The sequence below is a fragment of the Myodes glareolus genome, chromosome 4 (assembly GCF_982192425.1).
Source record: "Myodes glareolus chromosome 4, mMyoGla1.1, whole genome shotgun sequence".
Lineage (NCBI taxonomy): Eukaryota > Metazoa > Chordata > Mammalia > Rodentia > Cricetidae > Myodes > Myodes glareolus.
In genome coordinates, this window is record NC_142029.1 from 25822391 (window position 1) to 25966569 (window position 144179).

The following is a 144179-nucleotide window of genomic DNA, read 5'->3' on the forward strand; positions in this document are numbered from 1 at the left end:
TAAAAAATCTGTCTAAGGGAATAAAGGAAACTAATGGGAGAGGGAAGGAAAAGATGGGAAGGTGAAATGGTAGGTACAAGGAGGTAATATACTCAACCTACCTTATATACTTGCATTAAAATGTCCTTATGAAACTCAGTACCATGTAAAATGAACATAGATCAATTAAAATACAGTTTAAAATCTATATATATTCTAAAATGTACAATCCACTTAAGAATCATGAACATTTTCATTATGTAGTTTTTATTTTAGATGAACATTATTGTAAAAAAAAGTCCACCTGGAATAAAATCCATTTTTTAAAAAAAACAAAACACAGCATCAGTATCAGTATAGTTAATGAACTGGCTTCAGCAGACCAGCCACAAGACAGGTCTCTATTATCCACAGGAGCTTTCCACAGCAAGCCACGGGAGCAAAGTAAAATGTTTAAGCACAGAAGTCTACGAAAAATCTTCATAGTGCCCACGGGGGCATGATTTTTATCAGACAGTTCCCGGCGTTTTGCATTAAGGGAACTGCAGCATCAGTTGCAGACAGTCAAGACAAACCCATCTGTAAGGCCATTGGAATGAACAATCAGAAGTCCATTTTTAAAAAGGTACAAAGATGAAGTATAAAGTTGTTAGTTCCTGGCATATGGCACACATCTCAAGACACAAAGTTAAAGTCAGGAAATCCTTAAAACAAATGCTTGCTGATTTCCATTTCTGTACTCAGTCATTTAGTTTCTAATGAACATGGCTCTAATAAATTTTATTAGTATCTCCTGACCTGCTATGTCCTTCTGAATCAAGGGATTTCATTTTCAGACAGTCTTCTTTGCCGTTAGATGTAACGAGAAAGATAAATGAAGATTTCTTTGTTTTGTTTAGTTTTTTTTAAGTCTAAAAAACTGAAGTGAAGAAATTTTGAGATCAGTAAGCCAACATAATGAAATGCGGTTTTAAAATTCTAGGTTTAAAATTTCATCTTTAAAGATTAAGGTATATTTATAAAAGCATCTAAGTCATAAGCTTGAAGAGAAAGTCTGCTAATTTGTTGTTCTACTGCTCAGAGGAAGATACTTCATAATCCCTAACAGAGATTCTCAGAATTTGGAGCCTCTAAAACGCAGTGGTCATTTCTTACTTGGAACAATTTACTGTATATTGCACAACTAAATTAATTAATGGAAAGGGCGGTAACATATTTTGTATGCTACTGGATATTGACATGCATGCTTTATTTGAAACTAAGGTGTCAATTTCTCTTTTCCAAGGATGTCTTCAGTTCAAAACAAGATAAAACATGCTGTCTAAATTTTGTTGAATGCTTAGAGGCTGGCTCACTGTTTATCTTCCAGGTATTAGAATATTAGTTAGCTAAATGAGGTATAATTAAAAAAAAAACAGTCCTTCAAGGTAAAGAGTCTTCAGGAAATTTATAACAAAGACTGCACAAAATGTCCACCTGCAGTAAGAAGCCCTGCGGTTTCCCTGACCAGTGTGCAGGGAGATCACTTCAGCATCATCTGAAGAAAGAGGCTAGAATAGGTTCCCAGCGAAACATTGTGCAACCAACTGATTTACATGCTACTTAGTTACAGCACACTTCACTGTCTGATACCCTCAGACTCCCTTTCAAACTCTTGAGTCCAACTATTGTCAAAAAATTAGCACAATGGTAATAAAGTGCAGTCACTGACCCACTAATACTGCTGCAAAATCTCTATTGTACCCCACCTGTAAGATCACAACAATGTGCACACACACACGTGCACACACACACAAGAGAAATCTAGATTTCTTGAGTTTCAGCAGAGAACAGACAATTATCTGTCACTAAATTTATCTACAAATAGAAAAAATAATGCACCATATGTACATTATTAAGAAAAGTTGTTGGGTTGCTTTTACCATGCAGAAAGTCAATTTCCTATGGTCTGGTTCAAATTATATACAATTTAGCAGAGCTAAATGTAAGAAAATAGCAAGGACAATTTATTTCTATATAACAGAGAATAAACTCCCAGTTTGCTGCTACTTCAAAGAGCACTTTTAGACTCACCTAACATTTACAGGCTCATTCAAAGAGAAGTTCATGGAGACTAGTTATTAACCCACAAAAGACACAAGAGTGAAGAATCAAAAGCAAAGCATTCTGGTTTGTTTGTTTAAAAAAAAAAAAGCTGACCACAGAACATGTCAGTTTTGGTTTGCAGACAACCCCTGAGATAGAAACCAAAGTGTTAAGACACCAAACAGCCAGAGGTAAGTGCTGAGAGAATTACATTCGGATATGGGGTCACAGCTCCTGCTTTTTGCAAAGTACTTTGCTATCACTGTAACTGCTTGAACTTGAACTTTTTTCCCCAGAAAAGTAGTGATAAGACATTTCTAAAAAAATATCATTTTTAATTTGAACGTATTTAATTTAAAGATGTTAGACTTACAATCAATTCTCACTGAGAGAACTACTGACCCCTGGAGAGTCACGTGTGACTTTAAGCTGATAGGTAACGAGGGAAAAAGAAGAAAAGGCTACAGTTTGTCCACAATAAAGTCAGCGTATCCACCAAAAATAACTCTGGTATGCTTGCAGTCACTGGAATGCTTTTGAGTCTTTCCACAGATGGGAAGGCCTGACTGGTCCAAGTACTGAAGCAGAATTCCCCGTGTAACCAAATATCCATGTCCGTTTCCACTTCCAGGTCTTAATGTACAGAACAAGAGCAGGGGGAGTGACTGCTACCAGTTCTTTTCCCTTGTCACCTGTTTCTATGCCCTGTGCGTTAGGACACTGAAGGCTACAACAACAGCAGTGACATTTTGATCTGTATTTGGCACATAAGTTAACTACCCCTCTAGTGTGGTGGTTTATCTACAAAAGAAACATCAGAACCAGCATTTGGTGAGAAGGCAGCAAAGCTTTCGGTTGGCTTTGGCCTAGATAGCCACACCACATCTCTAACTACAAACCTAAATGTAAAGGGCTGGGTCCTATACATTCAGCAATGGCTGTGTAAAAGCTGAAACCTGGATCGTATGTGCTCGAATGAAAAGACAAGATTTCTGGAGGATATGCTAGGTCTAATTACTTTTATATATATATTTTTTTAAACACCAAATAGAACCAAAAGTCATTATTTTCATCATTACTAACAACTATCTTACACCAGCATGTCTAATTTCTCTCCATATAGGTATGTTTTACACAAACTGAAATCTAAATCTAACCTTTGTTAACTCTCTCGCAGATGGGGACTATGGTTAAGAAATGGGTAATACAAGTTAATGGGTAAAACTAAGAAGGGATATTTACATATTCTGGTGTGATAAGACCATAGCTGGATGTGATAATAAAGCCCTAATGACCATTTCTCTCCCTATGTGAAATCCCAATGCATGAAGTTCACAGACAGACACAACAGTTCTTACATATATTATTGATTTTAGATAAGTAAATAATGACAAGAAGTCAGGCAGGAAAAGGGACAGCAAACATGACCCTCAGAAACAGTGAGACTAGAGTGCTTTCTACATGCTGTTTCAGAGAGGAGGCAGTGGCAGCCAACTTAAAAAGAATACAAGCTACTCAGAGATGAGCAAAATTGATAACCACCTGAAAAGATGAAAATGATGTGGCCTCTGTGAACAGATGGGCATTTTTTATGAATTTTAAAAGTTAATCAGAATTTAATAATTTTTAAGAATACTGCAAATCAAAGTTCTTTAATAAATGCTACCAATAGAAGAACTTTTGGCCATATGATCCAGGCCACCATTCTTTAATTTTAGTATATCAACCTCTGTTTAATATTCTGCTGTCTTTAAATATCCCCAGATATATAAGTCTAGAACTTCATGCCACTAAAGTGCTCAGTTAGGAGTCTAAGATTATGCTGTACCACAGAAAGACTGACACTCATGTGCAAAGAAAGACAGCAGCTTTCCGGACAGGCAGTAAAACAAGGAAAAACCAGTTAGGTCCTGCGTGTGTCTCCACGTCATTGCTTCCATGTCTGAAGAAAAGAGCCTGCTCTTTTGCTAGGCCATGTGGCTGGAATCCACTTGGTGTTCTGTGTTGGGAGGTCTAGAGTTCCATGGTGCTCTCCGCAGCAGTCGGGCAAGGTGACTCTGAGGCTGGGTAACCTGTGCTTTCAGAGAAGCAGGGAAGGGCCCTCTAGGTATACTGCAGTCTCTCAGAAACAAAGAGTTCATCAAAGCAATGAACAACGGAAGAAACTTGTCTTCTTAGACCGGTTTTCTGTTATTTTCACTGGCCCACCTGCTCCTGATGAATTGCTGTCATTCTGAAAAATAGGACATGAAGCAGCTAAGGAAACCAAAATTTCAGGTTTGACCTCAATTACCTACAAAGTAAAAGCACACCATGTGGGGAATACACTCTAGTACACTCTCACCCATGCTCACTGCAAAGTTCTACCAGAGGAAGAATTAGTTAAGTCTCAGCATTGCCTTCTTTTTTGCAAGAGGTGGATTAAAAAGAGACAGATATTCTTAGCCTAGTTAGCACTTTGGTTTTAACTATGTGTTAGGGAGGACAATCCCATATCTAGTTTAAAGCAATTTCAGCCAAGGCCTGTTAGGTGTCAAGGATAATGATGGAAACAGGGCTAAGGCAGTAAGTAGCAAGAAGAGTTGGTAATAGAAGGGAGATAGTTTTCATGAGGACCCATGGTAAAATGAACTTTAGGATGTCCTAAAGATTCATCTCTGACAGTTCAAATTGAAGTGAACTTGAGCAATTCCAAGATCATCATTACACAGATATAAGTATGTATTACATGAAAATTGAACTAGACAATTTTATGAAAAAAAATTTCTACCATTATTATTTTCACTATTCTGATAAAATTCAATTAACTACCACTTAAGGAGCCAGAGGAAAGAGCTGAGGCAGCTGTGATGCAGAAACAACCCAAAGCAATAGAAAATAGAACCACCGGTGCGATGATATGAATGCATCAGGAACAAATAAGGTTAATGTTAGCCTATTATAATCATGCTGTCCATTCTGTTGAGTACCATGCTGAAAGGTTGTATCATAGAAATAAAAAGTATAAGTCATACAAACCATTTTTCTGTTGAGTTTTGTCATTATATCCCGTGCAAGTGTAAAAAATGCCTAAAGGTAAAATAAACAACATTATTGTTAAATAATTGTATTTCAAAACAGAAATATAGAATTTTTATTATTTATTTGTGAATATACCACTTCAGAGTTTCTAATTGAAAAAAATAGTATAACAAAAATTCTAGCATATATGTTATTGGCTTTTTCAGTTATATCACATTTTCCAGTGTTGTCACATTGTCATTTCTTCATCAATTTTTTTATGCATGTAATGTCTGCCACAAGTTCCTAATGTGGCACACACAGTTATAAGTAGTTTTCTCAATACACTAGGAACAGGGGAAAGGCTCTGTTTAAACCACCCTGCTCCCCTAGGTAAAGGCTTCAACCTCTGGCCCAGATGATGCTTGCCTTAGGGTTACTATTGCTGTGATCAAACACCATGACCAAAGCAACTTGGGGAGAAAAGGGTTATTCAGATCATGCTTCCACATCACAGTTCATCATCAAAGGAAATCAGGACAGAAATTTAAGCACAGCAAGAACCTGGAGCTGATAAAGAGGCCATGGAGGGCGCTGCTCACTGGCTTGCTTCACATGGCTTGCTCAGCCTGCTTTCTTATAGAACCTAGAACAACCAATCCAGGGGTGGCGCCACCCTCAATGAGCTCAGTCCTCCTCCATCAATCACTAAGAATTAAGAAAATACCCTACAGGTTTGCCTAAATCCTGATCTTATGGAGGCATTTTCTTAATTGAGGTCCCTTCCTCTCAGATGACTTTAACTTGACCTAAAACTACCCAACACAATGTTAAAATCTGTTTAGGAAGTGCCCTAAGAACAAGTATGGATTAAACTATAGCTCTAAGAGTCCACCTCACAAAAACCTAAACCTTTTCTTTCTGACCTCTTCTGAGGGCATACTTAAGTATGCAGAATTGACCATGCCTTAATACTTTGAACTGCTGGTTCCCAGAACTCACCTAAACCACATGCGCACGCACGTGTGGAAATCAATTTAAAAGGAAGCCGAGAAAACCCACTTCACTCACTGGCTTCTTTAAAAAAACATCTGTCATCATTTTTACTTTGTTTCCACAGAGGTATGAAATTCATTCTGGGGTCAAGATTGAGGGGTGCCCCCACAGGAGCAGACATAATAAGCTCCCCCACTTTGGTGGAAGGAATCCGTTCACAAAAGAAGGAAGTTTGCTTTTCTTTTTTTTCCTTTTTATCTATGCTTATGAAAATAAATCAGCGTCAAGTTCCTGTTTCTCAATACTCAGTAGGCAACCTGAAAAATTAGTGCTGATTGTTTTGCAGAAAGAAAAAGTCCTGACAAGTACCCATTGACTACTAAGGCCACTGAAGTCTTGCTATTCCAGCCATGTGTAAAGAAGGAGAGAAGAATCTCAGACACTAAAGCTTAGTTGGAACTGTGAGGATCATTAAGCACAGGTACTAACTCTATTACATGGCAATTAAAGACACAGATCATCTACAGTTTTCTAGAGCAGGTTTTCTTCAGAAAGGGTAGAAATACTGGTGATATTTTGTTAATTTTTAAAAACTGATCATAAAATTATAATTTTCATCTGTTCATTGAAGACCTTAGATGAGCTTCTTAAAAAAATTTTACTATATTTTAGTTGCTTGTTGTGTTTGTGTGTATAGATAATGTTTGCCACAATGCAAACAGAGCGGTCAGAGGACATGGATCCTAAAGCCCAAACTCGGACCCCCTGGCAAGCTCCTCTGCCCTCTGAGCCACCTTGTCAGCCCCCCAGATAATTCTGTTATAACGGCTAACTTAATGGAAATGTATTAAGACTAATCTATGAAAACTATTTTCTTATATCTACTAAATGCCATAGTATTATAGTGTCATGCTTCATCTACTTCAAATGTGCACACAAAGGGAATCCACTCAAGAGACAGTGGTTAAACTCAAGTGATTACGGCAAGTGAGCAGAGGACACCGAGTCTGCAATTGCTAACTTCCCCAACAAATAGCTGCACTGAACTTAATATGAACTTGTATCTCCTCTCTTCTGAGAATCTTAATTGAGCAATCTTAACATAACCCATGTGGAGGCCATATGCAAGAAATCCAGGGGGCAGAGTCTATGTAAAAGCCCAAGGCATAGAAGTACTCAGGAAGCTTTGACTGGGTTCATTCCTTACCTCTTCTACATTTGTGCTGGATTTTGCACTTGTCTCCAAAAATTTAATCCCATAGTCAATTGCTAACTGAAAGGCAAACAGAAAATCAAGTTTAGGGAAAGTGGCTTGGACATACAAGCCCTTAGTAGAATACACACTGTCAAAGCCCCCAAGAGTCTATGCCAGAACTCGTGGTTTTCACTTTTGTTTGTTTTTCTTGTACTGTGCTTTAAATTCTATAATTTAACATAGTCTAAAAATGACACAGCTTCTGTTTAAAATGTCATGTTAGAAATTTGTTCTGTTGTACTTGTGGGTCTCTACCAAACACACAAGAAAAACTATGAGATGGAGTCTCAGCCTTACCACCACCTGGGATTCATTTACTCCTGTTTCTTGTCTCCAGGAGCAGAACTCTCCAAGTGTAACTAGCCTGACCTTCCTCTCTAAAAGAACTGCCCTGTGAAACAGAACGGCAAATCTGAACTCTTTTCAGGGTTCTAACCCATGTAACACTACTCAAATCAAGTGAAGGCTTCCAAGGACACGTTGGTGCTCACACTGAAAGACAAATGGGTCTGTGCCCATCACTGCAGAAAAGTCTCTCAAGAATTGAGAAAATACAATAAGCAAACGTGACAAAAAATAATCATTTACTCTACAGATGTAAGACAGACAGGCGCCTGCAAATGTCACCTCCGACACCAGGAGCTTGCTGCTCATGAACTGAAGCTAACTTTCTATACTCTTAGGGAAAACAATGAACTGGAAAGTGATCATGGCTGAAATTTCACCTACACTAGTATAGTTTTTCAGAAACTGAGTTACTGTAACCTCAAAGCTGAGCATTTCTCACAAATCTGAAAGAGCCTGAACAAGAGCTACTGGATCTTAAGGCAGGCCAGCTTGTACCTCCCAGCATCCTCTAGGGCTGAGTCATGACTGGATGGTATAAACGGGGTTGGACCTGAATACTAATGCCCACTATCCAAGTACAGACTACATCTCAATGTTGTTTGATAGTCAGTCCTTAAGGGACTAAAGCAGATATTTTAAAAACGTAAGTCAGTACCTAGAAAACAAATGCTGAATGGCAGTGGACTGCACCCTTTACTCATCTGCTTCAAACTTACCTTCTCCCCTCTTTCTTTTGACACTTGTCTTTTGTCATTCATATCACATTTGTTACCCAGGATCATTCTTTCAACATCTGAAGAGGCATGCTGCAGGGAGAAAGAGTGCAGTATAAGAACAGCCTGAGCGAGACCACCCCAACCTATCGGAAACATGGCAGCTTGTTCGGCAACAAGACTATCTTTCACTCAACACAAGCCTAATTCAAAAAGACGCTTAAAGGTAGAAGGGAAAATTACTTCAGCTCAGAGCCTTCACAGAGCCTATACAAACATCTTACCCCAAAAGGCTCACACTTATTCTCATAATTCAAATACAACAGCCAAATCTTCCAACAATTATTCCAGTCAAAAACAGAAGAAACTTAAGTACTGAGTCACCCAGTAGAGAAAGCAACCTGGGGTCTGAACTATTTAAAAAGATCAATTATATGAGTTCATTCAAATGTACTAAATTATTTCCTAGTCAGTTTCTTTCTGAAATGCCATGGAGATTTCAAAGAAAACTTAGTACCAACTATCCTGGAACTAACCCAAATTTCAACTATCTATGGAGAAAAAAATGTTAGAAAGGGAAAAAAGTTGCAGAAATCTATTTATTTATGCTAGTAAAAGAGATGGGAACCAGATATCTTAGCTGTAGGTCATCTTCCAGGCTCCATGGACACTGGCAAGTCACTCCTTCCTCACCTGTTTCCTTAGGGGAAAACCACGGACCCAGATGATGTTGTATAAGCTCTGACCTGAGTTTAAAAATGAAAACTCTCTTGTCTACTATCTCTATAGAGCTGTTGACCTGGCACCATTGGGGATCTGGCTTTCTTCAGTGGGCAGGGTGGGCCTGTCCTGTCCTTTCTGCCCCTCAGCAGCAGCCACCTCCAGGAGAAAGCGACAGCCCACCACATGCCCAGTACTTCTACTCCCCTTGCAGACATACCTCTTCAATGTTTCTTATCCAGTTTTTAATATTGTCAAAGGATTTTTCATTGGTGATGTCATAGACCAGCATAATTCCCTATGGGAGGAAACAAAAGGCTTTATGTCATATTTCATATACTTACAGCTCACAATGCAGGACATCTGTAGTCTTTAAATTTATTCATAATAAATTTGAAAAATAAAGAGGCAAAAACAAATGAATTCTGCTATTGTTTCACTGTCTAAATGAAATGTTAACATCTTCACTGTTAACTTTAAAGAATTAGTGATTGTGGGAAAGGTGAGCCGCTCTTTATACCTGACCTCATGATAGTGATCAGCACCAGCTGAAGCTTCAGGCCTGGCTAAGTCAGACAGCGAATGCTTAGAGGAAGAGGGACATTTCCAGGGCATAGTCACTTGTTACAAATGGAAACGATTCTTTTTCTCCCTCTACTGAGACTAAGACCATACTGTTCTAAATTTTTTCTTTCAATACAGGCTTACCTGTATTGAATACAGACTAACAATATAGGCTTACAAGGCTACCATTTGTCTTAACACTAATAACTCCTACGAAAGCATAATGTATTTATTACATGGGTTACTTAAGGCATTGTCATTGTGTTTTTAAAGATTTCCCTGCCTGGTAAAATCTAAAAGATTTATCTTCCAAATTAGTTCAAATAATGCCTCTATGCTAAGTACCCAGACCACTGTTCAGTATTGTGAGAACTGTGTGAGCCGGTCACGGTGCCCTTGCAGAAAAGAGACTGGAAGAGGTTAAGCATGAAAATAGGAAGACAACTGAAGACCAGGGCAACAGCTCCAGGAAAAGCTAACTGAGGAGAACCTAATAAGCTGGTAATGAGAGGAGGAGGTCAGGCTCGGAAAATACCGAGTCATAGCATCTCCAGGACCATTCTTCAGTACTGTGAGTGCTATGTGCACTTAAGTATCAATCCATTCAACAGTATGGAGTTGGCTGGCAGTACAGTGTAGAGTGCTTGCCTAGCGTGGGTAAATCCTCCAGCCTGATGTCCAGCACCGTAAGAGAGTAAACAGAGAGACAGAGATACTGATTTCATGGCTGACCAGGCACATGTCTGAAATTCTAACATTCAGGAGGCAGAGAAGAACTTCAGGCCTGCCTAAAAATACTGATTTCATAGCTGACCATGCACATGTCTGAAATCCTAACATTCAGGAGGCAGAGAAGAACTTCAGGCCTGCCTGGGATCCACAGTAAAACTTTATCTAAAATAACACACACACATCATTAAAAAAACCAAACAAACAAACAAAAAAAACCTTCCAACTCCTCCCAAGAATTTGATGAATACCTACTATGTGCTAGATACTCTGCTTATACTAGATATTCTGAGCAGTGATAAGGATGACCAAGGTCCCTTCTTTTCAAGAATGATCAACAAAGAACACAGAGCAATATAAAGTTAACTAGAATTCTAACAATTGCTACAAAGAAGTATGGGGAACTTTGAGCTAAAACAACTGGGGCATAATCTTATCTAGTGAAAAGGCTCAAGTGAGGACAGTTTCTCTAAGAAAATGAGTAAATGAGTAAAGCCAAGGCATGAAGACCAAGAAGAGTCAACCCGACAAAAGGGCTGGGACTGATGAAGAAGGAAGCCCATGGTACCTGCCACATAGCAAAACAAAAACAAAACAACAACAACAAATCCAATAGCATTCTGTCATTGAACATCCAGCATACACTCAACTGACTCAAAGGAAGCTTAAGGGGCTGGAGAGATGGCTCAGTGATTAAGAGCACTGGCTGTTCTTTCAGAGGTCCTGAGTTCGATTCCCAGCAACAGCATGGTGGCTTGTCACCATCTGTGATGTGATCTGATGCCCTCTTCTGGAATAAAGGCATACATTCAGATAGAGCGCTCAAATGCATAAAATAAATAAATAAAATCTTTTTTCTTAAAAAAAGAAGATACACAAATCTATTGGGAAGAGGGACAAGATGGGTCCAAGAAGGCAGACCAAGCAAGATGTCCTTTAGGGAACATTGTCTAGACAGCAGCTGTTAGCTATCTCCTATAGTCACCACAAATTCTCAGAAGTAAAATAGAAGATTGTGAGTCCTCCCAAATCTCCTACTCTTCCTTTACTATCACATGGTGAAGGGCAATAAAAGCCCAGCAGTGGCGTCAACACCTGGGGCTTCCCTCACAGTCAGTCCCTAGGACCTGAAGAGCCTGTGATTCAGTGTTTCCAGAGCCTGGCCTCCTCCACTCATGTACTAGATTATTAGATTCTCCTCAGTTAGCCTTTCCTGGAACTGCTGGCCCAATCTTCAGCTGTCTTCCTGCTTTCACTCTGACCTTTTCTGGTCTCTTTTCTGAATAGACACCCATGAGCAACTCAATGCTCAAACACTCACAGTACCCTCTACTGTTCTCAGAATTAAATTCCACAGTATGGCAGGCAAAGTCCTGCACAGGCTGGCTTCCAACTTTGTCCGTAACTATAAATGTAAACATATACAAATCATATAAAACACATTAGACAAAAAAGTCAAGAAATAAAAAATATTAAGAGTTCTCTCTCAGGAAGATAGGATTTGAGATGCTTTCTTGGAATTCCTAAAGCTTTTTTATACCACTTAGATCCACTTTTAACAGCAAGGGGGAAAGTATTGTTTTTGTTTGTTTAAGACAGAGTCTCACTACATAGTCTTGATTGACCTGGAACTTGCTATATAAACCAGCTGGCCTCGAACTCATAGAGATCTGCCTACCTCTGCCTCCTGAGTACTGGAAGAAAAGGTGTGTAATTTTTAAAATGACAAGCAATATTCTCCTCTATCCTACCCGTCCTTGCCTCAAATGCTCATTTTACTTTGGCTATATACTTTGTAAAAGATTTTTTTTAAAAAAAAAATGAAAAAGTGCACTTTTAAAATGAAAAAATATGTTTTATGCTACCTATCATTTACCACAATAAAAAAAATAGCAATAATTACTGATGCAAAGTATTTCACTATCTACAGTTAAAATTAACCAAGTAACTACTATAGCACTATTATCTATCATTTGGGCTAAATGATACCCTGTCTGCCTCAAATGTCCCTTCCTTTGGTAAGCACAGAAATTGAACAGCATGGTGTGAAGGGTAGAGGCTCTCAAACTAGATGCTTCTAGTTTAGGTATTTAACAGGGAGATCCTGGAAAACAGTATTTTAGCTTTCTCGGTCTCCAATGTGAGATTCTTCTTAACTACTTAACCCAGAATTCAGGACATAACTTGGCCTCAACAAACAGCAGCTATTTATTACTAACTTACTCAGTAGCAAAAGTCATTACACTATTTCCTATGGTTGTAAGGTAACTGATATTAATACGAACCTGCTAGAAATATAAATTAACTGTACCAGGTAAACTTTATAGATCTAGTACAGTCTACAATGAGAATTGTTGCCTAAGAATTCAGAAGTTACTGGTCTATGAGAAATAACAATAATGTAAGGACATGGCCCTTCTTCCCCTTGCAGCCTAACTGTCCAATCAAGGTTTACTGTGAAGTCTGTAAATAAAACTAAGGAATCTACATAGTGGCAGACTCCAGAAGAATGTTGCATGCCTGATCCAACCAAGCACAGCATAGCCTGACCACACCTGCTGGGAATGGCACACTCCCTGCAAATACAACAGCCCTATAACTCAGGGGAACAGCCTGAGACCCAAGACTGCAACAGAACAGCATTTTTCTGGAGAGTCTTCCCCTGATTCACACTGTCAGCAAGTATTTACTGAGCATCTACTGTGTCTGGAACAGCAAAACAAAAGAGAAAAGTTCTACCTTCAGACTGGAAAAGACAGTACTATCCAGAATAGCGATGATCTGTAAGTATGTGAAGTAATAGGAAGGAAGATGAGGGAGTAGAAACATGAGAAAGCCAGATAATCCTTGAGTCTAAATTAAGTTACACATCCCACTGGCCTCTTTCTTTGCACCATGTCCTAGAGCTAAATATCCAAGCAAGACAGTCACTCCACAAGGCAGTGTTCCTGCCTACTCTCAAGGGAAAGGGAACATAGAAAGTGTGGGATCGCCTAGTCCCAGAATGTAAAACACTGGCCAACACAAACACTAGTGCGTCTAAGATGCTTCTAATCAAAAGGTTCACCAAAAGGTTTGGTGAACTACACCAAACCTTCCCTGTAAAAATGTTCTTTTTTATCTTCCTTGGAGAAACAAACACCAACAAATATATCCTTGGCTCACCCAAGGGGTCCCTTTCCTCTGATTCCAATCTAAGCAAAATAAAAGAGCAGCAGTCCCTCTCTTTATGATAATAAGAACACTTTACAATCTTAAAGGTTTAACTAGCTCTGGCTAGTTTGAGCATTTTCTTATTGATGGCTGATGCGAGAAGGTTCAGCCCACTTGAGAGTCCTGAGTACTAAAAAAGCAAAGTGAGCATGCCATAAGGAACAAGCCAGTAGCTAGTACTTCTCCATGGCCTTGGCATCAGCGCCTGCATTTAGGTTCCTGCCTTGAGTTCCTGTCCCAGTTTTCCTGGATGATAGGACTACTAGTTATAAGATGAAATAAATCCTTTCTTCCCAGTTGATTTTGATCACAGTACTTTATTGTAACAATAGAAACCCTAACTAAGACAGTATCACAGGGCCAAGTGTAGAAACACAGTAAACGGCTAGTGGTATGCTAATGTGTTAACAGGAACCGTCATTCTTGTGGTAGAGATGAGTTACTAATACTCAAAAAATGGTAGACAAGGGGAAGTAGAGGAGGAAGAAGTGACAGTACTGTAGTGGAAGGACCTATAGATCCAGGCCACAGCTTCCTGGATGCAAAGGACAGCCATCACCCCTTCAGCTCTGTAACCTTCTGTCATTCCCAGGAATCTCAGTAGCTGTACCTTACAACCTATCAGGTGGGCTCCATGAGCTTAATGGTTTAACTTTCAAAGACTGTCTGAGCATATCATCAAAATTTAAGGCTCAAACTTGGGCTTGGCTTATGTCTACTTAATTTATTTGGTTTTTGGTACAAGAGAGTTAACATCAGGCACATCAACTGCATGTTCTACCACTGAGCCACATCCCCAGACTCAGGCCTAAAAGCTAGCGATGAAGTTCTATTCTGGGCCTGACATTCCAAGCACGGCCATACACCTCAGATTCCAAGTTGCTCACCACCACTGTATTCCCCACACCACAAAAGACCTGCCCAGAATCAGCAGACACTAAATGCATTAAGTAGAGAAGCATGTGAGGGCAGAAATGGTGACGGAACTATGATAATTAGGACATGGTCAGGAGGAGCCCAGAAGGTCCTAGCAGCCAAGGTCCTCTAGAGTTATGAATCATTCAGCCACTTCCTTAGCCAGGCAAAAAGCCATAATCAAGGCCAGGTTGCAGGGGTGGAGAGAGATAAAGAGTGATATGGCTATAGGACTGAGGGGTAAAAGAGTACAAGAAAGAAACACTTAGTCAAAGGTTTGTGGTTTGCGAAGACTGCCATCAAGTACTAATAAAAGGAAAAAAGATAACAAAAAATATAAAAATACCTCAGCAGAATGTAGAGGAGTTCTAGAATATCTAAGAGTTAATGGCTTGATTACTTATTATAAACACTAATATAAAAATATAACTACTAAAAATCAAATACAATTTCAAAACCCTTAAAATCTCTTGATTTCACATTTAAAAGTTTATTTTTTTTTTCACTTTACTTTATAGGGAGGAGAGGAAGCCCTTACTGAATTTGTGAGAATCAAATGGAGTCCTGACGGAATGTATATTATTGACAAGGACACAATGCCCTGGACTCATAGGAATTATGAAAGGAATCATAGGAATTATCAAAGCCTTCCTCTGGTCTATGTGTGAATGTTGACAGTGTACAGGAAGCATCTACGAAGACTGCCGTTTCCTCTTCCCAGATATCCAGTGCCTAAACTGCCCCCAGATGACATTAGCCACACTCCTCCTGTGGAGACAAAAGAGCCCTTCTTCCTCTTCTGTACACTGCCAACACTCTGATACGGTGTGTGCACGTGCTGATTCATCAAAGCAAGCACAGCCACTGAAGCCCAGCTTTTCTGTCTGTCTGTTTGTCCTGTCCTCATTCCCTGTTTGCTCCAGTCAGGTTTCCAGGACCAAGCTTGCCTTGCTGAAGAAGGTAGTTCTAGACTCTAGTTTCATAACTATATATAGGCAATGAATACCCCTATTTTATTTTCGCCTGACAGCATAAAAACCCCAAAACCCACTCACCATGGCTCCTCTATAGTATGCTGTTGTAATTGTTCGAAATCTTTCCTGGCCTGCTGTGTCCCTAAAATTTGAAACAAAGAAAGAGTGATTTAAAAAGTTACCAGCAACACAGGTGAGGACCCCAAGTTACATGAGATAGAATCCCGATCTGCTCCCAGTGCAGGGTGGCTGGGAAAAGGAGCCTGAGACACAGACAGCACACTGTGCCTTGAGAGCCAGAGGCAGTGGTGGCCACTGGAGTCTGTCAGATCTCACAATGACTGGGATGAGAACCAGGACTTGATGCTAAAAGCATCAACAGGAAACCAAATACATAGGTCCGTAGGAACTGGCATGTGGGAGGAAACAGAGAATAGCTCTAAACTCTTGGGCTCCTGGAGGCAGCGACAGTCCTTTCTCTAAGTGCTACATGATTAAGGCATTCTGCTTTCTTGACTGCATTGTGATTTCTGTACAAAGCAAACTGCTGAACCGGACTTACAAATGTGTACATTCTGCTCAGCAGAGCAGAACAAAGCATGCCTCCTCCAGAACACTTTCAGAGCAGAGCCTGCAGTTAACCACACAGGAACCTGGAGTCTAACATCATTCTCGAAGTTCCCAAAGACTAAACATAAACATCTCAAATTTTTAATTTGTTTTTTAAATTCACAGTAGCCTGAATCAAGACAAGGCATTATTTGTTTTCTTCCTTGCTTTTTCAGTTAAATAGGCTCTAGTTAATAAATTATGAAATACCAGGGCTATTGAAGACCTCTATTCTTTATCAATGTAACTCATTTACAGGTGAGAAAAAGCAGGGCCTGGAAAGACACAATGGTTTGGAGAAGCTTCCCCCAAAGGCCACATCTTCAAGGCTTAGTCTTTGGGGTGGTGATACTGAGAGGTGAAGGAATCTTGACTGGGCTTAGTGGGAAGCACGTTCTTCAAGTGAACTGTAGCATCCTGGGTCCTACCTTCCTAGCCTACAAAGTGTGCTCTGCCATGCATTCATTCCCTGCCATTGCTATCCAGCACCTCATCAGAGATCCAAACCAATGGTTCCACCAAACCTAAGACTAACTGAACCAAAGCAAACCATTTTTTCTTTATAAATCCTGTGTCTTAAGTATTCTCTCTCTTCTTCTTCTTCTTTTTTTTCTAGACAGGGTTTCTCTGTGTAGCCCTGGCTGTCCTGGAACTAACTTTGTAGACCAAGCTAGCCTTGAACTCAGAGATCCACCTGCCACTGCCTCTTGAGTGCTGGGATTAAAGGTGTGCACCACTACTGCCCAGCAAGTATTCCATCTTAGTGACGGAAAGAAGTCCTTAATTTAAGATACTGTGGCTAGAAGAAGTCCATGGTCTGTGACACTCAGCCATTTTGCTGCATCTAAGTCATAGTGGCAACTCCAATGAAGAACTATTTTATGCTTTTGAGAATTTGTTTCTTCTTGTATAGAGGTTTGGAAGGATGGGCTCTGGACCTCTTCTGGATCAGTTCTGCTCCTCACCTCCCCTCTCTGCCACAGAGGGATGTGCAGCGCTTATTTCCCTTGGTTTTTATAAAAGAAAGATCTGAGGGATTGCACAATGTCTCTAATACCCTGAATCACATTTTAACCCCACTTTCAGGTCCCAATTCAAATAGAAACTCCATGTGTCTTTTTTTTTTTACTTACCATATCTGAAGCTTAATTTTCTTTCCATCGAGTTCTATCGTTCTGATTTTAAAATCAATCCCTGCCAGAAAACAAAGAAGGATATGCTAAGTTCCTCAGATTCAATCCAAGTCTTATTAGGGAGGGAACAAAGATTTCTATTGAAGAAAAAAAGCTCTCCAACGCACTGGAAAATGTGAGTGCACAGAGGGTGTGAATGGCATGTTTCCCCTGAATACAGGCTGGGGAAAGGAATGCTGATCCCTCTGCAGAGCATTCCCACACATGTGAAATGCAGGATTACAGCCTCATTATCTGGGCACAAATGGACTACATCCTGCAAAGTTACATAACTCAGAAGAACTGAGAACATATTTTCTCCTTCCTGAAATATATATATACACAATGCTTTCAGTCCACATGCCCCAACCTTTCCCTACAGAAGGCCATGGAGCCTCTTTAAAACAATTTTCTTTCCCTCTCTTCATTTGCTTAGTCAGAACCTGCAAACTTAAGAAAAAATAAAAAGAGACTCCGCCCATTTCATGACAAGGGAGGGAAAGCTTTTTCTATTTCATACAATTAGGAGGGACTTCATAGACATCTTAACAAATGTCCCAATGAATTACCGCCTGGAAGTGAAACAGCCACCGTGGTTTTCAGCCCTGGCCAACTTCAGAATTCCAGAGAGAACAACCATGACAACAAAGAGCTCACTTGACTAGGCCTGCCTCCTCCCAAACTGCTGACACCCATTGAGTCAGTCACAAGCAATTCTCAAAGCTCCCAGTGTAATGTGAACCTGAAGCCAAAGCTTAACAGGCCTGAAGGGTGACACAGGAAATCCTTTGGGACTCTGGCACTTCAAACGTTCACCATCTCCTCACCTATCCCCAAATCATGACAGCTTAAAACTTGAAAACTTCCTTAGGAATTCTACTACAAAGAAGTCAAAACCCTTGTCTTATCAGCATGCTTTAACATTTATCAGGAACTTTTTTTTTTTTTTTGAGATATAGGGTCTCATTAGTTCAGGCTGGCCTCAAATCACTATGTAGCTAAGGATGACCCTGAATTGATCTTGCTGCTTCTCTACCTTCCAAGTGGTGGAACTGCACACGTGCACACCACTCCACCACCCCAGCTTGCTTATGCAGTGCTGGGGAACCTAGGCCTTTCTACATGCTGGGTAAGTAAGCACTCTCCCAACTGAGCTATGGCTTCAACCTCAGGAATAAGGGCTTCTGTGGCGATTAGAGATGAATACAGCTTGGCAGCAATTTGCTAAATCCCCCTCATCTGGCCACCCAGCTGTGTTTAGTTGCCCCCCCCATTCTTTCACCTTTTAAAACACTGAACTCAGTCTCCAATAGTTTTCAACAACACATATAAACTTTGTGTCCTATAAATGGTCTTGAACAGTAACCGCAGCATTCGGAGTGTGCAGGGGTATTACGCAGCCATGTATAAAACTTCTTCACAGGGAGGTGGAAAGCACCCAAAAAGACTGCTTCCCAGTTCCAGCTCTTGGTAATGCATATGCATAAACCAACAGGATTTCACCCTCTTCTCCGTGTGGTACTTTTCCATGAGGAAGTCTTTGTAGATTTCTGGGTGTAGAAACAGACAAAAATGCCACCCCAACTGAGCTATCAAACTAGCCTCTTAATCATTCTTTTCTCTCACTAATGGCCCTGGACTGAGCAAATACAATCTGATCCCAGTGTTCCCGGGTTACATGGCTCCATTTCTTCTACAGTAGTTAGTATTGCAGGAGTAATTGGTAATATAAGCAAAACTTGGCACCGAAGCATGACTATTAGTGCTAGCATCCCACAGCACCTATGGCTACCCTCACTTGTTTCAGATGTAGACACTAGTTTTTATTGTGACCGATTTTTAAAAAATATCTCCAAATCCAGTGTAACAATGACCCTGTAGAAACCCTCTTTTTAACAGGCAAGGTGGCTAATGGTAATAGCACTTTTCAACCTGAGTTCAGTGTTGAATCTCACAGTAGAAAGAGAGAACTAATTCCTTTCAGTTGTTCTTTGCCTTCCATACATGGGAGTCGCAGGTGTGTGCCCAGTGTACCCCTCCCCCACCACAGATACACACAAACCTCGAGTACAAAATAAACTAAAACCAAAACCTACCCTTTCCTTTTTTGGCCCCCACTAAAGAACAATGCCTAACACTCAGTAGGCATTCAATAAATGATTCTTGAAATTAACATTAGAATGTTTTTAATTATGTGTATATGTGTGGGTGTATGTGCGTGCAGAGGTCAGAGGTGCTGATTTTCTGGAGCTGGAGTTACAGGTGGTTATGAGTCACCTTATATGGATACAAGGACTTGAACCTGGTGGTAGACACCTTTCATTCCAGCACTCAGAAGGCAGAAGCAGGTGGATCTCTGAGTTTGAAGCCAGCCTGGTCTACAGAGTGTGTTTCAGAGCCATGCCTCAAAACAAAACAAAAGAAACAACAGCCTAGGTCCTCTGGAATAGCAAGTACACCTAACTGGTGAGGCACCTCTCCAGCCCAGAAATTAACATTAAAAAAAAGAAACAATATTCATGCCTTTCCAGATCAGAGAAATAAAGCCAGTAGGAGGGGCAAAAGGGACTAGAAGGTAAGAAGTTGGACTTCAGATCTGCAAGTTCTGAAGTGTACGTACCTCAATCAGGAAGACAGTACCCATCACTAAGCTGTATGCTTCAAAATGGGTAGGCAGTGGATTTGTGAAGTGTGTTTTTTGCCACATTAACTCAAACCAAATTTGGCTTCATTCTCAGATGCTCTAATAGATTGGGGGAAACCACAACTTAACTCAGTACTAAGATAACTCGATTTGCTTTATAAGGAAAATGGTCTCAGTTAATCTCATCAGCCAGGCTTTAGTGAAACCAGGCTCAAAATAAGGCAAATGTCAAAAAGTTTTTAGTCAATGGGTGTAGTGATATTTTATTTGTATTTTAATAAATAAAGCTAGACTGAAGATCAGAAAAGCAAAGTAGTCCACCACTAGAGAGACCTTTACCAAATCTTCAGACCAACAGGGCGAGATCCTGTCTCCAGGAATCTTCAAACTCCACACTCCAGTCAGTTCCTGTTTCTTCCCCTTTACATTCCTCTCTGCCCATCCAGATCGCTCCGTCTCCACCTCCCTAGTGCTGGGATTAAAGGTGTGTGACTCCCAAACACTGGGATTAAAGGTGTGAGTCGCCACCACCTGGATCCATTTCTGGACTGAGATTGCGTAGTCACAGAGATCCCTATGCTTCTGTCCCAGTCTCTGTCTCCCGAGTCCCGGGATTAGAGGTGTGTACCACCACTCCCTGGTCTCTAGTGGCTTAGTGTTGCATTCTGTTCTGAAGGCAAACTTTACTTATTAAATACAAATAAAATATCACTACAAATGAGCTGTCTCTGTACCTCACGTCCCTTTTCTGTAATTGTTATCCAGCCATGTAACAGACCAGTCCTAGAGTATCATTGAACCTACCCTGTTCTAGGAGCTATCTGACTCATGAATCATTCTGGGCTCATAAAATGTCATTAAATGTAATTTGTTTAAAGAGTGGTTTTCTTTCTTTCCTTATTATTAGCATATGTGTGAGAAAGAGCTCTAGTGTGCACCACAGCTGAGCATGGAGGTCAGAGAACTCCTTGTGAATGTTGGTATTTGGCATTAGTTCAGCTGCAGCGTATTATAGCGGATTAGCTAACTTAGAAAAGCAATCAGAACCTTTCAGTAAAAATGGAGGGTATTAATAGTACTGATAAGAACTGAACTGGGAAGTGAAAGACCTAGACAGAAGGCTTAACTATTCTGGACTGGTGTATCCTTAACTATCAAAAAACAAACCAAAACAAAAAAACTAGGAAGGAATACATTCCATGTATCTATTTTATCTGATATAGGGCGCGTTGCATGGGGGCCTGAAAACAGCTTGTGGGAATCTGGTCCCTGTCCACCAAGTACAGAGGCTCAACTCAGGGTGACAGACTTTACAGGGCTTTACCCATCTCACCATCTTGCTTTTTCTTTTCTTTTCTTTTCTTCTTGTTTTCATTTTTGTTTTTTTAAACTAGGTCTCTTACTCTCTTGACTGGAACTTGTGATGAAAGGTGAGGCTGGCTGGCCAGCGAGATTGGAAGTTTCTGAGCATTGGGATTTCAACATACAACTTTAAAAAAAAAACAAAAAACATAGGATTAAACTTGGGTCTTTGCGCTTGGAACTTTCTGTCTAAGCTCCCTCCCCAGTCCCTGGTGTCTCATTTTTTAAGGGCATATTCTGGTAGGCTAAGGCCAAATATCTGCAGTAATCACTGCCATGGGACTTACCAAGATTAAACTAATCTAAATTCATCCAAGATTTAGGTTAAGGCCCATCTTAACTCAAAGAGTGGAAAGCTTGTTTGACATAAATCATATATTTTTATAATATTCAAATATATTTCATTAATGAAATTTCATATTTGCATCCATGTGAAATGGGCAAACCATAACCTGTGTCACCATTCCCTGTCACAAACATCCCTCCATTTACTGATTAACTATTGTAGTTTTCCGACGGTAACTTCACTTAGTGCTTAATCACCAACCAGAAAATAAAAAGGCAAGATGGTGAGCAATCCAGGAGTCTGACACATCCTCTTCTAAACTCTGATGGTTCCAGCCAAGACAGTCCTCCAGCTCCCCGGCTCGTCCCTGTTCCCCAAATGACCAGAAGCTGGACGCAGGAGGAACTGTCACAAAGCCAGCACCAACGACCACAGTGAGGTGCGTGAACACACATCCAGGCAAAACACCCTCACACACGGATAAAATAAAAAAAGTTAAAAGAATAAAATCGAAGAGAACAATTGCATCTCTAGAAACACAGCTTTCTGAAGCACTATATTTCCTGATTCAATAGACTTTAAAGAGCATCAAATTATACAATAATTTGTGTTCAAAACAACTGCTCTCTGTCAGCCTGACTCATGACCACTCCACGAACACAGACTACGTGAGTGTGGCCTACTAGATGGCAACCTAAACCAACATCTACCTCAGGAGACTAGAGTTGAGTAAACCTAATAGGATTTTTTAGATGGTTTTAAAACAGACTTACTTTTCCCATTAAAATTTATCTATTCAAATAACACAGGAAAGATACTGTAAGAAAATATACCCAAGGGATTCAGGCCATTTTCATTTTGACAGTTTTTTTCTGAATTGATTCTTATGCTAAGTGGCTGCTTATAATTGATCATGTTATTCACTATAAGGAGGCAGAAGAGGGGATAGGACCAAGAATCATATGTCTGGGAAGAACCTAGGAGATTAATAGCACAGGTTTGCTTTTATGAAGAAGAAAATAGATCCAGATAGATGCAGAATTTAATTAGTCATAAAACCCAATACAAATGATGAATTAAAAATTAAATTTTGTGTTCTCACTTCGGCAGCACATATACTAATATTGGAACAACACAGAGATTAGCATGGCCCCTGCACAAGGATCCCACGCAAATTTGTGAAGCGATCCATATTTTTTTTTATCCACTTGGCACTTAATCTTAAAGTACTGCCTTGTAAGGGAATCATTAGAGATGCCAGGTAATATAATGGCAATGAGATTTATTTTTTTTAAAAAAAAATCAAAAAACATTTCTATTGTGTGTGTAACGTGATTATGGGTTTTTTTTTAGGCCATGACAGATACATGGAGCCTGGAAGACAACTTTGTGAGATCTATTTTTGTCTATCTTTACCTGGTGATCAAGGTCAGGTTGCCAGCCTTGCACACCACAGACACTTCCCACTGAGCCACCTCACTGATGTTCACATAAGGTTAGCTGATACATTATACCAATAAACTATGGTCTTCTTCTCAGATTACAAACATGCTGTCATTTAAGGATGGAGGAAAACAAGACAATATGAATAAAAAATCCTATTTGCAAATAAAAAATTAAATTTTGTTATTTTAAGATCATGACTGCACCAAGAGACATGAACAAGAATGTCCAGGTCTTGTTGTGACACCTGTTCTTTAAAGGCTATGGGAAAATACTGGCAACACCGAGATGTCCACCACCAGGAGAGGAATACCAAGAACACGCTCTTGGTATTCGAAGAGCGAATGCTCTGAGGCACTAACAATGCCACATCTATCAACAAGGCTGAACCTAACAAAACACAGCATTAACTGAGAAAAAAAGTTGCAGAAATATAGTCAAATTATTACTGGAAATATTTAAAACTGCTAAAAATAAAGTCTGTTTCATTAGCACATACATCCATCTGTAAAGGAGTACAATTATACTTACATCAATTAATAATTAAAGCATAAAACATGGGGCTGGAGAGATGGTTCAGCAGTTAAGAGCAACAGCTGCTTTTCCAGAGGACCTGGGAGTTCAATTCCCAGCATTCATATGGCAGCTAACAACTGTCTATAACATTAGACTCAGGGAAATCCAACTCCCTCTTCTGGCCCCATAGACACTGCACACAAGATATTTGTGCCGGCAAAATACCATACACATAAAATAAAAATTTTTAAAAAGCTTAAAATATGCATGAAAATAGTTGGTAACAAATTAAATAAAATAATAAATAGTAAAATAATTATTACTTCTGGAAAGAAATTAAGGGAGTATTAAATTGAGGATCCACATGGGGATTGATTCTATATTAACTAATTTTTAAAAAGATTTATCTTTAAATTGTGTGTGTGTGTGCATATGCGTGGGTGCACACATGAGTGCAGGTCCTTATGAAGGCCAGAGATGTTGGATTCCCCTTAGCTGAGGTTAGACCATGATATGGGTGCTGGGAATTGACTTCAGATCCTCTAAATGAACAACATGTGCTCTTAACTGTTGAGCCATCTTTCCAGCACTATAATTTCACTACTTTTAAAATCAAGCAATGGGTACGTGGATTTGAGTGTTTTATATTAGCAGTGATAGGTACTGGATCCCCAGTTGCTGGGTTCCTCTGCCATAGATGCAATAAGCCAAATCAAACCTAATTGATAAAATCTAGGTTAAATGAACAGATCAAAGTAATGCCTGGGTGACCCTTGGAAAGGCAAGGTAGTGATCATGAGACTACCAGGTCTTATATAGCCTGTAGGCATGGTCTTGAGCAGCCCCAGGGAGGGGGGATGATTTTTGGAAGGCTTTCTCAGGGACAGGATTTGGAATGGGAGGAGTGAGACCAGAGCATGAACTGCCTGCCCCTAACTGGAGATCCCCAACATCCCAACCTTTTTGGGTATGTATGGATGGTGGGAGAGCTTCCACCTAAACAACAGAACTTTCATGTATATGTAAGACTTTAAAACTTCTTTTTGTTTACATGTGTATACATGTGTGTTGCCTTTGAAAGAATAAGCATATGTGTGTAGATGTGCGTGCATATGTGTGTGGGTATCTACAGAGGCTAGAAGAGGAAGTCAGCTCTTGTTTGGAGCTGCAGTTACAGGCAGTTACAAACAAAAATGCTTTTTGAAAACAAATATTATGGTTGGATGATGCCTCAGTGGGGTGATCAAGCATGAGGACCTTAAACCCATGCTAAAAATACTAAAACAAAAGATCGTGGATGGCACTATGTATCCACAACCCCAGCAAAGCACAATTCCAAGACTACGTTTACTCCAACCAGCCTAATCAAAACAAGTTCCAGGTTTGTGGAGACATCTGCCTCCAAAACATAATGTTAAAAGTCATTAGCAGTGACCTCTGAGCTCCCCAAATACATACACATAAAATAAAAGGTAAAAATAAAAATGTAAAACAAATATTGATTGCTTGGAAAACAAAAAAGAAGGCAGACATCCATTCACAATACACAGGAAAGCCATCCAAGTTTTAGTAATGAAAGGGACTTAAAAAGATCTAGCCGCAGACAAAACAGGCCCTGCCAGCCTTGTTCAATATAGAGGGCCTGTGAGCCCTATAACGTTACCATGTTGGGTAGGTACTCTGTGTGTGTGTGAGAGAGACAGAGAGAGAGAGAGAGACTGAACCAGAGAGAGAGAGAGAGAGAGAGAGAGAGAGAGAGAGAGAGAGAGACTGGATCAGATAAAGGAGTCCTGATTTTTCATTCAAAAGAAAAAGGAGATGCCCATTCCTTCCCCCATGGCGTAAGAGACTAGCACTCTAACATCTCTGAGAAGAAAGCATTTTATTGGGATACCCACAGGACTCGGGGCTTCAAGGAACTAGAGAGGTGTGGTGTGGAGTGTGTGCCCATTCACAGTACTGCTTATAATACAAGTCTCAGAAACCAGTGAGGCAGCTGGAGTCAGCTGGAAAGATGAGTTTCACCAGGACTGGATTGGAAACACGGAGCGCAGCTCAACCCATAGTAGACAGACTTCACAGAATGGGCCACCTTTCATCCTGCAATTTAGAAAAAGTTTAACACGGAGAAGGAGCTACTCCGAAGTATTTCACAATGAAGTAGAACTAGTTGACAGCTGTGAATATACTAAGCACCTCCCCCAAGAAAGGAGAGGCTGCCCTGGGTTAGTGGCAGGGCGAAAGGAAACCACTGGCTGAGTGTGGGAAAGACTGCTTTTAGGCTGGCCTTGGGAACTCTCTATGCGGGGCAGCAGGCCAGGCCTCCTGACCTTCAGCATGAGCTGTGACTTGATGTACTCTGTACTGTGGGTGCGACAGTTTATAACTACACTCAACCTTCCCTGCTCTGGAGACTCCTGGAACTCTTATCAGGGGGGCGAGGGTGGGGAAGAGGCCTGCTGCCTGAATCATTAAAATTAAAATCATTAAAAACTGAGAGGTCTTCAACCGGATTTTCCCTACCTGTTCCTACTGAAGCTTAGCAGTTTGCTGTTGTTACATTAGATTTTGTTTTCGGTTCTCATCTTTTGGCTGCAGGCACTAGAACCACGGTGGGAAGGTACATTATCTGGATCACTCAGCCTTTCAATAGATGACAGCAAAGCACAATTCCAAGACTACATTTACTCCAAGCACTGAACATTTTTCTACATCAATTGTACATTCCCTTTGATGCACTTTAAGAGGCAGAAATTTAACATTGTGTTTTTACAAGTGAAAAGAAAAAGATTTATTTCTGTTTAAAAGCACAACTGAAAACAGCTGGAACCCCAAGTTGTCTGCATATGCGTTATATGGTTTGTTGGTTTACATTTCTGAGCTATGTCAGAGGAGAGCTTCCCAAATATTGAAATCTGCTTCAGAGAAACCTATATATACTCTCTTAATTACAAAGGTTGATTTTTTTTTATTTTATATAAATTGGTACCCTCAGAGGTCAGTCAGATCCCCCGAAACTGTAGTTCCAGGTGGTTGTGCTGGGATGAAATACAGGTCCTCTGGAGCAGCAGCAGTGCTCTTTACTGAGGAACCGTCTCTCCAGCCCCCGTTTTTGGTGTATGGGTCAAGAGCCTTGCTATTTAGCCTAGGCTGGCCTCAAGCTCAGGATCTTCCAAGCCAGCCTCCTAAGTGGTGGGGCCACAAAGATTTTTACTATTAGCAATTCAGACGCAGCACAGGCCGCTTATGCCAATTTCGAAACTCTCTGCCAGCCACATTTTGCCTAGGCTTGTGTGTACTTCTGAATATGGAGAATAATGAAATTTGAGCTGGCTTCTAGGTGATTACATAAAATCTTTAACTAGTGAAATTGGAAAAAATGAGTCACAGACTTTCTTTAAATATTTTTTACAAAGAAAAAAACTTGGAGAAATGTGTAAAAGTAGAATTATAATTAAGAATGCTATTTAGATTTTAAAAGGGAGGGCTAAGGCATTATTCTTTTATAAACATTCTGTGAGTTTTAAATCTATTGTCACCATATAGTCAGAGCTGCCTACTTTTGTATTCTTATATTAAAATTTACCATTTGCCTTCCAGCTTGAAAATCTTAGTCTAATACATAAGAGGCGAACATTTAGATGAGACTTTAGATAGCACTGAAAGCCATGCATATTGTATTACTCAGTTAAACTGATGCAAAGGGAACTGTGAAGGTGAACTAGCAAGGGCTCAGAAACACGAGTTACCATTTACAAGACTCCTGACAGCCGGGTGGTGGCGGCGCACGCCTTTAATCCCAGCACTTGGGAGGCAGAAGCAGGTGGATCTCTGAGTTCGAGACCAGCCTGGTCTACAAGAGCAGGTTTCAGGACAGGCACCAAAGCTACAGAGAAACCTTGTCTTGAAAACAACAACAACAACAACAACAAAAGACTCCTGACATACTAACAAATGCAGTGGAACTTTTCACAGTTCTTCACTTCTTCTACTCTATGAACAGGAAGTGGCAAACTAAGACCATCTGTGGGAGAAATTAACCCTGACACAAATCACCACTTCCTGGTTTAAAAAGCTGCAGAGCTTTGCACTATTTTAGAATTTTCTACTTATATCTCAATTAAATAAGACAGCTGTACCCATTAGATCTGATCGGACTAACAAAAGATGAGAAATCAGGAGTTAGTCCTACAACCTAGGGAAGAATCCTCAATTTTTCTTCAGGCCATAACATACATGACAGAATAAAAGCCGAACGGTGAAGCGCTGCTGGGGAGAGAATTCTGAGCCTTGGAAATACTAAGCAAGTACTGTACCAGTGAACTATTGTCCTGAACCCGGGTGTGTACTTTAACAACTTATGTGTATGTGTATGTGCTTCTGTCTTAGTGTTGCTGTGACAAGCTAACCATCTGGGTTTTTGGAGGAATGTGGAAGACTAGAAAAGCAATTGTACACTGTAAGTGGGGTTAAGAGGCCATCCCAGTTGGAGCTTTCTAACTGTAGAGTTGAGAACTGCGTAGAATTTGGAGACCTCGCTCAAGAGACTTCAGAGAACAGTGTTAGCAATCAGACTAGAGACAATTCTTGTGACAGTCTTGCAAAGACTGTGGTTGCTTTCTGCCCCTGTCCTAAGAACCTGCCTGAGGCTAACGTAAAGAGTTTTGTACTAACTTTGTTGACAGAGGTGGTTTCAAGACAGCCTGATATTAACTCCATTATGTAGTTATGAGTGGTCACTCTTATGCAGGTCTAAAAGAACAAGCAGGGCAAAAAAATAAAAATTTACACTTTGAGAAGAAAAAGTACATCAGGAAATTTAATGTTGTAACCAAGTCTTATGCTCAAAGGTATGAGAAGTTTAAATAAAGGTCTGATGTCAAATGAAACAAAGGAAGCGGTGACTCAAGGCAAGACCAACTTGTCTTAGTTGCTTTTCTGCTGCTGTGAAGAAACACCATGACCCAGGCAACTGAGAGAATCAAGTTTACTGGGTGCTCACAGTTCAGAGGGTATGGAAATGATCAACCTGGAGGAAAGCATGAAGTGGGGATGGGGGAGAACAAGCATGCATGAACCTGGAGCAGCAGCTCAGAGCTTAATCCTGATCCACAAGCACAAGACAGAGAGAGCTAACTGGGAACGGTATGGGCTTTTGAAACCTTTTACCTGCACACATACATGTACCTCACACACACATGCATATGCTCACAAGTACTTATACACACACAGGAAATGTGTCTCAAGTGTTAGTCTGGAAGTAACGATGAGTTTGACATTTACCATGAGGGGAATTTAAGATGTGAACAGATGTTTTGTCTTCAATCAAATCTTTGTTCACAAAGAATCTTCTATGTGAACTCTTCTTGAAAAATCAAAGTTCGGAAAGCTCTGAGATTTCCATTTTCTCTCCGTGATTAACTCATGATCACCTCAAAAACCAAACTTCTCGAAAACGAAACCAGCTGCATCTCCTCTGCTCCATCCATGTTGCCAAGAAAGTCACCTCTGCAACAGGAAAACCTCTATACGAGTCACCAGACTCTAAGCCAGGAACTGCCTTGTCTGGACTTTTAACAATTCAGTCGGGCTTGTTCACTTAGAGGTTAAGGAAAAACTACAGTCACTGGAAAAAAAAATCTTAAAAACAAACAGCAAATCCCTCACTTTACACATTACTGCAATGGGGAAAAAAAAAAGATTGCCAAATCACTCGAGTTAATTCTGGGAAAAATGACAACTACATTCCAATGATGCTGAAAAAAATAGGCATCAAGACATGGACTGGATCTCTGGATCTCCCCATGTACCCATGTACTGAACATTATCGTTCTATCCATTCATTTAGAAGCTGAGAAGAAAGACTAGAAGTCAGGTGTAGTGGTACATGCCTTTAATCCCAGCACTTGGAAGACAGAGGCAGATCTCTGAGTTTGAGGCCAGCCTGGTCTACAGGGTAAGTTCCAGAACAGCCAAAGCTACATAGTTGAGACCCTGTCTCAAAAAAACAACAAAGGAAGAAAGGGAGGGAGGAAGGGAGGGAAGGAGAGAGAGAGGGAGGGAGGGAGGGAGGCAAGGATGGAGGGAAGGAGGGAGAAAGAAAAAGGAAAGACTAAAATAACAATTAAGTCACAATATGACAATACAAAAACTGCAAACAAAGGATAGTCATGTTCCCTCTCAGACTCAGTTCTTTAAGTAGGAACTATAAAGAGTGTTATCCATGCCATGGGGCTGAAACAACCTTAGCAATAATTTGATTGTTTTCTAGGAAAATTCTGAGTCACTTTGTTTACAAAAATTTTAGGTTATATAGTGCAAAATATAAAACTTAGAAATTTACCTCCCCCAGTTAATATGAATCAACAAATTGGGGAAGGGAGCAGGAGAGGAAGGCCTGTACCAAGTTACTGGAGGAAGAAAGAGAACTCTAAAGGCATACTCGTTCCTTCCCAGCTACCCTCTCTGTGGAAACACTCAGTAACTAGAGGTTGTGAAATCAACCCAAGAGAAAACTCAGCTCTGAATCTAGTTGGCAAAGCCTTTCCTTCATCAAGTCCATTGGCATCCCAATGCTGCAGAAGAAGCCACTGATACCAAGCAATGTTAAAACCAAACGATGGAGTATGTGACAGTGAATAGAACAAAATCAGCAGAAATAACACAAGTAGAACACTATTTTTCTAATAAAAATGGAAAACTACTAATGATTACATCATTCTGATTTGTAAGCACATTCCCTTCTGATACAATAATTTAAAGCTCACAGCTGTGAGTATCATGTTTTGAATCTGAACTGTACCTCCAAGGTTCATGTTCTGAACACCCAGTCCTGGGCTGTGGGTGGAACACTGAAAGTTGTGGAACCTTTTGGTATGACCCAGCTAATGGAGGTAGCTCACTAGGAAGGTCATACTCATTTGGGATTCATGTTTGGCCACAATGTGAGGTACAGGAGGCTCAGGAAAGCAGCCATGCCTTTGCTGCCATGACAGACTGAAATCCTTTGTAACTGTGAGCCAAAATAAATCTTTGAAGATGTCAAGAATCTGGTCACATGCATGCAGAAGTAATTAGTACACTTTATACCCAATGAGTCTATCCATGTATGTAGTCAGTTCCCACCTTAAGATGATTAACCATTTTTGTAACTTTATAGGTGCTGAAGGATTCTGTAAAAATTTCTTCCCTGGTTTAGTCTTTAAAGAAAAAAAAAAGGAAGAAAGAAAAAGAAAAAAAGAGTTTTAAAAACAGCAATTAGCTTGATAAATCTTAAGATCTTTCATCTAATTCCAGACTAGAGATTTATTCTGGTCTGGCCCAGGGATGAAGATGAACACACACATTTTCTTTAATGTCTTTTGTTCACCCAGCTATTTGCCTCCTTAAGCTTTAAGAACACAAAGAATGTGGAACAACTATATTTAAAGTATAAAATGTGGGAGTTGTCGACACATGCTGCAGCAGATTTCAAGTTTAATCTGTATTTCCGTATTTCTCTGCTGCAGGATTCCAGTATGCAAACAAGAGGAGTGCGGGAAAGGAGAAGAAATCTTGCAGCACGCTCATGAGCCATTTTACAACGCCACCCAGACACTGCCATGGTCAGAGAACCTTCAGTACCATGCTCCACACATATTCTTAAAAGACCAAAGACACATTTCAAATTATTTTTCAGCTTTTAAAAAATAAAAACAGATTTAAACTAGGGACTAAGATAAAGGCCTCTCTAGCCCTCTGATAGCTAAGAAGGGGCCACGCACACTCCTGCCCAGGCATCAGTGTTCACCGGGATAGTGCCTGCACAGCTCAACTATTGTAACTAACCTGAGTATCTGTCAATGGGGTGAAGGGCAAAGGGCTGTGCTGTTTACAGGAAAATAGATGCAACTGGAAATAATCACATTAGGTCAATTAAGGCAGTCTCAAAGACAGACAGCCTACGTTTTCTTCCTTTTGTGGCTCCTAGACTTTAGAGATCTGTAAAATCGTGTATGCATATATGATATGAAAGCCCAAGAAAAGCTATTGAGAGAGATGGAGAGGACAGGAGGGGGAGGAAGAAATGAGGACAAGAGAATAAGCTCAACATACATTTTACACAAAAACTTAAAATTGTTTAAATGCACAGGTATTTCCACCAACTCATTCCCAGTGTTGGGTAGGAAAATTATTCAATTTGTGTTGCCTTTTCTCATTCTTTCAAAACTGACAGCTCTTTCTAGATCCTGGAGATAAATGTTAACAATTACCCAGCATCCATCAGCACCTGCTTTCCTCAGGCATACATTTCAATTTACAAAATATATGCTTTTTAGGCATGTCATCCCCAGGCAATTAGCTGCCCCAACTGACAGGCATGTGAAATACAAAAGGCTCATTTGGAGAGCTCTAACCTGAGGTCATAGGCACAGAACAGATGACCTAAATTCTTACAGGGGCTGGAGGTGAACAACTTTCTTGAAAATAGCTTTGTGTGTCTGTCCTACCCTCCCCCCTTACTTCTCCTTGTCACAGCAGTCACTGAAGACTTTGTGCCTTATCCACCATAGAGCAACACTTTGAAGCTGTTAAAAGTGATCTTTGAACATTATCAAGATTACATAGAAACTTTCTAAGTATTTGTTATAACATTATAAAAGCAGCAAAACTTAAAATTCATTATTTCTACAACTATGTAAAAACAGGAGTTATGCAAAATAACATGCACTGCAGTAGAGTAGTTTACATCAGGACATGTGTCTGTATGGCAGGATTCTCAAAATCAGGAGTTGAAATTGGTGCTTACTCTTACATTACTCTTGAATTAAGTAATCTCAAGGAAAATATTTCATTCACTGTAACTGAAACAGCACTCAGTATGACTAGACTTCAAATTCTGGATTAGAGCAGCTCTAGGTGGCCACCCCTGCAATGATTTCAACATCTGTTGTTTATCTGGGGGAATAAAGAGGCACACCAAACTAGCTCATTCGTTCTGAGTGAAAAGAAGATTGCTATGTGGGGAATTGTTAGTTCTTTGTTAGTGTTTTTGTTATTATCAAGATTCCTCAGGAAAGTGAGCTGGCCAGAAGCATAGTTAATGAAAGTGAAGCAGGAAAGAAATAGAATTAATTACGCCAGTTCGCCTTCAGCAGTTACTCTAGCACTGAGAAGAGGTAGTAGCTATTTCCTGGGAAGTATGCCAGCTGGGGGGCTACAATCTCTAGCTATCAAACTACCCAAATTTGTTCCCCACTCCCTACCCCTATACTTCCAGTTTATTTGCTACCATCTGTAAGAGAATGTGTAAAAACAAAAGAAAAGATAAACACCAACTTCCATTTACATTGTATGTTTCGTGATATCTACACAGACCCAGGCAAGCAGTCACCGTATGCAGATGTCATCTGTCCACTCTGTCACGATTTCTAATCAGCTCAGATAATTCCAAGTTTGCTGTACTATAATTTATCCAATTAATCTAATCAGCTATGAAACAGATGAGGGCAACAATGCAATCTTTGATAAAGTGAGTTCATTGAGCTTTAAAAACTGCTCAGCTGAGGACATAGTTAACTTCTACACAAAGGGCAAAAGTAACTTTGGTAAATACTCTGCCTTTTTTTTTTTTTTTGAGATGGGGACTAGAAGTTGAGGTTGGACAGTCTTAAACTCAAATTCCTGATCCTCATACCTCAGCCTCCTGAGTGTTGGAATTATAGTCTTTTGCAACCATGTCTGGCTTACTTTCTTTATTTTTAGCTCATATTTCTATTCATAAGACCCCATATAACAACAGGATGTTAAACCTAAGAACAAAATAAAACAAAATAGGCACATACAGTATTTTAAAATAAATTCATGGGTGCAGAGATGGAAAGTTCTATATTTCTACATGTCTGGGAAGAAATCCAGAATGTTTCAAATAGAAACAGTTGAGGGCTTCTGTTTGTTTGTTTGTTTCAAAGCAAAAAAAGAAAAACATCCTCTGAAAATGTTACTTCTGCAATCAAAAGGTTGATTCCCAATGTTAAGCTCATTTTCCTTGCTTGTGACTGATACAAACTGTTCTGGCTGTAACCCTAAGTGACACCACAGAAAACGAAACAGAACTATGTACTCACTATGACCATTTCACAGACACATGGTCATTTCAAGATGTCCTCAGGCAAGCCTGGGGCAGAATTTCCATCTCTAGTGGCTCCCAGTTTGGCCCAGTGCAGTCATTAAGTCTAGAAATGCACATGACAGTGCTGCAAAGAAGTTGAGAAACACAGCACATGACTGTGTGGTGTTGGCCCCAAACGGTCTGCAAGGAGAATGAGAACATGAAGGAAGATGCTGCTGGCCATGTGGAAATAGAAGAGATCACTACCACTGGGACAGTAATGCCTTTCAGGAATTTCTGAGGGTGACAGAAGAAAGCAGTGGTGGGGAACGGGACTACATTCTGAAATTTTGATATTTAACCTACATTGGGTAAGCAATGTACATTTCCTGGTCTCCAGGCTAAAGACTGAGACCAAAGCTGAGAAGTGACAGGCTTGGTCCTTTTTAGAGTTTGCAGCCTCGATGGGAAATAGTCTCAGTCCCGTTTCATTAGCAGAACAGGAAATGTTCTGAGACTGCTTCATAGGCTGCAGGCAGGAAGGTTTTGCTAATGCAAATATAAAAGCCACACTTCGGTGATCAATGAAAGGACCAATGTCAGGATTTCATTTCCCAGAGACTGGGGCAGCTCCTAGAGCTTGATGCTGAGTCAGGCATTGCGTACTCAGAGAAGAGTGGTGGGTTCTGAGGACCTCCAGCTAGCACCAGAATGTCATCACGTGCTAAGCTTGCTCCACACTTGGGCCTCTTCAGAAGCAGGAACTAACGCAGATGATGAACCTAAAATGTCAAGCTGCCTGTTTAATGCTGTTTCTACAAACTAATGCAGGATTATGTCCCCAAAGGTGGAAATAAACAAGTGTCACCTGCCTATCACAAATGGAAACTATAACAGGGAAAACTTTCTTCTTGTTTATAAGCAAATTTGACTTAAAATTTAAGACAACATAGTATTCATTATACTATCCCCTTCATGTCACCTCTTAGCAGCCCGGCAAATCAAATACATTCTGGGTCAAGTCTGAAATTCTCACTAAATCCTAAGGGTTTTGATGGCTAGACAAAATTGAAAATTATCAAATATAATTATAAAAATGATAATACTAGCCAGGCATGACGAGGCATGCCTGTAATCCCTAGCATTCAGGAGGCTGATGCCAGAGGACTGTGAGTCTCAGGTTAGCATGGACTACACAGTGGTACCCTACTCCCAAAAATTCCGAAGAAGAAAAAAGGAGACATAGTATTAAAAACAAAACAACAACAAAAACCTATTGATTCGGTTCATAGTAGGTCAGCCTAGAGAGAATATTGATCTCCTGACTCAAAATCCCTTATCTGATAAGCACAGTGACATAAAAGATGTGACTACATTTACTGTGTCCTCTCAAGGGCCATCTTTCCCCCTGTTTCAGCAATAAAGAACCTGAGGCATCAACAGGTTAAGTACCTTGACTAAGGTGCCATAGTAGTGTAGTCTTTACCCATGAGAGATATATTCCAAGTTCACTGGATGCTAAAAATTGACAGTACCAACAGATGGTCCCCGACTATCAAGTAGTGTGAAAGAAATATATGCTTAGTAGAAGTGGTATTTTGAATTTTGATCTTTTCCTGTCTTGTATTCAGAATGATGCCCGCCCCCCTTTTTGATCCCTGGAAGCAGCAGTACACGGTAACAAGACGCAGCTCCCTATTCGCTGAGCTGCTGTGAGAATGAACAGCTAACACTCCAGGACATTGTGTCACTGATGGTTTACGACAGAGACACACAGAAGGTGGTGTTTACTGTGCTGTAGGTGCTCAGCTGGGACCCCCAGCTCACTCCTCTTGGTCCAGAAAGTCCCATTTCTCTTGCTCCAAACTCCACAGTCTCAGAGAATCTCCAACTAAGAAAAGGTACACAAGAGCCCAGTTGTACATTCTTGGTAGCTGCAGCAGCTCCTCCCCTGAAGTTTCCAGTAGCCCAAGACCCCGCCTAAAGTGGTTAGCTTTTGACCACACTTAGGCACAAACCCTGCTTGTGGAGGACATGTCATCACCCCTCTCCTACAAGGTATATAATCTCCCTGCTTTAGTTCGGCCATGTGATTTCTCTGGGCCCCACCTCCAGGGCTGGAGGACTAGTCCAGGAGTTGCTTTGCTCAAATATACCTGTTCTTTTAGTTTTTCAATTTGGCTTGGTCTGGCTTATGGCATCAGTGGAGAAACCTATTGTCACAATACAGAAAACCTGTTAGTAGACATGTGTGTCATCTGACTTTGCCCACACTTTAAACAGGTTATGCCATGTGACTCTTGAGAAACTTGTCCTTGTTCTTGGGCATGTACTGTCCTTTTCCTAAGCACCTCTTTCTCCTGTTTGTTGCTTAAATTTCTACTAAAATGTTTTTTTTTAATAAACTTTAACTTTGCTTCATTAAACAACTTACATGCCATGGAAAATGCATATATACACATATATTCACACATACACAATTGATCATCAGATATATTTTGAAACATAGCTCTAGATAAACCAAAAATGACCTGATCATCTTTTTTTTTTTTTTGTAGTGATGGTATTGGTACTCTGAGCTACATCCCCAGGCTCACCATGGCATCCTTTGAACTAGGAGGATTCTATCAATAAAGATCTACTTTGAGTTAAAAGTAAATCTCTCCCTTATAGAAAGACTCAAATAAAAGGTTGGGAGACGGGCAGAGGAAATTTTCCACTCATAGGACTGAAGTATCGCATGCAAGACTACTGGGATTGTGACATGCTGTACTCAGGGAAAGAGCCTATTTCTACAGGAAGGCTAGGAAAAACCAGAAACCGGGGTACTAGCTATGGTCAAAATATTCTTAGTATTTAGAGTTATCTCTTAAATATATAGAAATATCTTCTAAGATGAGGTGAGTGCTTGATATAATTTTGTATAATTGCTGTATCTTCCAATTCTGAGTTTATAATGAGGAAGAAACTATACTGCAAACAACAGATGGCCATAAAAATTAAAAAATAACAGTCTGCAACTCTGTGACATCACTGAAGCCCCTGAACCACTGGAGTTAACTGAGAGTTTATAATGCATTTCTTTGTTCTGATCATCACAGACTAACTGCAGATGGAGGAAGAAATAATGGAAATTTATTTCCACTCAAACACACTGAGGCCAGAACCACCGTGCAATAAGTGATAGGGCTAGGATCCTGGACGTGGGTCCAGGACTCCAAACCAAGTATTCTCCCCATTATATCATGCTGCTTCAGTAGAAGTCATTTGTGTGGGAGAATAAGAACAGATGCTTCTTGTTTGTTTGTGTTTCTGAAGACATGGTTTCTCTGTAGCTGTGGAGCCTGTCCTGGAACTAGCTCTTGTAGACCAGGCTGATCTCGAACTCACAGAGATCTGTCTGCTTCTGCCGCCCACGTGCTGCAATTAAAGGTGTGTGCCACTGCTGCCCAGCAAGAACAGATACTTTTTTTTAATTTTTTTTGAAAGTAATTTTATTAAATTATAAAAGTTTCCATTTACGCCCCTCTTCCCAACACCCTCCCACTCCCCCCCTCCCTCTCCTCCTCCCTCTTTGTCCCTAAGGGCAGTCAGGGTTTCCTGCCCTGTGGGAAGTTCAAGTTCCTCCCCCCTCCCTCCAGGTCCAGGAAGGTGAGTATCCAAACAGACTGGATCCCAAAAATCCAGTATATGCAGAGGAAACTAGTCCCAGTGTCATTGTCAATGGCTTCTCAGAAAGACTCCAGGCCAGCCACATTCAGAGAATCCGGCCACATTCAGAGAATCTGGTTGGATCACGTGCTCGTTCAGTCGCAGTCCAACTGGCCTTGGTAAACTCTCATTAGATCCGACCCCTTGTATCGGTGGGTGATAGCATCCCTCGCAGTCCTTCGTCATTTTCTTCGTCCTTCTGCTCCTCATTTGGATCTTGGGGGGCTCAGTCCGGTGCTCCAATGTGGGTCTCCGTCTGTATCGCCATCCAACGCCAGATGAAGAAGAACAGATACTTTTATACCTGCTTCTGAGGTTGTAATTTAGGGAGAAAAAGATGGCAGGCAAAAGAAAATTTTCTTCTTTAAATAAATGTCTCTCAGTCAGGATCTAACAAATCATTTCAATAATTTATAACAGAAGGAATTTATTGTATACTAAAAAGGTATCAGCAAGTAGACTTTATTTTAAAATAGGCATGTTTATTTTGTGAACCCAGATCTTTGCACATGCTAAACAAGTCCTTTCCCACTGAGCTCCTATCCTCAGCCCACAGCAGAAAGAATTTAAGAAATGGAATTGGTTATACAAGCCATGAAGTTGCTGAAAGTCAAACTGGTAGAAGGTTTAGCATTAACAAGAAGCATACAATCCCAGAGACCAGAGAAAGAGATGGTATTACTGCAGCTGAAGGCCTGGGGTCTCTTAAAGGAACATGGAAGCAAGGTGGATCTGCTTCCACGGGAAGCAGGACCACAGAAAATGTCTTTGCAGAAGAAGCCACCCCGAGGAAAAAGGGAGAACTCCCTAGCTTCTCTTTCTCTTTTTACATAATCTCTCACCTACTCTCTGTGCAGCTGAGTCCCCTCTGAGGTCAGCTGCTTAGGACCCTGGATGGCAGAGGGACAAAGAAACCTGAGGGGAAACTATGAGTTACAGCTGAAGACATTTGGCTATTAGAATCAAATGCGTGGCCCTGTGTAAGCCTCTGAGATTTTGGGTTATCAAGTCCCAGCAGAAGTTGATGGAAACAGATCTCCACAATAACGAGCAGGTAAAATAAATATGCAGGGAGAAAAATGAAATAGAGACTCAGAAGTGAAATAGTGACAACAATTATATCCTATAATTTCTTTGGGGAAAACATCTGCACTGTTCATCTGTGATCCAAAGGCAAAGAACAAGTACACAGACCGGCCCTCACCCATGGCCTGGTGCGCAGGACAGGCACAGTCAGCGACTCACTAAGAAGTGCTGGGACCCCAGCTAGAAGGGAAAAGCAGGCAGGATCATGACTATGGAAGCTTCATAATCAGCCGGGCAGTTTGGGACAGGCTGACCCAATGACCTGAGAGTGTCATATGCTGTCAAGTCAGGAACCAGGCCCTCTAAAAAGGAAGTCTATCCCTGAGTCAGCACCATGGCCAAGAAGTACTAATATAACTCACAGGCAGCCAATGACAGGGCTGGGGACTCCAAGCTTCTTGGTTACACCACTTCTATCCAAATACAGTACAGTACTGTTAGTAATTTACACTTCCTTCTCCCAAAGTAGAAAGAAGCACCGCTGAATGTAAGCAGCTTTTTTAGCTCATGTAATTATCCACCTTAAAGTACAAAGTCCCACCCAACATACCCAACCCTATTTTTCACAATTCTGTAGGACAAACCACCTCAGAAATGCCTCCTTCATCCTCTGGTGTGTGATGTTCCTGTCTCTAAGGGGCGGGATTCTCCTCTGGGGGAGGTAATACTCGTCCCCTAAATCCTGACAGTGCCTCCATTCGCAGTAACTCCACCTCTGGTCTCCAGGGATCCCACATGCTACTCTCTAATCTAAATCCCCACAGGACCTAGAATGGGTATGGTTAGACTACATTCAGCTGCTTTTGTTGTTTTGCATGGTAAAGTTTTACTTTCCCAAACTGACTTGAGCAGAAGGCCCACACTGTGAGCAGCTGGGTGAAATAGCCGTCTGAAAGAACGAGTGAAAGGAGAGCCTTTAAAAGGCCAGAGCCTAATCTCTTACTTATAGCTCTTCAATTGCAACCTCAGTTCTATTTGCCAAGTGAGTACCGGGCACTCAGTAAATACTTCCTGACACTGATTAATTACTTTGGACTACAGTCAGGTTCGCACAGCTCTAACTGATCCTACTGGGATGCATCTTAATGATGCTCTGAACAGAAGTTACGTATTTGGACAGCTTTAGTGTATAAACATACAAAAATGAACAGGCACGAAAGCCGTTTTGAGACATTTAAATTATTAGAAAAAGTACAAATGAAAGCACAGTAATTGGTACGCATGAAACAGACATCAAGAATTCAAGAAAGAGAAGAAACAGCAGTGCAATCCTGAACAAAACGCAAGAGAAGAGTTCCGCTACTATTTCCCAACCTAACCTTTGAAATCATCATTTAAATTGGTTTGGGGGCTTTTGATTTTTTTTTTCTAATCCACATACAACAAAACAAATGCCCACAATGAGGTAAATCCCAACTGCGTAATTATATTAGGTGACTAACACACAAACACTAGCTAAGTAAAAACCCGCCAGCAAAGTAAAAAGAACTGATGATTTCCTGTTGGATGGGAAAGTCTCCCTTTCCCAGAAGCCACCTTTTCTGAAAACTTGAAAAACATTCATGGAACTGCAGGTTGCCGAAGTTTGTGTGCTGTGTGGGAATGTCTGCCATTGCTCCAACCACCAGAAGGGCTTCCAGGGTCCGTGGAGAAAGACCAAAAAGCAGGAAGCCCAAAACCAGGGGAGACAATAGGCTTATTACCCAAGAGACCTTAACAAAAACACAGCCAGCCAAGCCAGCAGGCAAAGCTCCATCAATAGAGCCTTGACAGTGAAAAGGGCCAGTTTCTTTCATGGAAAAAGGGAATCTGTCCAGTCAAATGCAGCCTCTGTAGAAAGGACTTGTTTTAAAAATGAGCTCAATCTTTAGTGGCAAAATGAAGGGACAGCAATGGCTTTTGAGCTTTTTTGACCCACAGGGTAGGAATACTTTTTTTCACGACATATCTCCCCCACCCCAACACACACACCAAAGTTTGATAAAATCGTATCTGTGTATCTAACTTATACCTTTTTTATGACACTATCTTACTATGTAGCCTTGGTGGCTTAAAACTCCTTATGTAGACTAAGCTGGCTTCAGACTCGAAGCACCTTCCTATTTCTGTCTTCCGAGTGCTAGACTCGGAAGGGTGAGCCATCATGCTTGGCTGACACTGTATATGAAGTGGACTCTGCATTCTGACTATTTTTTCCCTTTCATTAAAAACAAAAAGTTGCTATGGACACACTAAATTGACTTCATGATCCAATAGTGAATTGCAATTCACACCAAAAAAAAAAAATTGGCTTATTGAACACTCTGGAAGTTAACCAAAGGTCACATACTCTTTCTTTTGTTCTTTAAAATCTATTGTTGGTAAGGAAAGGCCATTCTTTGGATGGAGGGAGGGAAGGTGAAATGAGAACTTCAAGACCTTTAGTTGAAACTAAAAAACATTACATCGAAGAGGACAATAATTCGGTAGGAGAAAGGGGTACAGATGGGACTGGGAAGGATAGGCATAGAGAATTCCAACAGTAGAAATCCTGTTCCAGCATGGTGCCTGCCCAAGTTTTCCGCCTCCACCTGAGATGCTCTCATCTACCAGCTTCACTAGGGAATAAGAACTATTACAAAAATGTGGAAGAGTTTGACAGAACTTGGCAAATGACCTTACTGTAAATTCATGGAATGGAAACACATCCTCTAAATGAGAGACCAGTTGCTTGCAAAACCACCCGCTCCAGTTAAATCCGTTTAGAGTGGTTATAGTACACATTGTACAAAGAATATAATGAGCCTCTGATTAGATAATCTGAATAATGGAATCAAATAATATCCCTTGACTGTATCCTGAGATTTCCCCAGCTCATCAGATAAAGATGCTGACAGCTATAGCATAGGCTATCATTATTAAAAATCACTAGTGCTTGCTGGAGGAAAAAGTCATAAACAGTCTGATCCAGCTGTGAACACTGAGTTACAATAATAACTGTCCTGGCAAGATATATCCATTGGTACAATAGTGGCATGAATGTTATGAGGTAACCAGCCTACTTCTGATTGAATTTAAGGCCTACTCCACAAGAGAAAACTTATGCCTGGTACTAGAAACCTGTTCAAGAATCCAGAGGTATCTATAGGTTATAGGCCCTAACTTCTACTATTATTTTGCTAATAATACAGTTTAGTATCCAAATGCCTTCTAAGTACTTATCTTTATAGCTCTATGTTTAGCTAGAGTTTCTGTTGCTGTGATGAAACACTATGACAAAAAAGCAGGTTGGGGAGGAAAGAGTTTATTTGGCTTATACTCCCACACTGTAGTTCATCATTGAAGGAAGCCAAGACAAGAACTCAGAAAAGGCAGGAATTTGGAGGGAGGACCTGATGCAGAGGCAATGGAAGGGTGTTACTTACCGACTTGCTCATAGTGGCTTGCTCAGCCTGCTTTCTTTTAGAACTTAAGACCACCAGTCCAAGGATGGCACCACCCACCATGGGCTGACCCTCCTCTATTGATTACTAATGAAGAAAATGCCCTACAGCTGATATTTTGAGACATTTTCCCAATTGAGGCTCCCTCTTCTCCAGTGACTCTAGCTTGTGTCAAGTTGACATAAAACTACACCATATATTAGTGCAACACTCAGCCTTAATCAAAGAAGTTTCTTTTTGCAAGAGACAGTGGTTAATACAAAGACAACTGGTCAAGTTCAGAGAATAAGTGGTTATGAAGTACTTAACCTTAAATGAGACATCTATACCACACCCTCTTCCCCCAAGACTCAGCAAAAGAGAAGGCATAAAGATTTTAGAGTCAGAGATTGAGAACGACTGTAAAGAAAGTGTCCTTTCAGTGGGACCAGGATTTATCCTGGTGCATAAGCTGGCTTTTTGGAGCCTATTCCATATGGTGGGGTGCCTTGCTCAGCCTCGATGCAGGGCAGAGGGTCTTGGTCCTGCCTCAACTGAATGTGCCAGGCTTTGTTGACTCCCCTTTCTGAGGGAGTGAATGGGGGTGGGCTGGAGGGAGGGAGAGAGGTGGAGATAGAGGAGAACTGTGGTTGGTATGTAAAATGAATTTTAAAAAATTTTAAAGTGTCTTTTGACAAGACAGGACCACTACACTCAAACTCACAGCAGTTATGCCTGCCTGCATAAACCAAGCTACTTAAGAAATCAGCTTGGATGGGAAAGGAGCTCATGAGGCCCACCCTAGCTGAGAAGTTCCTGGCAATTGACGGCTGCTGGGGGAGGAAGAGACAGTTTTCCTTAGGGTATATCCCCTGGCAGGTTGTCTATGCTCTAGTGAACCCATGTGCAAATGAGCAGCACTAATTTGACTCTGTGGCATATGAAAATAAATTTTAAAAAGGTCATGAAGTTGGGAGAACAGGATGGGAAGGGAGAATGAGATGAGATGGAGGAGAGGAGAGGCACAGATATGATCAAAATACACTACATTTGTGTATGAAATTCTCAAAGAACAAAATTTAAAAATGCATAAAAATCACTATCATTTCTTATTAGTTCTTAGTGCCAGGAAATCAGTGTATTAAGTACTTAGCCACCTTACCACTTACCAAAATAACCAACCAACCTGCACCAGGCATGTTACTCCATTTAAGACAAGAGGAAAGGAAGAATCAAATAAGTATCTTGTTTAAAATCATATGCCAAAAGTGAGAGGACTGGCTGGCATAATGAACTCAACTCTGTCAATCTGAATTCTCATGTCTATTTTGGCAGCAGTTATTTCTATGTGAGCTCTGAACTGTCTATCTAAAGCAGTGCTTCTTCACCTGGAGGTTGAAGGACCCTTTCACAGGGTTCACATATCACATCTCCTGCATATCAGACATTTACATTACAATTAATAACAGTAGCAAAGTTACAGTTATAAAGTAGCAACAAAAATAATTTTATGGTTGTGGGTCACAACATGAGGAACTGTACTAAAGGGTTACAACATTAGGAACGTAGAGAACCAATGACCTAGAAGAAAGAATGTTGACATTAAGATGAATTTCAAAAGCTTTTGACATGAATGTTGGTTATTGATACAAAGTTGTACAAATGCAACAATATAACTCTCTCTCTGCTGAAGGAGAAAAAAACTGTCTTTATCAAATTTTACTTTACATTACTTTTCAATTAAAAAAACCTAAAGTAAAGTAAACTACATTAGTGTCAACAATAACTTAATTATCCACTGGAGAAAATAGTTACTCACACAACAAGCACCTTCATGATGAAAGCCGCCTCCAGCTTTTGGGATTCATTCAGAGTATCCAAAATCATGATACTTCTCACCCTTGCTTTTCAACAGTCACACATGACTCTCCAAACCTGGCTAAGAATCTAAAATTGTTATGCCCAGTGCTACCATACAATGCTCTCAGATGAGATTTCCTCAGTGATCTCAGAGCACAATACAATTCACAGGAAACTAAGAGTTATCTTAAACACCAAACAGCTATTAGAATAAATATCAGGGAACATTAGAAAGTTCCAGAGAAATGTGGATGTAGTGATCAGTACCCATAATTCCAGCACTAGGAAGTCACAAGAAGACTGAGGGTTTGAGGCTAGCCTGGGCTATATACAAAGACTGTGGAAAGGAAAGGAGAAAGGAAGAGAAGGAGAAGAGGAGGGGAAAAGAAACTTCTGATGGAAACTCCTATACTCTATTCAGTTTTTTTAAAAAACATGAAGAACATATTTTGTTAGAACTTCTGCATAACAGGAAAATAATCACGTAGAACTACATCACTCTCATTATGCTACAACCTCCATCAGTGGCCCCACTCCTACCATCTCTCTGCTAGTCTCTTGGCAGTACATCTGTGTTCCTTTTACCTGACTATCTGTATGTACCCTCCTTGATAATGTACTTGATTATTCCTTCTTTAATGGGAGGAGCTACTGTGAGCACAGATAATAGGAAATCAGGCTCAGGGACACCCAGGGAAACACAGATGTCATCAACCCCAATGCAAACAGTGAGAGCCTTATTTTTCCTGGGAAAAAAGATCCACTGAGGCAGCAGCCAGGCCAATTGCTCTGATGCTACTTTTCGTCTAAAGAAGGATACATACTTAAGAAGTCATAACTTTCAGTCAGGATTCAATATTTCAGAACCATATTGAAATATTTATATGATTTAAAAAGGGAGAAGTCAGAATAGATAACATACATGAGAAATCACAGGAAGAGAAACACGTGGTGCTGCCTTTCCTATGGACTCTATACATACAATCTCTAAGGGTAATACAATCTTTAAGATTTGTATTGTATAGTTCCTTTTTCCTCTGCATTTTCTTTCAATTCTTATCTCAGTTTTCAGTAAAAATGCAGGGTTATAAAAACAAGACCACTGTTAACTAGAGACAGTTTTTAATATCTCTGAAACTCAAGCAGTTTGATGACGAAATTCAAGACAACTTCTAAACCACCTTAATCAACAGAAATGAAGTTTAAAAAAATCTATTTTAAAATAAAATCTGTACATCAGTGAATTAGATTTCTCATAAAGCATATCTTATAATGAGGCTACACTTGAGCTTAAATCTGAGAATGGAAGAGGGGTGTACATGAGCACTCTAGAAGTCACTACAAGCGATGTCTTCAACACTTAGATTCCCAGGGTCACAGCTGGTGAGTTGGGGTAAATACGGTAACTGGTCTCAGCAACAGCAGGGATCTCTTTGTCTGGAATGCGGAAGACCATCAGAATGACTGTGTACTCCTGGGCCTAGTGCTAATGTGATAGGAGGCACGAGGACAGAAGAGCTCTGTGCCCTGTCTGAAGACCTACTTAAGAAACAAGAGAAATCAAAAGAAATACCATATGCATAATCCATAGAAAATACCTTCCTTGTTTCTTTGGGGTCAGAGGAGGATGACATGCAGTTTTTAAGTTGGAAGGGAAACGTAAGAAACAGGAACTCTCAAAAGCAGAAACTCATGTCTCAAAGTTAGATAAGAGAAGAAAAATAGAACACCAGAGACTGGAGGCAGGCTAACCATCCTGGCCACACCCTAGGCCACACCCCTGGTCACGCCCACCATTGGAAGCTGAGACTTTGCAGGACCTAGCACTGTGCACACCCATCTTTAAGAAGTTCTGCAGCCAGATTTTTTTCCAGCTGAAATGAAGCTCTCATAACTGCAGGAGAGTCTCTGCCTTCCAACCACGGTATCTGGGAATGAATGACCAGGCTCAAGTGTAATAGCAGGAATCGCTATAATATACAAGTTGATCTCACACGAACAAGGCCATTTCTTTATTATTCTTGAGGACAGGACAGGAGAAACAGAAATAGATCAGAAATATAGAAAATTACTTCAGAGAATTTACTCCCTTTAAGTTACAACACAATACAAATAAACAGCTGTGGAGATTTATGGACAAATTCTCCATGGCCAGAAGGAAGACTATGTTCTATGTGCATGTACATGCATCTATCTGTGTGTCTGTGTGTGTGTTTCTATGTGTGTCCCCGTACTATAAGTTAAATTTACAACTTCCCTTTTATCGTTATTTTTACATACAAAAGCTATCTCATCTATATTCAAAAACAGTTTGCTAAATTTATAAAAGGCACACATTTAAGTTTAGAGATATGGAATCAATTTGAACAAGAAATTCTTTTTTGTTGTTTATTCTTTTGTTTGTTTGTTTGTTTGTTTCAATACAGGGTTTCTCTGTGTAGCACTAGTGCCTGTCCTGGAACTACTTCTTGTAGACCAGGCTGGCCTTGAACTCGGATATCCGCCTGCCTCTGCCTCCCAAGTGCAGGGATTAAAGGCGTGTGCCAGCTCAGTGGACATTTAGCCCCGTATCGAGTGCCGTAATGTAGTAACAAGCAATCAACTAACCTAAGCACGTACAGCAAGCCCTTCCCGATTCATTGTCTAGAGTCTCCCATGTGTTTGAGGTAATGAAAAGGACATTTACATTTACAGGAACGTATCTGAAGAAAGAAATAAAGAATCATGCAGTACAATCTCAGGTACTCTCTGAGAAGTACATAAATGAAAATCTACATAAAGGCTAGAAATAGTGAGTGTGAAAGAACAGGAATTGGGAGGTAGCTCAGCAGATCAAGTGTGGAAGTATGAAGACTGGCATTTTGAACCCCGGAACCCACATAAAAACTAGAAGTACTTAGTAGTTAGTATCCCAGCATACCTTCACAAGATGGACATGGAAGGCAGGGAGTCCCTGGAAGCCTGTGAGCCAGCTAGCTAGCCTGACATACAACACGAACAAGAGACCATGCCTCAACAGGGTGGAAGACAAGCACTGATGCCCATGCCTATGTTCACATGAACATGCACACACACACACATCATATATACACATTAAAAAAGAAAGAAAACTGTCAGGATCTAGAGAGTCCCTTTTCATTCCAAAGAGAAGGGAGGAAAGAAAAAGGAGTGAAGGAAAAGATAAAAGATAGGAGGGAATAAGGGAGAGAAAGGCAGGGAGGGAGGCTTAAGATACTAGAACAGGCTTTAGGTTTCTGTCAAAGTCTTGTACAAACTTAACCCAAACCTCAGTGTTTACTGATAATCACATGTGTTTTTAATTATATTCTGGAACTATGCAAGCAGGCCAGGCAAAAATCCCACCATGGCTCTCATTTACATGGCACCATCCCCTCAGAGGCATCTGGAGGACTGTAAGTGAAGACCGCCTTCACAGTCAGGCTTCCCAGTGGCCTTCTACTCAGACATCAGTTCTCTGGGGCTGTTTTAGTGAAAAGGGAAACATTTGGGGAAGTCCAGAAACTACCCTCCCCTGACCATATACGGAAATTTTAGAATTTCCTCCCCACCCCCCTTACGTTTTTCCTACAGTAAATCTCAGAGGTGGTGTTTCCTTTCCTTTCTCATTATAATTTTCCCTTGAATCTGACACCACTCTGTGAGGATGCTATTCTTATTTCCTGAGTTAAAAGTAGCATCAGCTCATCACTACTATCTTTTCTAATTCTCAATCAGAATTCCCCTACTCTAACTGAAAAGTGACACTTTTCCAATACAAAAATAAAATAATTAATTTTAAATCCACTCAAAATTGGGTTGAATTAGATGGGCTTGGTAGGGCACAGCTTTAGTCCCAGCACTCGGGAGACAGAGGCAGGTGGATCTCTGTGAGTTTGAGGTCAACCTGATCTACAAAGAGAGTTCCAGGACAGCGAGTGAGAAAGAGAAACACAGAGCCACATGGAGAAACCCTGGCTCAAAAAAAGTGGGGTGGGGGTGTCAATCTAGAAAAAAATATGAGTCACAGTTAAACATGAACTGAACAGAAAATGTTCTGGCAAAAGCCCTGCCTCTACAACTCTGTCTTACAACAATTCTAATCTTAAACATGTAGCCACGGGCAGCCTGGGCCACTGTTACTATTTGTTTTCTGCTATGGATGGGTAAGCACGCAATGCTAGCTACACATCAAGGACACTGCTACACTAACCCATTGAAGTGACTGTCAACACACTGGGCAGGAAGGTCACTTCTGAAAGAGGCAGAATGATCAACCAGGAACTTTTAGATGACCAGTAAGTAGGGCACTGCCAAGGGAAACGTGAAGCAAGGAAAAAAAAGGCCCACCAAAACTGTCTATGGACTTAACGGGAGGTTCATTTTGAACTCTAGACATACACTCCTACTTTCAGCGTTTTTACATTTAGAAGGAGTGTTGGGAAATACAGTACCAAGAAGCTTTGTGAGGGCAATTTCAAACTAAGGCTCTTGCTAAAGTCTGCTTCAGCATTCTCTCCTGTCCAAATGTTCAGGTTAAAGACACAGCAGATTAAGTTAGCTTGTCATTCAGAGGTCTGCTAAGTGTGGATCCTGGGGTGGGATGCAGCTATAGCCTCCCTACCTCCCAAACACATCAAGAGAAGAATACACCCAATCCGGCTGTAGCCTCAGGGGCACCTCCATAATGTTTACCTTTCTGATATACAGAGGGTAGTCTACTATTTGTTCTTTTGTCACAAGAAAAAAAGTGAGGTAGGCCAAAGAAGCCCAAAGGAGAGCTTAACACAAAACACTCACTTACACTAACTGCAGGCTTGAGCTTTCTGTTTGATTTGGGCGTTTGTAGCAAAGACACATATCTCAAACTAACCATGGAATTCTCTCCTAGCCTCTTTTCCTGCTCTTATCTTTTGATATCAAAAAGGCTGTGGTGGGTCACATGTATGGCAGTACCTGGTGGCAGGAGCAATCACCTCAGGTGGAGTTGAGCACTTGCTCTTCAAAGTTATTAGAACCTCCCACACAGGCGGGTGAGCGTGCAGCTTGCAAGCACTGGGATGTGAGGATAAGCCTTCATTCTCTTCAATCTCTCATCTTTTATCTGCCTGTCACTCAACACAAAACCAGCCCACAACTCAGTAAAAGGCCAAAAACTGGTCCGATGGTCACTGTCCACAGGTGCAGCCATCACCTGAGTCACCGTTCTCACAGTCCAGGCCCCACCCTTCCAGAAGAGAAGACTTTACAGAGGAGATGGTGACATGATCTCCCATTCCTCTTAGTGTCTTCCCTGGCAGAAATCCTGACATTTTTTTTTCTCCAAATCTAAAATAACTTTCAGGGCTGGAGTCTCAGCTCAATGTTGTTTAGCACACGCTGCCACCCCCCACCCCCAAAATCCACAGACCTACAATCCCAGCATTTGGGAGGTAGAGGCAGGAGGATCAGAAGTTCAAGAATAGCCTGGGCTGCATGAGATCTTGTTTCAAAAGACAAGAGCTGGGGATGTGGCTGAGTGGTAGAACATTTGCGCATCAGATATGAGTCTCTGGATTTGATCCCCAGCACTGGGGAAAAAAATTTAATCTCTGTCTCAGTAGGAAAAAAATCCAAAAAAAAAACAAAAAATACTTGAAAACGTCTCTGAAGAAGGCAGTTGGACATCAAATATTGCCTTGGGGTAGGCCTGCTGTGTCACCAGCTGTGCTTTCACACGGTTCAGATCAGTAACAAAGGATTTCAGCATGCCGAGCATGACAGTGCACACATATCACTCCAGCACTGGAGGCTGAGGCAGGGGGATGGAAAGTTCCAGGTTAGCCTGTACAACTAAGCAGACTGTGTTTTTTTAAAAAATGTAAAGGTCCAGGGATAGAGCTCAATGGTAGAATGTTTGTCCAGCATGTATAAAACCTGGGTTTCCCCAGTAATGCAAATGCAAACAGGCAAACATCTTGGGGTGGGAGAATTAAGAAAGGAGAAAAAAATGAATTCCAAGAATACAAGTAACAGGCCTGCGAATAATGTGCGTGAGCACACACACACACACACACACACACACACACACACACACAGCAACAGGTCTGTGAATAGCACATACATGATCTCTCTTACCAGCATAACAAAAGCCCCATCCAGATCAGGCCAACGGTAAGAGTACTGACAGCTCTAGAAAAGGTGAGAGGCAAAGAAAGTGTAACCTGCCACTTGAGAAAAAGCTTTTCAGGGTTTCTTCTGCAAACTAAACTCAAAATCAGCTTCAGCAAAAAGTCTGCCATATAAAATTCGTTAATTTCTCAATTAAACGACCCAAACCACAATAGGCCTGAATCTAGGACTATTCATCTTCAAAAGGTAAGTGAAGACTCATTCCTAACATGTTTCTAAGAAAGCTGGAGATGTGGCTTAGTGGTAGAGCACTCACCTAGCATACATGAAATCCTGGGTTTGATTCCCAGCACTACAAATTTCCCCTAGCCACAAAGATAAGATTCACTTCATCAATTATTTCATCAGAATTACTTGGAAATTTTAGTTAAATGGCATTTTTTGAGCACCAAAGACTCCAGTATAGCAATCAGCAATACCAAGAACCTAAAGATGAAACAAATTTCTGTCCCAAGGACATTTCCCACAAGAATGGGGAGGCTGGGAAGGAGAAAAGGAAGGTAGGTCTCCTCATAACACAGAAATAACATGGTATGCACTAGGCAAAAGTTCAAAGTGTCACAGGGTACAGAGTACCACTGAGGCAGGAGAAAACATCCTCAGGTTGGCAGGGAACAGGAGAGGGTGTATAGGGTAAAGAGGACTCTGAAACTGTCATAATAAATGTGATATATAAGGAGCATCAAGAAAGACAAGATCTTAACCAGCAGAAATAAGGTGTACCCAGTATAGCCATCATGGAAAACAGAATAAGATTATACAAACATTAAAAATAGGGAGCCCTTATTAGCATGTTTGCCCATGGATTCAATACCCCACAACACATAAACAAATATATAAATGTTGTATGACCCACCAATCTCATTATGTCAACACTGATGTATTGGCGCATTATTATTATTATTATTACTATTATTATTATTGGATTTTTTTGAGACGGGGTTTCTCTGTGTAGCCTTGGCTGTCCTGGAACTCAGTCTGTAGACCAGACTGACCAAGGTTGGCCTCGAACTCAGAGATCCGCCTGCCTCTGCCTCCCAAGTGCTGGGATTAAAGGCGTGCACCACCATCGCCTGGTGAGAAAGCACAGATCCTGGATTTGAACCCAGGATCTTCTGTTTACTAGACAGGCGCTTTAACCAACTAAGCCACAGAGTCCACACTACTGCAGCATTTTTAAAAATAAGATAAATTATATTTATTTACCTTGTACAACATGTTAGAAGTATATACACTGTACAATGACTAAATCTAGCTAAGTAATACATGTGTTGGCTCACATAGTTGCCATTTTATGGTAAGATACGAAATGAACCTAAAAGTCCATGAAAGAATGAATAGATTGAACAGATAAAGAAAATTTGATACATACAAACCTGTATACGTACGTGTGTGTGTGTGTGTGTGTGTGTGTGTGTGTGTGTGTGTGTGTGTAATAATTATCTTTGGCATAACACAGGTGAACAGGGAGGGCATGTATGGGTGGGAACTAAACAAGGTTGGGGAGATACTGATGAAAGGATACAAAACTTCAGTTAGGTAGCAGGAGTTAAGTCCAAGGGACCTATCTGCAACAAGGTAATTATAATTAAAATATATTGCAATCTGAAAAATTCTCTAAGTTACAAAGTATTCTTATCACAAAAGTTGTAACTATGTGAGAAAACACCCTATGGATTAGCTAGATTTGGTTACTGCACAATTTATATACTTCAAAATAGCACGCTGTGCATGGTAAAGACAGACTTTTTCTCTCTCTCTCTCATTCTATCAGTTAAAAAATAAAATGAACTTTTTTTTCACGGAGCTACCTCCTTCTGAATATAGCAGTGATCTCCAGACATTTACATTACTTACTTAATAAGACCCGCCCCCCCCCAAAAAAAGTGATTATGAAAAGAATGAAAGAAGTTGAAAGCAGGTCCGCCTGGTCTACCTAGTGAGTTCAGAACAACAATGGCTATGTAGAGAGACCCTGTCTCAAAAAAAGGAAAGAGAGAGAGAGAGAGAGAGAGAAAACAAGAGATTGAAAAGAGACTGAAAACTAGCAACTCTCCACTCCATAAAATTTGCTTAGAAGAAAATAAGTGATCTGGAACTGGTCTTCTCTCTCAAATAAAACAGCAAGAATTTCATTATGATATTTTGCTTGCTTGTTTAGTTTTCAAATGACAGGCAGATAAATAATGGTCATGTATTATCATCATCATTTTGTAAGTAAAGAAGCATTTTTCATTATAAAAACTTGAAAATGGTATTCCTGTCTTAGTTAATTTTCTCTAGCCATGATAAAATACCATGACCAAGGCAACTTATAAAATAAATCAGAAGTGTTCATCATGGGGGAGCAAAGGCATGGCAGCAGGAACAGTGGAGAGCTCATATCTTGATTGGCATGTAGAAGGCATGAGAGCTAACTGAGAATAGTGAGAGCTTTTAAAGCCTCAAAGCTCACCCCTAGTAAAAGCTCATCCCCAGTGACTTACCTCCTCTAACAAGGCCACACCTCCTAATCCAAACATTTTCACCAATTGAAGACCAAATATTCAAACATATAAGCCTATGAGGGCCAGACTCATCCAAACCACTAGCAATTTTACACTTGCCGGGTGAAATGGTGCTACAGTCCTACCCAGTAAGCCCCAGGGCCCTGGGATACAGGACTCCTGTAAAGAACAGGAGGTACAGCTAATACCACATTGTGGGGAGTTCACAACGACAGACCAAGGATGATGTGTCTGATCAAGCAAAGCAGAAACTGTGATTTTTAAAAATAAGGAATGGCCAATGAAAGCTATAACCTAAAGTTAATTAGCTTAGTGTTGGACAGAACCAGGGACAGGCAGATGCTGCCCAAATGAAACTGAATGTTCTCAGGCCACTTAAGAGAACACTGAGGTGTCTAGATGAACATTGTTGAAGGCCTAAACCAGGGCAGATAGAAGACTAGAAAGGGACAAAGATGATGTGCAGGTTTTGAGCCTGTATACAGAAAAGAATAAATGGCAGTATTATTATTAGATAGGTAACACGTCATGAAATGGTTCTTTATGTTAGAGGCTGAACAAGAAGGAACTTGGAAGAGGATAGGAATATAAGGGGAATCACGGGTGATGAGGAAAAGTACCTAAACCACAAAGGATTTTCCAAATTTGTTTTATTTTATTTATTAATTCATTTGCATGTGTATAAGAGACATGCACATAGGCCATGGGACTTGGGAGTTGGTTCTTTCCTTCTAACATGGGTGTCCAAGAGATCAAACTCAGGTCATGAACTTGGCAGTAAGTGCTTTTGCCTGCCAAGCTATCTTACCATCCCAATAAAGGGGTTTCTGAACATATGCAACCCGCCAAACACTGGGCTAGAGATCCAATAAAGAACGGCAATAAATCTGCTTTCTGCACTTATTCGGTTAGTTAGCTGGCAGGAGGGACAGACATTAATGCAAGAACCATACACATGAGCATGATTACAAATTGTATTAAAAGTGTGTCTAATTTCCAAAGAGAAAAATCATTTTGAAAACAGCTTTAATTACACAGTAAAATGAAACTAACAATGGCAACAGAAGGCACAGTTAAGAGAGGGGAAGCCTCCTGGAGCTGACAATTCTGGAAGATGATGGGGTGGGTAACAAAGGGTGCCAACCACTGGGGAGATGCCTCAGGGCATGGCAGGCCATGGTGATCTGAGTTCTGAAGAAAATGGAGTAGATCTTAAAGAATGAAGTGGGGTGACAAGAAGTCTTTCAAGAAGATAAAAATGAAGGTATTGAGATGATTTCAATGGGACTGAAAGCAGAACCAAAAGAACCAGATGAGACAGAAGAAAGAGTAGGAATGTATGGTACCAAGAACATGAATCAAGTTAACAAAGACTCCTGAGAAAGAGAGGTGAAGGAGACGGGAAGGAGATGTGCTAGATTGATGTCAACTGAACAGTCACTTGACAAACATTTCCTGAAGACTTTCTATACACTGAGAACTGTGCATGTATGCAGAGGCAACCGTGCAGCCAGCAGACATTTATTATTTTACTGTACATCAACACTCTGAGTGAAAAAACAAAAACAGGTTGACTGTATCTAGAGAATGGTTCTAAGCAATAATGTGATAATTACACAGCCTTTGAAGTATATTATACATTGCCAACAAAGGAGAAGCACTACTGCTTAACCAAAGAGTCATTCCTGGGAAGGAAATTATACACAGTGCCAATGCATTTAGTCCATGAAGAGATCTGTGTGCCTGAGCACAAAACAAAAGGTTCTGAAGATGCAGGTCATAGTTCCTGTTCTTCTGAGAGCTGCTGTTCTCATCCTTTGAGGCACATTTCATTGTTCAGTACTGAGCAGTAGCCAAACTCACCATCACAAACATCCACACTTGTTCAAAAGCAAAACTCTGACCATCTGAACATTTTCCTACGCATGAATCTATGAGTAGTGTATAAGTGTACGGAGGCCAGATGTAGACATGTGGTGTCTTCCTCAAAATTGTTCTTCACTTTGAACCCAACTGGCCCTAAAGATCCTTGGCTCTGCCTCCAGAGCACAGGGGTTACAGGCAGGTATCTACACCTCTTCAACTTTTATGTGGGTGCTGCTGTGGTGTGGGAGATCCTTCTGTCTAAATGTTGCTTTTATTGGTTAATGAATAAACCTGTTTCAGCCAGTGGTTTAGCAGAATAGAGCTAGGCAGGGAAAACTAAACTGAATGCTGGGTGAAAGAAGGCAGAGTCAGTGAGATGCCATGGAGCTGCAGCGAGCCGCCAGCCAGAACCTTGTTGGTAGCCACAGCCACATGGATATACACAGATTAATAGAAATGGGTTAAATTAAGATATAAGAGTAAGCCAGAAATACGCTTAAGCTATTAGCCAAACAGTATTGCAAATAATATAGTTTCTGAGTGATTATTTCGGGTCTAAGTGGCTGGAACAAACAACTGTCTCCTACAACATTGCTGAGAATTTGAAATCCTATCTCACAGCAAGCATTGAGTTATCTCTCCAACCCAAATATCTTAAAATTTTTAACAAAACACTTTCCTAGATGCAACATAATTTTGCAACAAAGAGGTCCACAGCATGTTTTTTGTCTTGTTTTGCTTTTGAACCCAAAAATTGAACTCTTAAAACCAACGCAGTCTTTAAAATTTTAAGCCAAATGTAATACAAATTTGAGTATAACCCTTTCAACTGTAGTCAAAAATAAAACCTACCATGTTAATTGCCCCTAAGCTCCTTATGACCCCATCCCTGTCTCCCATTATCTATCTATCTATCTATCTATCTATCTATCTATCTATCTATCTATCTATCTATCTATCTATCTATCATCCTATCATCTGTCCATCTGTCCACTCATCCATCCATCCATCTTCTCATCATCAACCAGCCCGGGCTGGTCTGAAACTCACTATGTAATTCAGCTTGGCCTCCAACTTAAAATCTTCCTGCCTCAGCCTCGTAAGTACCAGGATTATAGGCCACTGAGATTAAAGGTAAGAGTACCATTCCAAGCTTCCAAGCTACCTAGCTTTAAAAAAAAAAGTTCTTATTAACTCTTTGAGAATTTCACATAAATGTATTTTTAACACAGTTGTGCTCTGCCTACAACTCCTCCCAGATTCTGCCCCATCAGTTAGCTATCTTTAATGCTAAAGGCCAGGTGGCACGTGCCTTCAATCCCAGCACTCAGGAGGTAGAGGCAGATGGATCTCAGTGAGTTCGAGGCCAGCCAGGTCTACAAAGTGAGTTCTAGGACTGTTACACAGAGAAACTTTGTCTCAAAAAAAACAAAACAAAACAAACAAAAACCAAAAAAAAAAAAAACCAACAAGAAACCCAAAAGACCAACAAGAAAAAAAATACCCAAAAACAAGACAACACTTTTAAGTTCTTACCTCAGCTTCCTTTACCAAACAAGATCTATATAAAAATGAAACCAATTATAACTTTAAGCCTGCCCTGTACATAAAATCATCATCTATTAAGAGAGAAAACATTCAGGGGGAATCATACTTTATGTTTATGCTGACACATTTATTTCCCTAATTTTCCTAATAAGACAGCTTAATGATTACGAAGAAATTAATAGCATGCACTGATGTTGTAAAAGCGTGATTAATGACTTTTCTAAGATTAAAGTATCATCATCTTGATTATTAGGTAAAGAAAAACTATTAACTAGCTTTCAAGCTGGGTAATTTACTCCATTAAAATCATATACAATGTTTCAAGATTTAATGTATTGTTCAAATTCATGTATGCAAACAAATTCATTACAATTCAGGAGATTTCACTCTGAAACTCATTGCACTAAAAATTCAGAGCCCTAAGAGAGGTCATGGAGCTAGAATATTTAAATTGAAATATTTGTCCCTTCTGGACAGAGTATTCTATACTAGTTTTTTTGTTTGTGTTTTCCTCCAAATTCTCACTCCCCTGAGAATATATAGTAGCTGAAGGCCAAGAAATTGCACTTTACACTGACATGTTGTACAGGGGTCTCCTTATGCCAAATGAGCGATGAACTTCACTCTAGAGATGAATCTAGGCAATATTTCTAATAATGTAAAAAATACACATAGTCCTAAACTTTCTAGAACACTGATATACACCTCATTAAAATAAGCAAGATCTTCCTGTCCATTATTTTATAGGATCCATCCTAATAGATGCCTCTTTTTTTGGTTGGTTGGTTTTTCAAGACAGTGTTTCTCTGTAGTTCTGGAGCCTGTTCTGGAACTAGCTCTTGTAGATCAGGTTGGCCTGGAACTCAAAGAGATCCGCCTACCTCTGTCTCCCCAGTGCTGGGATTAAAGGCATGCACCACCACCACCTGGCATAAATGGTAGTTCTTATGAAGGGCAAATGCTATCCAATTAAGTCCCCTGGGATTTCCAGGTCCATTTAGCTGTCTACACTTATATGGTTAACTGGAACTAACTTGATTTATCCAGTTCCCACATGCATAGCTCTGTTTGTATGTGTGTGAGAGAGAGTAGTTTTAAACCTATGTTACACACAATAATGCATCTCTTTCTCAAAAGTCCTAACAAGAAGTTCCTTTATTAATTAAGAAAATGCTAAAATTAATTTACCTTAAGAATCTCAAACAGGAAATGTTAAAATCAGCTCAACTTGGGGGTTTCCAGGACAAAAGCCCAAGTTCTTTTACATAAACTGTTTGGGCTTTTCTGTCTACTCTCCCACTTTGTCCACTGGTTAGAACTTGGAGCAGAGCTCTAAAGACTTTAGACTCTTCAGCACAAGATCCCTTCTGCACATGAAGCTTTATTACTGACTTGCCTGAAGCTGTGTGATGAACATCTTTCCCACAGTAGCCTGCATCTAGGAGGCCTTCAGCTCTGCTTCTAGCCTTCCAGGAGTCAATCCGTATCAACATGCACCGTAAAAACTGAGACTGTGGAGCACCCAGGTGCATGTTCACGTGACAGAGTAAGTGGACTTGTCACATCAAGTTAGCTGCTCAGACTTTTCTTTGTCCTGGCTCACAGTGGCATGCTGGAGGCTCAAAGTTAGAAACAAGCCAGATGTAGGTAGGTCTACTTTACAACACCACTGAGGAAAACTTTGCCAAACGGGTTTCCTAAACAAAGCCAGGATTAGACAGAATTTCACCCTCAAAAAAAAAGGATTGGCTAACAGGAGGATTAAACCTGACATGAGGAAGGAAGGAAGTTCACAATTAAGGTAGCTGTTCCTAGCAAATTACAGCCCATATAAAGCCAAGCACACATAAATAAACCAATGGGACCATGTGGAGAGGCAATGCAGAGATTTCTGGTATAATCAGTTCCCTTTCCACCAGAGTAGGGCTCATAATTAAACTCTAGCCCTCATACCCCCATTCTGCTGTGCACATATCTGATTTCTTCCTAAAGGACTAGTTAGTAGCTAAGAGACAACTTGAAATCACAAGTTCACTGACCTCCCAAGCCAAGAGGCAACATATGCACATCAGCATTAGCTGCTGCTGGGGCTTGTTCATGTTCCCACTCAGTACCCTTAAGGGTTTCCGGGTTTATCTACACAGTTCTTTCAGATCACTGAAAGGGGCTGTTCCTGGGCCTAAATAAAAGCTCAACACACTGAAACCCATAGAAAATGTCAGTAGCCACTTTAAGAGATTCAGCTTGCCATGGACAAAGGGCCCAGAACTGGTGTGAGTTGCAGGTTTGGGCTCCATTATCTACTCACAGGACTGACAGAGTCCATTCTCCTCCAAGCCTCAAGCTCCTCACCTAGGACATGGCAATCATCTCCCTTCACATCTTCTGTGGTAATGCGAGGGTTATATGCAGAGACAGGAGTGGAAACACTCCGCCAATAGTAATAGCCCAAGGGAAGGAAGAGGCACCTGGGATTGCTAACCCTAACTTGCTTCCCTGGATGACATCCTTCCATGGCTCCTTGCTGCCCTCAAGCTAAGGCCCAGAGGCTTGACTAAGGAGGTTAAAAGTTTCTCCCTCTAGCACCCTCTACCTTTACCCCTGGTCACATCCTCTACCATTGGTCCAGGAGCCAGAGTTCCTCCAGGAAGCTATGCTGGCCATGCAGGCAGCTGGCCATGCAGGCAGTGGCCCCTTGCCCAGAGAATCCTCTCTCCTTCCTCTCTCCCATTCTAGTAACTCACCCCTCCTTCAGATTCTGACAAGTTTGCGTACACTTTTCTCCTACAAGCTCTCCTCAACCTCTCTTTGGCACTTTCATAACACCATTATTTATCCTGCTGCAGTTTTTCCTATTGCTGTATTAAAATGACTTGGATACTCTTCATTTTTTTTTTCCATTCTCAAAGTTTTTCAGACCCAAAACAAAAGTGGTTGTGTCTGGAGAGATGGCTCAGTCAGTCAAGTGTTTGCCGTGCAAGTACCTGAGTTTGATCCCCAGAGTTCACATAAAACCTGGGCCTGGTGGCATGTGCTTATATCCCAGAACTGGCCTGGCAGGGGCAGAGGCAGAGACAGGAAGATTCCTGATCCTCGCTGGCTAGCCAGCTTAGCTGAAACACCAAGTTTCAGGTTTAATGAGAGATTCTGTCTGATGAACAACAACCGAGGTTGACCCCTGGCCTCTACATATGAGCACACACACGTGCACACCCACATTCAAGCACACATACAAATGTTGATAGGACAAACAAAGAAAATGCCGTGTTTAAACTGAGTAGTTGACTAGCTACTGGGTTTTTCGAGACAGGGTTTCTCTGTAGCTTTGCAGCCTGTCCTGAACAAGCTCTTGTAGACCAGGCTGGCCTTGAACTCACAGAGATCCACCTGCCTCTGCCTCCCGAGTGCTGGAATTAAAGGCGTGTGCCATCACCACCACCTGGATCCAGCTTCCCTTTATAAAACCCAAAAGTAAACAGAAAATCATATGTCCTTGGAGTCCAGATATCTAGATTTAACCCCTTCATTTTTTTCTTTCACAGTATGTTAACCACATCCAGATTCGTACGCTCAACTATTAGTTCCTTTTTAAAGCAAGAGAATTGAAGACAAATGAGGTGCGAGAGAAAGGAGACATGAAATCAGACAGCCAATGCTCATAACAGGACTAACAACACCAGACAATCTCTTCAGTGCTACAAACCTTTAGCCAGTCTACAAAAGCAACACAAGGCTACTGCTTCCTCACCCTGCCTTCTAACATGTCAAACACTAGTGCCCACTGGTGAGAAGAAACCATAATCATTAGCTGGAGAATAAAAAAGGGAAATCTATTCTTCTTTATAGACAATGATTTAACAGACTGGCAAAACGATGCTGCTGGGAGACTCTGAAGACAGGGAAGCAGCCAGCCTAAGGTCCTTGAGAGGAGCTTGTGCAATAGCAGACGGAAGACGGGATTTACAAGCAGTCAACAATAACAGTGCAGGCAGTCATCGTTCTCCCCTAGAGTCTGTGTGCTTGTGTGTGATTTAAGGAGATGAGTATTTCGCAATATCTCTTCCAGATAAACATAAGAAATAAACTAACAGTTCAATATTTAAGCAGTTGAGGGGACAAGAGAGATGGCTCCATGGTTAAGAGCATTTCTGCTCTTTTAGAGGACCTAGTTTCAGTTCCCTGCAAGTTCCCAGCTTGAAATTCTAGTTCCAGGTGATCTGACACTCTCTGACCTCCTCAGGCATCTGAACACATGTGCTTATAAAACTCACACAGGCACACATAAACAAAAAATAAATTAAATAAATCTTTAAGAAGTTTACCCTGTATTTCTTTTTTAATATTTGTATTTTTCTTTCCTTAATATTGAACCCAAGGATTTATACTGCTAGGCAAGCACTCTACCAAGTTATGTCCCCTACTCTTTATTATCTTTATTTATTTTTTAAATCTATTTTATGTGTATGGGTGTTTGTTTATGTGTATGGGTGTTGTATGTCTGTGCTCCACATATGTGCTTGGTCCCTGTGGAGGCCAGAGGACAGCCTCAGATCCTCTGGAACTGAAGTTACAGGCAACTGTGAGATGCCATGTGGTTGCTGGGATTTGAACCCAGGTCCTCTAGAAGAGCAGCCAATGTTCTTGATCACTGGGCCATCTCTCCAACCCCTTTCCCTGTATTTCATAGCAAAACTTGATCATCATTTTGGGGGATTGCCCTTTCATTTTACACTTAGGGAAAAAGCCTGTACCTGGAAGGAAGCACATAGCCATTGTATTGCACAATACTACAGGTTGTGTTTACAGTAACTAAGAGACCATTTAAACAGAAAAATGTGGTAAATTAAAGGAGAGCACAACCTAAATTTACAATGTAATGGTATTTATCAAGGTTAAAGACTGAGAGACCAAGACATGGAAACATCTTTAATGATAATCTATATACAGGTTTAATATTTTAATTTACAATGAAATTTTATATATAGGAAATTAACTACTTAAAATTTTCCATAAAAGTTTCATACTGTGGGATTAGAATATTTTAAAATAATGTAAGTAACACAATGGGAAATGCACCAACTCAAATACTCTGGGTAACAGCCTCATTCCCGTGTCATTGCTCACTGCTGCTAGGACTACGTAAAACAAGCATCGTTTTCTACCATCCAGCTCTAAACAGTATAGAAGGGAAATAGCAAGAAAAGGTCACTATTGATTCTCAGACTGCTAGGCAGGAGTTTTCTAAATCCTCACCCAACGGTTAATTTTAGCTGCCAACATGAAGCAAGACACTGAAGAAGGGACAAAGAAACTGGTAGAAGGGCACAGGGTATGGTTTTCAGTCTCTTTCTCGCCCATGGCAAGCCCTTTTCCCCAAGTACAGTAGGAGTGGGGTGCTAACAATGGCCAGCAAAACGAAAAAAATAACCCGAGTCACTTTAAAACTGGAATAGAGAACTCTCAATAAATAGCTGTTTTCTAAGCTGTTACAAAGATTTTATCAGAGTACTTTATAAAACAGTAAAGACTTCCTCATTGAAAACCATACAAAGCAACCCACCCCATCCTGATTCATAAACAACAAACAAACAGGGTACAGCTGGCCACTGGCATCTCACAATGCAAGCTTTTCACCTTTCTATTGGCCTTTATGTATCTACATGTGTTTATGGAGATAACAAATACTTCCGAACACCTATTCCAGATAAACATCTCATGTCATAAAAAATACATTAATATAATTCAGCTTTTACCCTATATTTCAAAACAGAACTTGAACAATATGATTGCCCTTCTACTTTATATATCAGGAAAAGTACCTGTGATTTATTAAAATAAGTACTGCCTAGTTCTTCAACAAAACAGCAAAATTAAATATGAAGTGAGAAGCCCTGCCAGTCCAAACTCTGGCAGTCAAAAGCTTTGGAACTTTATGTATTACCTAATCTCTCTGTGGTTGGCTTTTACCAGGATGAGATGGGATTCCACACCTAACTCTGCTTTTGCAAAGCAACCTGAAATTGTGCCATGCTGCCACCAGCTGCCAGCTGCCACTGTGGTCTGTGTTAGTATAACCACACACCTAAATTTGATGATCATGATACCACAAAGAGCTTTTTTAGCATTTACTCTGGGAGCCAAAAAACAAAATTCTGTAGTGAGGAGGAAAAGAGCTCCCAGGGAACATCCAAAGGTTCAGCAACAGGTAAATACCAAAGTGCCTAATTAGCAGGGTTAAGTCCTACAGGTAAGGCAGCAAGAAAGCAGCTTGCATGGCTGCTGGGAAAATAAGCTTCTATCACTTCACGTGGCTTCCCAAAGGAAGCCCTGAGCAGCTAAGCATCAAAATCTTATTAGTTTCTTTTTCAAAGAAGCCATTCCTTTCAGGTTCTTATTCATTCAATTCAAAACAAGAAAAATCCCATAACTTAAAAACTGAGCATAGAAACCACATGTAATTCCAGTTCCAAAGATGTGACACCGTCTACCGGCACCTGCACGCACACGTGAATATGTGAATGTATACTCAAACAGACACACAAATAAGAATAAATAAATCTTTTTAAAGAAAAAGGACACATCATTTCTTACAATAAATCTAATAATTACTGTCTAATATTTGTTAATACTAAAATTTAGTCATAACATGTTGCATGAACAATAGCTACCTGCTCATGTTAGAAAACAGCATATGTGCAGGAAGGTGCCACCCCCCCCCCCACTTCCCCATGACAGATGTTAGGAATCCACCATCATCCTCCATCTTGCTGGGCTCAGATAGGACTTCAGATATCCACAGAAAGCAGCCTTCCAGCAAGCCACACCAACCCACCGACAGTGGCATTTCCCTCACAGTGCTGAGTAGCCCTCAACACACTAAGCCAAAAGACACACTGAATCTTTAAAGAAAGCTACCTCATGAGAATTTACCTCAAGAAATGCCACAAAATGGCAATTACACTGAAAGCATAAAATAGTAATTTCCTTTCTTTAATAATGACAGAAAACACACTGTATGCACTAGTTTTCTTCTAGATATAGGCTATCTCATTGGTACATAATTGGTTCTATATAATAAGCATATATAAATGTTTTAAAATAGAATTTGATTGTATTCAGTCTAAAAGTCCAGTCTATTCCTAATCCACACAGTACCCTGTGATTCAGACAAGTGCTGGGCAGAACACAGACACAAACACAACTCCATCTGCTAATTAAAAATGGGCATGAAACTGTTAACAGGCATCTGTTGCATTGTTTGAAGCTAATGGGCAGAGACAAAGCTGAAATGGCTCTTCTAATGCACACCCAGTGATTTCACTCATTTTCTGTTTGGTATTTATGAAAGTGGGGGGTTGGAAGCAGGGTGTTAAAATGGCTTATTACGCACACCAAGAGATAAGTGAAATCGCTTTTATATTCTAAAACTGATTATAGGAAAGTAAACAGCATTTTACACTAGAGAAGACAGCATTTCTATATTAACAAGTCAAATTCAACACTTATCTCAATTCAGAGATCTATAATCTAGTCATGTCGAACACTATGAAAGACAAAAAATTCATGCAATGTTTTCTCTACAGTCCATAACTGCTTTCACAATTCATCCATCTATCCATTCATTCACTGCACACTTCTATAAAATAGGCCTTGGACATTTACTAACTGATTCTGACTTGATTCTTGTCTTGGGAAACTCACAGACCCTGAAAACTACATATAGATGATCACACTCCATCACTGATGAATTCGCTAAGGGCTGAGAATGACTTATTCATCCTAGGCCTCCAATCTAGGAAGAGGATGCAAACCCATCTGACTTGGGACCTGCTGCACCTCTGAATCCATCACGCCATCTCCCTGCCACCACAGATGGCAGAACCGTTCTGCTTCACCTACGTAGGACCTGAAAATGACTAAGGGTATATTCATGAAAACACAATCCTGATGAAGGATCCATTTTCAAATACTGTAACTACCATTCATCCTTGAGCACCATGCCTGGTTTGTAGTAGGCGGTTCACAAGCCTCCACTAACCACAGATATGTCTGTTTTACCTGCACCACAACATGTTTAGCTACTTTTAAACTGCCCATATGTTTGTGGTTTTCTAAGAAAAGTTTAGCCTATCTTGAGGGCAAGATTTCCAACCTGGCAATGATAACAATGCAGCTGGCCAAGGTCCACACCTCTACCGCGTCCCATTCGGGCCCTTATTTGAACTTGCACCCTGGCCCAGGCAGGAGCAGCTGATAATCTTACTCTGCCTTTCTCGCTTCATCTTTCCACAGCTACATACATCTCTTGCTCCACAATCTGACTCACTGTCTAGCATCTACTCCTCCATCTGGAACCCCCTCCTCATCCTGCTATGAGAACCCTTGCCTGACAAATGTTCCAGGTGTGGTTACACACACAGGAGCGCTGATCTGCAGCAGAGAGCTGCAGGCAGGCGGCAGAGCCAGACCTTGGGGCTGCCCCAGGCCAGGCCCGCAGCTCCTATTATCCTCACTGCAGCTCCATCCTTCCTTCCAGATTCAGTTCAAAAATCAACGACTAAATCTTTCCTGATCTTCAAAGACTAAACTTATTTTCCTCTAAAACACTATCCAAACTGATTCCCCTCTGGCTTTTTTCAGTAGATACAGACAACATTGCTGTTGTTGCCAGTGAACCCACCCCCTACTTCTGCCTGCAGAAGGGTGGCTGAAGCTCTCTAGTAAAGAACACTTCAGACAGATCCACATTCAGACCCACCGCTCACTTTCCTCACGCCTGCATTTCTAGACAGGTTTTTCTCATCACAGAGAGGAGTGTAACCCTTTACCATCCACCACTAAGTCCTACTTCTGCCTCACATTGCTATCAACACTAGCACTGAGAAGGGAAGCCTACCCGAGGGCTTTGAAAGAACATGACATTAAAATAAGGCTTTTTTGCACAAAATGTTCAATTTGAACTTGCATGTTCTTTGGTATTTTAGTTTGAGAAGTTGAAACCAAGAAAAACAACTATGAAAATCGACTTTTTCTATGTATCTGGCTTATGCTCAGCCAGATGTTAATATAATCTTGGATAAAAATGTAAATATGACAGACTGTTTTTCAGTTAGTAAGCCTTGAGAAGTTTTGAAAGGAGAACAACCAAAAGCAGGTTTACATTTAAGCAAGGGTCAACAAACTTGTTCTACAAAGAACCAGTCAGTTAGTAAATAACTTGGTGGGTCACATAAAGTCTTTGCTGCATAGTCTTCATTGCTGTCATCTTTAACAATTTCTTTTAAAATGTAAAAGCAAAAACAAAACAAGAACATCATTTGACCCATGCTGTTAACTGACTCAAGGCAAATGAACCCAAGACAAGAATACAATGGGACAGAATACAATGCCCAAAAGTGTTCTGCTGGCATTTAGCATCAACAACTACCTGTAAGGGGCTACAAAAATGATTTCATGAGTTATTTCACACGTGGAAGGAATGTAAAGGCAGGGTGCACTATGATCTTTTGACCTGAAACTCCAGGCCTGGAAGAAAGGGCAAAGGCTATATGCCAAGTTATCCCCATACAGAGTCTCTCAAGACTATTTCCCTTAACAGAATGCTAATCAAAATGGAAACACCTTACTTTCCCACATACACAGACACAAACCTAATGCACAAAGTGGAATTACTCTCCGGAAAATGTGGCTTTACAGAGAGGCTCACACTCATCTGCAATGACGAAAGGATAAAGACTTGGATTTGAAGTTTTACCAATAGTTCTGCTAAAGATAGAGTTTTTGCATTCGTAAAGCTGGGACAGGGCATAAAGGAGATAATTTCTACAACTCTCTCTGATGTCAAACAATGACTATACTAAATAATGAAACCACTCAGGAAATACCTAACAGGAAGAAGGGGGCAGGGAGGAGGAGAGGCAGCAAAGGGAGTTGGCTTAGAAGGCCCCATTACAGGGCAGAGTACTGTTCTCTCTCTGTTCGACCAGCACCTTGTTCAATACAAGGCCATTTCAAGACGTCAGGGTGCCTTCATATCAATATTAAAACCACCCACATCCCACAGGAAACATAACATATAGCGAATAGTATCACCATTTCCTACTGTCTTAATATTATATTTAAAGATATTTATCTAAGTGTTAAGAATGATTATGTAAGGGATGGGGCAGGAGCCAATAAAAACTTTTCAATTTTCCAGTATAAACTAGAAAGTTAGTTAGTTGCTCTGAGGCATTACACCTGTAATTCCAAGAGGCTAAAGCATCCTTACTCCATGATAGACCAGAAGATTCCCAGTAAGCCACGTGAAAAAAAAATCTACCTTTACCCTGCCAAAGTACAGAAAGGACTCAAAGTGCCAAGCCTTAGGGAAATGAAAAGAAAGTATATGAGACAATTTTATCTAGAGCCAAAATGACTGTCTCCTCTTTCATGATGACAGAACCCCCATCCATACAGTCTAAGGATGTAAGAACCTCGTTTTTAAAAACATTGGCAAGACACAAAATGAAAGCATGCCTTCATAGTAAAAAGCAGACACAGGACCTATCTGCCAAACACACACAAACCCCAGGCCTTCAGGAGGACTCTCTCCTGGGGCGTGGTGCTTATCAAGTCTGTCAGCAGAGTCACAAAAAAACCTTGACAAGCCCAGCCATAGAAAACTCTAGAATTTACACAAATGGACACTTAAATTATGGTGAGAAAAGATGGGTTATCAACTGTCACCTCAACCACCTCAGATCACCTGGAGATGCAGTTTGGGGTTTGGCAGGGAGTGACACAGCTACTTGAAATGTGGTATTTCACATCTGTGTTCGCAGTCATGAGGAGAGTGCTATGACTTCACCCCACTGTTCGAGCATAGCTGCCACTGCAAAGCATTTTAGTTTCAGCTCTAGAAGGTGTCTGGCTGTCTACTACCACATCCGTGGGAGCGCTGGGCCTAAGCAAGACGCATGGGATCTTCCCTTCCTCCATATCAACTGAAGAACGGCTTGAAGCTTCTTTTTCACCACATTTGCCACACACAGAGTACAAAGACCAAGAGTTCCCATGAGATTAACCACGGAAAATCTATCTCCTAATCTAAGCCACCGAAGGACACTAGTTTTAATGTTTTAATAACTGCTATTTCAATCACTAAAAATAATCCACTCAAAAAAGAATCTAATCCTTCACTGTGAAATGTAATATACTACACACACACACATACACACAAGCATAGTCAGGGGAAGGCTTAAGTGATTAAGTGCTGCACCTCACCCATGTTAAGCATATACTGTATAGTATATGAGTATATACAGTATACTGAGTTAAATCCCTAGCCCAGAAAAGTAATTTTTTAAAAAAATACTATGTTAAAAAAATACTACATTTGTATAGTAAATATCCTTATAGGAAATGTGGCACAAAGTGTAGAGGGGAGGGGGGATGAATTGACTAGTAAATCTATTGTGGGGGAATCCAAAGAATTTAAAAAACTATATCAGTGAAATTTATTCATTTTCTTTTTTTTTCCTTTAAAAAGGTTTATGTGTACTGTGTGCACCTGTGTTTGAGATGAACCCATGTGAATGGACTGTCCAGGGACCAGGAGAAGTCGGCTGCTCTGCAGTTGAAGTGATAGGCCTATGGGTATTTGTGAACCACCTGATGCGGGCCCTGGGAACTGAACTTGGGTCCTCTAGAAGTGCAGCAAGCATTCTCAGCTGCTGAGCTACTTCTCTTGTCAATCTTTACTCACTTTCACGGCAGGAGGAAACCCTGAGCGAGTCCCACACAGAAAAGACAGAGGCCTCCCCACTCAGCGTGTTAGGCCTGCCCTTTACCATCTGTACTGCAGTATGCAATCAGCACTGAACCAGAGTTATTTGGGGTTTTGAAATTGATACCAAAAATGAATGTCCTTTGGTAGCTGTACCAGCTTCCACCAAGCCTCTTACAAATACACTTGCGAGATGCAAGATGACATTTAAAATCTGCTTCCTCAGAAAAGAAAAGTCCCACTCAAGACTAACTGCCAAGAACTTGCAACTCAAACTTCCTTAAGCTCAGACATCACAACACCCAGATTTCCATTCAGACTGTATGAAGGAAATCAGAAGAAAACAATATACCTACTTAAAAGAATATACAACTATTTAAACATAGATTTGCTCTTCTGTTTTTTTTTAATTCAAGTATGAGTATTTTTTTACGTGTGCACATGTAAATGTCTGGTCCCCACAGAGGCCAGAAGAGGGTGTTGGGTCCCATGGAACTGGAGTTACAGGCAGTTGTGAGGTGCCAGGTGGGTGCTGTGAACAAAACCTGGGTCCTCTGTAAGAGCAGCAAGTCACTGAGGTAACTTTCCAGCCACTTAACCATACTTATTACCAACACACTGGTTCCCCATGACTTGTGGTTCACTTGGAAAACCATTTGAAAGGTGCCTAAATAAGCTAGTACTGGAGACTAGAAAGATCACCCAGGCAACCAAAAAGCTGATACTTAGGGAACTTAATTGACTGCAGCTATTTAACAAGGAGAATGATGTTAAGGTTATTCTACCGAAAGCTTAAAACAAGTTTTGATTTGCTTTTCAGGTTTATAAGTTAAAGATCCTGTTACCTGCACACAAATGTCTTTTACTACAGATATAAGAAGGACAGTTCCCAGGGACGAGTGGAAATGTTTTTTCCTTGAAGCAATTGGGAAATATATAGAATGTTGTGATTCACCTAAAAAGTAATTAGAATCAAAGAAAACTATATAGGGAGGCAGGTGGAATATGAGCTCAATCACGTGTCTTAGATGTTACTAAATACTCAAGCTCAAGAATTTAAAAAGTTGAGATACTGCTTCCCAAGAAACAGAGTGAAGGGGTGAACAATACATTTCTGACCACATCATCCCCAAGAGTCGCCAGCCCCCTTAATACCTATTAACACGCAGAAGAACTTGGCGCTCCATAGACATTACCCCATCATTAGTCACTTTTAAAATCTTGATTCAAAGAAGTCAAGAGAAAATGGGAACCAGCGTTCCCAGTTACTGGGGAAAGTCCTGCGCCCCACGTTTTCCATTTCCTCTCTTTTCTCTGCTCAGCCCCTGCACTACATCCGCTGCTTCCCCTTCTCCTTTCTAGCTAACACCCAGCTCTCCTTTACTTTCTCCATCAAGTAGCCTCATGCTGCCCTCTGGTCCTCCTGAGCCCTCTCCCACATACTATTTTCTTCTGCATTTTCTCTTGGCATCTCTGCGCACACCTTTACAGCCAATGTCGCTTCATTCCTTGCCTCCTGAACATCCATTCATTCCCCCCAATTCCCTTCTGATCGCCTAGTCTCACTTCTCTCGTCCCTGGTGTCCTCTGTCCCTTTACTTCATTTGAAGCCCCTCTTAAGTCCTCAACCCTTCATTTCCCCCTTCACATTTCCTTCCTCTTTCCTGTCTTTCTAATCTATGTTCGTATCCATTCTACCCCTCCTTCTCTCCTTCCGTACAATTTCCTGTGTTCCCCCGACTCTGTCCCTCTGGGACCCCTCTGCCGCCGCCCCGGAGCCCCCTCGTGTCTACAACACCCCGGGTTCCCGACCGCTCCGGTTCCCCGTCCTCCGCCCGCAGCCCCGCGTCCCCGCCCGCCCCTCTCACCCTCGCCCTGCCGGCTCGCACTGCCCTCTCGGCGGCCCCCGGGGTCTCCCTCCCGGGGCGTCAAGCCCTCGCGTGCCCTCTCCCAGGCCCCTGGGCACCCGCCCCCCGTGTCTCAGCTCCCGTCCCGGGCCGCGGCCGCTCCCTCACCGATGGTGGAGATGAAGGTGGTGTTGAAGGCGTCCTCAGAGAAGCGGAACAGGAGGCAGGTTTTGCCGACGCCGGAGTCGCCGATGAGCAGCAGTTTGAACAGATAATCGTACGTCTTCGCCATCTTCTCGCTCCGGCCCTCTCTGACCGCGGAGAGCAAGGAGGCGGTGGAAAGAGGCGCGGAGGGGGCCTCGGGCGAGGGGGCGTGTCCGCCGAGCCGCCCGCGGCCCGCCCCGCCTATAGTCCCGCCCCTTGGAAGGGACCGGAGCGCCCCGCCCTGCCCCGGCCAATCCGCCGACGCTTTGTCATCATCTTCCGCGCCGCGAGGCTTTATGGGATTTGTAGTACTCTGGGAGCACCTCGGGCGTGCCTGGCCGGGGCTGTCCAAGTAACCCCGATGGATAACAAAATCTGCATGATGCGGAACGGTGCACTAGGAGTTTCCTCTCATACTGGGAAAAGACGCTTTGTTTCGAATTCCTATTCTCTCGCCTTGGGAACTTGACTTTGTTGTTTCTTTGTTCGTGAGGACCTTTCAAATCCAAGACTTCGAAATCTGAGTCCCGCAGTTCGCGTTATCTACTCGCCTGGACCCGGAGCAAGGAAGCTTTCTTAGAGATGCGGTGGTCCTCAAAGTCTGCGGATTATCTGTAGAGTATTATCCTGCTTCTCCAGTTTCTGCCCGGGTTCCTAGGTCCCTTCCACGGCCCTTAGTGATAGATCTCAAGAGAGTGATATTACTCTGCTCAGTTCATTCCCACTCGTGCCCTCTGAACGACAGGCCACAGCCAAATAGGATAATTATTTTAAAGGATCTACCTCAGAGACAGCGCCCCACTACCCGTAGGAGGAGGATGGATTTTTTTTTTTAGAACGAGAAAGAGAATGTGGGAAGACTTGTGCTACAGTTCTGTGTCATGTAAAGTAGCATCACCACGGACGGGAACTTTGGCCATGAAGCTGTAGAGAGTAAGATTTGGATTTAGTCTTGGATAAGCCATTTCACCGCTGTGTGAAGTCTAACAGGCTTAGCACTTCTCAGTTTTCTCATCTGTAAGACAAACTACTTCATAGGGTTGTAGTGAAAATTAAATACTGAATGTGAAAGCACTTTGAAACTCGTAAGGTGCTGTGAAGTGTAGGTGTTAGCTGTGTTTAAATTTATCACTCCTCAGGAGGCTTTCAATTAATGGGTGGCAAAAGGAAGGGAGGAAACAGCACTTTGATGTATTCAATTCAAGCCTTCATTATTTATTACCTTAGACTAATTCTTCATTGTTCGGTGCTCTTTTATCTGCAGGTGGCAGAAACCCAGCCAGATCAGGCTGCTGTGAGAGAAGGGTTTACTGTCCAGGTCATGAGGAAGGAGTAGGTGAGGGAAACCAGCTTTGCCATGTCAGAAATCTTCATCCCATGGCTGCTTCATTTTCAATTTTAATTTAAAATGTCAAATATCAGCAGCTAACACAGCCCCAACACACACACACACCAGCAAAAGTTCTTTGGATTCCTCAATAATTTTTAATAGAATTAAGGGGACCCTGCTGGACGCCAAACTATCTGAGAACCACTAGGACAAATACTTACCTTAGAGACAAGGAAATACCTTCTAGCAGAGGTTGTTACAGGAAGCAGTGGACTTAATCACTAGAGGAAGAAAAAGGGGGAAAAAAAAAACTTGGACTGTTAATTGAACAAGTCCACAAACTCTTCTGAAATGTATGTGGATGCCTGTGATCCTATGTACAATATCAATGATGGTCCTATTGTTGGGGAAAATTTAGTTGGCCCTAATTACCTTCGCTTTCTATGTGGAGAGAAGATGAAAGGCATCATTAACTCACAGTTATTGGTCACACAGTACCCAGAGAGCAGAAGCTGCTTCTGCTACTTAGTATCTAATATCTAGAGTATGCATTCCATGACTGTCCTCACAGTCATGGTTCCGAGGAAAGACTGAACTCCCTTTGGGGAAGGAATCCCTTCCCTCTGGCAGAGACTGAACTTCTTCGCCCAAGCCAACTTCTGGAGCGTGCCTCTGAACTTGACTTCACCCAGGGTCTAAACAGTTGTGGGTGACTCAGTTCCATTCCTTGATCCTCATTCGTAGACTAGAAGGAAGTCTTCAGAGACCACTGGAATCTGCTTAATTTCTCTATTTTTTAATTTAATTTTTTCATGTTTATTAGCATTGTGTACATATGTGTATGTGCAGGTAGGGCTATGTATGTATGTGTATGTGTTGTGACCTATGTGAAGAGATCAGAGGAAAATATGTAGCTGGAATTTCTCCTTCCATGTTTACTTAGGTTTGGGGGATGAGACTCAGGTCATCAGACTTGCACGCTGAGCCACCTCACTGACCTTCTTCTTTCTTTTGAAGGATTCATATCTATTGAAATACTTTGGAGGCAGGGGAGCTGGAAAGATGACTCAGTGGTTAACAATGCTGGCTGCTTTAAGAGGACCCTGGTTAGGTCCCCATCACCCATGTGACACAATCATCCATAACTTCAGTCCTAAGGGACCCAATACCCTCTTCTGGCCTCTCTGAGAACTGCACACATGTGGCATCGTGCATCTGTAACCAAAACACCCATACATATAAAAAATCTTAAAGGAAATATCTTTTGGTTTCAGTAACTATTGACAGCCATGTCTGCTACTGCACTCTCTTTCTGTGGAAAGGCACGTACTTACATAGTAAATAGCTAATCCAGAAGAGAAGTGAGAGCTAAGAAATTTTAAGTCCCTAAATTTCCTTAGGGAAATTTTGTTCATTAAAGGGAATTTTTAAAAAATAATAATTCTGTAATGTTTTCAGTTATTCAGCTCCTTTCTACTACCGGCTATGTACAATATCGGGACTTTCTAGTCCTGCATTTGTACACCAGCGGTGAGCTATTCAGGCATTTTGATATTTTGAAATTTTTTAAAAATCAGATTTTTTTCTTTCATTATGCATTATTAATCTTCAGATTTTGTACACTGGTATATTAGAGACCCGATTCATGGTGATAGTGCTGGGTACCATTGATTCTAAGCAGTTTGCTCAAATGTCTCATCCTAAGTATTTATAGAATCAGGGTACAGCAGGCAATAGATTCCTTGTTGACATATTTTTCAATTTAATGATATCCTTTTCTAAAATGTCACATTATAGTGATCCAAGGAAAACAGTTATATCCATGCTTTTTGCCGTTTTCTCAAACCCATCATCACTGTGGAGAGCATGGGCATTCAACTTGATTAAGAAAATGTTGGCGAAAGCCTTCCATATTGTAAGTGTTGTAGATAAAAACTGAATACATACAAACTCTCAGGAGTTTGCCCTGTGTGTATTTCATGACCGAAATAATCTCTCTTTCTGACTCTAGAAAGCTCTTCCTTCTGTGAGTCCGAGGCCAGCCTCAGCTACAAGAGCTAATTCCAGGACAGGCTCCAAAGCCACAGAGAAACTCTGTCTCGAAAAACCAAAATAAATAAATAAATAAATAAAAATAAATAAATAAATAAAGCTAGCTCTTCTTCTCCCAGTGGTGACTGAATCTTGATGTGTGTGTGTGTGTGTGTGTGTGTGTGTGTGTGTGTGTGTGTGTGATCATGACTCTTCTAGCCACAGAGAAGGCACCTCATCCAGACCACATCAATCTGAGTTCTTCCTTGTGTACTTTCTAATGAAACAGATAATAATACCAAAAGGATCTGGTGTGAGTGTGAAGCTGACTTCCTGGCTGGCTGGCTTTGCTCATGATAGCAAACAGCTGCCATGCTGTACACACATTCAAGGGTATTACTGTCTCCTGTAGTAGTTATCCTTTGGATGACAAGGCCTCCCCACCAAAAACAACTATGACATTCTTGAGAAATACTGTATTATTTATGCAAATTTTCAGTATAAGTTAAGAATTTGTTTTGAGCCTCGCAGTGGTGGTACACACCTTTAATCCGAGCAGTCGGGAGGCAGAGGCAGGTGGATCTCTGAGTTTGAGGCCAGTCTGGTCTACAGAGCAAGAGTTACACAGAGAAAACTCGTCTTGAGAAACCAAACGCAGAAAGAATTTGTTTTGAAATGTGTGTATATACGTTGTGTAGATGTGTGCACATGTTTGTGTGTATGTTGGGGGGCAGTACCTGCTACAGTGTGCATGCAGAGGTCAGAGGACAACCTGAGATGGCAGTCCTTGTCTTCCGTCTCGTTTGAGGTAGAGTCTCGTTATTCCTTCTGCATGTACCAGGTTAGCTGACACATGTGCTTCTAGGAATTCTCACGTGTCCACTTGGCATGGGTGCACGCTGAAATTACAGATGCACGCTGCTGATGCTGCACCCACATGTAAGTGGGTTCTGTGGAGCTGGACTCTGGTCTTCACACTTACATGGCATGCACTTCATCCACTCAGCTGTCTCCCCAGCCCAAGAATTTTGATTTGTTGATCCATGACATTTGAGTATGAAAGATGTTTTATTAAGGGAAACTAAATGTGGGTGAGACCTCTACTTGGCAAAGTAGATATTGGTCACTATGGGGATTTTCCTCCTCCCGGTTGTGTTCTAGAGGAACCCGGATGCTTACATGGGCCTGGTATATTAAGGGTGAGTAGCCTCTGGGCCATGAGACTGTACCCTCCATGTTGATGCTTCCCCCGAGCTACTCTTGGGTGCTGGCCCTCTGCCACTGGTGGACTACAGAGATGTCCTTCATGGTCACTATCCTCCCTGACCGATTACTCAGCTGTGGTGTAAGTCCTCTCTGTGTAATGGAATAATTTGTATTCTTCTTTGTCTTCTCACTTCAATCTTGGAACTTGTCTAGAAAAAAGACCTCACTAACTTCTTGTCTCCTCAAGATACCCCGCTGGACATTTTATACACAATAGGTGCTTGGGTAAGTTATTGAATGAATGAGTGAACATCAGTCAGTCATGCCAACCAGTACAGCTAACTTGAAAAACAAACAAACAAACAAACTTTCAGGGAGAATCTGGGTTTTTTTATTGGCTAAAGGACTACATCCTTCGAGCCTCATCAGTATCTTTCTATTTATACTCTACTCTGCATTTGTTATTTGTTCTGTAATTGCACTATTCATTGTTGTGTTTAAGAAATCAGTTTGATTATATATTCCTTTTCTAGTTTGTCAAGATCACACTGAAAGATAAGGCCTTAAAAATACCAATTCCCTTATCACCTGCGTGTCATCTAAAAACATTCCATTTGTTTAGTGATATTCTGCTGGTATAATTCTATAATTATCCTCATCAGAGAGAGACAAGCTGTACTCTTCCGCCCACTGATATTTCCTGAGCAATCACCAGGTTAATAATGTCTGCTCAAACAAATATTCATTAGGCTCATATTATGAAGCCAGCTCAGCAAGGCCACCTGGAGGTCACAGAAAGACCTGTCCTGTGGTCCCCGGCCTCCGTTTGTTCTCAGCGAGGTGAGGAGAGGGCGAACAAGTGGAAAGCTGAGTGATAAGTGTCCGCAGACATCTTGCCGGTACACGCTGGGCCGGTCAAGGGACCATTCTAATTGACTGGTTGGTTTTCAGTTGCCATCGAATGCGCCCATTCTCATTTTCTGGCGTCTGGTTTTCATATCTGAGTGTCCGCTCTGATGGTTCAGTCTTCTGCCCTGAATGGCCAAATATTAATGCCAAACCATGGCATATTTTCCATAATGCCACTTGATGCAGAAATGTTAAGCAAAATCAGATACTGTTTCAAGAAATGACACACGAAACGATTGTTATCTGCTTGCCTAACAAGTCTCTTCAAAAGTAGCCTCCTGTAACAAACCTAGTATCCAGGAGATGGGAGGATATTATGCATCCCTTAATGCTGAGTTGATGGCCATATTAAGGGAGGCTCTCTATGAAAAAGGCCCCTAGAATATTAGCAAGGGCCAAGGCCAATGTCCACTTGAAGGCAAAACTTTTCTTGGAGCCCACTGGCAGAATCTTAGTCACCTACAATAAAGAAGGCATTCAAGTTGCAATATTCTGGGTGGTTCTTTCGGAATAGAATCTAGGTATCAGAAAGGGGAGGTATGGTTTATCATGCCTAAAGCATAGGGCAAAATTCCCTACTCCAAGAGGGAATTAGAAGGAATCCATTTTAATCCCTACTAAATTAATTATTTCTGTAATATCAAAGTTTCTAACAATAAAATGTTAGGGGTGTTCATTTCCTTAATTAGCCTAAGTATTGATTGCTACATTATAGGATTTTGTGTCAAATAAGGTGGAGGTCAGAGGACAACTTTCAGGAGTCTGTTTACTTCTACTATGTTCCAGGAAACAAACTCAGGCTATCATGCTTACGTGATAAGCACTTTTACCTGCTGATCCATCCCGCTGGTCCCTTGTAAATTTTTTTCCTACTTTTTTTCTTGCAGTGGTAGGTATTAAGTCCAGGGCTGCATGGATGCCATGCAAGTGTCCTACCATTGAGCCTGTTCAACCCCAGCCTAAGAAAGTTATTTGGGTCAACATTAAATGAACTTTGATCCAATAGCAAAGCACAACTGTGCCCACTAACAGGTATTGAGATGTTAAGTAGTAAATAAAAGAGCATTATTAGGTCTTCAATCAGATATAGATATGTCAACAAGAGCAACTTAATCCAGCAGTTCAGACAACATACCTGGACCTAGCTCCTCCCTCTCCATTTCATATGCTTTTTCAAAGTACTTACTGAAACAGTCCAACCGCATATAATATGGTTGCAACGTAATATCAGAACCTTCTGGTCTCCCAACTTCCATATTGAAACAGAGAAGAATATAAACAATCCTCTTCCCCAAGAGTTTCAATTCATGCTCTGACATTGAGTTCTTGAGGCATTGATTGCCCTTCCCTAAAATAATCAGTCATCAAAGAGCCTACGTTGACTGACTGGAGCTACTAATTGAGAGTAAGGTCGATCTCACCCTATGAACTGAATTCTGTTAGATATAAAGAAGGCCAGAGAAGCCACAAGTGAACATTAACACGTGTTTAAGTTGGACACATAAGGACATTTACATTTGCATCTAGTTCTGCCGAGTAGAACAAGCACAGGGCTGAACTCAGGAATATTCCCACTTGTCATTCTCTTAAGCAGAAGGACTGATGTCTAACTTCGAAGAAGGAAACATGGCCTCCCTGAGGAGAGAGAGAATGGTCCATGCCAGCATTAACCAAACAGTTGAACAGCTGTACCCTTCCCTACCCTACTTCAGCAGGCAGCTAAGGTCTCGGGTCTATCTATCAGGCTCCAACAAGGCTGCCCTGAGACTTTGTTGTCGGGTGGCCTGGCTTTGTCACTACCCCTGTGACCTTAACAAGCAGAGCAGCCTCTAATACCTCCATTTCCTTGTGTGTGAGAGGAGGTGGAGAAAGGAGTCACATTATCCCTTTGCATCTGTTCTTAAATTAAGGCTCTTATAACAGGTGACTTTAGACCTAGACCTACAGACATTGGTCTCCTAGACTGCCCAAGCACCCTGATTGAATCAAGTGGCCTCTGAGGTCTTCTGGGTCTGTTACAGACTGTGGTGCCAGGAAAGTAGCTCATCACACCTAGTTCCTTGTTCTGAGAAATGTCCTATTTGCTCTATGACTCAGTTATCAACACTTCTCTCTTTACAAGGAGTGCAGAGCTCCATCCAGTACTTTCTGAGATGGCAGTGGCTTATTAGGTCACTAACAATTGATTGGATTGTGAGCTATGGGGTTAAAGAGGACAATTAAATTCTGGCTCTGGAGCTATGGCTCAGCCATTGACAGCACTTGCTACCCTTTCACAGGACGAGATCCAGTGCCCGATCCATGCTGGGAAGCTCGCAACTGCCTGAAACTTCAGCTCTAGGGAATCCAACATCCTCTTCTGGCCTCTGTAGAAGAAACTACTCTCTCTCTCTCTTTCTCTCTCTCTCTCTCTCTCTCATTCTGTTTTGTATTTTGAGTCAAATCTAATCAAAGTCCTTCCTCCATTTTGACTTAGTATGGATAATGGTGTCCTGAAAAAAAAATGATTTTATCCCCCTAAATAAATAACAACAAGGATTTGTAACCAGAGACCATGTTGGATTATTCCAGAACCTACGATATAATGTCCTCTCTTTTTCTGAAATTCCTTTCCTCCCTGTTCAGACAGAACTGAGGAGTTAATGTAAAAAAAAAAAAAAAATCAAGCCAAATTCTTTTACAATCAGGAAAATGATAGCAGCACCTGAATAGACTGCAAAGGAAACAAGAGGAAACAGGAAAGTCCGTGGAGCCATGGGAACACGTGTATGTAGAAAGAAGAGGGAGTGGGCAAGTCTGTGGAGCCATGGGAACACGCGTATGTAGAAAACCCGCCAACGACATCCCAACCACACCATGATTTCCACCTATCATGTTCCTTAACCTAAGTAGCTATATGGCCTAATGAGGCTTGTTTAGGGGGCTATTGCGTCTTATTTCTGCAATGACTAGCTTAATAGTCATTGAGGCTTTTATGAAACAGCGAGGTTTCCATATGTCTCCAGAGCAAAACATTTGTGTGTGCCATCTGCTACTCAAGAGCGGTTTTGGAGAAAAAGAATGCAAATTTCTTAGTTCTTTAATTACTTTGGGAGTAGGCTACACTGTAGTTGGGACTCTGGAGAGAATACTGTTGTTTCCTCAGTCACCACCCCCTAGGTTGTTTGTTACAAAAGAAATAACATGAAAAAGATATGGAGTCCTAAAATTATTTGCATCATGTGTGAGAACACATGTCATGTGTGGGCTATGTATGTATGAGTGCGGAGGCCAGGGTGAATGCTTGGTGTTTTCCTCATTTACTTTCTATTTTATTTTTTGAGACAGGGTCTCCCATGTGGCTTGGAATTCATCTAAGCTAGCTGGGCAGTCGGTCCCAGGGATCTGATTTCTATTGTGCCTGGTGTTTTACATGGATGCTGGGGATCGATCTTTTTTTTTTTTTTAGGTTTTTTAAAAAATTTTTTAATGCATGTATGCCTGCACCAGGCCCTCTTATGACCCTCACAACAGATGGCTGTGAGCCACCATGTGGTATGTGGTTGCCGGGAATTGAACTCAGGACCTCTGGAAGAACAGCCAATGTTCTTAACCTCTGACGCATCTCTCTAGCCCTGGGATTGAACTTTTATCCTCATACTTAGGCAGCAAGCACTTTATCGACTGAGCTATCTCCCCAAGCCCTGTGTTTTTTAAAATTGAGGCAAAGATCACGTGAAATGATGTGCAAGGCATTTTCAAGCTGGTGTAAAGAAGATGCTATCTGGGGGCTGGAGAGATGCTTCAGAGGCTGAAGTGCCCGTGGCACAAGCAGGAGGAAAGGGACCTTAGGTTGGAACCCCAGCACTCATCTAAAAGCCAGGTGTGGGCAACATGTGTCTGTCATGCAGACAGGGGAGGAGAACTGAACTTAAGCATCAGGCTTTGTGGCAAGCATCTTTACCCACTGAGCCATCTCCCTGGTTCATCTTTCCTTCCTCTCATTATCTTCTTGGATTGTGGATAATTGTTTAGTAATACTGATATTAATAGAAAGCTAGACAACATTAGAACATACATTTCCAGGGCTAGGAGTATAGCTCCATGGTAGAGTGCTTGCCTAGCTCATGTGGAAGCCTTGGGTTCAATTCCTAGTACTGAGAAGAGTTATATGTTTACCATAAGTTTTCTACTCATTAATCACTTCAGCCAATAGTGTTTAATGATGATGGTTAACTTGGATAGTCAACTTGAAAGGATCTAGAAACGTGTAGGGGGCAAACCTCTGAGCCTATCTGTAAGGGAGTTTCCAGACAGGATAAATTGTGGAAAAGTGCATCCTTACTTTGAGCAACACCACTTCATGGACCAGGATTTCAGATTTAAAATGGGGGCGGGGAGGGGGAGGCAGAGTGAACTGAGCACCAGCATTCATCTCTCTCAGCTTCCTCGCTATGGATACAATGTGACCAGCTGCCTCCCACCCCTGCTACCATGCCTTCCCTGGCGTGAGAGACTGGACCCTCAGCGTGTGAACCAAAGGAAATCCTTCTTCCACTTGCAGCGGTCAGGTGTTTATTTAGTCATTGCGACAAGAAAAATACCTACAGCTTTAACCAAAAGCAGAAATTCCCGCGCGCAGAGCTCTTCTTCGGGTTTCGATTCCTGCGGCCTTTTCTGTTTCCATTGCAGTTGTCATGGTACAGGATGTCGGAAACTGACAAGTAGAAGTGGCCAGGTATGGCCACTGGCTGAGACTTCCGGCGGGTCACCTGTCCTCAGGGGACCACTGATGTCTCAGCTGGTCTTCTGCTTCAGATATGATCGCAGCAGTTTATTGCAGTGTTGCTCAAAGTGTGTAGCGAAGTCCCTGAGTGAATCGGCGGACGTTAGCCTGGGATAAGAGAAGGGTTTCATGGTCAAAACCTCTTGAGAAATGGGGCTATGGCAATGCTCTGACAGACCAGACCCTCAGCGCCTTTGCTCCACTGAGGTTCGTGGAGACTGTCCACAGCGGGGTGTGGCACATGGCACCTTTTTCATCATCTGGGATCTGTGGTCTACAGAATATAGGTTGAGAAACTGGTTTCATCTAAACCCTTCATTTGAGATACCAAGATACCAGATTGTGAAGTCCTAATGTCAAAGATAAGAATCATAGTGTTTACAGGAAACTGTCAGGAAGACGGGCACAAGTCCTGACCGAAGACTCGCAACACCCGCCCCTGCCTCCTGGTTTCTGCTGAGTCCCAGGGTGGTGCTGCCGGCTGTCACCCCCATCACCAGCACACCCACACAGAGGTCAGCCGAGGGGCTGAGGTCCCCACCTACTAAACTAAAATACAGAAGCATATTTATCCCAAATTCCAACAGTGCGAAAAGACTTGACTCTTTTTTTGCGTATGTAGGTGTGCTGTGACTGCACATGTGTTTGTTTGTGGTGTGCATGCGCATGTGTTTGCATGAATGTCAAAGCTAGAGGCTGACATCATCTAGCTTCCTTAATCGCCCTCCACCTTTATATACAGAGGCAGGGTCTTCCACTTGACTGCAGAGCTCACCTGTAGGCTATACTATCAACCCGATTGCCGTGAAGATCCCATTTCCACTTTCTGGTCAGTGTGTTATAGACAGGGCATTACACCCACTTGAGATTTACATGGGTGTTGGGGAGCCAAATTCCAGTCCTCGCGATTAGGGGGGAGTCATCCCTATACTTGGCTCTTCAATGAGCATTTGTATGCTATGCTTTTGAGAAAAAGATTAATGTCAATTTAATTAAGATATTTTTACTTTTTTTTCTCTTGCCTGTTACTCTGTCTTTTGGATGAGCTATAAGGAATGTCAGAGGGTCCCATCATACCCAGGTTAATTTCCTATACTGGCATTTAAAATGCTGTAAAATGCTATGTCTGGTGAAATATTATTAAACATGAATTATTTAAATATCTTGAGAAGGTGAATTAGATTCACATTGTATCTTTAATAATTAAGATGGGGCTTGACATATATTAGGCACACAGAGATAAAAAGTGTTTATATTGAATAGAAATTACAGTCTTTTTGTTTGTGTTTTATTAATAAATTTAAATCATGGTACTGATGCACAGCAATATTAATAGTATATGGACTGCCTTATCAAAAATATCTCAGAGACAAAGTCCTTGATCTGTCTGAGGTGGAGGACCATGAATTCTAGTTAATGCCGGGCATTTGGACACTCTTTATTTCAGACACTTATCCTATAATGCAGAGTTTCTAAATGTGTTGACCGTGGATTCTGTCCCACCAGGTTCCACAGTCATTAAGTCCCAAAGAAATATACAGAGGTTTACATTAATTATAAACTGATTGGCCTATTAGCTCAGGCTTTTTTTTTAAGTAACTCTTATAACTTATATTAGCCCATAATTCTTGTCTTATTTAGTCACGTGGCTTGGTACCTTTTTTGGCGAGGCAGTCTTATCTTGCTCACTCTGTGTTTGGCTTCCTCTCTGTCTGGATGACAACTGCAGACTCAATCTTTCCTCTTCCCAGAATTCTCACTGCCCCACCTCTGCTTCCTGCCTGGCTACTGGCCAATCGGCGTTTATTTAAAATACAACTGACAGGGTACAGACCATTGTTCCACAGCATATATGCAATAATACACAGGTTCATTTCTATATTTGACATTTAAACACTCAGATTTGGAATAGAAGTGAGTCTATAGATATCGGGTCCTATCTTCCAGTTACCACAGGATTCCTCTTTCGACCATTCTCCAAAGAAAGCATACATAATAATCCCGGAGAAATATGTGATCCTGGAGGGTCCTCTGGGTCATCAAAGGATTAGGGCATGAGGTTAAACTATTGCTGTGTTTTCATATTTTCTTTTTTGACGTTTAAAAAGTTCTATTTTCTGTTTGTGTATGTGTGTGTGTGTGTGCGCGCGCGCGCGTATGGAGGTCCTCAAGGGCTCTCCACATTTTGTTTGAGACAAGGGTTCTCATTGGCCTGGACCTTTGCCAAATAGGCTAGGCTGACTGGCCAGTGAGCTCCAGAGATCTGCCTGTCTCTGACTCCCATCTCTCCATCTCTAGGATCACAAGTGTGCACTACTGTAGCCAGCGTTTTATGTAGGTCCTACAGCTCAAACCTGGGTCCTCACACTTGCAAGGCAGGGGCTTTGTGTGCTGAGCTCTCTTCCCAGCCTGTAGTTCTCTGTGTTCACTTGCTTATCAAACCTTGTTTCCAGAGATTTGATTTCAAGAATTTAGTCACTTACTTACTTACTTACTTACTTACTTACTTACGAGAGAAGGTCTCACTTAGTCTAGGCTGGCCTCGGACTCCCTATGTAGCTGAGGATAGCCTTGAGCTCCTAATTGTCCTGTCTCCACTTTCCAAGTGCTAGGATTATAAGCATAAACTGGTTTATGTGGTGCTGGGGATTGAACATACCCATGGCTTTGTGCATATTAGCCAAGCACTCTATCAACTGATCTGTGTTCCCAGCCCCTAAGTCTGAGTATCTTAGTATAGCGCCATCTCTTAGGATCTGATTCCTGGATCCCTTTAAGATGCCAGAGGCTATGGATGTTCAAGTCTCTCATATAAACAGAATTTTCATGTCAATGTTTCTTGTATACATTTAGTTATCTGTATATTACTTCTGAGGCCTACTGTCATGTAAGAGATAGGTAAATTTAGTTCTATTCTATTGTTGAAGAACAATGACAAGAAAAATGTCTGTACATGTATGGTATGGGCACAAGTATTTTATATGTGCTTAGTTGAATCTGCAGATGTGAGCCCCACAGACACAGCAAGACAACTATACAGGTTCTAGTAATGATATTAACGTGTGGGTAGCTGGCAGATCACTTTGTCATCGGGTCCTACCATCCTGCTCCTGTTCCAACAGGAGCAACTTGGAGGAGTACACGCTTATAATTCCCCGAGGACCACAGAAATATGACGTGGCGTTTCCAAGCAGTTCAAGGTCCACAGTGATGCTCTGGGCTGCGCTGCTGCTGCAGCTGCCCTGCCAAGCTCCTCTTCCCAGCTGACTTTCTTAAGCTGCTTGGAGTTAAGCAGCAAGCACTCTGGAGGCCTCTTCCAGGCAAATAAAAATGAAGAGAGAAGGAATGGGGCCAGGCTGCCTGGATTGAAACCCCACTTCACTTCAGCAAATCCCTAAGCCTTTCTGTCTGCTTTGTCAGCTGTGAAATAAGCAGACCAATTCAGGCCTGCTTCAGGGGGCAATGAGTGGCAGGTTTAATTAATGATGATTGGGATGGGCTTTGTAATGTAAAGTTGTCCATAAATGAAAAAGGGCATTAGCACTATTTCACCCCAAGCCGGCTACATTTGGAGTGAGTGCATCCTGCTTATGGCTGCCGCAGCTAAGCCTTCACATCCTATTCGCAGGGGTGCATTTCCCTGATAGAAAGCAGGGCTTGGTAATGGAGAGGCACAAACATGAAACCAGTGCACATCTCAGATGTCTGCTTGGCAGGCAGCACCAGCTAGTGGCAGGCGATAGGCTGTTTTTCCACAACCAAAAAGAACAGTGTGCATTCCTTTATACCCCCAGGCTATTCTAGAAAGATCCTGGAGATCTAAAGCATCAGATTTGGTGGAGAAAGTGATCCCCAAAGATCTCCCATGCAGTAGTCCCTACCTCCCTGGCTTGTTTTTCTGGCTGACAGCTCACATTGACAGTATTTTTGTCCGGGACAATTGTGTATTGAGAACATGTATCAAGGATCGGGCCTTCTGGGATCCATCCTTTACAGCCTGTGTCTTAATTTCAGGGATCTCATTCACATAAGGAACACATAAGGACGGAGCTATCTGGTTTACCAGAAGTCATGCTGTTCCAGGTGAGTCACACTGGGAATTGCTCCTTCCTTTGAACACAATGAGAATGCTATCTCTCTCACATAAATTCATCTAACAGTATGTAGTTGCAATAAATTGTAACTTCCACATACTTATTGGATTTTCTGGTTGGGATATTAAGTATCTTCAGAGGCCCATGTGCTGTGGGTTGGACCCCAGCTGGAGATGCAACTGAGAGTTGAATGGATCATGAGAGCACTAACTTCATCAATGGAGTCGTCCATTGATGAGTTCATAGCTAAATGGGCTGATAGGAGATGAGGCCTTGCTGGAGTAAGTGGGTCACTAAGTGTGGCAGTTTAAACAAGAAATGTCCCCGTAGGATCGAGCACTTGAACATTTGGTCTGTAGTTGGTGGCATGGTTTGGGGAGGTTGAGGAGGTACAGCCTTGCTGGAGGAAGTACATCACTGGAGGTGACCTTAGAGAGTTCAAACCCTCACTCTTCTTCCAGTGCACTCTCTGTGCTTCCTGCTTGTATGCAGAGGTGAACCCTTGGCTCCCTGCTCCTGCTGCCCCGACTGACTGCCATGATGGACTCTTATTCCTCTGGAACCACAAGCCAAATAAACCCTTTCTTCCAAAAGTTGCTTTTTGGTCATTGTGTTTTAGCACAGCACCAGAAACAGAAAGGATACGCTGGGCACGGCTTCAAAAGTTACAACTTGTCCCCAGCCCTTTCGTACTTCTCTGCCTCTTGGCTGCCGTGAGGTGAGCAGCCGTCTCTGTCAGACTCTCCCACCATCCTGATGTTCTGTCTCCACATCAACGGAAAGCAATGAGTCAACTGGCCGTGGACCTGTACCTCTGAGATCAGGGGTCGGAATTAATCTTTCCTCCTCCAAAGATGTCTCTTCTGGATATTTTGCCAGTGGGAAGAATCGGCATTAAAACAGTGGGCATGGTTGCTCCTTCCCTTAACCTCTAGAGTTTTTAGGATGGCAAAGCACATTCAGTGTTGTGTTCTAAATATGTTGACACAGCCTCTTCCTTCTTGGAGGATGACCTGGAGCTCCTTCGAAACCTCAAGAGGATCTTGATTATTTTTATACAATCTCCAACCCTAGTGCCATAAGTTCTTCAAAGGACACACACACACACACACACACACACACACACATATTTAGAGAGAGAGAAAGAGAGAGAGAGAGAGAGAGAGGACTTACCCGGAGAAAGAGAAGAAAATGAGAGAGAAGCCTGAGGTCCACTAAGAAGCTACCTTCTGCTGGAGGATTTAAATATGATAGACATCACATTGGTTGAGATCAAGAGTCTTCAAATTCAGCCAGACTTGGTTTATTGGCTCTGCAAGTTGCCATTCATGAGACTTTGGAAATGACATTTACCTATCTTTGTGCCTCAGTTTCCTCAGCTTTAAAACGGAAAGAAATACCATTGTCTACATCTTTGGGTTGTTGTAAAGATTTAAAGAGCTGGATATGTAGCTCGGTTGAGTGCCTGTGCCACATGCGTGAAACCCTGGGTTTGATCCTCAGCATTAGATAACTCAGGTGTTGTGGTGTACATCTGTAATCCAAGCACTTGGGAGATGAAGACAAGAGGATCAGGAATTCAAAGTCATCTCAACCATATAGCAAGTTTAAGGTTAGCTTGGGCTGCATGGGACCTCATCTCAAAAGAAAAGAAGGGAGGGAGGGAAGGAGGAAGGGAGGAAGGGAGGGAGGGAGGGAGGGAGGGAGGGAGAGAGAAAAAATATATTTTATATATAATATATATAATGAGATAGTCCATGTGAAGTACTTAGCATAGTATCTAGCACAAAACAGTTGCAAAGGAAATGTCTCTTCCTCCTCTTCCTCCTTACCCCTCATCATCATCATTAATTACAGATCATAGGGAAAGAGTCAAAGTTGCTCTCAGAGCCTAGATGCGACTCAACAACCTGCCCACCCCTTAGTTCCTTTAATGCTATCTTACAAACCTGGAGCAGGAATCCATTTGGATCAGGACCTACCTCCGAGTTTTCTGCTTCTCACCCCTAATTTCAGATTTTACTATTTGGCTCCTCTATGTATGATTAAATCAATTCTCATTTACACATAATAGCCCTGTGTTAAAATGCTCTTTGCAAGTGAATTACTTGTGTATCATGTATAGTCATTTTCTTCGTTGTAAGTCACATTGTTGGGTACACATAAATCATGTCAACTGAGTTCTCGCTGTATCTCTCATTTAAACAGTTTCTTCCCTTATGTTTGATCTCCAGATTTGATTATTCTACATGGATACAACATTTTTTTTGTAGACATTTATCACTGGTTAACTGAGGTTATGGAGGAAATGTTTTCTATAAGAAACTATAACCACTGAGCATTGGTGGCACAGGCAGAGGTAGATAGATCTATATGAGATTGAGGCCAGCCTAGTCTACATAGTAAGTTCTAAGCCAGCCAGAGCTGCAAAGTGAGACACTGTGAAGGGGCATGGTCGATCGATAATTAACCAGGCCAACTCAATACAAAAAGATTTAGCTTTTAATAATTGGGAAAAAGGGGGAAACTTACATGATCAGAGATCCCACGAACACCAGGAGAGCAGGGGACCAAAGAGAGGAAGTGGCGAGGCACTTCGATCTTTTATTTGTTTTGTGTGGCCCCAGGGGGACACACCTTAAGCAGAATGTGATTGGCTGAGATTCCCCATCAACACTGTCTGAAAATAAATAACAAACAAATAAATGCATGAAATAAACTATAGTCAATTAATGTTATATGTTTCATGAAGAAGACAGAGCAGCAGGAGACAGCCTAAAGAGGGCTTGGAGCGCCTGCTTCTGTCCCCAGACAATGGCAAGAATGGTTAGGAAGGAGTGGTAGGTACCTTGCGGGGTTCCATTTGGTCTGTGTCTCCTTTCCCCAAGCCCCTCCACCAGGACTATGCTGCTGTGGCCACAGATGGTTGGGGCAGACACTCTAGAACCACACTGAGACAATGATTCTCTCTCTAGCACATTTGGAATTGGGACAGAGAATTCTGGTCAGTCACAGTTGGCCTCAGAAGTAGGACAGCATATAAAAGGAGCAGGTGAGGCCTTATTCAGCACGTATCCAGGGAAGCAGAAGAAGAGACCAAAGAAGCATCAGAAAGAAGAGATGAGAAACTAGAGTGCCCTGAGAGGGAAAGGAGGTGGCAAGAGTACAGCGTCTCCATTCCCAGGGGCCCCTCAGGACTTTGTTCCTACTCCCATGGGGCTTAGCCCTGGCACATGACCAGGGCTTGGTTATTTCAGCTCAGATCAGTGTGAGAGCTCTCTTTGACTGGAAACTCAACAAGCAGGGGTAAGCCAGTAGGCAGGCAAGGAGAGGGGCCAAGTCAGGGATCTGCTGCTTGATGCCTACCCTGGTGTTTTCACCATGCTGGCCTCTTAGCGACAGTCACACAGGTAATTCCTACTGGTAAAATTGGAGGTAACAAATTCATGCTGTCCTGGGACAGTGCTCTCTCTCTCTGTCTAGCAATTTCCTGGTATTCTCTTGTGAAGTAGGGAAGTAGGTGGCCTTACGAAGCTACATCCAGAGTTTCGTCTAGTCTGGAATCTTTCTACACGGGGATTTGTACCTTTAGCTGACACTAGTCATATATGTTCCAGAAACAAAAATTAACTAACAGGATAATTCGAATCCTCTTCAGCTTCTCCAAAAATTGATCAGGGCCAAGGAAAGGGACTCTGGTTTGTAGGTATGGCCCTGTCTCAGATTCCAAGGCAAATCCTGTGTCTAGCTAAAGGCTCTGGGACCCTATTACAGGAGTTCAGGGGACATGGGCTACCTCGTACATTGCCCTGCTTTAATAAAAAAAAAAATGTGGGTTTTGACTTCTGGGCTTCTGCTTTCATGATGAGAGTGAGTTTCAGTTCCAATTCCCTGTCATTGAGCCTGTGTCTTTGATGACTAGGCCTTCATCCCCTGCCTGTACAACCCAACCAGGGTCCTGCACCCTTCAAAATCAGTACTCAAGGCTGGTGGGATGCCTTATCATTTAAGAGCACGTGCTGCTCTTCCAGAGGAGCAGAGTTTGGCTCCCCAGCACCCATGTCAGGTGGTTTGCAATCACAGTAATTCCTGTTCCAGGGGATCTGGTACCCTCTTCTAGACTTCAGTATCTCAATATCAGGAGAGTGGGAATATTTACACAAGAGAAATTAGCAAAGCTTTGGATCAGCACACATATACCTTGCATGCCACAAACTTATTTACTAAATGCTGTTGCTTGAAACCATGCAAAGACAGCGTGGCTCACCTCATTCACAACAGGCCTCTACTAGATGTTTGAACCAGATACCTCCATAATTTGACACATTTATGACCTATGCTTCATGTAGAGACATTTTTGTGTAAGATAAATTAGGAATCTAAGTACTTTTAATTTATTTAACTAGCTTCAGATGAATGGAATGTTTAGGAGAAAATATTGGGAGTAAATTAGACTCACGGTCAATCTCTTCTATACCATAAAACTTTCTTTGGGAAAACTCATGGTAGCCATTGGCTGTGTCTTAAGAAAATCATTTACATAGTTATGTGAAGAGTCATTGTCACAGACCAGGGAGACTGCCTGAGCCAGAAGACCACCTGGGCCAGGAAGGCTCCGGAAAACAAAGATGACCACCTCCCTCCTGGCCAGCAAATGTAGGACAAGAAGCTCCTTGCGCCACCTACTGGAATTTGGAAGAATAATCTCTTTTCTTTTGATTAAACGTACTGGATTTCTGTGTGTTCTTTGTACAGATGGAAAATATTTATGACACTCCTTAAGGTCAAGATAATGAAAAGACATTGTGCTTTCTGTCCTTATGAGGTAGCTCATCAACAGTATAAGATGTAGAGACCTAAATTATTTCTTCTTCCTCCTCCTCCTCCTCTTCTTCTTCTTCTTCTTCTTCTTTCTCCTCCTCCTCCTCCTCCTCCTTCTCTTCTTCTTCTTCTCCTTCTTCTTCTTCTTCTTCTTCTTCTTCTTCTTCTTCTTCTTCTTCTTCTTCTTCTTCTTCTTCTTCTTCCTTCTTCTCCTCCTCCTCCTCCTCCTCCCCCTCCCCTCCCCCTCCTCCTCCTCCTCCTCCTTCTCTTCTTTTTCTTCTTCTTCTTCTTCTTCTTCTTCTTCTTCTTCTTCTTCTTCTTCTTCTTCTTCTTCTTCTTCTTCTTCATCTTCTTCTTCTTCTTCCTTCTTCTCCTCCTCCTCCTCCTTCTCCCCCTCCCTCTCCCCTCCCCCTCCTCCTCCTCCTTCTCTTCTTTTTCTTCTTCTTCTTCTTCTTCTTCTTCTTCTTCTTCTTCTTCTTCTTCTTCTTCTTCTTCTTCTTCATCTTCTTCTTCTTTGGTATTGGCATTTAACTTCTTGCACACTAGAACAGGACTATGTCACAAAGTATATACCTAGTCCTGAAAAAGAAAAAAATATTGTTATACGATAGGATCTGTGGCCACTCAGGCTGGCCTTGAATTCACTCTGTAGCCAAGTTAGGCCTTAGTCTTCCAAATAGTTGAGAGTATATACCAAGAGTCTATATCACTGGGAGGTCCAGTTAAAACTTATTTTTTAAACTTATTAGTGTAATATTAGTGTGCACACTCATACACACATGCTCTCGCTCTCTCTCTCTCTCTCTCTCACCTCTCTCTCTCTCTCTCTCTTTCTCTCTCTCTCTCTCTTACACACACACACACACACACACGTATACGCACATATACCGTGGCATGTAGGTGGAGATCAGAGGACAACTTTGTGGAGTTTTTCTCTCCTTCCACCTTTATGTAGGTTCCAGACATTAAACTCAGGTTGTTAAGCTTTTGTCACAAGTACTTTCACCTGCTGAACCATCTTTCCAGTTCCCCAAATGATTTCTTAAAAATTGTCAACAAACAAGCTGGGCAGTGGTGACCCATGCCTTTAATCCCAGCACTCAGGAGGCTTAGACAATCAGATCTCTGTGAATTCGAAGTCAGCTTAGTCTACATCGTGAGTTCTAGGATAGCCAGGGCTATGCAGAGAGATCCTGCCCCCCCCCCCTCCAAAAAAATGCCAACAAGCACAGTAGGTTGTAGTTGGCATTTATTCAGTGTCTTAGTTAGGGTTTCTATTACTGTGAAGAAATAGGGTTTCTATTCCTCTTATAAAGGAAAACATTTGACTGAGGTGGCAACTCACAGTTTCAGAAGTTCAGTACGTTATCATCATGACAGGGAATATGGCAGAATGCAGGCAGACATGGTGCTGGAGGAGTAGCTGAGAGTCCTACATCTTGCAGGCAGTGGGAAGTCGACTGAGACACTGGGTGGTACCCTAAGCATAGGAAACCTCAAGGCCCACCCCCACAGTGATCCATTTCATCCAGCAAGGCCACACCCACTCTAACAAACTCATACCTCCTAATAGTGAGGTTATGAGGCCAGTTATGAGGTTATGAGTGAGATTATGGAGGCCAGTTATATTCAAACTACCACACTGAGAACTTAGACTATGCACTGTTCCATTTTATGAAACACTTTATGAAATTCTTTTCATCTTAGGGGACTGAGATGATAGTAGGTAAAATTCTTGTCACTTAAGCACAAGGACCTGGATTTGTGCAGGGCCATATTATACAGGCCCATAGGCAATCTTCCTCTCCTTTAAATAGAAGACTATAGTCTTTAGGAGCATAATTATTCATAAAACATTATAATTTCTCCTGACAAAAAAGGTATGACTCCAAGACGTAAAGCCCAAAGGTATCTCTCTCCCGTAATCTCTTTTCTTCACAGAGGTCAACAGTCAGTGAAGGGTTTAGAGCATCTCCTCCCCAGGTGCCTAAGACAGGAGCTTGCATAAAAGATGCCTGTGTTTCCGAAGACGAGTAAATTTGGGTAAAGGAAAAAGTCTTTGCCTAAGACAGGCGTAATCATCTGTCCTGCTGCAAAAGCACGGGTTTTATTAAAACTAATAAGAGAGAGTGAATTGCAGGGCCATATTATACAGGCCCATATTTCTACTTTGTATGGCCAGAATTTCACCTGCCACACAGGAGGTGGTTGCCTAGCCTTTTTGAGACAAACTGACGCCATCCTAAACAAAGGGTCAGGGTATGCTAACGTAGCTCTGCTCCTTCTTTGTAACTCTGGGAGATTGCCTGGAAAAAGATGTTAATTCAGTCTATGTGACAGCGCAGGCATAGGCAGGAAGACGCGACAGAACCAGCATAGAAAGGTGTGGATGTGACCAAAATCATTCGCTCTACTACCTAGGAAACAGAATGCTAATGATTTCCCCCTCAGTTTATGTTTTGACATAAAAAGCTGTTTGGAGAATAAACGTGGGTAAATTTTCAGGATGTAAACTCAGTATTTCATGAGGGATCATTAAAAATGCCCTCCCAATAAAATGATGTGAGTCGTGTCTTTATTCCCACATCTCCCCGCTGGTCAGAGAAATAATTTATGGTCCAACCTCAACAGATTTGATCCCAAGCAACAACATAAAAAGCCAGGCATGGTGTGCAGGCTTACAACCCAAGCACAGGGGAGACAGGAGGATCCCTGAAGTACTGGAGCCAGGTGGCCCAGACTAACCCAGTAAAAAGACACTGTCTCAAAAAAATAGGTGGACAGTTCCTGAGAAACTCATACATAGGTAGACCTCTGGCTTGTACATACATGCACACATATGTGCACCCACACATATGTATACCTGTACACACATACAAAGCTATTTTCATTTTGTAGTTAAGAAAACAGCTTGAGGGATAAGTGTCTTTCAATTAAGTGTCTGTGCTCCTGAGAGAGAGGTTTTCTATTGTCTGTTGCTCTGTATGTTGCAGGCATTCCAATAATAGTTGAGTAAGATGGGAGGAGAGGATATAGGGGAAACTGTGGTCAACGTAAAACAAATGAATAAATTTAATTAATAAAAAATAATTTAGTGAAATTTTCACTGTAAATAATGAATATCCCATTCTTCTTACTACTTTGAGCCCCTTAACCACAGTCTTTAATTAGCTTTTAGCTAAGGGAAAGAACGAAAGAATTCCATTTATTTTGCTTGTGTACCTTCCCAAGAGAAGAGACCACGTTTACTGTAATATCTCATTAACCCCAAAATGAGTATTGATTACTCTCTTGGTTCTAGAAATGAGATTAACTGAAGCCTACCTGGAATTCAGTAGCCTTTGTTTTTTGGTGTTTGCTTTTTTTTCTTTCTTTCTGGTTTTTGTTTTCCTTAGGGAGGAGTAATGACAGGCATTCACAAGGAAAGATCCAGAAAAGTTGTAGCTAAAAGGATTCTAGATGAATCACCTGGCCAATCCACAAAGAAGAGGCTTGCACACCTCACCGCTGGGGAGTTTAGTCCTAGGTGTCTGAGAAGAGGAAAATCCTGGCCTTTGAGCAGCATGTGGATTTTTCGCTTGGTTGGTTGGTTTGGGTTCTTGTGTGTGTGTGGGGGGGGTGTTTAAGGTTTTTGTTTGTTTGTTTGTTTTTGTTTGCTTTCAAGACAGGGACTCTCTGTGTAGCCCAGGCTGTCCTGGAACTCACTCTGTAGACCAGGCTGGCCTCAAACTCAGAGATTTGCCAGCCTCTATCTCCGGAGTGCTGCAATTAAGAGAGTTCTGGGATTAAAAGTGTGTGACATCACCCAGCTGCAAGTGGACTTTTAAGAGACAAAATGCAGATGTGGGGAACATTTTGCTAATCAGAGCAGATGCACAGAAAAGAAAGCTTGCACGGGACAGCAGTGGTTGCTAAGCAGTGAATAATGTAGGCAGTAAGAGTTCACAAAAGGGAGAGGCTCCATTCGCACCCGTGTGTGCTGACCTCGAGACCTACATCATCTTTTCTTGAGCTGCAGTATCACCATAAGCTTTGAAAGAGTACCATGGTATGACTCAAAAGAAGTAACTCAATTTCTTCTCTGGTGGCTTGGGGTGACAGTGAGAAGGTTTGCAGGCAGCAATAGCAGGAGAGATGAGGAAAAGACCAGAGACCTGACCCCAACGGCTGGCAGGATAGATTCTGGGAGATCTACATCTGGCTACCAAGGTTAGAGTTGTTTGTTTAATAAGACTGGGTCTCACTTTGTAGCCTGGGCTAACCTGGAACCCTCTCAGTAATTCTGCTACTGCTTCCCAAGTGCTGGAATTACGGTCATACGCCACCACACCTGGCTGGATTTATTTTTATATAAAGAAAATAAAAAGGACTGCTCGCTGTTTGGCAAGTCCAACATCAAAGCACTAATCTCCCATGAGGGCCTGCTTACTGTGTTATTGTCGTGCCCCCCCCCCACTGCCCAGTGTGTGTGTGTGTGTGTGTGTGTGCGCGCGCGACTGTGTGTGTGCGCGCGCGCACATCCGTGCACAGTGGTAGACTGTAGTTCTTTCTGGATTTTGCTTTATGGAAGTCCTCAGATAAGTGTTTAAAAGCAGTCACGTGGGGCGCTCCCAGAGCCCTCTAAACTAATTGGCCTGTGACGCTGCTTTGATGTTTCTATGTTCGGTTAATGAGTATCCCATGGTAAAGGAGGGCATGACTCACTGGCATGAGAAACAGATGCCCCTTGCAGGGGAAGATGGATGGTGCCTTGCTTCAATCAGGAGAAATGTTCTTGACCCCGGAGTAACAAGAATTGAACACGTACACTAGAAAAGTACAAAGACTCTAGAAAGTGTCAGTGTGGGGTTGGCGGTGAAACTCATAGAGCATATATTTAGCATGTTTAGGGTCCGAGTTACACCTGGCACCACACACAGAGCAAAGAATGCAGCAAGTCTAGGTCCGTGCTTCTTAGAAGGAGGTGTTTACACAGCTCACTGGAAAATTATAAAATTCAGATTCTGACTCTGAAGATCTCAGAAACTGCCATAGACTATTCCCAAAAGGTTACGAAGTGTTGGGATGCTGCTGGTCTACAGAGTGGCAAAGGCCTACATGGCTAAGTTGTAACACTGTGTTCACATCCTCATATACATTTCAAGAATGGAACAAGAGGAGCCTCAAGCCTGTCAAACCCTAGGGTTCCAGGGGCAGGGATGACATTGTTAGCTGACTAGATTAAGGCTGGGCAAGGGCTGAGGAAATGCAGCTTTCTGTCTGTAGGGCATTTCCACAGGGGACTGCCATATGGGAGACTGACTTGGTGTGGGGTGTGGGTTCTGCCCTTAATGGTACCTTCCAACAGGGCCCAGCTTGTATAAAATAGAGAAGCCAGATGAAGACTGTGGCTATAAGCCACTTTCCTTCTGAGTAGCACGTCCATGCTGCCGTCATCATCTGACATACTCGAAATTCTTCAGCCTTAAAAGTTAGACTTAATACCTGGTACTCTCCAGGGAACTTCCAGACTTTCAGTTTCCAGATTGGGGCTGCTGAGGCATCCAGCTTCCTGAACTGGGAAGCCACTGGGTTCTCTGCTTCTCTAGCATGCAGTTGGCCATTGCCGAACTGCACCAACTACATCATCTCCCTCCCATCTCCCCTCCTTTCCCTTCCCTTTCCTTCCCTTTTCCTCTTTTCTTCCCCTCCTCCTTCCCTTACCTCTCTCTCAGTTCTATCCTCTTAGATAACCCTAATTCTTTTTTGGGGGGGGTGTCAAAACAGGGTTTCTCTGTGTAGTCCTGCTGTCCTGGAACTCTCACTGTAGACCAGGCTGGTCTTGAACTTAAAAAGACCCACCTGTCTCCGCCTCCTGACTGCCGGAATTAAAGATGTGTGCCACCACTTCCTGGCAGAGAATTCAAATTCTTTCTCTCACCTCACAGTCTGAAATCAAAAACACTTTTTTACTTTAATTAGTTATCATGTGTGCCAACACTGCTTGTGCATTCATTGATGTCAGAGGACAACCTGTGGGAGGCAGGTCTCTCAATCCACCGCATGAGTTCCCTAGATCAAACTCAGCTTGGTGACAAGCAGCTGTACCCACTAAGCCATTCAGAGGTCCATGGTTTAAATCCTGATATAACCAAAACTTTTGTAGACAGATCTTTTCTTCCCATCCACCAGTTTCCAAATAACCAACACGGAGACTTAATATGAATTACAAATGCTTGACCAATACCTCAGGCTTGTTACTATCTAACTCTTAATATTTAAATTAACTTATATTTCTTATCTACCCTCTGGCTCATGGCTTGTTACCGTATTTTCTACATGTCTAGCTTCTTCTGTGTCTGCTAGCATCTCCCCTGACTCCGTCCTTCTTTATCCCAGCATCCTTAGTTTGGTTGTCCCACCTATACTTCCTGCCTGGCTACCAGCCTGTCAGCTTTTTATTACACCAATTCGAGAGACAAATATTTACAGTGTACAAAATGATTATTCCACAGCAAACTTTATTTATTAAAATGTTCTCTGTAAAATTGTGAAAATTAGGGGTGGGGAAGGGAAACAGTGAAAGTCAAGATTGGTTCCCAGGTCTTCATTGCTGTATTATTTCTGTAAGCTATCACCATAAATACAGTGGTTTAAAATAATATGAATGTATGAGCATAAAATTCTGCATTTCAAAAATTTAACCCAGATCACACCAGGCTAAAACTGAGAAGTTGGGAAAGCTGTTTTGCTTCCTTGGTTTGCTGTATGTGAAGGCCTCCTGTAGGTGGACTTTTCTTTCCTACCCACCAGTTTCCAAATAGCCAACATAGACAGTTAATATTAATTATAAATGCTTGGCCAATAGCTCAGGGTTATTACTAACTAGCTCTTGCAACTTAAATTAATCCATTTCTGTTGATCTATGTATTAACAGGGGGCTTTACCTGTCCTCCAGCATGTCTTGCTCCCTCTGCATCTCCTGGAAACTCTTCTAACTCTGCCCTTCTTCTTCCCAGCATTCTCCAAGTCTGGCTTTCCTGCCCAGTCTCTCCTGTCCAGCTATAGGCCAGTCAGCTCTTTACTAACCAGTGAGAGTAAGACATACTTACAGTAAAGATTGTTCCACAGCACCTTCTATCTTCAAAGTCAGTAGTGATATCTGGTGTGGTGTTGGCACACACCTGTCATCCCATATTCTGGAAGCTAAGGCAATAGGATCAGGAGTTTGAGGCTATGGAGCAAGACCCTATCTCCAAAAATGAAAACAACCAGTGCCAATCACTACCGCCACAAATCCATTGTATTAATTACTTTTCTATTGTTGTAATAAAACATCACTACCAAGGCAACTTATAGAACTGTGTTAGTTTGAATGTAACCGGCCCCCATAAGCTCATAAGGAGTGGCACTATTTGGAAGTGTGGCTTTGTTGGAGTAGGTATGGCCTTGTTGGAGGAAGTGTGTCACTGTGGAGGTGGGCTTTGAGGTCTCATATATGCTCAAGCACACCCAGTGTTTCAGACCACTTCCTGTTGCCTGCTGGTCAAGTTGTAGGAATCTCAGCTCCTTCACTAGCACCATGTCTGTCTGTACACCACCTTGTTGCACCATGATGATAATGGACTAAACCTCTTGAAAAGGTAAAGCACCCCAGCTAAATGTTTTTCCTTTATAAGAGTTGCTGTGGTCATGGTGTCTCTTCACAGAAATAGCAATCCTAACTAAGGCAAGAAGAAAAGGTTTATTTGGGTATGGTTCCAGAACAATTAGAGACCATCACCATCATGGTATTGATGTGTGGTACCAGGAAGGCAAACGACTGGAGCAGCAAGCTGAGAATCACATGTTTAAGGGCAAGCAGGAGACAGAGAGCAAACTAGGAATGGATCAAGTCTTTTAACACCTCAAAGCTGGTTTTCAATGGCATACTTTCTGCAATGAGGTCACACCTCCTAACCTATTCAAATAATACCATCAACTGGGGATCAAGTGCTCAAATGCCAGACACTATGAAGGACATCTCATTCAAACCACAGCCACCAGCCTTAACTACACTTGTCTGGTAATCACAGGTCATGGGGATTATGACATTGAAACTTTTAGGGCCATTATTTTTCCTGTACACCTGTAACAATGTACATATTATCTATATGATAATATTTAATATTGATTTGTATTTTATTTGTCAATATTATCTTTGGTGTTCTAGAGAGGGTCTCATGTAGCTGAGGATGATGAACTTCTGATCCTCACTAAATGCTCAATTATAAGCATGCCCCATCACTCCTAGTTTTTTCCTGTGTTGGAAATCAAACCCAGGGATTCTTATAAACTAGGCAAGTGCTCTCCTAAGGTAGCCCCTCATGAGGTTATTCTAATTTTGTTTTATGCAAATTGAGTTTTATACGTGTATCTTCCTTTTCAAAAGATATAAAAGGCGATAAGAGATGTCAGTAGGACAGTCTTAGGGTGAAGCTTATAATCAGTGTGTGTATGTGTATGTGTGTGTGTGTGTGTGTGTGTGTGTGCATATGCGTGTGTGTGTATGTAAGCCAGATATCAACCTCAAGTTTCTTTCTCAGGTGCCACCTATTGTGTTTTGTTGAGACAAGGCCTCTTAGTGGGTTGGAACTCCCAAGGCTAGACTGTTTGGTCATTGAGCCCCATGGATCCACCTCCTCTGTGCTAGGATCCAGGCCCTCTTCTGATAAGACAAGCCCTTGATAGATTGTCATCTCCTCAGCTCTCTGGCGGGTTTCTTTGTTCTGCATTACTCAGGTTCACAATATCAAATTTGTCTTCCTCACCATTGTTATGATTTATGGCGTTATGACCCTGGCCAGTTCCTCTGCTGGTGTGCAGGACCACAGTGGGTGGAAGACAGACAGATACACCATGCAGAGAGAGTTTGGGTATAGAGTTTATTTAGTGGGTATTGGGGAGGGTATAAGAGTAAGCGGGTCATGGAGGGAAGAGAGAAAGGGAAAGAGAGATAGAGGGACAGAGAAAGAGAGGAAAGAGGAAGAGGGAAGAGAGAAGAAGAGGCTGCCTCTTCAGAAGAAGGATGGATAGAGGAAGAGAAGGAGAGGAGGCATGGGATCAGCTTGCTTAGTTGGGAAGGTGGAGATTGGAAGTGGACAGGCTTGTCTCTTAAAAGGATAGCTACCCAGATGACAGCCCAGGCCAGGAGATTATAAAAACCATGGACCCTAGGAAATAAGCATAATCTTCAGAGGGCACAGTCTCTTGGTGCACCGAACACAGCAGCAAATAGGTTTCGTTTAAAAACTATTTCAGAGCAAAGCAAAGCTAAGATGAAGCCTACCCTGTGCAGAACTTCAAGCTTCACTCCTTAGAAGGAGCATGCACAAGGCTACGAGCCTGTTGTGTAATTCGTCAGTGGGATCTTAACAGTTAATAATAATTTGTCTGTTTCGTGCTGTAGGTGCTCATGCATGCAAGACAAGCACTCTACTAACTGAGCTACATCCCCAACCTCAGTATCATATTTTTAAATTTAATTATGTGTGACACACACACACGCATGCATGCAGTGCCATCAGAGACCAGAAAGGAGCTGCATATTCCCTTGGAACTGGAATTTGAGGCAGTTGTGAGTCGACTTGTTTGTAAGGACTTGTTTGTCCTTACAGACTCATAACATCATTTCACTTAATATTGCCTCTTAACACTCCTGGACTTGTTTGTCCTTACAGACTCATAACAGAATCAAAAATAAAAAAAAAAAAAAGAAAGAAAGAAAAAAGAAAAGAAAAGAACCAGAGAATATTGTTGTTGTTCCCTGTGCCCGACCCCACACATACCCCCTGCTCCGCATAATAAAGAGAGGAAGCCGTCTCAGGTCTGGCTTCCCTCTAATGACTAACGTCCACGACCCAATAGTCTTGTGGCCTCGTGGCCTCCCCAGCCTGGCCCGCGTCCAGGGCGGTGCTTAACGCAGGAGCCCTTTAGACCCTCTGTAGACCTGGACCCCGGCTCGGGGCCGGAGCCGCACCACCGAGACGGGAGCCTAGAGCGGCCGCCCCGCCCGCATTCTCCTCCACTCCGCCCTGCCGCCTCTATCCCCGGAAGTTGTAGCCGAGCGTTCGCAAGCAAGCACCTCACCTCGGAGATCTGGAGCGCCGGTGCTGGCCGAGCCGTCACCATGCCTGTAAGTGTTTGACTTTGGGTTCGGGCTTACTTTCTTTCGGGCTTTCTGTCCATCCGGCGCCTCGGCAGGCGACTGAGCCCGCGGCGTCTCCGGGCCATGCCCGCGGCTCGCGCGCAGTGTGGGCTGGGGCGCGGCGGGCTTGTCCGGACTTGCCCGAGCGGCGTGGCGTGGCTGGCCCTACCTAGCCGGAGCGCGAGCGAGCGGGCCGCGGATGGGGAGTCGCTCCCAGCCTACGGAAGGGTTGCGGGGGGGTATCTACTTCTGCTCGCTAACGCCCTACGAAGCTGCTGACAACGGTCGTTCCACCCCAGGCGGCCACGAGGCAGCCCGGTGCTGGCGGTCCGGTGTGGCGCCCCGAGGCTGAGGTCATCCCGGCCTTGCTCTGATCGGCTACGTTGCTTCCTCCCCGGGGCCTGAGCCAGAGTCTCGTTCTTACTTAGCTTGACTGGCTTTCCAACCGAACGAAGAAGGGGATTCTCTATCATGCGCGCCTCGACCGCCGTAAAGTCCTAAGACAAGGACTCGGCGAACGCAAAGTATGGGTGGAAGTGGTCCCTCTGCGGAGGATGCCTGTTGCTCCTGCTTTGCATTCGTCGTGTGGTTAAATCCGTCCCCAGTGTGCTTTGACTCCAGCAGTAACAATATGCTTCTTTGCTCAGCTGGCTAGAGATCTTTTACACCCTTCCTTGGAAGACGAAAAGAAAAAACATAAGAAGAAACGGCTGGTTCAGAGCCCAAATTCTTACTTCATGGATGTGAAATGTCCAGGTAAATTTTCAAATTTTCTTGTCCGAAAGGAAGTTTCTGAAGAAAACCGAAGCTTTAGTTAGACAGGATCCACAGTTGAGTAGAATTGAGATCACAGAATTGTCGCAGGGACATTTTAAGTAAACATTCTCAAGGTTTAGTAGGAACATGTGGGAGCCAGGTGAAGCTAGGTTAGACTCAAGTCTTCCAGCTGTTCATTAAGATGATGAATTTTCTTTTTTCACGGTACAATGACAGTATGCTGATTCTTCAGTCTCGAATTGTGCTGTCTGAGGTTTCCATTATCCATCCATATGTGGCAGTTTCGTACTTAAAATGAGACAGTGAGACTGGAGATAGGCTTTATGGAAGACATAACCTGAAAAAGATGACGTGTCTGTTGCATTCTGAAAAATGTTAATGTTTCAGAAATACTAACTTTAATAAAAGTTCACCTTAAAAAAAAAACTTAAGTGACTTCAAAAATACTTTGTTCCATGTGTGACCTGCTGTCATAGCAGGGACCAAGGTTTACGGGAAATGTGTAAAAGCATCAGTCATTGTATAAGCAGCATGTATTTAGATACTGACAAGAAATAGGATGAGCCAGTACTCTGTTTTCATCTTCTTTGCAAGCTTTTGATGTATTGTTCCCCTTCTTTCTTTTTAGGCTGCTACAAGATTACTACAGTTTTCAGCCATGCTCAGACAGTGGTTCTTTGTGTAGGTTGTTCAACAGTTTTGTGCCAGCCAACAGGAGGAAAAGCCAGGCTCACAGAAGGTATAGCCTTTGGTCTTTTCTAACCCAGTAATAAGATTAAGAATGTTTATTGTGGGCTCTTTAAAGAGTCCTCTGTTCAGGTAGGTAAGCTGCTTATGCCTTTGATACTACAGTTATTTTTTTAACTTTAGAATACTTGGTCTTACATACTTAATTCTCCTTGTGTAATTAACTTGGAATAAATTAAAAACAAGTCAGAATGAGATTTTAAAACATTTTATTTCTTATATAGTTGGTGCATAAAAGAGGTTTTTTTGTTTTGTTTTTGTCATTACCAAGTAAGGAACAAGTACCTCAGATGTATCAATTAAAATGCCCCCTTTTTTATTTTTATGGACATCTATTTAATACTAAATTTAAAAATCTACTTTCTAACTTCACTTTAATACAATAAATAAAAGTAATTGTATACATTTTTTCATAATAATGTGTTCTGGTTTATAATCCATAATACTTGAAATTTGCCTGTGATGTTTTGGGAAGCTGTGAATTCCACATTTTCACTGGAAGAGTTACAAATGCATTAGCAGTAAATCCAAGATCTATTTGGTGTGACTGGGTGAGATCAGAGTCCAAAGTCAACATAAGGCGTGTAAAGAATGGGATGTCGTGGCACACACCTTTAATCCTATCAATTAGGAAGCAGGGGCAGGTGACCTCCATGAGTTCAACCTGATCTACATAGTGAGTTCTGGGACAACCGGGGCTATGTAGAGATGTCCTGTCTCAAAAAATCAAAACAAACAAAAAGACACATTGCTTACTGTTATTTAAAAGCACTTGCAGGTTGCTGGAACTTACTTCATGCCATGATCATGGGAGTTTGTGTGCATATGCTAACAGGTGAAGTCAAAGGTGCATCTGTTGCAGATTTGTAACCTGTGAGAACTCTATAATCAGAGCTAACTTTGTGGGAGACTGAGTAGAGGAAAGGGACTGAGGAGAAAGATAAGAGATCTTCAAAACAGTGCGAACTGTTGGGGTGGGGTTTATGGTCTCAGAGTCAATGACATAATTTGAATAACTCATGCAATATTTATTATAGCAAATTTATATTAATAATACTCAGAAACTTCAGTTTTCTGCCTAAAATCCAACGTTCCTTTGTCTAATTAACTGGTTCCTAAAGCTTTTTTTTTTTTACTTAAAAAGCACTTTTTACCACTAAAATCACACCAAAGATAGAGTAAGATGTTTAATGCACTCTCTTGATTCCTTTACAGGCTGTTCATTTAGAAGAAAGCAACACTAATCATCTATTCAAGTTCCTGAGTTTGCGTTTTTTCACAGAAAGCCTTACCAAGTTTAGTGACTCTGTCAAGACAATGTAACTGTAACTGTGTTTGATTTTATAAAGTATACAACAGTGATCTCCTATTTTGAGTCAGTTTTTCAATAAAGTTTTAATTATAGACAAGTTCAGCCCCCTGCTTTTTTCTTTTTTGTGGTACATGAGAGTATGCTATATGTTTAAGTTGTACTGTGTATGTTGATCTTAGTTTAAACATTTTAAACTAGTATTTTGACTAGTTTGTGTCCCATTTCAAGTGTACACACCCTAAATATTTGACTTTCAGATCACTCTAAATTGCATTGAGTGTTATTAAATGTATCTTTTTAGGATATTATAGCTCCATTTTCACATGTGTAGGCAAAGCATTCTGTCAAGCCATGGTGTTGCTGTTATTCCATGCTTAAATGTTCTTTGACATTTATTTCAAAGGTATTTGTAGCAAATTTTCCCAATTTATTTCTTTTATATCTGGCTCATTTCCTGCTATACCACATTCTGTTTTCTTGTGTACCAAAACCTCACCTTAGAAAGAAAAGAATTAGGGCTGGGGCTGTAGCTCAGTGGTAGAGCACTTGCCCAGAATACATGAGGCCCTCATTCAATTCCCCCAGTACTTCTAGAAAGGGGAAAAATAACCCTGTAGATTTAGTTTAGAAACCTACCTTTTACATATTTCCTTAGGAATGTAGTTCTTGTGTGCTGATTGGCCTGTAGCAACAGAAATTGGAGCTGCCACTGCTGCCCAGACCTAGGGCTCAGAAGACCCTCAGCTTCAGCCCTGTCCATGTTCTATTTTCATGACTCTTTCCTTAACTTAGGATAATGAGAATGTAGGAGGGTGACTTTATAGTGCCATTTTGTATTTTGAGCAATACATAATTGGTTTGCAGTCAAATTTTCTAATGAAAATCTAGACATTTTTTTACAAGTTTTTTTTTAACAATCTGTAATTTCTGAAGCTGTATTATTTCAGGCCCTTGCATATGTTAGGCATGTTAAGTCTATCACGGGGCTGTATTTCTAGGCCCAATTTATATTTTGATGTGACTTGGTTTACTAAACTGTTAAAGTTATATCCCACAAAATGTGATTTTGGGGGACTGGCCAGTTTGTAGAATTTTTTTTTTTTAGCACAAGTATTATAAAGTTGTACTTTCCTCCAAATGTAGAGCACGGTTGTGTTGACCACTTGCTGTAAAACAAGCCACCTCCAAGTTTAATGGCTTAAGTGATGATCTGTTTTTCTCATGGTTATGTAAGTTGGCTGGTTCCTCTGCTGGTCTCATCTAGTTTAACTTACACAGTGAAACTGGCAGTGAAGCTGAGTTGGGTCCAGCATGGTTTTAATCATGCCTCTAAACTAGTGCTGGCTGGTGTCTAGGACATCGTGGGTCTCGGGCGGTGAAGGCAAACTGGACGGTCCCTTCTACCACATTTGACAGGTCGGGAGCAGGAAAGTCAGCCTAGCTTAAAGGGTAGAGGCACTGACTCGGCCTGTGATGGGAAGAGTGGCAAAATCACACAGGTTATGGCCCAACAGAATGGGAGGAAACTGGCAGTAAACAGTTTGCTATGGTTCGTATCCTCATTTCCTTGCTTGACACTTTACATATGTAGTACATAATTTCCTTATGTAATACATACTATTGCTTTCTATTGCATTATACAAATATACTACATGTTTTCCACCTTTCTCAGAACTCAGGATGGTTACTATAATCTGGTCAAGTTTATACAAAGCCGGTGTAACTGCTATCAACTACCAAATTGTGATGTTATACTGCACTAGCCACTGTTTTTTTTTTTCTCCATACAAAAGGTAGCCTTCTAAATAGCTTTGCCAATTAGAAGAATTTTAGAGTCCATTACCTACTTACTCCCTATCCTGTGAGCATATTCATAAATTTGTTGTGACAGTTTCTCTATGTAGTCCTGACTGTCTTGAAACTCACTAAGTAGACCAGGCAGACCTCAAATTCAAAAATATCTACCTGTCTCTATCTACCTGAGTGCTAGGATTAAAGGCATGTAACCTCATACCTGGTCAGTTCTTAAATACTTAATTTTTTCCTGGTCCGAGTAAGTATACTGTATATGAAAAATTTGGAGAAAATTCAAAAGATTAAAGGACATGTGAAAATAATGCCTAACTTCTTAAGTTTTAGGTAAAAGCAAATAATTGTGCCATCAGATGCTAAAAAAAATAGTTACCATATAAACAAGGCTTATGTAAAACTATATTCAAGTGATTTCTATTTTGATACAGAATGTCATATAGTTCAACCCACAATGCTGCCTCATTGTAAAAAGCATCTATCAAGATATTGGATAGGAGAAGTGATGGTACACGCCTTTAATCCCAGCACTTGGGAGGCAGAGGCAGGCGGTTCTCTGTGAGTTCGAGGCCAACCTGGTCTACAGCGCAAGTCCCAGAAACTGTCTAGGAAAAAGAATCAGTGGCTAGTGCAATATAACGTCCAATTTGATAGTTGACAGCAGTTACAACAAACTGGATTGTATAAACTTGACCAGATTACAGTAACCGTCCTGGGTTTTGAAGAAGGTAGAAAACATGTATATTTGTATAATTTAATAGAAAGCAATAGTATGTATCATATAAGGAAATTATGTACTACATATGTAAAGTGTCAAGGAAATGAGAGCATACGAACCAATCCTGATGGTTCCCTGCTAGTCAAAAAGATTGGGACTTTGGGTGTTAGTTTTTCTCCTGTATGATATGGTTTTGGTTTTGATTTTTTGATTTTTCAAGACAGGTTTTCTGACTTTGGAGCCTGTCCTGGAAGTAGCTCTTGTAGACCAGGCTGGCCTTGAACTCAGAGTGCTGGGATTAAAGGTGTGCCACCACCTCCTGGCTCTCCTATAAGATTTTAAGTGAAGAAAATTTGACATGTTCACACTTTAAATGCTGAGAATTGGGAATATGCATATTTGTTATAAAACTTTTGTGCCTTTTTTTTTTACTGTCACAAAAATTTCAATTTAATACAGGACCAATAAATCATTTGTAGTCAATGATCTCCCTTGACAAGTTTCAGTAAAAAGAACAAAAATGAGACAGGATTGTGTCTTTTTTTCTGAATAAGGGTCAGTCTCTGGAGACAGACCCCTTTAAGATACGAAGATTTATCAATACTATTTCTGACTGCATTGGGTAGGAAAAGTGAGTGTGCTTGTGGAGGCCGTAAGTCAGTCCAATGTCCTTCCGCTATGTTCTCCACCTTTGAGACAAGATCTCCCGCTGAGCCCAGTGCTACGTGATGCACCAGTGAGCTTAGCAGGTCAGCAGTCTTCAGGGACCCTCAACCCAGATACTGATTTACTGTTAAAGAAAAGAGTGAAGACAGACGTAGGGCTGAGAAACAGAAAACACATAAAGTACATAAGAGCTGACTTCTTTCTTGTGTCTTCCTGTGTGCACTGGCACACGGGTAATCTCCAGCATGCACCATCTGGGACTATTACAACAAAAATCCCAAAGTCAACACTGTAATAAGCTATCTGCGGAGCCTACCTTCAAGATGGCTCCTAATGATTCCTGTGTTCAGTCCACTGTGGAGACCCAAAAATGTGAACCTATTCCTCCGTGTCTGAAAGAGAGTTTGAGCTTATTTTTGCTTGATCAAAGTTGTTAACAGGTATGGTTACAAATGAGCGATTCTGACCTAGGTTGTGGTTAATTAGTATTTTGAGTGTTGAAGTAGATCTCCACCTGGGCCAAAGGTTGGAGAATTCAAGTCTATTCCTTGTGTCATGCTAACAAAGTCTTTTGCCTCCCCCCTCCTCTTTTGGAGTGAAATATATAAGCATATGGAAGAATAAACAAGGTGAATTCAATATTCACTGAATGTCCTCCCAGTTCTGTGTTTCTGTCTCTTATTTCTCTTACATCTCTGTTCCTTTTGCCTAATAATTCTAATCCTCACACCCCTACCCTGGAACATATGAGTTTTGTCAAAGTTGGCTCCTACAACAGATGGGGGTCGACCTGTGAGTCTTAGACCAATAGAGTTTGTCACGCGTGATGGTATGGGACTGTCTATGCTGTACTCCCTGCTCCATGCCTTCCTTGCCATGATGGTTGGCAACTCTGGAAACGTAAACCTTCATTTTCCTCTGTTGTTTTTGACAGGTGATTGGTCACAGCGGTGTAAACTCATGGATATGGTGGATTCTGACTGGATTGTAATGAACAATTGAACAATTGTGTTTGCTATGCTGTATTCCCACTCACTCTCTCAGCCTTTTTTCCCCTCTCCTTAACTTGCTCTTAAACCCAACAGTGACATAAGTAGCCAAGCAGCCCTATTGGGAAGCCCATGTGTGACAAACTGAGGCCTTTTGCCAAATCAGCCACAGGACTGATTTGATGACTGTAGGCCATCTTGGAAATTTTCCTCCAGTCCCATAGACACTTGGGACAACTACCATACCTTATCGGAAACCTCTTTTCAGACTGCCCAGACCCACCCAACTGCATTACTTTTCAATTCCAGGGCCTCAGGAAGGGTGGGAGGACAAATGTTTCTTTTAACCTGCTATGTATATATTCATGAATGTGTGTGTGTGTGTGTGTGTATAAATAATACATATGTATTTCATGAATGTGTTTTCACTGTTACATTAAAAGGTCTTCTGTTACATGAGACCTCCTCTATTACACATTCAAATAGTACATATTTTAGCTAAGTGCCTATAAGCACTCATGCCTATAAGCCAGGGACTTGGGAGGTAAAGCAGAAAGATTCAAGTTCAAAGCCAGTCAATACTACACAGCAAGACTTAAAGAAAATAAAAATAAAAACCTAAAAACTAAAAAGTACTGTCTTTTATCAGAATATTTTATTTCAAGATTTAACACTTTTTTTTCCAAAAAGTAGAAACAACTGTTATTTCCCTGAGTGTAAAGAACTAGTTGTACAAGAAAAAGGCAGCTACAAAATTAAGCAATTAGAGGAACATAATTCTCCACATTTAACTGTACTCTATTACAAATGTATTCTTAAATTTTTGTGTATTTTGGAACATCAACATTTCAAAGAATGAAAGGCTCACTGTGGACCCCTGCCATTTAGGACTAGTCGGCTCTGTCTTTATCAAATTCCAAGGCAATCTTCAAAGCAGTGCTATTGAGGCCAACGGACTGCATGTTACATATGATAGAGACGATTATTCCTCGTGGGGGCACCTTGTTATTTAAGGCCTCTGGGTCCAGTTCTTCAGGAAGGACCAACAGGACACTACTGGCACCCACTGCACCTCCAGTATGTGAGGCGTAGTGCCTTTGCTTCCGGCAGGAACCATACGTTTGCTTCTTTTCTACAACACCCCACGCCATTGCATATTTGCCCTCTTTATCCCAGGACATCTCTGTGTTAGGGACTGGGGTCCACATCATCACCATTGTTTCTGGCTTGAGATATCCAGGTAAGAGATTTTCATTTGAATTCTTAAACAGCCCAACTTGGTAACCATACAGCATTGCGTTCCCAAACTTCAGAAGGTCACCCACTGTAGACAGAAATCCACCACCAGCCCATTTATAGGAGTTATCCACGTAGGGTGTGTTGACAAGACGTTTCTTTTTATTGTAAACATAAAATCTAAGATAAAATAAGAATGGTCATTAAAATTTTAGTAGTCTATTATTATTGACTTTACATAATAAATAGGAATATGTACAAATGAGGCAGTTTGTACTTCAGTATAGTAATTATACATATAACTAGAAACTAACTATACATTTTCAGTATGATTCAAATGACAATGATAACTGAGTAGTTCATTCTACTTAATGACTAAAGCATAGAAAAAAATCTTCCTATTGTATGGTTTTCCCATACTGAGCATATCTAACTTTTAGTACTTACAATGATGCGCTGATTAATACCATGTATTTTCCCATGCATTAGGTAATAATTATATTGGGTAGATATTCCTAGTCCTGGGGCTTAAAGTTGAATCATGTGCCACAATGAATTTTGTAACAAGAAGTATGCATATTAGGATGTTTAGAAATAAGGCTGATGTGCAAAAAGACTAGATTTCTTGGACAAAAATAGCATACCAATGCCATGTATGATGAAGCAATAAATGCCATGTATGATGATGTAACATGGTAATTCCTAGGGATTGTGGGAAAGGCTAGGTTCAAAAAAGTTCAATGTGAATCCCAATTCTCACCTTTACTGCTATGATCACTTTGATTAATCAAATACTTATATAGTTATTACTGTATGTCTGGTCATTTTCATAAGCTTTAAGATAGAAAGTTATTTGCCCTAACAGACTCTTCAGAGGTGTTATTATAAATGCTTGCTTGGTTTGGGAGTGACAGAGCTGGATTTGAAGCCAGGCATTCTGCCATGCTACGCTGTCTCTCCACCCTAGAATCTTACTGTGTGATCTGGGGGTTGCTACTCCTTCCATGCAGAGTGCAGAATATGTGTATGGAGTACATTGCATATTTCTGATGGGTGCTAAGAAACAAATGCTAGCTGTAGTTTACTTCTGTATTTAACAACATTGATGGAGCTCTTACAGCCAGGTATGTTCTGAGACTGGGGAAGTGTTAAGGAAGGACAAAGCACTTGACCCCTAGGGGTCTACTCTCCATGAGGAGGCTCCAGAGGTAAAGGCAATGAAGCCACAAGTAAACAAAAGATGAAACTTCCCTCACGGAGAGCCTTTCTTTCATGATCCGTATGGTCCTGCTCTCAGGTTGAGTCTGCTAACTGCCTCCCTCCAGTGATCGGCCTGGAAGTTCGCTTCAGCTCCTCTAGTCACAAGCGGTCATCAGCCTGAATCCTAGCATCGGAAACTTGGAGATGGCTTCCAGTCACCACCACTTGCTCCCCAACTCCTCCACATGGAACATCTCTGCCCTTCTGTACGTCACCGCCTCCCTGGCCCCCTCCTGTGCTCTCAGTCCTTGAATTCTTCCTGATTTCACCTGCTTTTTCTGCTCTAACTATGGCATTGATCATTTCAGCCACCCTGGCGATGGGTTCACCAGAACACCGTCTCAGTCATTATAACCACATCAATACACTCATCTTGACAGCCCTCCTTTCCTTTGGGCTCTATTGACCAAGTAAAGCAGAAATCCATAGAGCAAAGCTGAGTGCTTCACTGTATACTCTGGCTACAGGACAGTTCTCCTGCCATTGCCTCCTGAGTACTGGAGTCACAGCCATGCATGACCATGCCTAGCAACAGAAGATGTTACTATGTGGTTGTTGGGAGAGGCTGCTCATTCATTCCTGGCTGCCAGAAATAATCACATAGAACCTATATTATTTAATATTATTTAAGTGATTGGCCAATCACTTAAGTGTATTGCTAACTAGCTCTTACATCTAGAATCAACCCATTTCCATTATTTTATATTTTACCATGAGGCTCGTGGCCTACGCAAGGTTCCAGCTGGCAGTTCACATCTTTCTCCTCAGATGGCTACATGGCGTCTTGTGACTCTGCCTTCTTTCTCCCAGCATTCAGTTTAGTTTTCCCTGCCTAGCTCTGCTCTGCTCTATCACAGGCCAAGGCAGCTTCTTTGTTCATTAACCAATAAAAACAACACATATACAGATGGACTTCTCACACCATGAGGTCTTCCTGTGTCTAACACTAACTTCAAGAACCTTGCTTGGCCAGTTTCTGCTGTGTCTTAGCCTTCTTCCCTCCCACTCCTATGTTAGCTTCTTCCTCAAAATCAATCATTCTGATGGTGCCAGCTCAGCAACTAAAATATTAATGTATCTAAAGGTAGTCACATAATTGGAAAACATTAAAAGGAAGTGTGTTTTCTCATTGAGGTATTTATCTCCTAAGAGAAAACTCCAAGCTTTCAAACCTGAATCACTAATTTCCCATGCTAACAATTAGTTCTGTGTAACTTCCTTTTCATATCAAAGCATTTGAAAACACTTATGAAGGTTGGACATTAGGGACCCCCATCCGTGCTTCCTTCAAGTATAAATTTTCAGAGAGTTAGTCTTTAATTTAGAAATCTAAACTTCATAGAGGCAGATTCTAGACTTGAATCTCTCAATTCCTTTGGACAGAAAACAAATTAGCTTTTTGTGAGAATAATTTTGTTCAGTAGAATGGCAAATGGAACTATTTTAAATTCTTAGGGACTTTCTTCTTTAAAAATGGAACACACAGATTCTCAAAAGTTACTGGTAGTTGTAACTGAGTAATTGGAGTAAAGCCAGATGACAAACAGCCTCCACTTACTTGGAATTCTCCACATTTTGCAAAAGAGAAGCGTTATATAACTGCAAACTTAGAAATTCAAAATATTTTCATTTTTAAAACACTTCTGAATGTTTTCAAAGCACTTACGTATTACTTTTTTTTTATTGGTATGAGAGGCTTAGAAACCAGCTAAATTTAAAAATGCATATTATAAAAATCTGAGGGTGTAGCTCTGTGGCAAAGCTCTTGCTAGCATGGGCGAGGCTCTGGGTCCCATCCCCAGCACAGCAAAACACAGCATTGTGCAGCGCAGAACGCAGCTACAAACAGCGGCCTCACTTAACTCCTGGCATTCACATTTCAAGTGATGCATCCTGCCTGACACGGCCATCTGTGCTACGGTTGCACTTTGCTCTCATGGGGTGGCTTTACCAGTCAGCAGCAGGACTGAGGACAGAAAACTGAGATCAAGACCTACAAGACTTGCTGGACGATGGTGGCACATGCCTTTGATCCTAGCACTTGGGGAACAGAAGCAGTTGATCTCTGAGTTTGAGGCCAGCCTGGTCTATAGAGTGAATTCCAGGACAGTTAGAACTACACAGAGAAACCTTGTACAAAAAAGAAGAAAAGGAGGAGGAGGAGGAGAAGCAAGAACTACAAGACTGGGGCTGGAGAGATGGCTCAGTGGTTAAGAGCACTGGTTGCTGTTCCAGAGGTCCTGTGTTCAATTCCCAGCAACCACTTGGTGGCTTATAGCCATCTATAATGAGATCTGGTGCCCTCTTCTGGCCTGCAGGCACACACGGAAGGAATGTTGTATACATAATAAATAAATAAATCTTTATTTAAACAAAAAAGAACTACAAGATTGCCCCTCTTGACAGCTCCTTCCCAAGCCAGAACCAGACCAGGAACCGCTGGCAGAACTGCGGGGGACGTCCCCTGCTGTTAAGAAAGCAGTGGCCACAAAAGGGGTGATGTTACTCTGTGCAAGGGGAGCAGCATGTGTACATGCCACATCCCGGGGCTCAGCCTTTCCTGGGAAGATCTGACCTGGCTCTGCCTTGCCTCTCTTCTGTCCCCTATCACTATATCTGAGTAGTGAGGCATCCTGAATCATGGTGAAACTACTAATAAAAACTCACTGAAAAATTAAAAAACAAAAGTAAACCCAAAAATCCTACATTGAAACCGAGCCTGCTAGTCTGTCAGCTAAAGGCATGAAGGAGCTTCAAACAAGAACAATGCTTAGTTCTAAAAGACACCAGAAAACAAGCGGAAGGTGAAAAGGTGAAGCTATACCTAGACTATCACTATGACACTCCCAAGGACTCCATTGTTTGAGTCCATCAACTTAGGACACCAGAGGGTTCCCCTTTGTTTCATATGGTCTGCACTCTACTGCTGAGCCTACCCACCCCCAAAACTAAAGATTTTTATTGGAAATACTGCACCAACAGAAAATACTAACGAGACCATTGACTAAGGATTTCCACACCAACAAACCAAGTTCTTTTTTTTTTTTTTTTTTTTTTTTTTTTTTTTTTTTTTTTTTTGAGACAGGGTTTCTCTGTAGCTTTGGAGCTATTCCTGGAAATAGCTCTTGTAGACCAGGCTGGCCTCGAACTCACAGAGACACAGAGATCCGCCTGCCTCTCCCTTCTGAGTGCTAGGATTAAAGACATATGCCACCATCACCCGGATGTTCCTATTCTTTTTTTAAAAAGAATATAGTTATTATGTAAACAGTGTTCTGCCTGCATGTCAGCCTGCATGCCAGAAGAGGGCATTTGGATTTTTTGCAAGTTACAAAAACAGCAAATGATAGCTGATGTCCAGTCTGTATAATTACAAAGTCTCGGTTTCCAGATTAGAGACAGGCTTGGGCTAGGGAGGTGGCTCAGTGGGTAAGAGTGCATGCTGTACAAGCATAAGAATCTGAGTTAGAATCCACCCACACACGCCTGGAATTCCAGAGCTAGGGCCCGAGACAGGTGGACAGGTCTAGACAAGGATCAGTAGGAGAGCCTACCTCACTGGAGTAAGACAGAGAGAGAGAGAGAGAGAGAGAGAGAGAGAGAGAGAGAGAGAGAGAGAGAGGAAGATAGCTGACTCCCTGGCTTCTGAATACACATTCATGGGCTTACACACACACACACACACACACACACACACACACACACACACACACACACGGGGGTGGGGGGAGGTTAATTTTAAAAGCAAAGCTCAATTAGTGCACACAATGTCCTTCTCCCCCTCACATACAGACTTAGATACTCATTTCCAAATATTAAATCACATTCACGATAAGCTCATATAAGTATGCTCTTGGCACTAGAGAGTCTTTAGTTTCCCCTGACAACCCTGGTATGTGCGTTAGTCCTCTTTTTTGTCTGCAGCAGAGTATGATGCTAGGACCTGCAGATAACACTTGGGTGATGAGATCCCGAACATGGACAGTCTCAAGTGCTCAAAAGCCACAGGGCTCTTTTTCAAAATTAAAATTCATTGCTTGCTGCTAACCTAATTTCTTCTGTGTCTCTTAGGCCACAAACTGATTTGCAATGCATATTTAATCCTTTAAGATAAGGTAGCAACTTAAAATGAAAATTGAGCCCAAACAATGTAAGATTAAACAAAACTAATGTGGAAATAGAAAAATAAAGTTTAAAAACACCCAAAGTACCACCATTTTCTCTGTTTCTTTTGGAAGTGCCAATAAGGCCCTTTGAAGCATATTACTCAAAATATTCAAGGAAAGATTCACAGTTGAATTGTTCAATGAATTACCCGTCTATTACACCAAATATTAATAAAACAGAAACCACAACTGGAAAACTCATATTAATTGCTGGCCTCAAAATTCTCTGCCAAAACCCCCTTTTCAAGTTTCTAGGAAAAAAAATGGTTTTTGTTTTTGCTTTTTCAAGACAAGGTTTGTCCTGGAACTCCCTCTGTAGACCAGGCTGGCCTCAAATTCACAGAGATCCACATTCATCTGCTTCCCAAGTGCTGGGATAAAAGGTGTGCGCTACTACCGCCCAGTTAGTTTCTAGCAAAAATTATGATTAAAAATTGTAGTTGGTTATACTTCACTAAATATCTTTCAGTCTTCAAAAACTGAACCCATAGTAAGGAGAGCTTTCTTCATTCTAACCCAATGAACACACAAACATGAACATCTTAATGTTCACTATTAGTATACTGAATATCAACTATAAAACCCTGATTAAAAATATGCATTAGGCACAGTATTACATGCTTTTGATCCCAGCTCTCAAAAGTTTGAAGTAGGGGGATTTTGAGTTCATGGCAAGTCTGGGTTACATAATGAAAGTCATCTCAAATTTCTAAAAATAAAAATATACACATATAGGAGACTGAAGAGAAGGCTCAGCATTTAAAAGCACTTACTGCACTTGCAGAAGACATGTGTTCAGTTCCCAGCACCCAAACTAGGAGGCTCACAATTGCTTGAAACTCTAGTTTCATGGGATCTGACGGCTTCTTCTAGCCTCCATGAACACCTACACACACATTTCACATAAATTTATGCAATCACACACACATGCACATAACTAATAATCATATACATATACATACATATAAACACACATATATGTACACACATGTAAGCCAGGAGGTGGTGAACACCTTTAGTCCTAGCACTTGGGAGGCAGAGGCAGTTGGGTCTCTATGAGTTTAAGGCCAGTTTGCTCTACAGAGCAAGTTCCAAGACAGCCAAGGCTACACAGAGAAACTGTCTTGAAAAACAAACAAAAATATATACAACCTAATAACCATTTACCCATATAATGGCAATGACAGACTATGACTCATTAATCAAAGTTACCTACAAATGTATAGTAATAGAAAAAACATAGACAATAAGGGAGGAAAATAGTGTTCTTCTAATAGAATTCCAACCAACAAATAGAAAGCAGAGAAGGGCTGGAGAGATGGTTCAGTGTTTAAGAGCACTGGTTGGTCTTCCAGAGGACCTGGGTTTAGTTCCCAGCACCCATTTGCAGCTCACAACTCTAATTCCAGGGATTCAATGCCCTTTTTTGGAATCTTAGGTCAACTGCACACTCATACACATACATACATACACACACATAAAATAAAATAAAATAAAAATGAATCTTTAAAAAATAGAAGAGAGGCCTGGGTGGTGGTGGTGCACGCCTTTAATCCCAGCACTTGGGAGGCAGAGGCAGGTGGATCTCTCTGAGTTTGAGGCCAGCCTGGTTTACAAGAGCTAGTTCTAGGATATCTAGGGCCGTTACATAGAGAAACACTGTCTCGAGGCAAAAAGAAGAAGAAGAGGAAGAGGAGGAGGAGGAGGAGAAGGAGAAGGAGAAACCTGGTACCACTTTACTAAAGTCACTAAAACTCCATTACGAACCATGGGACAAGTTTACAGCATGCAACTGCAGAGACACAGGACAAGAAGAGGAAATGTGGGCTGCTGGATCAGTCCTTGGAGTAGACACTATGTGCATATGTGAGTGCATGTCACAAAGGACTTTATTGGAACAATAGACAAAACTGTAATAAAGTCTGCAGATTTGGTTAAGCCACTGCACAATGTTGTCATTTTTAGAAGATGCACATTTAAGCATTTGTGAATAATGAATGCCATGTCTGCAGCTTGTTTCCAAATGGCCCAGGAAACACCAACATGCAACCAGATAATATAAGTATTGCATAACTATAACATTTGGAGAACCTGGGTGACAGGCCTATGTGAATTTCTTATTCTTTTGCTAACTTTTTCTAAGGATGAATTAGTTAAAACTATATGTTAAGTAATGAAAAATCAGAGGTAAACACAACATTAAAAATAAGAAAAGATGTTTAAAAACCAAATTGTTTTGGTACATGATAGGCAGAATTTTGGCCCAATTACTCGGGTGCTTAGATCATGATTGTTTCTTTCTTTATTGTTTTCGTGCCCTCCTTCCCTTTGTGGTAGTCTGGCTCTAGCTTGGCACTCACTCTGCAGCCTAGGTTGGTCTTGAACTCACAGCAGTCCCTGTGCCTCTTCCTCCTGGTGCTGGCATGAGACATCATGCTTGACTCACTAACCATCTTGGGGTATCACGAACATACTTATTTCCCTCATTTTGCTCATAAAAACAGGCACGGAGAAAAGCTCCAAGCATGTGGCAAGCCGACGTTGGAATGGAAATGGGGACGATCAGGGTTTTAAATCAACAGCACAACGTTAAGATGCGACACAGCTGGACACAGCAGGTGTCAGTTTACCTTGCTCTGTTGTAAATCACTGGCTCATTCTCTTCCTGCACAGTTGTCAGCATGTCCAAGTCATGGAAAATTTTCTGCATATAGTCCAAATATTTATATCCTGAAGCTCTTTCTATGATGGCTGCCAGCAAGGTGTAGCCAAATGTTGAATACAAAAACTGACTACCTTGAGACATCATTGCATGGGGAGAAGGGAAGAAAATGCTTGATTATTATTTAAACACATGTGAAATATATTCCCACTGAAAACAGTCAGACTCATCAAGTTGTAAAATTTTACTTCAGCATCTAAAACTAGGTTAGGGATGACGTGCCAACACTGAGTTAACACTGTAAGGTCCATGCTTCATCGGGCCTGTTCCAGGACACCAGAACAACATAATGTTCAACACAGGGGCTGAATGGTGTATGAATCTGCTCTTTTATCTGAAAATGAAATATACACAAATATATCCCACCTAAAAAAACAAAAGAAAATCCTTCAAACTGGCAATCAAATAGAAAGGTGGAAGAAAAGCAAATTTGATTTCTTCATCAATTGTGTTAGGATTGAATCCCATATATGTGGCCAGCACAGCAAAAGCTAAAACCTGGAATTCCTGGAGAGAAGAGCAATGGCATGTGCAGAGAGACCCATAGACTCTCGGGCTTTCTTTTTACAGATAAAAGGCAGAATAACTTTATTTCATAGTTTGGTATATTTAAAGGGCAGAGTGGAGTTGCAGGATCTCTGGGGGTATCAGTCCTTAACTAGCACTTTGGAGGTTATTAAGGCTCGGAGCCATTTCTCCAAAAAGTGCACCTAAAGGCGTCTTCCTTCTGGCTATCAGATTGCCCTGAAATTTTGAATGCCAAGGGAAGGATAAACTGAGTCACAGGTTGCCCTTGAATTTAGGTTTGTCCTTGAAAAAGCTTCGCAGGCCCTGTGCACAGCAACGCAAACCTCACTGTGCATGGCAGGCTGGTGCTCAAGCACTGAATCTCACTGCTAGCTTGCCCATAAGCAAATACATGTTGTGTTCTTCTCAACACATCCTGCTTTCTAAGGTATAACTAGGCACATGTGTTTGTTTGTTTGTTTAGATTGCCTGCCTCTGCCTCTTCAGTGCAGCACCTAAACGTGTGCACCATCACTGCCCAACTATGAGTTATTTTCATAAAATGTATGTAAACATAAAAAACTTTGTTTCAAATATAGTCTTAAATATAAACATGTATACACCTATGGTTCATTTTCAGTTTGGATTTCTCAAGATTTTATGATCCATACTAAAAATTGGTAGAAACTTTATTTTTAAATACAAAATTCATAATTATATTTTCATTGGCTTTCTTAGTTATAGTTATATAAAAATATTGATTCTTAGTTAAACTTCTTATTTATATATTTTAAAAAATTATGTGCATGGGGGAACTGAGTGCCTATTGAGGGTAGCTGACCTCAGGCCTGAAGAGAGCATGAGAGTCCCAGGATGGAGTTGGAGTTACGGGCAGCTATGTGGGTGCTGGGAACTGAGCTCAGGTTCTCTGTAAGAGCAATGCAAGCTTGCTCTTAACCACTGAGCCATCTCTCCAGTTCTATAAAATTACTTTCCAAATGAAAATACATCAACCTATGGTAAATTTAAGAAAAAAAAAGTTGAAAAAGGTAAAACCAAGCATGGTACTACACACCTATAATCTCAGCACTTGGGAGACTGAGGCAGGGGAACCATATTTGAGACCATGCTGAACTACACACTGAGCCACTGTCTCAAAGAAAAAGTTATTCTTATAGTTTAGCTTTTAGGGTAAATAAAGGTAAGTTGATGAACCCTGACTTCTTAAGGAACAAAAGTATAAAACAGGCTGCTGAACCCTTTACATGCTAGCCACATACAACACCTTTGCCTCTCCACCATGCCAGGTTTTGGTGAACTATCCTTCCAACACTCACCACAGTTCCCGTGACTATCTTCATACTGAGCATCTTCTGACTGGACAGCCTTCCAATGACACTAAAGATAAACAGCAACCTTCCCGACTGTTGGGAAAGATGGCTCCATTGGGAAAGAGCTTGTAAGGCAAGCAGGAGGACCTCAGTTCAATCCCCAGAACCCACATAAAAAAGTCGTGATGCACTTGCAATTTCTAGCTCTAGGGAGGCAGAGACAGCCTGGGGTCTGCCAGGCAGCCTAGACTGATTGGTGAGCTCCAGCCAATGAGACTCTGATAAGGTGGGGCTGGCAAGATGGCTGGACAGGTAAAGGTATCTGCTGCCTAGACTGATGCCCTGCGTTAATCCCTGGGACCCGGGTGGTGAAAGAACGGATTCCTGGAAGTTGTCCTCTGACCTCCACACACGTCACAATAAACAAGCAAACAAATAGTAAAAACAAAACTGAAGGTGAACTCTTCCCCAGGAATGACATCCAGGTTGTTCCCTGGCCTCTACAGGCATGTGCAACACACACACACGCGCACACATGCACACACAATGCAGGCACTATACTGGCTGGTTACAATTGTTAACCTTACTGACAGCAGTCAGGATGGTGCCCTCTTGGGTTTTCTGAAAAAAAAAACAAAACAACAACAACAAAAAAAAACTTCAACAACAACTTTGCTAAGAGAGGGAATTAGCACTCACCAGGTTTAAAGAATAAAGGATCATTTTTAAATAATCTTAGGGATTCAATTGAATTTTCAAATTTTTCTTTCAAATATAATTCGCCTTGTTCAAAATCATTCTTTTTCTTGCCGTGCTTTGAGTGCCGGCATCTGGCTTCATTCTCCTGCTCGCCTTTTGCTTTAGGTGGATCGCTCTTCTCGTGATTTTTGCCTCCCTTTTCCTTCGGTTCTTTCTCTTGGTCAGATGGCATTAACCCTTTTGTCATCTTCAAGGCTTTATACGCTTTCTCGTCTTTCACTTTTTTCATGTCCTTTTCATAATGACGAATTCCACTTAAATGGGAAATCAACAATCTTGTTGTGACAGAAACCTAAAAAAAAAAAAGACAACATAAAAATTACAGCTGGCATGGTGGTGCACACCTTTAATCCCAGCACTTAGGAGACAGAGGCTGGTGGATATTTGTGAGTTCGAGGCCAGCCTGGTCTACAAAGTGCATTCCAGGATAGTCACGGCTGTTATACAGAGAAATCCTGTCTCGAAAAATAAAAATTAAAAAAATTCAGTTATAGTGTTGACCTGCAAATCACAAGTCAACAACTTTGGAACAGAAGACTAACAGTTTCCACTCAGAACTGCTGCTCAGACAATGCCACGTAGAGACCTTTGCTCTAAATTACAGAAATGTCAACAGTTTATCATCTAGATTGAAAATGAAAGTCTATGAAACAAAGGCAGAAACTAAAAAAATTCTATTAGATATTTAAACTATAAATCCAGTGTAAACCATGTGACATACCAGTGGGAGAAGGTACTGGGGGTGTCACTACCTTTTCACCCTCGTATTCTTTTTCTGGGAACTCAGGAACATAGTGTTGCACTGGGAGGTCCAGATCCAGTTTCCCGTCTTCCCAGAGTTTAGCCAGAGCCACCATGGTAAGGCTTTTGCTGATACTTGCGATTCTCATGACTGTTTCTGGTTTGCAGGGTACCCTGTTCTCCACATCTGCATAACCTAAACCTTCAAGGGAAATAAAGCGAAAAGTCTGACACTGAAATCATATCAATTAAAACACACTGTGGATAGCTTTCCATGAGATATTTAAACTATCGAACTCAGAGGAATGAGAGTTTTGCTGATACTGACAATTGGAAGCCTAATGATTTAAGTTTAAAGCTGAACTGGAATTTTACCTGGCACCCAACAATTTCCCATTTGATATTTTCAGATACTATTAACTTTTCATACCTTAACATTATGATGATTACACTTCTTTTTGTGTTTTTCAGACAGGGTCTTGTTACATAGCTCAGGTTAGCCTTGAACTCAAGATTCTCCTGTCTCCATCTGGGATTACAGGTATTGTGATGGCTATTCTTGGTTGTCAGCTAACTATATCTGGAATTAACTAACACCCCCAAAATAGAGGGCACACTTGTTAAAGGTTTCTGCTTAATTTGAAATGGAAAGATCTACTTTCTAATCCAGAGCTTTGGGGCAGGAAGACATACCTTTAATCTGGATCTAATCTGAGTCAAACCTTCTGCTGGCAGCCTATATAAGGACATGGAAGAAGGAAGCTTTCTCCCTCTGCCTGCTTGCTCTTACCTTGCTAGCAAGTTTATTCCTTCTCTGGCATTAAGAGCCTACTTCTTTGGGATTCCAGCATATACTGTAGTACAGCTGAAACATCCAGCCTCATGGACTGAGCAACTACTGGATTCTTGGGCTTTCCATTCATACCCAGTCATTGTTGGAGTAGGTGAACCATAATCTGTAAGTCATTCTAATAAATACCATATATACATATATATATACATATATATTCATCCCTTTCTCTCTCCCTCCCTCCCTCTCTCTCTATATATATATCATCTAGATGAAAAAAAATCTATGAAACAAAAGCAGAAACAAAAGAATTCTATTACATATTTAAAGTATAATTCCAGTATGATGTAGGTGGGCCTTCTGTTATGTGTTATTTTCATTGGTTAATAAAGAGACTACCTTGGCCCTCTGATAGGACAGAAAATTAGGTAGGCGGAGTAAACAGAACAGAATGCTGGGAAGAGGGCAATGAGACAGATGTCATGGAGCCAGCCACCAGGTCAGATATGCTGAATCTTTCCCGGTAAGCCATCACCTCGTGGTGCTACACAGATGATTAGAAATGGGTTAATCAAGATGTGAGAGTTAGCCAGTAACTAACTCTCTAGAGGTAATGGGTCAGGTAGTGTTTAAATGAATACAATTTGTGTGTTGTTATTTCCGGGGCTAAGCTAGCCGTGCGGGAGCCGGGTGGGATATAAAGCAGGCCTGCCCACAGCTCCTCACTATACCAGTATAAACTGTGTAACATACCAGTGGGAAAGCTATATATAATTTATGCCAGAAGACAATTTGCAAGTGTTGGTTCTCTCCTTCTACCACATGGGCCCCTGAGATTGAACTCAGAGTGTCAAGTTTAGACTCTCTGGGCACCAAGCATGTACATGGTGCACAGACATACATGCAGGCAAAACACTCATACATATGAGATGTGTGCACACAGAGGCTAGGAGAGAGTGTCAGATTCTCTGGAACTGGAGTTACAGACAGTTAAGAGCCCCCACGTGGGAGCCTAATCTGAATGCTCTGCAAGAACACTAAGTGTCTTTAACCACTGAGCCATCTCTCTAGCCCTGCCCCTGTTACATTTTTTTTTTGAGTCAAGATCTTGCTGTATATACCCCAGGTTGGCCTCAAACTCAAGGTGATCTTCCTGCCTCAGCTCTTCAGTGCTAGGATTATAGGCATGTGTTATCATACCTGGCTTATTAATTTTTTTTTACCACAAGATAGTTTCACCAATTAGTTATACTAATTAGAATACACATATACTCAAGGGAAGTATACTTTTCAAAACTCCACCGCTGCCACCAGTGTCTTCTAAAACTACTGCTTTCCTTAAACAATGCCTGAAATATCATTTACTAAAAACTGAGGTGATGAATTGGTACAATTTGTCTCCAACACTGAAGTTATATTATGAAACAGTGCTTTGATAAACTTACAAAAACAAATAAAACGAATCATAAAATGAATAAAAATGCCTCTCTCAAAGCTTCTAACTTTGGTGGGGGAGGAATGAGGACCAGGATCTCCCTTGACTCAGGTTGGCCTGGAGCACACTATTGGACCATGGACTTCTCCAGTTTCCCCCACCTGAGCATCGGGATCACAGGTCCGTATCACTTTATATATGTGCTACGGGGGGTCATAATGAGAGCCTGTGCCCAATAACAAGCACTCTACCAACTGAGCTATATCCCAAACCGTGTCAAGGTTTTTTATTGGTTAAAAGAAAGATTGAAACAAAATAGTTAACACTTCTGCCTAATAAAAAAATAATAATAGATTGTAACTCATTAAGGACAAGGGATATTATGTGTCCCTAGTATTTAGTATAGTGCCTTTTAAAGAAATGAGGAATTAAAAAAATTACTGAATTAAAAAATAAAATTATACGGAAGTTGACATTTTATTGAGGCATTAGGGCTATCTACAAGGGCTGTGTGTGATAGTGGATATTTAATGGATTGCTCTACATTACATTTTCAGATCAATAAGTCCACTCTTAAGAGTAAACTGGGAGAAGAAACAAGCCGTTTTAAACACTTCCGTTTACTGGAGTCATATTTTAATTATTTATTTACTTTTGGATTTGAAGCCAGGCACATTAAGGTTACGCAAGCGATTTCCACTGGGCTACACGCCTAGCCCAGTTAGTTACATTTCAAACTTTGCAGTGATGGATGAAATGGCCTGATTATTCTACTGATACATTGTCTCTACAATATGTGCCACTTTTTGCAACTCCAACCAGTAAGATATCAGTATTTTTATTTCACCAAGTGACAAAATGAGCCACTAAGTAATACCTGCTCAACTCACCTTCTGACCAGACTTCTTTTCCATCTACAGAAACTCCAACAACTATGCCGGGTGCGCCAACCTCATCCTAAGAGAAAAGAAGAAAGATCTAGGTGATTCAAATGTATAAACTCTGTACCAGGGAGGCGCTCTCAGTCTGGGCCTCCTGACTCCGCCCACCAAGACTCCGCCCACTCTCCGGCCCCGCCCACCGGAGGCAAAGATTCTGCTCAGTTTGCCGTGGCCCGCGATGGGTACTCAGGGCTTTTTCTCTAAAGGGGAAAGGGCGGTCCCCTCCGCAGCCGGTGACCTCAGCTGCGACTTGAGCAACCCTGAGAGCGTCAACCCGCGGCCCGGCGGTCGGGAAACGAGAAGTCTTTCTCGGAAGCCGCAGCCCTGGCGTCCGCTGGGCCCGCACCTTGATCCTATGCAGTAGATCGCGGCTGCTCTCGATGGCTCTGGAGAAGCCCTTGGCTGCGGGCGACGCAGGCGTGTGCGGGCTCCCGAGGCTCAGGGCCTGCTCGTGCGGCAGCTCGGCTCCCGCAGCTTCGGGGTCCGCGGGGGACTGAGTGGGGCCGGCGCCCCGCAACCCCACTGCCAGCTTCGCCCCGAGCGCCAGCCCGAGCCCGAGCCCCAGACCCCCGGCCCAGCCAAGGCCCAGCACGGGAAGGCCGGGTCTCCCGTGCGCCCCGCGCCGTCCTCCGCTCCAGGCCGGGCCCGTGGCGGCCGCAGCCCGAGCTGTCACACTTGACAGGAGCCGGTACATGTCGCCTCTGTTGAGCCTCTGTTGAGCCAGCTGCTTCCCTGCTCGCGCAGGCCCGGCCCGCGGCGGGCGGACGAGGGGCGGGGCCTTATAGTCCCGCCCAGTTGAGCCCCTGCGTGTGAGCGAGCGACGAGCGCGTCGAGCGTCTAATCCTGGCAGCCCTTCTGCCTTCTGGCTGCTTATTTTCACTGGATCCTCCCCTCTCTTTATCGCTTTCTTCTCCCGTCGTCCTTTCTTTCACGTCTTTGTCCCTTCTTTTATCTTCTCTTTTTCCTCCCTATTTAATTCCTTCCCTTATTTCTTCCTTCCTCCTCTTTTTCTTGTCGTCTTCCACTCTTGCTTCCTCCATTTCTCCCTATATCCTTTCTTTTCTTTATCGCCTTCACTTACTTTAGTTCTATTTCTTTTCCTCTCTTCTTTCTTCCCACTTTATTTTTCTTTCTCTCCCTCTAAGCTCTGTTTCTTTTCCTTATTTTCTCCTCCCCACTTTCTTCTTTCCTTGCTTCTTCCCTCTTAGACAAGTTTCCTGTCCAGTGTCCCCAACAACACCCTCTTGCCGCCGCCTTATGCACACCTTAATAATACTAACTCCTGGGCATCACTGAGATGCCCAGTGGTTAAAGCACTTGACACACAAACTTGAGAACTGGAATTCAAATCCCCAGAATCCGGGTAAAAATACCCAGTTACCCAGTGGGCATGATGCCTACCTGGAACTGACAAGATCTAAGTTTAAGAAACCCAGCCTAAATCAATAAGTTAGGTGAGCAATTAAAGATAGTTCCCATCATAATCTGGAACTTTGACATGCTCCCCACTCATTAATGCAAATTTACATACACACATGCACATAACACATGAAAATGGAAAAAAGTGTAATGGGTTTTCATCACTTTTTAAAGATATATTTACTTATTATGTATACAGTGTTCTGCCTGCATATATGCATGCAGGCCAGAGAGAATGTCAGATCTCTATAAATGGTTTGAGCCATCATATGGTTGCTGCGAATTGAATTCAAGACCTCTGGAAGAGCAGTCAGCAGTCTTAACCTCTGAGCCATATTTCCAGCCCGGTGTCTCTTCTGGGAGAATTTTATATCTTGACTCAACTTCCTGCTCAGTGACAAGCACGCTAGCAAACGCACAGTGCTTATTCTGTACTGCACACAACTGTGAGCACCTGGCATGTCATCCCGTGAAGCAGTATCACCACTCGGGAAGTTGGTTGTGTTGCCGTTGCCATCAGACATGAGGACGCTGGAGTAAAAGGAGATTAAGGGGTTTGCTCAAATCTACAGAGTGGGTAGGTAGGTGGTGGCCCAGAAATTTACATCCTCAGCCTTCCTCTCTTGTCAGAAAGTTTGAAGTAGGCTTTTCTTAGCAGAGGCATGGGCTTTGGGAAGCTGGGGGTATATCGCTAAGACTCGTGGCTTCCCAGCGGTGCCAGTGGAGGCAGAAACAGCAAGTATAACATGGCCTGGGTCCACTGGGATGGCATGGCTGCCCTTCTATGCCCAGGCCTGTTCCCTGCAGTGTTTGCCAGCTTCTGGGGGTGCCTAAAGAGTAAAAGTCCTAATGCATGTCTCCGTTGCATCTATGTAGTTACAAACACTCCCCTTTCCCTCTCGTGGGGGAATAAATAAACAGCTCCACTGGCCATGTGCTAATAATTTATCTTCTATTATAAAATGGCCTTTGAATTTGCAGCTAAGGATGTGCCTGGTGTGAAGGATTCAGGCCCCTTCCTTCCCACCTTGCGCCTCCCACCTCTTGTCTGCAATTTTACCTCGGATCTCTGAAAATAGAAGATAATGATTGCAATCCTGAGCACAGCGTTGTCCTTCTTCCTGGAATATTCATTTTTCCCCCCTCAATGTTGATTCCTTCCAGATATCATGCTGTATCGCAGCCTTCGGCCCTGGGTTACAGTTTCTCTTAACTTTTCGGCTTTGACTTTGAGAACTATCTGCCAATGATTTGTGAGATCCGTCCCAGCTGAGGCTTAGTTCAGTGACTGCCACATGGTAAACTTCAACAATATTATTGAAAAGTCTGTGTGAGGTTTGGGGGAATGGCTTGGTACAACTCAAAGACCTAAGTTCAAGTCCTAGCCCTCACCTCAGCTAGATAGCGTGTGCTCCTGTGAGAAATGAGTTTTTGATTTGTTTGTCAAAGGTAATCAGTCAAACAAGAACTCATTTCCTGAACCCTCCCTTCTGGCTTTGTGTGGATTAGATGCCGTCAACATCTACCTCAGGGATAAAAGACAGGAGCCATGTTGGTCTTGGTATGCATGTGTTGCTGGCCAGTTTGGGTTCAGGCATACCCTTACTGCAAAGGGAGTTGCCTAACTGAGCTCCTCTTTGCTTTGTTTGTGTGTCTTTGTGTGATACTGAGATTATTAATTTTTTTAAAATTTACTTATTTTGTGTGGATGAGTGGTTTCCCTGCATGCATTCCTCTTTGTCACCTGTGTGCAGTGCCTTCAAAGGCCAGACAAGGGTATTAGATCTCTTGGAACTAGAGTTGCAGACAATTGTGAGCCATCATGTGGGTAGTAGGATTTGAACCCAGGTACTATGGAGGAATAACTAGTGCTCTTAGCTGCTGACTTATCTTTCTAGCCTCAACACCGGTGTTATAGTCTCTGTTTCTCACAATTCTATTCCAGTGCTAGGAAGGTAAAGGCAAGAGGATTCCTGGGACTCATTGGACGGCCTGTCGTGGGTGAGCTGCTCTTGGCCAATGAGAGCTGCTGTCTCAAAGGAGGTGGATGGTGTTCCTGAGGATGCTACTAGAGGTTGTCCTCCAGCCTCTCCATGTACATATGCATGCATGCATGCATGTACACACATACACATCTATGCACATGTACAAAGAAAACTCTCTATGAATGAGTTCTAGAATGCACTTTTAAGGCCTGGGGGGTAGCTCAGATGGTAGTCTGCTGGCCTAGCGTTCGTGAAGACACAGCTTTCTATCCAGCACCACAGAAACTGGGTGTGGTGGCACAAGTCTGCAATGCTAGCCCTTGGGAAGCAGAGGTGGCTAGATCAGAGAGGCTATTCAAGGCTATTCTTAGATACATAGTGAATCTAAGGTTAGCCTGGAATACATGTGACCCTGTTCAAAAAAATGTAATTTTTATAGAATTGCTGCTGAAGTTTAATTCTCTGAAGATTTTCATTTTCATATCTTGACTTTAAACTTGAAAGAATCTTTTTATGGGTCCGGATAATGGAATTCAAGCCAGGAGAGGACCTTAAGTAGCACTAGGCCATTCATACCTTTGGTGAGAAGACCTCGCTGTAAATAGAGTGTTACCATGCACTGGGTAACTTCTACTCATTACTGATTTAACAGCAGGCATCATCTCCTCTGTAAGGCAGGAAACCAAAGCCAGACGTCAAATGAAAGAATCAGGGTCCAGCCAGTCTGTTATGGTTTAAGTAAAATGCTGTAGGTTCCCCCGAGGGGTGCAATGGCAGAAACACTGCAGGTCCCTGAGTGGCAGCAATGGGCAGCGGGCCACGAGACCACAGCAGGCCATGCTGCAGGTCCCAAGTGGCGGCCGTGGGCAGCAGGTCCCGAGACCATGCAGCAGGTCTCCGAAGTGGCAGCAGACAGTGGGCAGCGGGTCCCAAGAGCAGCCAATCCCAGGCAGGGACTGCACAGTTTGCTGGAGTAGCTCCAGTGGGCCACAGAGTCCCAGGCAAGGAGCTACGTGGTGGGTGAGAGACCTCCATAGGGCAGCCAGTCCCACGAGGAGAGAGAGAGAGAGACAGACAGATGGATGGGCACACCATGAGACCACACCACAGCTCTCCAAAGACAGCAGGTCCCGGCAGGGAGCCACAGGATGGACGAGAGACACTCTGCATAGGCACACCATGCAGAGTGAGGTTGGATATTTATTTAGTGGGCTATGGGGAGGAAAGGGGGAAAGGGGAGAAGAGGTGAACAGAGGAGGGAGTGGGCCTGGCTTGTCTCTTAAAGAGACAGAGCAGACCATTACACAGTGTCCTTGTCCAGCTCCTCTGAGAACCTGCCAAACGATCAAGCAAATGAGTCTATGTTGTGCGCTAAGATTTACGTTGGAGGGTGGGTGAAATGACACAGAGGATGGAGATGCCTGCCATCAAGCCTAAAAAAATCTGGCAACCACAACCCCTGGACCTGTTGACATGGTCAAAGGAGAGAACTTACTCCTACAAGTTGTCCTTTGACCTCTTCCTGCTTCAGGAACAATTCTGAAAGTCCTACAATCTGTGGGCTACTTGTGCCAACAAAGGTTCGCTCATTGACCAAACTCTAGCCAGGCTCCTCTCAGATTTCTGCTTTACTGGGCCTCAGTCTTGGCCCTTAGACACTTGAACAAACACACATTTTCTCACAGCGCAAGGTTTAATTGCTGGAATGACCCTGTTTTTCTTCAAAATACCTGGCTGGGAAAGCTCAGTTTCCAAAAAGGGTCACTGTTTGTTCCAGCTACCACCTGAAGATAGAGTCCCTGTCCCCTGTTTTCCAGTCTTGGTGAGGGGGGGAAGGGAAGAGTAGGAGTCTCACTTGATAAGGCATAAGTGCCAGTTAGCAAACTGGATGGAATTCACGTGGAGCAAAGACCTTCTGCTTCTAATGATTTCCCATGCTTCTGACTCACCCCTCCCACTCTCTCTTCTCCCACCCCATCACCTCTGCCCACATCTTACAGAACTCAGCTCTTTCTCTGCCCTTGGCAGCCATAGAATACAGTCTATCTTGGTGCCTTCGCTGATGTCCAGCTGTGTCTGCCTTTGTCACACACGTCGATCCAGTCAGTCCTGTGGCCCTTGAGTTCCTTGTTTTCAGAGCAAGGACTTCTTTGCATTCACTTTGCAGTTCATGGAGTTGTACATTTAAGGTTTGAGTGATTTTCCTGTCTGCATTTTAATCTTTAATGTAAAAGTTGATACCAGAATAAGCCCTGGAAAATCCTGATGAAGGATAATTTCAGAGTCGCAAGCAGAAAAGGCTGCATACCCTGACATGCAATGACAAACACACAAACATGCATAAAGACTGGGAGCACAAAGGAACAGAAATCTGGTGCAATTAGAGGTGCTAATATTCCAGGTTTTCCTTTTAAAAAGACTCTGTCTGTGGGCTTGGGAGATCAGTTGGTAGAGTTCTTGCCTAGTGTTCTGGGTTCCATCCCAAGCCCTGCATAAACTAGGTGTGGTAGCACATGCCTAGAATTCCAGCACTTGGGAGGTGGAAGCTGGAGGATCAGAAGGTCACATTTTCTAGAATTTCCACCTATGAAGTCATGGATCATATCCTTTTTAAAGCACCCTTTCTTTCATCCAGTGTAATTATTCTGGAGTCAGTGCACACAGCACATGGGCAGCAGCTAACTCTTCCTTATCTTTATGTATTTCTGTTCATATGCAGAAATATAAAACTTGGAATTGTTCAGATATCTTTTCCTATTCTGTTTTGGGGGTGTGACTGCTCCTTCACACAGGGGCAAAAGCTACATTTGCATCAGTTTATTTGAGGACCCAGTGCAGAATTCAAGCAAAAGCCCAACTTAGCATATCCATTTCTTAACTTGAGGGGAAAAGAACAAAGATCCGCTGCAGATGAGTGAACTATGACACAATCAATGCTCTTTCCAAAATGTTTGCCTTCTGCAACTGTAGTTACATGGATGCCTACTTTAGGCCATTTTACATGTCTATCTGTGTGTGTGTGTGTGTGTGTGTGTGTGTGTGTGTGTGTGTGTGAAATATATCAGCACACTTTTCAAAAAAAATATGGACTACTTCACAAATTTGAGTGTCATCCTTGCACAGGAGCCAAGCTAATCTTCTTTGTTTTGTTCCAATTTTAGTGTGCTGCCAAAGCGAGCACAGCTTGCTGCTTTTTGTTGAAAGGCGGTGGGACTACACGTACAGCGATAACCCAGTTCACTTATGCACTTACCAGCAGACTGGATTCTTCTAGTTTCAACCTCTGCACACGAAACTGCTACATTTCTTGTCTAAATGTCTATAATTTCTCTTAGAAATTATAGCTAGAAGTGGAATTGCAGAGTTATTTCCTTGTATTTAATTGTGCTCCAAAGGGCAGCGTTTCTCCTGCCCACCACCATTGTGTAACAGTTTCAATTCCTCTGTGTAGCTGCCACCATTGGCCTTCTCTTGACAGCCACCCCAGGAGGTAGGAACTGGATTTCACTGAGGTTCTGCTTTGCACTTCCTCTGGGAGCTGATGCTGTGATGCAATTTATACATCTTTTCCTTAACTATGAGTGATCTTTTTTTTAAAAAATGAAGCCATACTTTATGTATAGCAATACAGTTTACACATTAATAAAACTATATAGTAACACAAAGGTTACTTTTTCTAAGTGGGTCAATGCAAAAATATATTCAGTGGTTACTCATGTCTAATTCTTATTGCACTGATGGTCAATAGAATTATAAAAGAATGCATGGCAGTGGTGCACGCCTTTAATCCCAGCACTTGGGAGGCAGAGGCAGCTGGAACTCCGAGTTCAAGACCAGCCTGGTCTACGAGCATGTTCCAGGACAGGCAGGGTACACAGAGAAACACCCTGTCTCCAAAGAAAGAAAGAAAGAAAGAAAGAAAGAAAGAAAGAAAGAAAGAAAGAAAGGAAGGAAGGAAGGAAGGAAGAAAGGGAAAGGAGAAGAGAAGAGAAGAGAAAAGAAAAGAAAAGAAAAGAAAAAGAATCATTATGGATTCAACTTTCTGGATATTGAGATAGCACATACATCTTTTTTGGAGTAATGTCTACTCAAATCTTCTACTCTTATTTTGTTAAAAATGTTTTATTTTATGTGCATGTGTGTACCTAAGTGTATGTGGGTGTATTCATGCAGTGCCATGGGGGCAAGAACGGGGCCTCAGATCCCCTAAAACTGGAGTTACAGGTAATTGTGCTCTTCTTGATGTGGAAACCAAACCTGGATCCTTTGAAAAGAACAGCAAGTATTTTTAGGCACTGAGTCATCTCTCCAGCCCCCTTGGCTTTGTTTTGTTTTTCTTTGTTTGTTTGTAGCTTTATTTATTTGTTTGTTTATTTATTGAGATAGGGTTATGTTATACAGCTCAGGCTGGCCTGGAATTTGCTGAGTACCCCAGTTTGTCCTCAAACTCCTGATCCTCTTGCCTTGGCATCACAAGTGCTGAGACTACAGGTGTGCACCATCACAACTGGATCCTCTGCCTATTTTATATTTTAAATATTTTTTGAAATAGGGTTTCTCTGTAGCTTTGGAGTCTGTCCTAGAACCCACTCTGTAGATCAGGTTAGCCTCAAACTCACAGAGATCTGCCTGCCTCTGCCTCCCAAGTGCTGGGATTAGGTGTGAGCTATCACTGCCCAGCTTCTTTTATACTTTAAATATTAATTTTATTTTATCTCATATGTATGAGTACTTTATCTGTATGTATTTATGTGTATCATGTGTGTGCCTAGTTAGAAGAAGGGGACCAGATTCCCTGTAACTAATTTTGGGATCCGATATCATTTTATTTACAGTTGAAGTCAATCTTTGGAAAAACAAAAAACAAAAACAAAAAAAAGAAGATGTCTTTTGGGCCTTGGATAATTTTATTAAATGATTCAGTCCTCCTTCCTGGCTTTTCAACCCTGTCCCAAGCATTCATAGCTGTTATATGGCATAGGGACAAGGTGTGACCATCAAATCTAAGCTGCCTTTGTAAGTCAGGATACTGACCTTCACCAAGAGGCTAGTCCTGGGAAATTTACGTACCTCTAGCCTGACTTCATTGTTCAATAACCTTAGCTTCCTCCCTTCATCATATTTTCCATTGTAACTGAGGACCAGCTTCCAATATTGCTATAACTAAATCTTTTCAGTCTTGTGGAAAAAAATTGTTCTGAATTGCCTATGAATTTAACATCTATTTCACAAAAGGTGAATGCATGCCATATGAAACCACTGCTTCCTTAAATTTCTTCAAATTTAACATTTCTACAGAGTCCCAGTTAACTTCTGTATAACCTGGTGGTCATTGTTGAATGGTAACTGAATAAATTAAGGTTGGACCACTCCTCTTCAGTTTCATAATGCCACAGTAAGGTAGGTTCTGCTCTAAACGCCTCTGTCTCTGTGTGAGTATTTTTCTTAGTTTCATTATTAGGTATTTATAAGACTTATATCTTCTCAGTCAATTTTTCCTATTTGGCATGATGTCAAACCACTTTTAAAGGATAAAACATGAATTACCAAACCAATAGTGATTATAATGGACATTATGCCAATCCCAGCTAAGTCTATTATCCCTTCATTTAATTTTTTCACTTTCAAACCATCCATTGTGGAACCATACAGAGATCTAACTCCCTGCACCCTAATATTGTTCCTCATTTTTAACGTGGGTAAAAATGCTTTTTAAAAAACTAATTCTTCTTTTAAGAATTCCCAGACGTCTCACCAGGTCTGCTGATGATAACAGTGAAGTGTGAGGCTGGATGTAACTGTGCTGCATGGCTGGGCAGAGAATATGGGCAGTGCATGGCCTGGCTGAGAGTAACTGCCACTGCTCACATGTAGCTGGGATCTGAGAGTGTGTGGCAGAGGCAGCAGCAGTGAAAGCAGTGTTGAGGCAGCCAACCTGGCATGGCAATGGCCTGAGGAAGGGGTCCAGGGGAAGCCTGCAACCTATGGGGAGAGGGAACAAGCAGTCTGCAACTTAGAAACATGGGGACATGCAGAAGAAGCCCATGTGGCAGGAAGCAAGGGCACAGAGCTGCCTGAAGAACAGAGCCAGCTGGGGTGGGTGGCTAATTCTGGCAGCATTTGGGGCCCAGCCACCTGTGGCACTGGGGACCGTGATGGGCAGCAGTTGTAGGCTACTATTGAGAGACTGCAATGAGAAAAAACCCAGACTCTCATGGAGGGCTTGGGGGAAGGGAGGGAAAGCCAGCCATGGTGGTGACTCCAACAGCTGCAAAGCCAGAGATGAACAGCTGCTTCATGACCCCTTGCCCCACACTGGGCACCAGGTGAAGCATTTGTACAATTATTATTTATTGATTAAAAACTCAGGAGTCAGCTATGGGGTAAGAACCTGATTGATCAGAGAAAGAGTGGAGAGGTGACCAGTGATCTCCTCACTCTCTCCTTCCTCAACCCGAAAGGGATAAGAATTTTTCTAAATCCCTTTCTATTACTTCCTGTGTCTCTCTGTATTTTCTTGGTCTTCCAAAACCTCTCTGGCTAATTTTGGTCAGCTAATAGCTAGCTCCACCCTCTGATTTACAGTAAACTTTTCTGTCAGTCTTGGGAGTGTCAAAGTGTGACCAAAATATCCCACAACAGAAGGGTGCAGAGTATAGTTTAAAAGATTGATCTGAGTTGTTCTGGTGGTGATAGGCCTGTTCAGCTTGGCTATGGAGTAGGTACATATTTTTTATGTCATTAATTTTCATGGAAACACACACACACACACACACACACACACACACACACACACACACACAAAGAATAGGAAAAAACCAAGGCAAGCTGAATTACATTGATAGGTTATTTTTATGTTACTATCTTAAACATGGTATTTTACTGTAGTTTTATAAAATGTTACCAATGCATGAATTTGTCCTTTAGAAAAGTTATAAGTAATATTACTTACCAGAGCATGTGGAAATACAATTATTTGTAAATAAAGTTTTAAAATGTAATTACAAAAACAAGTCCTTATCAGCCTCATCATGTGTATCTGCACATACTTTAAGACTATTACACAAGTTTTAGCTCAGGTCCCATCTCTTCCCATAGACATCCCTGTTGGTATCAGCCCCACTGTTTGATCTTATGTGCCCTAGTTTGTTTGTGCTGGCTGTTCTGATTCAGATGTCAATCCACTGAAGGCACAGCCTTGCCCTCACACCTCCCCCATATAAAGCACAGGATTGCTTTGTTTGGACGGTCTGAATCTGGATGATAAGTGCTTGTTCCTTACTTTGTTCATTTGTAATTTAATTATAACTACATTGCAGAATTGCTATGAAGGTTAAATGTGCTTCAACAGGAAAACAAAAACAAAACAAATGACTAGACTAAGCAGCAGAAGGATCATAACTGTTTATTTCCCTCTAACATTTTCCTTTTTATTTTACTGAAAATAAAAACAATGAGCTGAACTGAGCTGTGGTGAGTCGCACCTTTAATCCCAGCACTTGGGAGGCAGAGGCAGGCATATCTCTGTGAGTTCGAGGCCAGTCTGGTCTACAAGAGCGAGTTCCAGGACAGGCTTCAAAGCTATAGAGAAACCCTATTTCGAAAAACCAAAATAAACAAACAAATAAATAAATACAGATTCAACACAATGTCCAGCAAAATCCTAGCAAAATTCTTCACAGACCTCAAAATAACAGTACTCAACTTCATATAGAAAAGCAAAAAATCCAGGAGAGCCAAAACAATCCTGTACAATAAAAGAATTTCTGGAGGCATCATAACCCCTGACTTCGAACTCTACTGAAAACAGCCTGGTACTGGCATAAGAACAGACAGGAGGACCAATGGAACCAAATAGAACCTGGATATTGATCCACACATCTTCGAACACCTGATTTTTGACCAAGAAGCAAAAAATATCAAATGGAAAAAAAAGCATATTTAACAAGTGGTGCTGGCATAACTGGATATCAACATGTAGAAGAATGAAAATAGACCCATATCTATCACCACACACAAAATTCAAGTTCAAATGGATCAAAGACCTCAGCATAAAGCCATCCACACTGAACCTTATAGAAGAGAAAGTGGGAAATACACTTGAATACATTGGCACACGAGACCACTTCCTAAATATAACCCCAGAAGCACAGACACTGAGAGAAACAATTAACAAATGGGACCTCCTGAAACTGAAAAGCTTCTGTAAAGCAAAGGACATGGTCAACAAGACAAAACAACAGCCTACAGAGTGGGAAAAGATCTTCACTAACCCCACATCAGACAGAGTTCTTATCTCCAAAATATACAAAGAACTCAAGAAATTTGTCACCAAAAGAACACATTGTAACATGAAGGGCTGGCTTGTTTGGGTTTTTGTCCTGCCTGGCCCCCCAGCTGTTTAGTCCCAGAGAAAAATCACACACAGGACTCTGTAAGTTATAATGCTGATTGGCCAGTTAGATCAGGCTTCTTAGTGGCTAACTCTCACATCTTGATTAACCCATTTTTCTGATCTATGTTAGCCCTGTGGCTCAGTACCTTTTTCAGTGGGATAGATCACATTCCACTGCTTCAGTGATCTAGGCAGGAGTGGGGGAATCAGCTTCCTCCTCCCTAGAATTCCTCCTGCTCTCCTTGCATCATTTCCACTTCCTGTCTGGGTTCCCCACCTACACCTCCTGCCTGGCCAACCAGCGTTTATTTAAAACATGATTGACAGAATACAGACAATTCTCCCGCACCAACACATAATCCAATTAAAAAAAATGGAGTACAGACCTCAACAGAGAACTCTCAACAGAGGAATCTAAAATGGCTGAAAGACACTTAAGGAAATGTTCCACATCCTTAGTTATCAGAGAAATGCAAATCAAAATAACTCTGAGATTCCATTTTACACCTGTAAGAATGGCCAAGATCAAAAACACTGATGACAACTTATGCTGGAGAGGTTGAGGGGAAATGGTGGGAATGCAAGCTGGTACAACCCCTTTGGATGTCAGTGTGGCGATTTCTCAGAAAATTAGGAAACAACCTTCCTCAAGACCCAGTAATATCACTTTTGGGTATATATCCAAAGGATTCTCAATCATACCACAAGGACATGTGTTCAACTATGTTCATAGCAGCTTTGTTTGTGATAGCCAGAACCTGGAAATAGCCTAAATGCCCCTCAACCAAAGAATGGATAAGGAAAATGTGGTACATTTACACAATGGAGTACTGCACAGCAGAAAAAAATAATGACATCTTGAATTTTGCAGGAAAATGGATGAATATAAAATATTATTTTGAGTGAGGTAACCCAGACACAGAAAGACAATTGTCACATATACTCACTCATAGGTGGTTTTTAAACATAAAACAAAGAAAACCAGCCTACAAACCACAATCTCAGAGAACTTAGGCAACAATGAGGACACTAAGAGAGACTTACATAGATCTAATCTACATGGGAAGTAGAAAAAGACAAGATCTCCTGAGTAAATTGGGAGCATGGGGACCTTGGGGTAGGGTTGAAGGGGGAGGGGAGAGGCAGGGATGGGAGCAGAGAAAAATGTAGATCTCAATAAAAATCTAAATAAATAAGTAGTAAGTAAATAAAAACAAAAACTAATGAGTTGAAGAAATGAATCAGCAATTAAGACTGAATAATTGTGTGGGGCAGTAGTGGTGCACATTTTAAAATCTAGCACTCAGGAGACAGAGGCAAGTGAATCTCTGTAAATTTGAGGCAAGCCTGGTCTACAGAACTAGTTCCAGGACAGCTAAGGCTACACAAAGAAATCCTGTCTCAAAAGAAAGAAAGAAAAAAAGAAAGAAAGAAAGAGAAAGGAAAGAAAGGAAGGAAGGAAGGAAGAAAGAAAGAAAGAAAGAAAGAAAGAAAGAAAGAAAGAGAAAATCAGTATATTTCTCCCTTTTTGTCTAACATAAAAAATGGAAAAACTATGGCTAGCATAAGAAGAACACATGCAGTAGGTACAATGGCTATATACAATATATACAGGCAATAAATACTTCAATAATGTCTAGATCATTTGCACTTGATAAATTTAGAAAAAATACTCTGTATCTATCCTATCTTGGTGAGTCCAAATTGTACCTAATTTATTTGCTTTCTACCATAATTTACTTTCTGTGTCTGGTAAACTATAACTATAGCTATCTCGTCTTCAACTGCTCCAGAAACCCAAGAAGGAAATAACATTAACTGAGTAAGCAGGAAGTGCAAGCAAACAACTTACAAAAAATGTGAATAATGATAGAAACAGCTGGCCTCCTGGACAGTCACCCAAAGTTCCTCTGCAATGTTGGGGCATCTGTTTTCAGCCTACAGGTGTAGCATATCTGACAGATCTTTCTGTGAAGCAGGATATTCTGAAGGACTGTCCCTCCCTGTCTTGACAATGTTTGTCAGTTACTTTCTTTTGAGCCCTGCATGTCCAACTAGGACAGCATACTGCCAGTAGTCAAGGACAGGGCATTTTCTAGCTCAGCAGCTTACTTTTGCCACACAAAGAAATTCCATGTATAGTTTCTTCAATACCCATTATCTTCTCTGAACTAGATTGGTGTTGCCAGACATGTCTCATTGTCATAAAAATGAGCCTATGTTATTAAAAACATGTTAAATACTATATTATATTACATAGATCTCTGAAGTGTTTGAAGATGATCTGTCTATATAAAATGTATATATTGTTTCACCTTGAAAACATACCTAATATGACTACGAGTTCCATTATAATAGATGACTAATTATTAACCTGCATTTCCTTATTATCCTAAACAGTTGGTAATAATAACTTTCAAAGACTAGAAATTTGTATTATATTGTTAAATTAGTTATATAGGTACAATACCTTGAACAAGAGTAGAAATATATGTACAGTATGTTCTAACACAATCTCAAAGTTGTATCATTATTCAAAATTTGAATACAATATACAAAAGTCTAATCCAGTGTAAACATTTAAAACAAATAGTTGGTTTTTAAAAGTAGATTCAATAACCTACCTTTTTATCTTATCATATGTATATCCTCCCTTCCTCATTTTCAAAACAAGATTCTATCTATATTCTCCCTTTTTTCTTTTCAGAGTAGATTCAATAATCAACCTTTTTATTCTATCATATCTCTATCTCCCCCTTTTTTCTTTTCAAAACAAGAACATTGAGTCTATTTTCCTTTGCTTAACTTTTTCCTGACCATTATCCATAACAACTTGTTTTTTTAAAAACCTTTTAAAATATTTATTTATTTATTATGTATATAATATTCTGTCTACATGTATGCCTACAGGCCATAAGAGGGCACCAAACCTCATTACAGATGGTTGTGAGCCACCATGTGGTTTCTGGAAATTGAACTCAGGACCTTTGGAAGAGCAGGCAATGCTCTTAACCGCTGAGCCATCTCTCCAGCCCCATCCATAACAACTTGTAACCAACACACTAAACAAAGACAGATATCCATAATCCATTTTTTGGGGGGGAATGTGGTCATAGTTTTCTAGGTTATTTGCTGCTGATTGGGGATGCTGATAATCTTATGGGGACCCAAAGAACATTTAGAATTATGGTCAAGTCCTGACTGGAGTATTCTGTGAGGCTGGATTATTTCAGTCAGCAGTCTTGAATTTGTTTTGGATATAGAACTCAGGGGAAACTGCAACAGAGGTTGCAGATTATCAGGGCCATCCACTCATATTGGAGATTTTTCAGGGGATCTTCCTTAATCAAATCTTACTTTTCTTAACCCAGAATGAATTCACAGCCTCTCACATTCTGTGGAAACAAAAGCAAAACTTCTTCTCCAAAGTAGCATATCTTTTGACTTAAATTTTGAAGTCAAGGCATTTTCAAAATATATAGGTTAGATTAATCCAGCAGCATTTATAATCAAATGTCTTTTAGCAGCTGTTGCTCATTCCTCAACAGTCAAACAATTCAAAGACAACAAAATTACATACAACATCTAGATTCTCTGTGTATTTTCCATCTTTACATGGAAGCTAAGCTGGGATGGATGGGAGCTGGGAGTGCTAGATTTTCTCCTGAACCCAGGTAGCTAGGTTAGAGACCAGCTCTGGCCTGTGCTGGTAACTAAAAAACTCAGGCAAATGGCTCCTTTTTTGTGTGAATTTGTGCTCCATGTTGGGGCTGTTTGTAGATGGAAGTGTCTGTCCCACCCTGTCCCACAGAAACATACAGAGACCTATATAAATTATAAACTGTTTGGCCTATTAGCTCAGGATTATTGTTAACTAGCTCTTACAACTTAAATTAACCCATAATCCTTATCTATACTTAGTCACATGGCTTTGGAACCTTTTATCAATAAGGCGTTCTCATCTTGTTTCTTCTGCATCTGGCTGGTGACTCCATCTCAGTCCTTCCTCTTCCCAGGATTCTTAGTCTGGTAGCCCTGCCTATACTTCCTGCCTGGCTATTGGCTAATCAGTGTTTTATTAAATCAATATGAGTGATAAATCTTTACAGTGTACAAGAGCATTCTCCCACAACACTGTATAACTGCTCTCAAAGAGACTCTAAGTTCAGCTCCCAGTACCCATACCAGGCATTGAACCTCCTGTAACTCCACTTCCAGGGATCTGGCGCCCCTTCTGGTCTCCATGGACATTACACTTACATTCATAAACCCACAATCGGCACACATATATAAACAATAAAAAATAAAAGATTTAAATAAACAACAGCAACAATGAGATGCTAAGTGGCATATTGTATAATCCTAGCACTTGGGAAGCTAAGGCAGGAATGTTTCAAATTCTAGGCCAGCCTGGGTTACTGTCCTAGTGTCTGTTGCTGTATGATAAAAACATTGGCTGAAAGCAACTTGGGGAGGAAAGGGTTTACTTGGCTTACAGGTTGAAGTCCATCATTGAGGGAAGCCAAGGCAGGAACTCAAGGCAGGGATCTGGAGGCAGGAACTAAAGCACAGACCATAGAGGAACATGACTTACTGGCTTTCTCCCTATGACTTGCTTTCTTGTATCATTCAGGACCACCTGCCCAGGGGTGGCACCATCCACAGTGGGCTGAGTCCTCCCACATAAACCATCAATCAAGAAAATGCCCCACAGACTTGGAGGTAATTTCTCAACTGAGGTTCCCTCTTCCCACAAGTCCAGACTTGTGCTAGTAGGGAAAAAGTACCCACACAGCTACATGGCAAGATTCTGTCTCAAGACAAAACAAAATAAAAAAACAAGACAAAAGAAAAGAAGAAAGTTTGCCAAGCACTGACATTCTTTGGTTCCTTTGCTGCCACACAGAAACCAGCCCTTCAGTTAACAAGCTCAAACAGGTGTTTTCCTCCCCAAATTTCTGTCAGCCTCTCCGTTAATTGTTTTGTCACTGTGTAGCTGTTAAAGACCAACTAGGAATTCAGCTTCAGTCACCTGAGGAGCAGCCTATTCTGCTCTTGGATGGAAACAGGCAGAAAGTAGTACATAGCCTTTTCTTAAAGTGTCATAATGACCTTTCAAAATAATTTAATCAAGTACCATGAATGCAGCCCCTCTGCCGTCATGGGAACCTTGAAACTCTTTAAACTGAGTTGAACCCTGGTGACCTCTTGAAGCTCTAGGTCCCCTCCCTATAGAACAAGAGATTCTGCAATGTCTCTGCAGGTGCTGTGTTCACTGCCTGGGCCGAGGCCTGAAGGATGTCGTGATTTCGCTGATGCGTCAGCAGGGTAATGGATGGTCTTTCAGTCAGGCTATTTCTCTCATAGTCTCAGATATATTTGCTTCCTGCGAAAATGGCAATGAGTTTTGTTTGGGGTCAAAAACAAAGAGTGAAACTGGGGCTATGGCTCAGTCCACAAAGTGTTTGCCAGACAAGTGTGAGGACCTGAGTTCAGGTCCCCATTACTCACATAAAAAGCTGGGCATGGCAGGATGCACCTGCAGTTCCAGTGCTGGGGGGGGGGGTGAAAACAGATGCATCTGGGGAGTTCAATGGCCAGCCAGCTTAGCCCAAAATGTGAGCTCCAGGTTCAGTAGAGATCCTGTCTCAAAACGGAGAAGAGCCAGGTATGGTATGGTGGCACACAAGCACATCTATACAGCACACACATACACACATACACACACACACACCAAAGTATGAAGTAGCCCATATTTATTTAATCCATTACAATTGTAAATTTCAACGTGTAGATGCTGAACAGCCAAAATCCATGAAGAGTGAATGAACCTTCATGTTGTCTATACTGCTCCAAGGACCTTCTTTATAGCAGCATTTGATATGCTGCTCCTGGGGGGGAGCCATTCTGCCTACCATTCATTCACAAGACCAGCAGATGATCAGAAGGCTCCTAGTCTGCAGAGGGAGCGGCCCTGAGTATGGCTGAGCAGACTGCATACCTTGCTCAAGTGGTTGCAATCTTGCCAAGGCTCCTATTTGCCAAGCCATGGACTGACTCCAGGGGAAGCATGCTTTTCTAGCATGAACTGAACAACGTGCACTCCTAGCAGGCCAGGACAAATGTCCAGACTTAGGACTTACTTAATATGCTTAGCACTGTAATGGGGACTATTAGCAATGAGTTGTCTGGAGGAGCCAGCTGGTGAGTCTGTCTGGAGGCAGGACTTAAAGAGTGACAGAGAGAAGGGGAATTCCAGAAGGGAGTTAGAAGGGTTACAGAAATCCACCCAATGAAACTAGTCCAAGAAAGACAAACCAGGTGAGAGCCTGGAGGCCTGAAAGTGCAGAGCATCTGTCAACAAGAGTTTTCTTGGCAGGGAGTGGCTCTGGCTGCTGGAGGTGAGGCAGGAAGCCAGAGGCAGCAGATGTGGGCAGTACAGGGCCCGTTAAGGACTCTCTGCTTTAGTATAAAGCTGACTCTCCAACTTTGGTGTGAGATGAAGTACATAGAGGGCTTGTTCTTAATGCAGTTCCCTTAGCTCAAGCCCCAGCGATGGGTTCTGAGTCAGTAGGTCTGGGGACAGACCAGGAATCAGCATTCTCAAGGATTTTCCCATAGGGCTTTGATTTAATGGTCAGTAGAGCATCTGGGGGCTCAGGGAGCAAAGGTCACCAGCTGCAAGGGAGAGGGTGAGAGGCCTCTGATAGAATTCAATTTACAAGTGCCTGGTAAGTAACCTTAGAACTCAGTCCCTAATTAACTCACTCTAAGTAAATATTTTTATTAACTTGTAAAGTGTAAAGAAAGCAGATGGTAGGAGCCAGGGGCAAGGGTTTCAGGCTCAGCTCTCCCACCAAGATGGTGGGTCACTTCAGGCTATCATGTCTCTTCTGAATTGCAGACTATGCTTGAAAGCTAGTGCACACTCTGAAGCCACTTTCAGTCATATGACACAAATATTCTAAATTGTCCCAGCAAGGGGCTCAAGGTACGTTGTGAAGATAATCCTAAAGTGTAGTGGAAGTCTAGTAGAAGCATTGTGTCTAGGACAAACAACAGAATGAGTTAGTTGTTCTACACTGTACCTAGAGTAAACTTAGAATGCAATAGTTGTTTGTTGGAGGTACTTAGACCTTGAAGAAATCATTGTAGAAAACAGTCTGGGCACACCCGGAATGTCTTGCATTATTGGGTGCTGCAAGCAGTGCACAATAAGGACTAAGGTTGCAGGGGTGTGATGTTTTCCTTCACGAAACAGAGGTTTGATCAGGGACTTGGTATGAGAAACTGGTTTTACCCCCAGACCAACTTTTGTGTAGCAATCAGTAAATGCACCTTTGCACAGCTGCTTGGGGTTCAGTCCATTGAAGCTGGGCCTCCTTGCTGTCTGCAAGGTCATATTTCATCCTGGAGTGCTCCTCTTTCTTTGATTGTTCTGCGTAACTCAGAACACTGACAGAGAATGGTTCTCATCCTCACCCCCTGTCTCCTGCAATAAAACAAATAAACAAAAGCGCTAATTTTAGAAGTTGGGATAGTCTCCTGATGGTGGTGGCACATGCCTTTAATCCCAGCACTCCAGGAGGCAGAGCAGGGGGAATCTCAGGGGGATCTCTGTGAGGTTGAGGCCAGCCTGATCTACAGAGTGAGTTCCAGGGCAGCCAGAGAGGTTATTAAGAGAAACCCTGTCACGAAAAGAAGAAGAAGAAGAAGAAGAAGAAGAAGAAGAAGAAGAAGAAGAAGAAGAAGAAGAAGAAGAAGAAGAAGAAGAAGAAGAAGAAGAAGTAGTTTGGGTTGTTGGGTTGTCTGGGAGAAGGAAAGTTCTTTCTAGAAGTTTCTTGGGCATCTCCTGTGCCCTCACAGCACTTAACACAGTGTTTTTCACTCAGCAGGCACTCAACACCTTCCCTTCCCTCTCCTTCCCTTCTGGTCCTTTCCTATCTCTCCCCATCCCTCTTTTCTTTCTCTTCCTTTCTTCTTTCCTTTTTATTTTGCTCTGTGGTCTTGTACCTCCCAGCTTGACTCAAACTCAGCGCATAACCAAAACTGACCTTGAACTTTTGGTACTTCTGCCTATAGCTTGGTGCTGGTGCCACTGTGACTAGTGTTGTGCCATGCTGGGGCTTTGTGCATGCAGGACAAGCCTGCCACCAGCTGGGGAGTGAGCCACATCTCCAGAATTCCTTGCTAGGGAACAGCCTCTAAGGGTGTCTGAGTTGGATCTTCGGGACTGGAAACATCTCTCAATCTCCTCTGCTAGTGAGTTACCCTGCCTGTAATCCAGCACTGACTACTGATACCATCTTGCTTTCTAGACTTTTGTAATTGGCACTCTCAGTGATTTTAGTGTTTTCCAGAATGCTCAGGCAGTGATAACCAGGCCTTAGTGGTGACTGTGAGGCGGTCGGTAACATGTGACTAGGGAAAGGATTAGGGATCTTGAAGCTGATAAGTTTTTCTTAATCCAAACAACCTTTGGCATACACAAATATAGCCTTTATTACACTTATTGATTTACTATGTGGGTGTGGGACACGCATGCCTTGGCATCATGTGGCAGTAAGAATACAACCTAGGAATCAATTCTCTCCTTCCACCATTTGGGTCCTAGGGATCAAACTCAGGCTGTCAGACTGGTGGGCAAATGCCCTTGTTGACAGAGTTGTCTCCGCAGCCCAATTTATTGCCTTTAAAACATGTCAAAGAAAGAAGGCACGATGAGGGATGTATGGTAGTAGAGCAGAAACCACGGGCCAGAGAGGCAGCCTTTGATTGGTTAGGGAAATTGTCTTCTCAAACAATTGTCTTCTCAGAGTTTGTCTCCTAGGATATTTTAGACCCTGTTAACAGCGGAAACCACCACAGGAGGCAGGGTTGAGGGCAGCTTCTAGAATCTAGAAATAGCAAGGACACGCATTCTCCCCAGAGTTTTCAGGAGGAATGCAGTCCTGAGTTCGGACTGTACATCTTGATCTTGGATTAGAAGGACTAGTTTCAGACTTCTGACTTCTCAGGCTCTGTGAGAATTAATGTTATTTTTGGAGGCACTAGGTTTATGGTAATCAGTCACAATGGCAATAAGAAACTGATAGATTAATCAACGTGAGTATAGATTAGTGCCAGTCTCTAGAACAGTTGTTCTCAACCTTCCTAATGCTGAGACCCTTTAATACAGGTCCTCATGTTGTGCTGAGCCCCAGCCATAGAATTATTTTTGTTGGAACTCCATAACTGTAATTTTGCTACTGTTATGAATCATAATGTAAACATTTGATATGTGACCTCAAATGGATCCCACAACCCACAGGTTGAGAACCACTGCTCTAGAGAGTTTAGTGGGTGACATTTAGTGCTCCTGGACCCTCACTACCACAGGGAATGAGAAGTCAAGTTTCCTTGGTTTGCTAGAAGGACCAGGCTGGCCGGCCTCCACTCTCCTGTTGTCTCCTGGTCTGGGAAGTCTAGCCTGATTTGAACTTACCAAGCCACACTTCCAGCCACCTTGTGTCTTGGCTGGGGATGGAAGAATTCCAGCAGAGGTTGTGTATCTAGAAGTTGATTCCAGGAAATTCCAGTAGGAATTTAAGATGGGAGGAGGAAGGAGACCCTGAAGAAAGGACAGTGGCCACCCAGGTTTCCACAGGCTGGAGCTTCACATTCTCAGGGAACTCTGGGTACAGGGCTGTCCGCCTAAAGAGCAAGACTACTGAGATCTTTGACACCTGCAAGTTTCTTGAGAAGGAATAATTATTTCTCAGTTTACACCAGTAGGTTTTTTGTTCCTACTGTTGTATTTTTGAAAGAGGGTCTCACTGTGATGCCCAGACTGGTCTCAAACTCCTGAACTAAAGCAATCCTCCTGCCTCAGCATCCTGAGTAGTTGGGGCTAGTCTTTTTTATAATGCTCTCCCTGTGCCTTCTTTTAAGCCCCACGACCCTCAAACATCAGGCCTGTGACCCCAAAGCCTTGTCTGATCTTCCTCCTTATAGGTTTCTTTCTATATACAGTCACACTGGGGATTAGGACTCATGGGACTTGTGGGGACACTCTGAACCCATAGGATAGTTCTAGAGAATTCTTTAATCTTTACAGAGTTAATGCTCCCCCACACACATTGAGTTATCTGAATCTAGTATATTCTCTTCAAGATTCTTACCTTGGAGCAGTCTGCAGTCGTGACCCAGCCACAGAAGAAGCAAGATGTGACTGTCTTGCTGAATAAGCCACGTGGCTAACACAGACAAGTATAGTGGGCTAATATAAGTTGTAAGAGTTAATAAGAAGTCTGAGCTAATGGGCCAATCAGTTTATAATTAATATAGACCTCTGTGTGATTTCTTTGGGACTTAACGACTGCAGGAACCAGGCAGGACAGAAAACTCAGACAATAGAATGGTGCCCAACATCTGGACAACTGCATCCACATAAAGCCTGAGAGAGCTTGGGAAATAATTCTAGACAAAAAAAAATAGAGAAAAGCATGGCTTATTGATAACAGTACTTTCTCAGGTAGATTCTGCTTTCTAGAGGCAAATGCTCTCATTTAAGAGAGATTTTCTGACTCAGCATTA

The 144179-nt window shown here is 41.8% G+C and overlaps 3 protein-coding genes, 1 long non-coding RNA gene and 2 other non-coding genes across 6 annotated transcripts; 2 read left to right on the forward strand and 4 right to left on the reverse strand.

Annotated features, from left to right (window-relative positions):
* Positions 1-225: 225 nt before the first annotated feature.
* Rab8b (RAB8B, member RAS oncogene family) lies at positions 226-69744 on the reverse strand. Its single transcript, XM_048424426.3, has 8 exons — positions 69543-69744; positions 17234-17294; positions 15573-15633; positions 9317-9394; positions 8380-8469; positions 7268-7333; positions 5083-5133; positions 226-4297 (listed from the first exon to the last, which is right to left on the reverse strand). Exons 1-8 carry the CDS (start codon positions 69664-69666, stop codon positions 4205-4207), a joined length of 624 nt encoding a protein of 207 aa, XP_048280383.1. The 5' UTR covers positions 69667-69744; the 3' UTR covers positions 226-4204.
* LOC125393799 (U6 spliceosomal RNA) lies at positions 22657-22762 on the forward strand. Its single transcript, XR_007229957.2, has one exon. It is a non-coding gene; the product is annotated as a U6 spliceosomal RNA (small nuclear RNA).
* Positions 69745-95214: 25470 nt separating the features above from the next.
* On the reverse strand, positions 95215-96264 carry LOC125393438 (uncharacterized). Its single transcript, XR_007229807.3, has 2 exons — positions 95826-96264; positions 95215-95337 (listed from the first exon to the last, which is right to left on the reverse strand). It is a non-coding gene; the product is annotated as an uncharacterized LOC125393438 (long non-coding RNA).
* A 2464-nt stretch (positions 96265-98728) lies between these two features.
* On the forward strand, positions 98729-101832 carry Rps27l (ribosomal protein S27 like). The gene is made up of 4 exons (XM_085689264.2): positions 98729-98887; positions 99547-99655; positions 100305-100415; positions 101639-101832. The coding sequence occupies exons 1-4, from the start codon at positions 98882-98884 to the stop codon at positions 101665-101667; spliced, it is 255 nt and encodes an 84-aa protein (XP_085545390.1). The 5' UTR covers positions 98729-98881; the 3' UTR covers positions 101668-101832.
* Positions 101833-106550: 4718 nt separating this feature from the next.
* On the reverse strand, positions 106551-122531 carry Lactb (lactamase beta). Its single transcript, XM_085689263.2, has 6 exons — positions 122152-122531; positions 121755-121821; positions 118651-118841; positions 117839-118190; positions 115210-115375; positions 106551-107333 (listed from the first exon to the last, which is right to left on the reverse strand). The coding sequence occupies exons 1-6, from the start codon at positions 122497-122499 to the stop codon at positions 106808-106810; spliced, it is 1650 nt and encodes a 549-aa protein (XP_085545389.1). The 5' UTR covers positions 122500-122531; the 3' UTR covers positions 106551-106807.
* Positions 122532-128287: 5756 nt separating this feature from the next.
* On the reverse strand, positions 128288-128390 carry LOC125393797 (U6 spliceosomal RNA). Its single transcript, XR_007229955.1, has one exon. It is a non-coding gene; the product is annotated as a U6 spliceosomal RNA (small nuclear RNA).
* Positions 128391-144179: the final 15789 nt, after the last annotated feature.

Coding starts and splice junctions, on each gene's coding strand:
- Rab8b (XM_048424426.3), bottom strand. CDS start 69,666: ATGGCGAAGACGTACGATTATCTGTTCAAACTGCTGCTCATCGGCGAC. Junction 15,634..17,233: donor AAAATTAAGCTTCAGATATG/GTAAGTAAAAAA, acceptor TTCAAATTTTAG/GGACACAGCAGGCCAGGAAA. Junction 9,395..15,572: donor CATACTATAGAGGAGCCATG/GTGAGTGGGTTT, acceptor TTCCTCCCATAG/GGAATTATGCTGGTCTATGA.
- Rps27l (XM_085689264.2), top strand. Junction 99,656..100,304: donor CATGGATGTGAAATGTCCAG/GTAAATTTTCAA, acceptor CTTTCTTTTTAG/GCTGCTACAAGATTACTACA. Junction 100,416..101,638: donor AAAAGCCAGGCTCACAGAAG/GTATAGCCTTTG, acceptor ATTCCTTTACAG/GCTGTTCATTTAGAAGAAAG.
- Lactb (XM_085689263.2), bottom strand. CDS start 122,499: ATGTACCGGCTCCTGTCAAGTGTGACAGCTCGGGCTGCGGCCGCCACG. Junction 115,376..117,838: donor TCCTTTATTCTTTAAACCTG/GTGAGTGCTAAT, acceptor TGATGTCTCAAG/GTAGTCAGTTTTTGTATTCA. Junction 107,334..115,209: donor GTGATTTACAACAGAGCAAG/GTAAACTGACAC, acceptor ATTTTATCTTAG/ATTTTATGTTTACAATAAAA.